General features: G+C 48.9%; 4 protein-coding genes across 4 annotated transcripts; 2 read left to right on the top strand and 2 right to left on the bottom strand.

The window, feature by feature from the left end:
• Positions 1-78,055: 78,055 nt before the first annotated feature.
• On the top strand, positions 78,056-85,341 carry LOC128723773 (uncharacterized). The gene is made up of 5 exons (XM_053817539.1): positions 78,056-78,619; positions 79,007-81,787; positions 81,862-82,088; positions 82,163-82,450; positions 82,514-85,341. The coding sequence occupies exons 1-5, from the start codon at positions 78,056-78,058 to the stop codon at positions 85,305-85,307; spliced, it is 6,654 nt and encodes a 2,217-aa protein (XP_053673514.1). The 3' UTR covers positions 85,308-85,341.
• A 642-nt stretch (positions 85,342-85,983) lies between these two features.
• On the bottom strand, positions 85,984-89,076 carry LOC128727815 (putative SERF-like protein). The gene is made up of 3 exons (XM_053821759.1): positions 88,777-89,076; positions 87,885-87,987; positions 85,984-87,515 (listed from the first exon to the last, which is right to left on the bottom strand). Exons 1-3 carry the CDS (start codon positions 88,781-88,783, stop codon positions 87,440-87,442), a joined length of 186 nt encoding a protein of 61 aa, XP_053677734.1. The 5' UTR covers positions 88,784-89,076; the 3' UTR covers positions 85,984-87,439.
• A 2,562-nt stretch (positions 89,077-91,638) lies between these two features.
• Positions 91,639-129,642, bottom strand: LOC128727812 (uncharacterized). Its single transcript, XM_053821757.1, has 7 exons — positions 129,516-129,642; positions 120,572-120,623; positions 92,643-92,701; positions 92,401-92,557; positions 92,149-92,329; positions 91,766-92,074; positions 91,639-91,693 (listed from the first exon to the last, which is right to left on the bottom strand). The coding sequence occupies exons 1-7, from the start codon at positions 129,640-129,642 to the stop codon at positions 91,685-91,687; spliced, it is 894 nt and encodes a 297-aa protein (XP_053677732.1). The 3' UTR covers positions 91,639-91,684.
• Positions 129,643-134,422: 4,780 nt separating this feature from the next.
• LOC128727808 (intersectin-1) lies at positions 134,423-140,687 on the top strand. Its single transcript, XM_053821752.1, is given in 13 exon segments — positions 134,423-134,583; positions 136,026-136,254; positions 136,570-136,715; positions 136,786-137,201; positions 137,284-137,381; positions 137,448-137,623; positions 137,721-138,105; positions 138,169-138,342; positions 138,415-138,654; positions 138,740-138,954; positions 138,987-139,686; positions 139,763-139,892; positions 140,002-140,687. Coding segments are annotated over 13 exon segments (3,276 nt in total). The 3' UTR covers positions 140,208-140,687.
• Positions 140,688-144,179: the final 3,492 nt, after the last annotated feature.

Raw genomic sequence — 144,179 nt, 5'->3', positions numbered from 1 at the left:
TGCATTGTTTGGAGCTGAGTTTCTGCCTTAATTCCTTTCAATACCATCCTGGCGCAGTGTGCATTAGAGCGTATGCATACATGCACATCCATCACGAACGTGACAAACGCGCTCGATCGTGGCCACCCCTCGGCGTCCGCACCTGCACTCTCGGCCAGTGGTGAAAGAGAGACAGAGAGACAATTGATTAATGGTCATTGGGAAACGAGATAATCGCTGCCGCCCAGCCTTGTACCAGTTGACACGGCGATCGCCGGGGGGCAGCCAGCACAGCCTCTGTGATCGAGGAAAGCTCGCCCGGGCCGTCCGCGGGTCAAGTTCTGTTCGAACCTTCTGTCACTTTCGTCGCCATTCGAGCGAACGTTCGTCGCCACCAGCGCGTTGAAGTCGCTCCGTTCGCATGGCACACTCGTGTGCTTTATCTCACCTTTTTTTCTCTCCTTCTCTCTGTCTCTATCTCTCGCTTTTTTTGTCCTTCTCAAATCTCACGCATATCGTAGAAGGATGCAGAAAGCGAATACGCGTGCCAGCGAACGATCGAAAGAGAGTTCATTTCCGTTTCGAGCGGTGTCAAAAGATCATAGATTTTCTTCACGATCGTCACTTTCCCGATTTGCGATAATTTATTTGGCTTCCCCCGGAGCGTGCGTGTATGCGCGCCGGCTCCGGGACGTCCATTTGCGAGCCACGCGCTCCAATCCTCGTTTGTCTCGCCATTATTCTTCCCACAGTACCACGCGGCCCTCGAAGGAAGCCCGCTACTTTTCTCGACTGCGCCCACGGCTAAGCCGTAGATCGAAGCCCATTTCACCGTGGCTCTACTGGTCCGGGCGCGCGTGGTGCACTTTAAAGTGTGCGATCCTAATCGGGCGCGTAAGTGGGCGCACCGTTTATTATTACAGTTATTATGAAACATTACGTTCGTCACCCGGTTCGGTGGGGACGGGAAATGCACTTTTCGAGCAGTTCGAAAAGTGAAATGCTTCTCTAATGGTAGGGTTCCCGCAACACCCGTGGGGTGTCTTGGGTGCGTTTTGTGAGAAAGTGTCGAGCGCCGATCGCAACGACAATGATTAGCGGCCCTCGGTTGGTTAAATGGACCATTTCGGAAGATTGCATCGCTCCGGGCGAGATTCGGTCCTTCTCGGTATGTGGCGGCTTTCTTTGTACGGCGTGTTTGGTTCAAGAAGCTGGCTTTGAACCATTTAACTATTTTCGAACACGCGTATCTGGTATGGTCATGCGAAATTGAAAGCCTAAGTCGATGGCAAATGTAGCACCAAATAGGTTTCGAAGCACGTGTGCGTAATGATGGATGATCATTTGAAACAACTCCATTAAAAATGGCACACAAAAAGCAACAATCAGATTAATTACTGCCATAATTAATCCCATCGTTCGACATTAAAAGCTTTACGTCCGTAACTGGGCTGACATGGCTTCCGAATTAGCCGACATTGATTCGACCGTGTATCGTCGTAAGGCCCGAATTAATCAGCCTTCTTTGACACCGGGGCGAGAGTGGCTTCTCCCACGCATTGGTTGAGTTTTGGGGGCGAGCTTTGGTGCCGAAAACGAACCTTCCGCGTTGCTTTTGGCACTCGACCCGTTTGCGCAAGACCACCCCTTATTGTGTTAATTAGGTTTTCTTCGCAAGCCTCCGAAGGTCGGTTCGGCAGCAAAATGTGCCATTGAAAACGCGCCCAAGCCACTCATTGCGAGGTGCGTACGGTTTCTATTGGCCTGCGCTAGTTTGCCGTCCTCTAGTGCCTTGGTTTTCCTGCCACATAACATGAACCGGGGCCGTCGTTTCCCACGGATTTCGACTTCATGTCGAACGCGAGACATTGTTTGCTTTTCACACTGACCCCTAGATGACTTCCTTTATTTGGGGTTTGGCGCTTTTGTGCGCTCGGACGGTACAACATTCCCTCCCAGCGCGTTGATTGTGTGCAGTTTAAATGGAAATATCAGTTTCCGAGAGCCTGACCGGCGTTGGTAGGTCGGTTCCTCAGCGGCAAGGCAAGAAGATTGAGCAATTAATAGAGCACTCCTCGCAGGATTCGCGTCCAAATTGGCAGCTTTGTTTGTCGGTTCGCTGAACAGGCTGATCTTGGCCATTAATTACGGTGGAGCAGAAACGAGGCACCAAGGTGCTGCGGGTCTGGTGCCGTTTCGAATTGTCTTTTATTCGGCACGTTGAAACAACAGACAGACCGAAAACAAAACAAAAAAAAACACACTCGCAGTCACCCGACGCAACCATGCCAGCCGCCCTTACGAGGGCGCCCTTTTTAAGAGCGCAGGAAATCTGGAACATGAATCACGATCACCACCCATGCGCCGGCCCTAGTGAGGTCGAGGGCACCCTCCGGGGGTGTTCGAGCACAGGCTCGATTGTTAATTTGAGCCGATCTGGTAGTAATTTATTCCACCACATCCTTAACACGGTCCGGGCACCGTGCCCGCAGCCACCCATTCCGGTGGGTGATGTTTACATAACCTTCGGTAAGAATGAAGGGACGGAAATGATTTGCCACCGCCCTGGGGCGCGAAACAGTGCGCACTGTTACTAATTTCGTTACATTTTCCGCACAGGCTTTTGCGAGCGCAAGTCCGATCGCCGGAGTAAGGTTTTTTGGGGTTACTCGCGTGCTCGTGATCGTGCGGTTCGTATGAGCAACCGATCTGCCAGTGAAACCCTTTAAATTTGCACCACTTCAGCGCCATATGTGGTGGCAAGAAAACACCGAACCGGTTATGCTCGCGGAGGCTCGATGAAAACAACAGTCACTCGAGCAGGTTAGCGGTTGCCAAGCCATGCCAATCTGGAGCAGGTTTGCTTGACCACCGAAAGTGTACCGTTTGGGAGCTCTGTCGTTTTGCTTGAGTGAAAATGATAACGGACCGGAGTCGAATGGCGTGCATTATCGGCACCGATCGACGATCAGATGTGGAGCAATGGAAGATCTGCACGATCACCTCAGAGAAAAGTAGGTTGCAGCCACCGGACCGGGTTGTTTGGAGCCTTTTTTTTCGGGTGCGTTACATAAGGGCATCCGTTCAAAGAGGGTGCAGTTTTTCGATCAAACCGCGAACGAAGGAACGGAGTTGAATGACGGTGCGCACAAGTGTACAATTAGTGCGCGTTCGAACGAGTTAGTTTTTAGCGTTTTGACCAAACATGGAATATGCAACGTCGAGGTGTAATTTAGTTATATTTATTTTACATAAAAAAAATAACCAAAACCGGTCACGATTTCCCGAAAAAAAGAAAAGTTTTTTTTTCATTCTTAATGGTGTCGAAATGGCGCGCTCATGACGGTTATTGAATCCGCTTAAATGGATCGGGTTTTTAACCCGATCACTTGTTTGGTGCGGCCTTATTGTCTGGCACTTTTACTGTGGCCAATCATGCAGCATTTCGCGGCTTTATGGAATTTACATCACGTTATGTAATCAGATGCATAATTGCATTCTTTACTTACGAAATACCGCTTAAATTAAGCTTTATGATGCGAGCGCCAATTGTGCACCAATAGCCCTTGTTTGCTCTTATCAAGGAGTTGATATGGTTGAAAAAACCAAAACTCGATCGTAAATTGCGACTGTAAGCTCTCGCACCGTAGACCCTAACGGGTGAAAAGCTGTCACGTCCTTCAATCAATCAACGCACCGTCGAAAAATTACTGCCACCGGGCGTATGGGGACAAAAAGGCCGCTTTCCACCGCAATCACCGCGTCACCGGACCGTCAGTTGCAGGGCACACGATCGAGGCAAACGGTCTAGTCTGACTCTGCCGAATTGGCTGTTAATAGTTAGCACACGCGCCACAAGCTGCGTGCTAATCTATCCCTTTCGTACGCCAAACCCCAGCCAACAGATGAAAGAGTTCAACGCAACGTCAAGCGACGAACCGCAAATTGCAACTGCTGGTCGGCCAGGCCACACACACACACACACGCCCGCATCAAAAGGGCACGCCGATCGGTGGTAAGTGGTGGACACCGGCACTCGGCGTCGGGCAAAAAAAAAGAAGCTAATGTTGCAAAAATTGTCCACCACCGAAGGTGGGCACGGGCACGGGCGACTAATGTCTCAGCGGACCGATTACCGTCCCGCGACCAATAAAGGTGTGTATAATTATTAATTAACTGCTCCAATTTCGCAAAATCGGTGCGGTGCGGGTCCGCAGGGCGACCGGTATTTAGGGAAACATTAGCCCGTTCGCGGGCAGGATTTCCTCTCTCACACACAAGGATACAATTGGCCTCCGGGTGGCCGACCGTTTCACCGTATAGGAAGCATGGCCTCAATCGCCGCAAGGTGTCGCCAGGAAAATCGGTCGCCGCCATCATGCAAGTAGTACGCACGCGCCAGCCACTTACGCACCCTCGTTAGGCCATCGCTCACGCGTGTACCCAAGCGGCCTCCTTTCGGCGACGGGTCTTAACTGGCGTTTGAGCAAAGGCTTCTAACCGACCTGTACCGTGCGGGATCATTTTCCCATAATTCGAAAACGACTGCTGGCGCGTTCTCACTCGATCGGTTGGCCGGAAAATGGTTGGGTTGTGCGCGTAGGGGCGCAGTTGCGCGCTGGTCGAGAGGTTCAAATTTGCGAGCACACCCCAACAATGATCCGTGGTTGGGCTACTTGCGGGTTGATCGGTTTCTCGGGCCGGTGCTTGCGACATCACACGGTCGTAGGAGACCGCAACCGCACAGGACGTCGAGGCAAGAACGAGGAAGAGAATAGCTACGGGGGCGAGTTAGCAGCTTGCCCGGTCCGGTTGCCAAATAAGCGCACGACTTTGCACACGACAAGGTTGCGCGGGAAGCGAGTGAGAACTGTGCCACGTTGGCCCTTTCGCTGTACGGGCCGATCGCAAACGCGCGCACCCAAGTGAACGGACCTGAATTGGAGGAGGAAAACAGGACTGGATTTTTGGTGCCCTTCTGGCAGGGAAATTGCGGCACGGTCGGGCAGTGCGCTTTTATGAATAAAATAAACACAACAAGCGGCTACGGTGCTCCAGACGCTCCGTGTGGCGTATCTGTGGCGGGAAATCTCTGGCGGTTCTCCCTTCACGAGCTTACGCAAACGGGCTCCTGGTTCCATTGGGTGCATGGCGCGAAAGGAAAGCTCCACGGATCCGCGAGACGAAAGCAATCTCATTAGGAGGATCATTTGCCGTGGTTGGTGAATTCCGATTCGAAATTGGACAATTCTGAATTGACCCAGTTTTGGCCTCAGTAGGGGGATGATTTTTTGCAACAAGCTCGAGGCTCGGCCAGCTATTTTGTGGTTTGATCACGACCTGATGGGTGCGTTGTTAGCATTGTTGGGAAATTTGAGAATGTGAGAAATCCCTGTCCTAAGCCGTTTGCTCGGATCGGGAAAGGATTGACGGGTACCTGAGCTCAACTAGGACGCTTGGTTGATGGCTGGTTTTACGTACCTGCAAAGAGAACCACAAAAAAATGATTAGGATAAAGGCTCATTCATCCGTAGATTTTTGTGTTATAAACAAGAATTTTAATTATATAAAAAGCTTAAGATCGAGTTCATACGCCAAGCGCCTTTATTCTCGCCCAAGACATCGGACATAATTTCTGCACCATGACTTTGTGAAAGCAAAGCCTAATCTACCACGGATGCAGGCCAACAAATAGGCTCTGCTGATAAATTAGAGCCCCTTTTTGCTCCCGGAAATTAAATCAATTTGTTTCGCGTCGCTGCAGATTAAAGGCCGAACTCCCAGGTGCACATTCCCGCGGTTTCGGGCGGAAAAAGGTGTTAACACTTTTATCGAAAGCTCCGTTTAATTTATTTCGCCCGAAAGGAAACACATTTTTTAGCTCCATTCCTCCCCGAGGCTTTCGGGTGCGCCACAGCGCGACTAGCTCGAGCTAAAATGCCCTCCCCAGGAGGGAAAACGGAAACGACCGAATGGAAAGGGCTCACACCACCGGAACCGATTTTCGACACCTCACGTAACCGGGTTCCCTGCGTGCGCCTGTCAACCGCCACCGTTTGACATCGGGAACCTTGCGTTCGAACGAATCGTAACTCATGCATGGCATTTGACGTCAGCCTCGCAGATAATGGTAAGTGGAAGGAAACCGCGATTGCTGTGCCCTCGATCACGAGTGGAAAACTACAGCTCACGGAGTCTGGGACGGAAGTCAAGCTCCAATCAGATCGAGCTGCTCGAAGGGGGGCTCTCGATAAGGTCTTTGTTTTTTCGGTGCGATTTTTAACTACGCCTGCGGCACCCATCGGTGGGCTTGGCTGAATTCACTTGAAATTTGTTCGTGGCACAAGCCAAGCGAGTTTGTGTTGGGAAACAATCGAATGAAACGTGGGAAAGCAAATGTGAACCAGAAACGACAACGCCCATTTCGATGGATTGGATTCCAATCGAACAGTGGCACTTCGGTAGACCTTGAGCATAGGCACCTTCCAACGTCGATCCTTTATGCTGGTGTGTAGCATAAACCTCTTGTCGAAGGAACCCTTTTTGGAGCATCCTCGACGATATTCTTCCCTGGGGCGTTTTTGGATTTACTGATCGCGCTCGAACTAGAATCTAATTCACAAAGCTGAATGTTAATTAAGTAACGACTCCAGAAGCGTTTCATCGTTACCTAATTTATGAATAAATCGTTTGCCGGAGCGGAGATTGCTTTTGAGAAACGCAAAGGCAGTCTTTTGCCAGGGTAATAGAGCCAATTTTAATTAAATTAACCAGCTCACGCTGTTATTGCGTTCAAGTTCCGCCCCAACACACACGCCACCAACGAACCGCTCTACTTCCCGTTTCGTTCGTTTCGTTCGATTTCGAGCAGCAATTTGGTCGATTCTTCCTCGTTCGTCGATCACCGGCCATCATCGATTACGCATACGCTAATCACATCTCGAGCCAAAAGCTCCGGAACGGCGATGCTACGGCAGCTAACGAGCCATAAACAAAACCACCCCTTTGCGAGGCGAATGATCGCGATCGAACGCCAGGCCAGGAACTTGCTCGCTCGCACAAGTGACGAACGTGCGCAATAAAAAAAACCGCAAGAAATGAATCAACATCCAAATTGGCCGGTGCTGGCGCATCGCACGTGCGTTTATGAAATGCCAGCCACGTTCCACCGTCTGGGAGCATGTTTCGGGGTGGGAGTCCTCGTAACCGCGAACGATGAATAATTGCTTAGCTGGGCTCGATGACGATCGGTCGCGTCCGGCTGTGTGTGTGTGTGTGTGTGTGTGTGTGTCGCGTGGCCCCGTTCGCATGGCGAGATAATTAAATTAACCCTTTCCGTCTGGGCACGCGCGGTTTACCATTAAACATAGCATAGCGCGGTGTTGCATTGGGAGCTGCATTAGAGATTCATCCCTTCCGATAAAACCGACGGTTGCGGCTATCAGATCTCGGCTACTCGCCACCGGAACGCATGAGAAAATGCGAGCGAAAGAACGCCGTGGTAGCGATAATTGTTCTTAAACGCCCCAAGAGGGGACGAATGCTGACTTTCGTCATCATCACGACAGCAACCTTGAGCACGCGCGGTGAAACAATCGGCCATGGAAGCCAATTTTGGACGCGCCGATGGTGAAACAATGTCTTCGAGTCAGTACCGGAGGCTCGTCTATCGGGCGGGAGATTATCGCAACGCGCAACGAGCGTAAGCGGTGTATTTAGTGGTTAATTAAGCGGAGAAAAATGAAGCCTCCGTTTTTATCGGTCTATCGGGAGTTGTTATCGTCCCAGCTGCAGGCGGCACTGATGAATGGATGGGAAAAGTTCGTGGGTTGAGAGAGCCCCAACGAAAGTGAAGCCCCATAAATAATTGGATCAAAATTGGCCGCCGACTAGCGATGACCTCGATCGATTCTTCAAAGCGGTATAAATATTAATTTATGGGTGGCATGGTCGAGAAGGAAAATGAGCGAAGATGGCATTTGTTTTACAACTGACTGACCGAAAGACATTCCAGCAACCCATGAAGACATACTTCAAGGGGTCTGGCTCTGTTTCACGACTATTATTTGTTATCGCGCTTATAAATTGGGATGATAATCACCAACTGGATCCATTTAATATAACGATCTTGAAACATGGGACGGGAATGGCCAGTAAGTACGTCAGGAAGTACATCAGCCATGGCACCCCTTGACATTTCAATTAAACCACCCAAGTAAACCAATATTCATTTTATCCCTTCTAGAGCCTTGTGTGAAGCGAGAATAAAGAACTTCTCGCTCCCGTCGACGGTCCTCGGGAAGAAACCCGCGAAAGAACACTAAAGATACCAAGGAAACCAAGAATGGCAAATTAAAGCCAAGAACGTGGATAAATCGAGCTGCCTGTTTCAAAAGGAAAAGGTTCTACAAAGACAAGCTGATGTCCTTGAGCGTTGGCTGTTGCGGAGGCTTTTTTTTTCCCCGAATGAGATACGAATCGATCGGATATCCAGTGGGAGCATCAATTTCCAGCGTCCACTTTCAATAAACTAAAAAGCTCTTCCGCCGGTTTGTCGTTCTCGCGTTCTGGTGGCTATTCTGGTTTCTGATCAAACCACCAAATGGGGTTGCATTCACCACCACAATCACCACCGGTGTGACCTTTTGGGCAGTGCGCATCAAATACGCTCACAAATTCGATTGCGCATGGTCGTGGCGCGTTAATTAGGCAAAGTTAGTTGCCAAGCAGCAACGCGGCCGGGTCGACCGCGTGCGGTGCTGCTTGACCCGGCCGCGTTGCTTAAATTATGTTCATGTAGAGCATAATTTATCGCTAATTGTCTCCTGCCACAACCACCGCCGTCTCGAGCAACACCACCAAATCGGTCACCAAGCGTCGGCGTGTGGTGGTGCGTGTGTGTGAAGTTGCGCAAACGACTCCACGCCGAAGAATGATGCCCGCGTGGTGTTTTGCAGCGATGTGCCTTTTTAAAGCCACTCGCGGCGCCTTTTCGGACGTCGAGTGTGGGTCCCATCTGTCGAGTACTGTGCGCATGTGCTTGAACTTTTAATGTACTGCTCGATTGATACGATCGATACGAGTGGCTGCCCCAGGAGGGAGAGAGGGCATTGATATTTCGAGAAAAGTGCAACACCGATAGGTCACAGCGCACCGATCGAAACGTACTGTTGCGATCGCATCGGATCGCCGTTTCGTTCGGTAGCACATCGTTGCTGCCGTCTTCTCCCGGCGGGTGGTGAATAAGTGAAAAATTATACATAATTTGTTGCTAAAGCCTTCCGAGGGCTGCGATCGAGATTGGAAAGGAACTGAACACCTTCACGCGGGAGCGACACCGAAAGTACGCCTGCTGGGGACGACGCGTTTGGATCGTCGCATAAAACGGACACCTCACTCGGCGGCGGATGCTTTCTCGAGTTCATAATCCGATGGTTGCTATTTGTTTTTGTTTTTTGTTGCCAACCCAACACAGACCGATCCGCGGCACATTCCCACGTGGAAAGCGGCACGCGAAACAGTGTTGTGATGGAGCTAAGCGCGTGACCTCCGCAGTTCGTGTAATGACGGGAATTAAAATAAGAACTTGTTACCGTTGCACACCGCTTCTGGGCAGACACTTCTCATTAAACGAAAATGTTCCATCATGCCGGTCGAGGGTCACGAAGGCTCGCCCGAAGCCCCTTCATTTTGTCCCTGCTCGCATAAGCCGGGAGCGCCAGTTCGAAAGGCAGCTTTGTTTCAGCTTATCGGCGTCGGGCGTTTACATTCGTTTCGGTCAAACGGTTGGGCGGCTCTCGGGTATTTGTCTGACATTTGAACTGAAAAATTGCTATACCGACGTTTGCCAGGGAATCGGGTTGGATTCCGCGCGGTTTTCCCCTTCATTTTGTCGGTAACTCCTTCTCTAAACCTGTGGCTCGGTTGCTGTTCGACTGTTTCGGGGAGTTTTCCAGCGGACCGGGTCGACCTTTTCGAGGCGGGCCGTGGACGATCCGATATCGGATGAGATCGTATAATTTCGCCCCCGCATCGCTTGAATGAAGGAAAAGCGATAGTAATAGCGCCAGAGAACGTAACACGTTGATGGATGACAATTTATCAAATCTCGGACCGTTGCGCTTGTGGGGAAAAATTAAATAACAACCGACTAGATGACGGCAATAATCATGACCGCGGGATGGGAGGAAAACGGCTCGTAACAATGGCCGATCGAAACGGGCCACCGATCCACCAAGGGTTATGGATCCAGAACGATCACGTAACGATCACGTTCAGTTTCTTTCGCTTCCCGCACGGAGTAAAGTGAGGTTATTTTGACAACGTTTTACTCTAACATTGGCATAGAAGGCTTTATCTAATCGAAGAAACATAGCCCGAAACGCGAAACGATCGTTTGGCCCCGCTTAAGATAGCTCCCAGCGAATAGCCGAAGGCCGCGAATAGTAAACGCCGTTTTTGGCTCGTAATTTGACGCGAACAACGGGCAGCAGCCATTTAAAAAAAAAAGGGAAAATAAAAAAAACAAACCCACTCCACTACACTGCTGACCCGTTAACCTTGCGCCTGAAAGGAAGCAGAAGCCGACGTACGGGAAAGTAAGCGGATTGAACTGTTCCGACCTCCGAAAGCGTGGCACCTCAGCGGTTTTACGCCGCTTGCGACCGAATGATATTGCGCTCAGCTCTTTGAACTGGATCGAGCGCACCATAACGGGGAAATTGCACCGTGATAAACATTTTACGAGCGCATTATTACCCGCGAGGGCCAAATGGGACGTGTAACAGACAATAAAATCGCTTTCCCGCATTGGCAAAAAATTGAAACAAAAAAAAATTACTCTCAAACTGTGTTTGAGGAAAGTAAAACTTGATAGGTGTGTGTGTTTTTTTTCTTCTCGCGCTTCTGTTGCCTTTATCCATTATCATGATCCTAGCAGGTTGAGGTTGAGAAAGCCCGCAAAAAGATGCGTTAAGGAGCACTATCGCTTACGCCACGGGTAACCCGATCGATCGGGTCAGAGATTATGTTGCAAGCCCGCACTCGATGTCCCAACACCGTGCCACAATGGCGTCGCTGACGCCTTCGCGTGTTTTTATTGATTTTTTGTTGTTTTGTTAAGCGATATGTGGCAATCGGTAGTGGAACAGTGCATCCATAAACCGTTGGCCGTGTGGCGAGCTAGGCTGTTAAAGGAGGAATGAAAAAAACAAAATAAATCCCAAAATTGTGCGAAACACGAGCCTCACGAGCGATGTTCGTAACCCTGCCTGTCATGGGGAAGATGCAGAAGCTCATCGCTAATTAGCAGCCCATCGAGCAGCCGGTCATAATGATGCCGGAATGGAAAAAGGCCATAAAAATGTGCTATTAGAGATATTATACCTTCACCGAACGCACGGAGTAGGATTCGCTAAGCGGTTGGCGGCTTTTTTTTCTATTTCTTTTCATTACGTTTGGGTTTCAATTTCGGTTCGAAAGCAAGTCAAGGCCACTCGGGGATATGAAGATTGTTTGTCGAAGAGAAACCAATGATAACTATTCAACCAAAAAATGTATGATACTCGTGAAGGGTTAGACGCTACTCCTGGCACTCCTAATTGCATCGGTCACATCGGTTTTCGCATGACAATCGACGCTTTAAGCTCGCCACTCGGAAAGAGATTGAACGGATTTCCGTCCGTCCGGTAGATGGCGCGAAACCTTCGCACCTGCGTTCGCAATTTTCCTCTAGCTCCATTCGCCAGCGAGAAGGTGTATCTGATCCGGCGGATCTCCGGCGTAACCATCTTGATGGCAAGAGCGGATGCATGCATACAAAGCGGCCCCGATACTGCATCTAGCGCTGTTTGCATCCTGCCCGCACATCCTAGACAGCTGGTTAGGCGATTGCCGAACCTTCCCTTTCTGAGCGCGAGTGTGGATGATTTATTTGCGTTTCACCATCGACGCGGTGGCGTCGGATGGTTCAATTAACTTCCATTCATTCGTGCAATTCATTAGCATCGCACGCTATCGGTGGCAGCATCGCATAGGCGAGCATAGCCGGCGACGAAGCCAATGATTTATGTACTCACGGCTCCGGCGTGACAACGGTTCGACGCGTCCGGGCGTGTGGTCGCTCTCCGGGTGGCCCAAATGCATTTCAAACTTAGAACTCACGCGTTGCCGGCATAGGGGGTTGTTTTAGGAATTAATTTGTAAAGAAAATTGCAATAAAACTAACCCCATTAGAACGAAACGGTGAAGCTCGTAAAAACCGTTGCGAAATCCTCGTCCAGGATACACTTGTTACACAATCGATCAGACCATCGAAGCGACGGTGGGAGCGATTATCCAACGCCTCGGTTGATGGTGAGAAATAAAATGGAGCCTTCATTCGGGTCGCGCGCAGCGAGCCATTCTACCGGAACCCGTTTCTTGGCCGGCGGCGATAAATTAATAGGGCAAACACGCACACACATTCGCATACGTATGGCAGGCGAGCTGAAGAAAAAGCCTCACACTCATGGGCTCCACAACCAGCAGTTGCTACACGGTGTTTGATCCAGTTTGGCGCATTTCACGCCGTCCACAATCCTGCCCCTTGCGGATCCGATCCGTTGCAACCCTGTGAAGGACGTCCGGATGCCACAATGGCCACTAAGACCTCTATGGCGGTGAGTTCTTAATGTGAGGTGGTGGGCCACGAAACCGAGGGTGGAAATAAGAGGGTGGAACTTTTGCAACTGCCCTTCCTTGACTATTCCGCCATGATCATGCTGAATTACGCCATTTGTGTTTCTGCATTCTAACCGTGTGTATCACGACTTCTCGTTAGCTTGCAGTTGATCTCTGGGTGTCGATCAGCACCAAGGAGCTTTTCATTTGTGTTGTGCCATCACGCAATCATTATGGGGTTATTTTGGTTGCAAAAAACGATCATCTAACGGCAGGATTCTTGCAGGAACCAAAACGAAAGCATCTCTAATGCAGCATTCCGATTGGGCAAACATCAATACCACGCAAAAGTCAATCACCTTTGGTGCGTTCTACGTACGCCTTCGTTCTTCTGCAGCTCGTGATGTCAGGTTGCCGCTGGGCCTTTCTCTCGCGTCCTCTTTTGCATATTTCGATAATTTATACTGAGATTTATGGCGCTATCAAATGAGGCATTCGAAGGAAAGAAATATAAACCAAAACACAACAGCGCAATAAGAGGAAACTACTCAAGCAAACTCGGGAACCGGGAACACCTAAGCGCCCGCGGGACGTTTTTAGGGAGCGAACGAATTCGCAGAAAAACCCGCATCCCCACCGGAAGGTCAACGGTCGAAAGGTGACCGTCAAGGACAACGATTCTCCCGGTGCTTTTATGCAAATGTTCATCCCGAATATTTTTGTTTCGTGAACGCAGCAAAAAAAAACCCCAATCCCAGAGGTTTCATTCCCGGGATAATCGCACGGGAATGGCAGAATCGAGCGCGCCACGCGGGGAAACATTAATTAATTCGCGCATTCGCCTGCGCACCGGGATGGAGTCCATTTCCACCGCCCGGTGCTTTATATCCACGGCCGTTTTTCGATGTTATCCGAGCCGGTCGGCATGTTGGCCGATGAAAAATCACCAAATTCAGCCGCCACGACGGAACCGACGGACAGCGAGCGGCTCAGATCGGCTAACGATCGCAATCCGCCGCTAATGGAGCAATTTGGGAGGATTCGTGGGGAGACTTTTAGCGAGCGAAGCTAACTGCGCATCCTCGGAACGGACCGCGCAAGGGGTTTGTTTGTTTTCCCAACCGGTTGGGGATGATTTTGCTTTGTGAGCCCCGTTCGTCCGGACAATTTCGCGTATTTGTTTGCATTTGCGAGCTCCCGCTCGCGTGTTTGGCCATTAATTCGTCATTATCGTTCGGTTGCTAAAATAATGTTCTGAAAATGTAAATCTCCCCACGGGTTGCCGTTGTCTCTGGCTTTGCGAAGAAAAAAAAAACCCATCTCGTTAGCACCTTCAAGTGCGCAGCAAACCTGGACGAGCTTACCAGCGTTCGTTCGTTCGCTTGCCAGCGGGTCTGTTTTAATTAACCACTACCCAAATCACCTACTCGATTCGCCCTCATCGGCATCGTTTCCCGCACGAAGGGGCCGTTCGAAGCAGAATAATGGTTCACACGCCCTCAGCATCACGTTTCGGTCGGCCCACGGCCAGTGCATTCCGGTTCGTGCAAGGATCGAAGCTCTAATGTGACACGGGACCCGACCGTACTTGTCATTCTCCACATCTCCACAATGTAAAAATCCGCGGAACAGCGCGACCTTCCGTCACATCGATAACGCCACCAATGGGTTCTGCCATCGTAATTGCATCGATCTTGATTGCAGCTGCAGCAGCTCCGACTGAGACGATCGTGCCATGGCGTCATTTCGTGTTTCCACTCGCCAAGGAATCTGCCCGCACGAGGTAACCGTGGGGTGGAGGCTCGTGCTCAGGTGGAGTCATGCAGGGCTTACTCGCGGGTGTCCTTTGCTTGCCCGGGGTCCAATTTTTTTTGCTACTCCCAGTCTCGCGCTCCACTCTCTCGCTTCAATAACAAGCTTAATGAAATTCCTGCCCCCAGCACCGGCAGCGACATGGGCGGAGAACATTAACGGCGTCGTTCGGTAGCGGTGAGGTTGACCGCTGGACTGCAGGCTTAGAGGCTGCAGGAGCTAAACTGCACCGTGCCGTGGCTGGTAGCCTTTTTTTTTCTCTCTCTCTCTCTCTCCTCACATCCCCACTGACGACCCGATCGAACGAGCAACCTCCATCGCTGGTAGTCATTTGGAGCAAATCGCGTTGCGTGTTCTCGATTTACCGACGTTGGAGGTTGGAAAACCCAAAGGTACAAGAGGGGAAGCTCAGATTAATTCTTCGTCCGACAGATAAATCGCTTTCGGTCAAGTGAGACAACCGCACGCAGATGACGTGACTAAGCGTATGTAAATTGTGGCATGATTGTTTTGGAACAGTTTTAATTACATTACAAGCAGGCGTGCGAGGGCCTCACGAGCCTCACAGTTGGGCTCAAACCCCATTGCCCACCTGGTTGGGTGGTCCATTTTCCAACCCTCACGTGTGCGTGTGGTTCGGCTTCATGGGAAAAATCGAAATCGACTGCCGTTCGCCATTAGAACCATCACGCTACCACCGCTCGGTGATGTTGTAACGCCTTCTATACGAAGCCCTTCCTTTTTGGATTTAAGCCACCCTCAACTTGCCCCTCCCACACCGTCACCCCTGCCACGAAAAACACCCTCGATCGGAACGCAAGTTTGTTGCCAAGTGTTGATTGTTTTGCCGTAGGTTTTTCCTTCGTGCGACGCCGCTTTTCCACCATCGAGCGGCAGATTGGCCAACTCGTGCGAGCTTAACAATGTTTCACGATCGTGCAACGTGTGCGCTCCTTCATCTCAATCGCATGTGAGTATGTGTGTGTGTGTGTGTGCTTTGTTGCATTGGGACCATTAGAATATGTTCGGAAAATTTCTCACTCGGGCACACGATTTGCATAATCGCGGTCCCACTTGAGCGGGCGTACTATTCAGCGAGTACTTATCATCGGTCGTGTGGTCATTGCTTGGTGCGGGAAGCAAATCCCAAATGCCCATGTGGCTGTGGCTGTCGATTGCATTGTTTGGTGGCGCAGACGTTGGCGATTGTTTTTGCTCGAGGCTCGCGAGCCTCAAGTGGAGCATCGGAGATGTTTTATCGGTTGATTAAATTACATTGTGCGTTGTGGTTCGGTGCGGTTTCATAATTATTTCGTGAGTTTATTCACCCACCAAGGATGCTCGTGCTTGTCGAGGCATGCGATCGTGGATAGTGACGGTTAACAAAAAAGGCTGGTAAAATGCGCGCCTTCATCGAGCAAAGTCATAAAAAGCTCTCAATCGCCAAAGCTGGTGGTGGCTGCATAATGCAGTGGACATTATGCTCCCGACTGAGCCGCCCTAAAACAAGAACCGCAAGCCCAAGCGCGTGCTGGCGTACGGAATCCGGAAAGCTGGACAACCGACCGATTGATCGCGCACGACGGGAGGTCACCTCGTTTGGGGGAGGAGGCCGACTAAATATGAGCGCAAAATCAGTACACCCCGAAAGGGGATGGATTATGTAACGCGCCGCACTATTCATACCGTGGTCCGCCCGGGAGCCAAACGGGCCCTTTACCGGCGCCCTGGTCACTTCTGTTCGGGGCGGCAGAAATGTCGCTTGTCGCTCTGTTCGTGCCCGCTGAAGGTATGCCAGAGAAAAATGAAGCCAACGGACAGCTTGAAAGCCTATCGTTTGCTCAGATTAAATTGATTTCCAAACGTGGGGCGTTTTGCTGCATGTCACAGTGCTCGCTACACGGTACGAGAGGCACGACTCTCACGACGATCCTTCTGGTTGTAGGGTTGTTGCTTTTTTCCCGCATCCAACCAACCTTCATGTAACCGTACCGTTCCTGTTACACCACGGTCGCAAACTGGACCAGCCACAACGGTAACACGGTAAGCGTCCTGCATGAGAAGACGGCTCGAATTTCACGCAACAACTCCCAGGGTATGGCAGGTTGCGTTCACGCGCGTATCGCCGGTATCTCAGGCATACTTCCCCGTTTCAGTGAGACATTTTTCAATGGGACAGTTTCAGGAAATGGTGACCAGCAGCTTACCTACGAAACAGACAGAAAAAAAAATGCCACAAAGAAAGAAGAATTAGTATAATTGACGCTAATGAGTGTCATAGTGTCGCCGGGCGTGAATAGATGGGGCTGGCCGACACGCAATATAATGTTGGTGTATGAGAGGGAGCGGTCGAGCAAGAAAGGGAGCTTGAAAGAAGGAAAAAAAAATAACAAATCAATAACAATATGCCGATAATAACGGAACGAAAATGCGGCCATTCACGCTGAAGAAAACGGTAGCCCTCTGTTGGGACGGTTGTAGAGAGTCGCCCATCCAAACGGAGCTACCGGCAAAAGTAATTTGTTAAATGTGCCTCGTCTAGGCGAAGCCCTATTCGGGACCATGGAGCATGAATAGCTTCCCAAGTATCCAGCTGGGCCAAGAGAACTGGAAACGGATCGATCGCTGGTCTTTTGTTCAAACACACCAGTGGCTCGGTGATTTTTCCTGCCTTATCGTATTTTTACGTGCGCGAAGTCAATCAGTGGTGGCGCGAAAACAGAAAGGCAATGGCCCCGAATGTAACGCAAGCAGTTGCCTTTTAAACAATCTGCCGATCACCTCGCGCTGGCTTCTGTTCCTACTCACCACGTTCGAGCCCGACCACGAGCACCGGAATGATGCAATAGTTATTTTCATATTTCCGCACCAGAGTGCAACACCCCCTTTAGGAGGTGGGAAATCCTCGTGTTGGGTCCGATGCCCGGGTGTTACAATTTTCCACCAAGCTCTCGCTCACTCTGTTGCGGCTGGCGCGGTCTGGTTATTGAACGCTTTACTTTTATTTTGTTTTCTACTCTGGCTCTTATTTCACGCCGTCTCCATCTTGGGGGCGCCCGCGTTTCACGCCGAGTCATTCCCAGCCCAGCCGCCCGGCAGTCAGTCAGTCAGTCAGTTGGTCAGCGATCGATTCATTATGATCGCGATCCGAAAGCAATCGCACGTGTTACGACACACCACGCGTTACACCGTGGCAGTACCGGCGAGATGCGATGGAGGTTCGTGGCGAGGAAACTCGAAGTCAATAAAAATTAAGCCACACGTGAAGGTGCAAAAAGGCGTTATTCAATACGAATAACGCGCCCCGAAAGACACTGGTGCGAAGCGAGCTTGTTTAAAATGGACCACTTCCATGTGATGTGGTGGTGGTCTCTTCAGCGATTTCGGAGGATTTATGGCGCTGAACGCAGAGAAATGGCGCTTCAATTGAAGCAATTTGAAGTCTTTTGTGACGCGTTGTTACCGCGTGACAGCCCGGATGATATATTTTTGCATACCAATGCACCCATCACAATGAAGCAAAGGTGAGCGATTTGCGGGAAGCGAACCTGCGGCATGCATACGAAAGACTTGAGCGTGACGGTAAAGCGACGAACCCCAACCAGATTCGACCAACACCGGCGGGACGGTGGCAGTGGACAGTTATGCAAAGAAAAGAACAATTTAATTTGTTTTGTGCCTCTCCGCCGTGTGAGGTTTCGTACGGAGAGCGAATGGAAGGGTTGCTGATCGTGAAGGGATTTTTTTATTTTGGCTTAACATTGTATTATTATTTGACAATCCTTCGCCTTTGCTCAAGCGAAACTCACGACGCAAAGAAATTGACCATTCTCCGGCCATATGCAAAACGGCTTTATTGCTTCATTGTCCACCGCACAAATGCCCCGGCAATCGGAACACTAACTGGCAGCCTTCCAGCTTGCCAACCTAACAAGGCCGACGAAAGGAAGCCACGGTGAAAAGAGCAACACAGCCGAAAACTCGCCTCGACGCAATTTTGCACACTCACGAACAAACGACCGTTTGTTGGTGGCCGACCAGCAGGTGAAAAATTACCTGTCACGGTCCCAACAATTGCGCTCGGTCGCCCTTCGGCCTTTGGCACGTGTATGAAGCGGTCAATTGTGCTCCGGGATGGTCAAAATCTTCCACCATCCGTGTTGGGGATTTTTTTTTCATGTTTGATTTATAATTCGTACACGAAAGCAAAAGAAAAAGAAGACGCCCCACCGGTGAAAAGCTCTCGAAATCTCACCGTCTATGCAACGGCACGGAACTAAGCAAACTGTGTGTTGCAGAAAGGAAAGCATACAATTCGCGGCACCACTGCCGTCGGTTTTTTTGGCTTTCACACTTCACATTTAACACCTCACAGTCTGCGCCAGCTGGGAGGCTCAGCCCATCACACGGTTCGACGACTGTTTACCCGGTTACTTACGGGGTTGGGAGGCAGCAGTAACAAAAAAAAAATACGGATGAAAACATAAACCTCCCAATGCGCACGGAGCGAGAAATAGGCGGCTTTATAGCGTTTCGAGCCAGCGGCGTGTAGTAACGCCCTGCGCTAAATGGCGCTTTTTGTTTGACCATGGCATACAGTTTCAAGGATGGGAAGCAAGATGGGTTGGGGTATGATAGCAAACCGAAAAATGGAGGCCCATTTCACGCCACCATCCACCCGCGGTGTGGGGAAATTACGCGGGTCATCCTTGGAGAGATTAAACCTTTCCAACCTTCCCATCATAGTAACCTCGGCATCCAGACGTTGAATGATTGTGTGCGCGCGTGTGTGTGTGTATGAGAGGCTCTGGCATCATTACTCAACAATATCCGGTCGGTTGCTAGGGGCGACGGCTAACTTTTCCAGCGCTTGTTGATGGGATTCGACACGCCAAGCCTACCAACGAGCAGAATCAATTAGCCACTGTCACTTACAATTTCCACACAATGTAACACCCGGACACAATTGGATGAGGTGGATTAGAGCCTCTGATGAATTGATTACAGGCCTGTCAGTCTGATTTTAATCCCGTCGACACCGTCCCTATCCGGCGTCATGTGGAACAAAAGCTCTGAACGAAACGATTACATGAAGATTACGTTTCATGAAAGCTCGATGCGAATAATTTGTCATTACACGTTAAAGCAGTTAGTATGCTAAGGTGGCTAAGCTGAAGGATTACGTTTGAAGCATTGTCGATGGAACTTCCCCAAAATGTCCGCATAAAACACCAGCAGTAGCCTCGGTAAAGCAAGTTCCATTACCAGCAACAAAACGTTATGTCTCACTATCAGTTGTGCAAGCGGTTTCCCCCCAAAAAGGGGACTAAGAAAAAAAAAGCCACACGCACGTTGACACTGAATCGTTCATTATGAAATAAAAATTCGCACTTCATCTTCACGTTTGCGAACCGTTTTCCCCCGTTTATGGTCGGGAAGAGAAACTGTTGCAGCGCCATTCGAACTGGTCAAAGTGGTCAAAGTTTGGCCAGCTTTCTCCCTCCACGCGGCCAACCAAACGGTACCGAAGCACAAGCTTTATGTCACCGAAACGGACCAAAATCACAGGACGACAGGTCGCATGGCCTCGTATACCACACAAGTCGTTTTCAGGTGGTCTCGTCCTGCCGTCCATGCCCGGCTCGCGCAACGATAACGCAACCGCACGATCCGGTGCGTGTGGGGAAAAATTTCATCGCAAGGAACTCGGACGGCTTGGAGTTTCCCCTTTTGGATCTCGCACCGACCGCAACGAATGGGATGGTTTGATTTTTTTGCCCTTCTGCGCTATGCTGCTGGCGAAAAACAAGCTGTTCGCCTATGCGTGGACCGATCGCGACCAACGCACGATCAATATGTGGAGCGTGCAGTACATCATGTCAATATTTGTGCTTCCATATTTATGCTCACGGTTCGGCTTAATTAATACACATACATATTAATGACGCTCCATAACGCTGCGAACGGCTGCAAGGAGCCACACAGCGTTGCTGCCATCGGTGGACGGGCAGCCTTGCATACATTTGTCGCATTTTTGACACAAATTATTTACTCCACGTCGCGGCCACCGAAGACCGTCTGCCCGCCGACGAGAAATTAAATACCATCCAAAATCCGAACGAATCCGGTGACGCAGGAAACGGAATCCTATTAACGCGTCGTCGGATCGGTCGTGCATCGTGCGGGAATGATATAATGCCGAATGAAACATACCGCGCGGTTTATGTTTTATGTTTTCGCACATTACAAACCCCATTAGGGGTGGAAACAAAACGGCCACGGTCCGTTCACGAGCGCTGCATGCCGGGTGATAAAATCCACAAACTCTACGAGCTCCTCGCCAGGCGAAAACCAATTTGTCCGCACCATTCGGGGGGTGATTTCGATTTGATGGTTATGATGTCGCATGTTTTCCGCTTTCCCACACACGCTCGACCCGCTTTCGTCCTTTCGACGCCGGGGTCCGTTGGCCGGGCAGGTGGCAAGAAATTTATTAATAACTTTATTGGATCATCAATCCCGAACACAAACCGTCCGTTGGCTCCCGAGTGGGGAAATATCTCATCGATATGCATTCGATTTCCAGCGGGGTTCCATCCTTTCGGGTGGGCCTTCCTGACCCGTGCGCTTGGGTTCGAAACGTGATACTTCCTGTTGGAAAGGTGGTCTGGTTTGCTCGCGCACTACGAGCACATCTTTCATATTGTCATCGGTTGAAAAAAGCTCCACCTCATGGGAGCCTGGGAAAAATGGCCCCAACAAAAGCATATCGAACGTGTGGAAACGATCCGGGAATTGTTCGTTTAAATGAGCAAATAATTTAAAACAGAGAAATGTTAGGTATGCTCAAGCACAACATCTCGCAGCAACTCTATTAGCAATGTGAGCTTTTGATTCGCTGCCAAATCCCTGGCCTTTTAGGACTCTCTAATCATCCTTTCGGGCTTCGAAAGCCACCGGCCCGCGTCCCAGGTGATCGTGCGTCCGTTTGGATTGTGAAACAATAAATTAATGATTGATTGCACAGCGAAAAGCCTCGCACACGAAACGGACGAATGGTGAACGAAACGGAAAATGGCACCGCGGGCGCGCAGGGCAAAAACAGGGGCGTTTGGGAAGGCAAGGCAAAAGGTTAGATAACGGTCCGAGCTTGGATGGATTTTAATCGATTCGTTTGCGGTGTTTCATCGATTCCTCCTACCCTACGCAGCGCAGCGTTCGAAGGGAAAAGAGCATGCCGTTCGGTGACGATGTTTTCTTGCCGTTTTCTTGTGCGCGCGGATGATGATGTTGTTGCTGTTGTTGCTGTTGCGGGAGATTATGCTGCTGCCTTATCAAAAAGCTCTTCACTCCCCGCAACCCACGCATGCTCTGTGTCTCACGCGTCTCCTCACTACCGTTGGCCAGTCAGTGGTTGATGAGAAGACACAATTTGCATACAAAACGGAATCCGTGAGCGCGCGAACGCGTGCTTGCACGTCTGAGAAATTTCGGCTGCCCCGGCTGGACTTTGGAAACCGGCGCGTACGCAACAGGTTAAATGAACATTATTTATGTGTGTGGCTCGAGTGTGCGTGTATGTGTGCTTAAGGCTGCTCAAACTGGGGACAGGAAAGAATGACTTAAATGCTGGTTGAAGCAGAAGCAGGATCTGAACGCTTGAAATTAACAAACGCACGAGATCCTCCTTTCGAGTGGATTGCTTAAGATAAAGCTTTCCGAGCTCATTTGCCATCTGCACGAGTACTAAAGAGACTTTTTTGTAGAAGCATGGGAAAATTCCACCACATTCATGCTGCGTGTGGATAGTTAGATAAAGCTAGAAGTGAAGCGAAAATTCTTCGCAAAACCGTTGCTTTTTAGCTTGCTAGTTAAAGAATGATATCAACTTGCACAAAGCCAAACAAAAAAAAAAATAGATACACAGACAGTTTTCTTCACGAGAACAAATGATGGCTTCTTGGTCAAACGATAATGCGATCGTTAAAAATATCGTTATCCGATGAAACATGCAGGTTTTAGCATTTGTCGGACAGTAACGTATTGCCAACCATATATCATGCCCGATAAGCGAGCTGCCGTCACGTAAAGCTTGTCCGAAGCACTCTAGCACCAACTAGGAAGCCGTTCAACGGTGGAAAGAAAAATAAATAAGATGTCAATATTTTTGTGTAGGATTTTTTCGAGTTTTTTCTGGCCAATGAATAATCTGCTGTGGAAAACAAACAAACAAACTTCAACCACAACATTCTCGCTCGGAACACTTCGGATTCGAATTCATTAAATCCATTCAAACACGCAGTGAAAGGTAGCGTACGCTTGGAAAGGTCGGTCAAGTTCGTACTCGACGATGGCCCTCCTTGGGTCATCTTCGTTCTTCGCTGAATGTCATGTGTCTGCTTGCATCTCCAAAATTCGCCGCAGCCGTCCATGGCGTGATGGCATCAAAGCGCATCGCGCGTTTAGCCGGCGGTCTTGTGTACAAATGTCATCACACCACGATCCCCGGTGAACTTGAACATCAAACGCTCGTTATGAGCCGAAAATGTCACCTGTCCGACGACTCGTCCAACTCGGCACAGACTCCAACTCCCAGAGTGTGCTCAGGGTGGATCCGACATTAAATTTGACAATCAACGAGCACCCCTATTTCCCTTGGCTTTTTATACACTCACAGCTGATCTGCTCACCAGTTCGTCATGAAATGCACCTAGCAAGGCATCGAGAAACGTAAGCGAAGTCTTAATTGCGATCGTACTCATCGAGCGATCAATTAACAGCACTAACTAAGCAAACGGTGTCGGCGCGCGTCTTAGAAACGGATGCTCGTAAGGGAAGTGATCGTGGCTGCTACTGTAAGCAATTACAAAATTGTCCATCTCGCCGCCACACTGACTCGGTGTTTGCAAGAATTCGTTCCAACGCCATCACGCGGAATGAACCGGTACGTGATCGCAAACGTCGACGGTCCACACGTCAAACACGTTACCAGAGCAGGCGCATAAATCGGGCTCCCACAACTGTTGCGATCGTTCAGGCCACCAGACACGGCTGCACCGATTTGCGTGTGTATGTGTTGTTTTTTTTGTTGTGTACGACCCGGTGCACGGACCAGCCAGCCTCGCAAACGGCACACGGACACAGGGGTTGCGATCGAGCTTCGGGGTTCGTCGCTTGGCAAATGCATCGATGCAAGTTCCCCACAAAACCGATTGGTACAGGGAAAACACCGATTGCGTTGTGATCGGTACCGGGTGCTCGCTAATGATGCGTACGTACGCAACCGTATGCAACTGCACGCACGCAAAATTCTACCCGTCCTTGCGCAATGTTGCACTGCAGCCGGACGGGGCTGCGGGCCAGCGTGTGTGCGTTAATAAAGTGTAGATAAATATTTGATTACGATTTAGATGTACTAGTGCCGCGGGTTTCTTCTCAACCTGGCAGGCGATGCTCAACTGGATCGCGATCTCGACCACGACTCGGTGGTGGTGCTGGAACAAGAAAAGTGTAACATGCTGTGCGTGCTTAATGGCTTCGTCGTCGTCCTGTGGCCGCCATCGTGGTCGCCGCGCGATGTTGTCGTTGATTGATGAATCGATAAAACCGTCGGTTGCATATGGCGCGCGCGCGCTCTCGCGTATGGAATGGCTGCTCACCGCCGGTAGGTGACGTTTGGGCGACCGTGTTAAGTAGAGCGATTACTTATTAGATGTATACGCGATACGCGTGCGTCGAATGAGATTCGCTCAAGTAGAACGTATTAACGACTTAATTGGGGGGGATTAGGCAGGGCCGGTGTTCGGTTTCTTTCACCGGACAGCCGGTTCATGGTCGGTTCAAAAACTCGACCCTATCGCTCTGCCTGATCTAGCGATGTCGTTCATCTTAGCAACTTTGACTGTTACGTACGACGCTTTAGTACACCTCGGTGCGACGTCAGCAATTTCAAGGATAGCACAAATTCACCGAAACAACGATGCAACTAATGGCTTTCTCAATTAATCGGGTTCGCTCGAGCTGCGTCGGTGCTCCGATTTTTTTTTGTGCAACTCCCATTAGTGCAATTATTTTCGCTTTCTTTGGTGTGGGCTCGAGCGATCCTCGCGCGCGTTATGACACGAAATTTCTTCGCCCGATATTGGTGCGGTGTACTTTTCGGGGCCTTGCGTTTGCTTTGCAATTGAAATAGAGGAGGGAGACTGGAGTGTACAAGAAAAAAAAGAACAGCCACGTACTCTCAGCCGTTACCGAAAACGAGTGGAGAGTGGAAAGTAGCGAAGAAATTACCAGCTACTAGCTAGCTCAGTTACGCAACCATAGCACGAGGCACGGCAGTCGGAGGTAGGAGAAATTAGACAAAGCACAGGTGGAAAAGAAGGAAAAACAGTCATTAACAGTGGGTCTGATCGAGTGGTGGTTGGTTGGAAAAATATTTGCTGGAGAGATTTTGTTGAAGGCTGTAGCTTTTTTGTTAAACTAACGAAAACGAAGTGCCGTTTAGAGCGGAAATACTAGATTCGTTCTTTAAACAAATATTCCTCATGTTCTCCAAACACTTATCGCTCAATTTATGGTCTTGCATTTCTGCTGGAGGAAATCAAAAGTCACCAGTAGGTTGTAAAGCAATAGGACAAGCAATTTTGAACCAGAAAAGAGCACCAAATGGAAATCGCTAAGCCATACTAAATGTTAAGTGCATCATGTTTATTATCCAATTTTGTGCTATTGAAAATGATACCAACTGGTTGCGATACACAGAAACGTTCTGGGCATCGCCTTTTTTGTACACACTTGAATGTCCTGGAAGCTACGTTTGATTGTTTTCCTGCTCGTTTAAAGCAAAATGTCATCCGCCTCATTTCGACATACTCCATGTTTGAAATACGATTGTTCCCGCACCGTTAATAATCACATTTATCGACCCATTTCGATACGCTTTTTTATTACGATTAGTACTCCTTCCGCCTCCAGAAGGCCGCCTGCGTCGGAGCTTTCAAAGATGGAAATAATTTCTGTGACAGGTGGTCCTAAAAAAGCGCAGTATTTGTGCCGTTTGGTGGTGGTATTTTTGGAGTGGATTTTACCTCCACCGGTGGCTGCTTGTAGTTACAGACACACATACTCATTTGCGCTGCCAAATCGAAAGGTGACATGGTATTGTACTCCGTGAACCGTCTCGCCAGCACCCAAATGGACGGCATCAATGACATCCTTAATTGGATGCTGCATCGGCACTGTGAAACGGACACTTTGAATGGAGCCCAAGCTCACAGCTTTCGGCGCAAGTTCCACCCGAACGACCCACTCCGCCCCATGGCCAACGCCTTTCCAACACAACCGAAAATGCGATCGTCGAAGCGAAAAACCCCCCAGTTGGTGTAAAAACAACGGCAGAACAAATGAACGCACACAGAGCACCGGTTGACGAGAAAATCCACTTCGGGGTGGCGTTCTTTTGGCCGTTCGAGCCTTTGTGCTATGGAGCGACTATGCGATTGTTTGGTGAGCCGTAAATTAGTGGCTGGGCGAAAGGCGGTTCCGATTCCGTTTTTCGATCCGCCCGTATCTTAGAGCAGCTACAGCGATCGAGGGATTGAGCGATTTCGACGGCTTCAAGGCCATTCAACCGCCAGCTGGAGCACCTGTTTCGTGACCGTAGCAAACGCGGTGCTTTAATTCACATCCCGCCCTCGAGAAGCCCACCAGAGAATGGCTTTGTTGCGCCAATTATCAACCGGCCCGTGAGCCGCGAGATACGGCTCGATTTGCGACAACGAGAAATGGCGTCCTTAATGGCGGTGATCATAAAATTGTACCCGCAAACCCATTAAAGGAGACATTTTTCGGTGAGTTTTGTGGTTGAGCGTAAGAGGGTCCCTATAAAAAGAGAGAAGTAAAAAAAAAATCCTGCAATATCCTTCGAGACTCGCCCCCTCGGTTCCCGTAGCTGATCGGTAACAGTTTGCAGTTCGGTTGGTCGTAAAAAAATCGAAAGTAAAGCTTGCCACGATAAACCATTTCCCTGCCCAGCCACATTCCTGCACAGTGAACCCGATTTGTAATGGGCCACTTTTCGTGTCGCGTTTGGCGTAGTAATAAACCCGCAGCGATGCAGAGGTGCTTTCGCGATCGATGACCTTCGTGATACCGTGGTGCATTAATTAATTTTAATTGCACCAGTTCGGACCGGCGGCCAAAAATGCGAGCGATCTTGCGGGAATCTCGCGTGTGTCCCGGTTCACAATTATCCGTCACTCACGATTCGCCGTTATCATTGACGCACAGCTGATGGCCCCGAGTTTTGTGAGGGTCCCCACCGTTAATGGAACGGGTTTCTAGGGGCTACGGCTTTTTTGGCTGCTCCATTTCTAGACACCACCATCGATCGGAAAAGGAGAGTTCTGGCGAAGGACACTTTCCATTTTTGATTCTTGGCGCCCACAAGGGCACATTGTTTTAAAGTTGCCCACAGTAATTCGATCAGCATCCGCACGATCGACGGGAAATGGGGCTCCAATTTGTGTGAATCGCCATTGAGCCTACTTTCTGCTGCCGGTTTCACGAGGCTGCGAGCTGCAATATTGTGTTAAAACCGCCTACAGGGGCTAATAATTTCAGCAGCTTTATTTCGCTCGGTTCTCCCTCCGTTCTTGGATGGTCTGGATTTTTTTTTATTCGACTACCTCCCGCTCCAGGCCACAAAATTGATTGTACCATTCACGCCACGGCATTCCCTTCACACGCTCAACCAGCGCCGATGCCAACCGACCTCAATTCGAATCGAACGCCATCACTCCGCTCCGGGTTCGTCGCTTACTTTTTCTCCGATTGCAGTCGTTTGTTTCGCGGGCATCGTTTCGGCGTTACCCAACCGTCCCAAGGAATCCATTCCAAAAAATCCCTCCCCGACAAATCCAAAGCGGCCCGCCTCGAGGGTGTATTCGCCATCGGATCGGATCGGGCGGATCTCCCGCTCGCAGGAAAATCGGTCGATTGTCTCGCGGCCAGGCCAACCGATAGACGGTGACCGAGATCGCTGGGTCACCACACCACCGACTCGCGGCTGATTACGTGTGAACTTGGGGTTGGCTTTGTGGCAACGACCTGCTGCCGCCACCGGCGAGATCGATAAAATGGAGGGCATCCGTTTGTGTGCCGGGGTGTGACGGCTCGCGCCATCCGTAATGGCTCGAGATCCCTCTGGCGGTCGTTATCACGTTCGATCATATTTCAACGAGGAGTGCATTTTATTAGCGTCATGGCACGAGGTCTCCGCGCGCTTTAATCAACACCCGAAAGGGTTGCCTGGGCGATAGGGTGCTCACGTGCCACTTTCGCTTTCAAGGTTGTGTCGCGAACCCTCGCAACCAGGAAAACGAGTTTCCTCGATTATATGCCTGCGGTGAGCGACGAACCTGCTGCGGCCCATCATCGTCGTGAAAAATGTGTTATAGCGCACGAAAACCCTTAGCCCCGGTGGTTTATGACGTTTCTCTCTTTCTTCGTGCGGCTTTATAAGATCCTTCGCTCCCTCTAAACGGGGGTCAACTAACTAACGGCCTGGCGTTGGCGGAGATTGTAAATGCCGGCTCAGGAAAGATGCGTCGGGTTTGATGGGGCAGTGGGTCATCGGTCAGAAGCCATCGTCCGCCTACCCAGGATGACCCACTGCGCGAGCCACCTCAAGCAAGCTCCTTGTTGGAATGGTTGAATAATGAAACCGAATCGACCTATTTCGATCAGCACTCTAGCGCAACACGGAAGCCCCCAGCCCGATGCTCGTAGCTGCGTTGCGATGCCTTTTAAGAACAATAATGGACGTATAAATAAAGATCCCCCGCTTGGGAGGCGACATTTAAAGAACGATTACGATGGACCGTGGAGCATCGCACCAAAATAAACGCGCTTCTAGCGATGCTCACGGCCTCCATACGCACGCGGCCCGGACGGTTGAATAACCTTTCGGGCGACATTTGAATCGCAATCGAATTGGCATATTACTTGACCGATTGAGAAAAACCGCCACCGCGTGGAAAGGCCAAGGACTCGTGCCACCTGCGTCCACCTACCTGCGGTCTTGATCGTTTGAGCGACAATTATCGATCGGATTGGGTACTTTTTCGATCGAGCGATTGTTAAATTGCGAGCTCATTAATGTATTAGCCACATTTACCGCCAAACAAGGTCATCGACTGCAGTACAGAATTGAACGCGGCACGGGATTGCGGTACCAGCGTTAGTTCGAGTTCTTCCTTTCGATTCGACAGCCTATGCGGTTCTGTCGATTGTCCCATCAGCATGTGGCAGATATTGCGGTTCTTACCTGCAAAGAGAACAAGAGAGAATGGGTAATGTTATTAAATTGAACTGTTTAATTGAATTTTGCGTTTATTTGGCACAAGCTGACACACCACTGAAAGGGGTTGCAAACACAATCGTTGATGACAATAAAATGGATTGCAGCATAAAAACACCCATACCATACACGATCGCTAATTTCCCCATATGGCTACATTAAAATCCAATAATACAGCATGTCGCCACGATCGCGGCTCGACCACCTTCACCAGCCATGGCGCAAAGCAATTTCCTCGAACGGCATCAACCCAACAGCCCTGCTGTTTTAGCTACGATACGGTTGTGTTATCTCACCAAACCATCCCTAGGAGTTTAGCGGAACGCGGAATGCATGCCGCCTGGGTTGGAACAAATTGGCAACAACGAAGACCGGAGCGATTTGATTGAACTGATGGTAGCACAAAAAAAAACGAAACGGCACCCAACTTCGAAAGTCCATAAAAAATCGAACTGTATCGGTGCAGCGTTATCTGGCACGATGTGATTGTGCTTCGCCATGGAGACCTTTTGCGGACGAGGGACTAAGCAACGCCTTTTAGCGGTAAATGAGTCTTCGATGACTACCGAGCCATGCCAGTCGGGGGACGATTCCACGGGGTTGGCTATCAAATAGCTCACCCTCTCCGATATGGCCACGTGCCGTGAACAAGTGAGAGAGCTGCAACTGAACGCGACTTGCAATCGTCGCAAACATGTCGAACCGACAAATGGTGAAGTGATAAATCGATTAGTTTTCCTTCCCATGCGTTACCACCCCACACGGAGGATGGAAAAATTCATAAGCCCACTCCGTACATGGGCGCCAGCTCCAAGACGCCATTGGAAATTGGTCCAGCGAGTCGGCAAAGTCATCGCAAATCAATCGACCACATGCTCTCTCTCTCTCCCTCTTGACTGATCAGGCGGTCAGTTGGTTGCATAAGCGGCCGTTTTCAGACGCGGCCAATTTTCAGCTTTTGTCCCAACCAACAACCAGGCAGAACGCTAGACGAACGAGGCGCACACTCGTGACCCAATAGTGCCTTGCGCGAGTGAACCAGTTTCCAGACCGTGGCTCGTTTCCTGCTGGGGTGCGCATTTCGGAGGCTCTCTTGACACGTCCCGACCGTGACGGTCCTTCGACCGGTCCATGAGCGTTCTGATTTCCAGGTTCGCAAATGAAAACTCCCTGGCAGGTGGCTCACGGTACGGTGCGCCAACATTTGACAAGCATTAATCATGTGGCGGGCTGCTCGGTTCGTGGGCCATTGGAGCTGCCAATTTTCGCCCTTCTTTTTCGCCATTTGTACAGGTAAAACGGGCCAAAAGGGAACGCGAAAAAATTCACCCCACATGCCACAGATCGCTACAGATCGTTACACATCTAGCGTCAGGTGGATCTGGGGCGGCATGTGCTTTTTGCTATCGGTCGGGTGTGTGTTTTTTTTATTTCTTTGCTACTCGGTAATCTGTTGCAAGATCTAACCGATGCCAACGGCACGATAGGATCCTGCCATCGACTCGCGCTCTGAAGCACATGCCGCGGTATTCGAACCGCGAGCGGCCATTCGGTGGTCGATAAATAACGCCACCGAACAAGATTGATGCCAAAAGGGGCTAGTTTTAGGCTGCAAGGTGCTTCGTTACAGGCAAATCTATTTTGTTGCTGATTTCTGAATCTATTTTCATGCTTTTCCTCGTGATCCTCTACGCTAGCATCAAGCCCCTAGCGACAAAGCCCCAACCATAAATCAGCATTCCCGAACAGGGAAAACTTTCGCTACCCGTGCGAAATTGTGATAAATGTTTTCCTAGGGGTGCAGTGAATTGTCCGCCCGGACTGACTTTGTTGTACCGATAGAGGAAGAAAGTCACTTTGCACACGCAGGTTGTTGCACAATTGTCGGGAATGTCAGCGCCTGGGTGCTTCCGTATGGGAGAAACGGACAGAATTGAGCCGTTTGCAAGCCACAACGTGGTGGTACAATCGGTCGTCCCCGACGTCAGCGGCTCATTAGTGATGGTTTACGAGCAGGCCGATAGGATGCAGGAACTGCACTTGACGTCGTGTCATCACCCCAGGGTAGCAGAGATCGTCGCCTCTATTCGTGATGATCGGTGCAGCAAGTGAACTTGGGTTGGTTATCGCGAACCCCATCTTGAGGTGGCTTGGGACCGATCTTCCTAATTACACCGACTCGTTTCACGTCGTAAAACCGTCGTCATTATGTTTGATGATTTGAAAGATGGAACTCCTCGCGGGTGGTTGCTGAAGATGATCATCAACATCGGGCTCGTCTTTGTTGCTGTAACGTTTGAGTGACTATCTAATGGTATCTTGCTATACGAAGTAACGTCTCTTTCAAGGTACTTTGAACATCATATGAACTAAAGTGCGTCGAGTTTGCAGCCAAGTAGTTAAGATATGGTATTTTACTAGAGCTGCATAAGCACATTTTCGTGTTTTAATGGAGAAAGAGCAGCCATGATCTGATTCATTTTTGTTCAATTTTTTCAAAAGTTTTTATGGAAATATCACATCTCTAGCTGATTTCATCCAACAGAACGTATTACTTGACGGTGTTAAGCATCGTACACCTGCGCTATCTTTACAACGATCGCTCCAACACCGCGGCCCAGGAAAATGTCAAACCAGTTTTAGGGACACCGCAAATCGTCATCGTGCACTCGGCAAAACAAAATCATCCATCAGGCACACCAGCCCGCACCTCATCATACGCCGAGAACTAACGCCACTGTCAATGTCACCGTCGCGTCCTGCCATTAGCGAAATATATATCTTTCCAATAGACAACAAATCGTTTAACTGACAACAATCGGCTTGCTGTGGCGATACGGCAGCGCTTTGGTGTACCTGTTCCCGCGATCTAAGCCGTTGATTTACGCTGCGTCCTTGATGCGGCTTGGCGGACACCCGCAAAGGGGTTGATTCCAAGCGAACAATCACCGGTGTGGCGTGGTGCGTTTGCGTACTCCCATGCGCAACCAGCGACAAGCGAGCGAGCATTAGATCATGATTGGATTAACGTCAGAACGACGCGTCAGCGTTTGCTCAGGAGGTCGAGAAGTTAATGCGCGCCGTGCTCACAGAATCAATCGCTTTGGTCACATCCGCAGACCAAAGGACCAGAGATAGATTGGTGCTCCCTGAGCTGACCTTAATCCCTACGGTCCCGATTGGGAACGTTTTAAGAACAAACAAACGTTCCCATGCAGGGCTAGCTCTGGTGCGCCACCATAAATCACGAACTATTGCAAGGCAGAGAACGATCTGTTTGACGTGTGAAGGGATTGACGGGCTCATCATCATCATCGCCATTATCCGCTCATTAGCCCGGGTGCCTTCGAACGTCCTAGAGGTGCCGTGATGGCGTCGTTCATGCACCAATGTTCACACTTTCCGACCCGCAAGAAGATTTACTGATGATCTTCACACTTAGCGATTACCTTAGATAAAGCTGCTACGATCGTCGAAAACAAGCCACCGCGTTAGAACCGCGTGTCAAGGGAAGTGTCTTACCGAAAAAAAAATCCGAGAACCGAAACGAAACCGACTCATCGATTAACGCGCACTAAACCAGCCGCACATCCTTCCATTGTTTCGTTGCTTGGAGTTGGAGGTAAAATATGATTCCAATCCACAAGCACATGAAACAATCGCTTGCCGCAGCTTCCTGTTGCTTGCTCAACAAGGTTTGGTGCAACGTGGCACGGAAATGGGGCAAGATCGCTTGCAAACGATCTCTCCAAACGGTGGTTTCGTTCCACAGGCCAGCTGAATCGCTGGTACGTTCTAGAGCCCGGTTATCTGGTTGCATCTTCCGGTCTCGAAGTAGTCTCGATTGCAACGTTCCGGCGGTACCATCCGTTGGCAGTTTCATTTTGGATTTCTGTTCATTTGTTCCAAGCTCTTAGCCATGCTCCGGGACGCGGACGGCCATTAGCGATCTAATCGGGCTTTCCGCTCGTGAATCACGGTTTTCGCGCGTGGATGTAAACGGTTCCATTACGCGAAAAAGCTCCGCAGGGCCCAAGGGCCTGTGCTGCACCATCCGTGAAGCTGCATCCCGTTCGGGAGAGATCTCATCGGAGTGGCAATAGGAAACGTAACGGCATCGGCATCTACGGTTCGAGATGCAGCTTTTATTATTTCTCCACTGAAATTGAGGCCAAACGAGGTGTTGAAGACACTCAACATTCAATTAAATCGCTCCGATTGGCCTTGGGTGGAGAAACCTATAAGCATCCCTTTAATGCTGCCCAGCTCACAGCCCGCTAGCGTCAAAAAATGATAGCGATGATTGAGCAGCTGGGCAAATATTTTACCCTAATCGTACGATAGCGATCCGTTCCGCGCCTGGGCCGATTTGCAACCCCCGGCTAGGTTTGGGGTGGTTTGGGCTGCCCTACGAGTGGAGCAATCGAAAGACGTTGCATCGCCACATCGCAAAAGCTCCATTGGTATCGGTTCGATTACATTCAATTTGAACGAAACCTTCGCATTTCTAACCTGTGGCCGTAATGGAGCACCGAATTAATGCTCGCAAACACCGACATGCCCTCAGGGCGTTTGCTAACGCTATCGATCCACTGCGGCACACCGTAGCGCTTTCATCATCGCTCGTTTCGGTGATGGGGTTATCTGTCGAACTGACCGAAACTCAGCAAACGATCGGCACCACCGGTTTCAGTGCAAAAAATTATACGCTACCTTTTGCGATGTTTGCGCCAGGGGGTTTTGCAAAACAATCAATTTTATTCGGCAATGTCGTGTCGCTTATATGGCGAATATGGCGATGATCTCGCCACTCGCGAGCTCTGTCCGGCAGGAAAGTGGTCGAAATTCGAACCCCTCCAAACATCGAGCATACCGACATCACGCTGCCACGATCACCTGTGACCGATCGTGCGGAGATCGCATGAGCTATTCGAATCCCGCCCATAGATCACACATACCGGTGCGATTTAAGCATACCATCGAACCACGGGATACTGCGATCCGATCCGTTCCGATTCAAACTACCCCCAGGCGCGTCGTTGTACATCTTTGTCCAACCCTCTGTAGTCCTCTACGATCGCAAAGATCACTTTCTATGCAGCAAAAATGTACAACAAACACATCCACAACCTCTCGCCGGTCATCATCATCAACCCGCGTGTGCGTGTGTGAGCTCTCGAGAGTCTCCTCTTCACTTTCCACGACTCCACGGTGGCCGGTGGGCTCGCATCGGAAGGATTAGATCGATGCTTCGTCGGCGCGCGACTTGGTCGTTGACCACTACCACGGTGCGATCGTACGCAAAGTTCATGGTTTGTTTTTCCAGTCCCAGCTCGTGGTAGAGCAGACGCGCTACGATCCGCGCGTCAGCTGTATTAGATTAACATTTTGAAATGCAAAAAAAAACATGCCGAGAAAACCTGCTCCCTTGGATGCCGCAGCGTGTGCGAGAGAAGGATAAAAAATGCAGACGTCTCCAAACCCCCGACGTGATCCAACTGTGGATTCATCCATTTCGGGTTTTAAGGTTCATCACCATCTTGAATATGTACTGCGATCCGGCGGTGCTCCGTTTGGTCACACGCACACCACACCGGTTTCGATCGGTTTGAATCGCAAATGCCGCAGCGAGGTGTTTATCTGCAGAAATCTAACCAATTAATTAAGCATAAACCTAGCTCGGCAGCTCGAGCGGCTCGGATTGCTGGAAAGTGGCCGAAAAAATTACGAAAATATTTGGAAACAATGCGCTAAGCTTCCTATTTGAATTCTAATTCAGTGACAAATGCTCCTAGACTAATCCATGTGTCGCAATGACTCATATTGGCCAAAACTCGCCCCAAAAGCACTTCGTGACATCATAAATCTACCTCAAATCTCCTATCGACTGCGGTGGCGTTTGTCAAATTGATTATAACTGCCCAATAGTGAGCCTGCAAACAGGCACCGGCTCGTAACGTTCCGGTCGGCCTACGCTGCGGGTTTGCAAATTTGGTGCTAATAACGTCGCCACCATGCTCAGGATGCATTACTAGCCCGAACGGTGTCCGTCCCGTGGGCAGAAGAATTTCCTCTGAATTCCGATGACAATCCGCCGGCGAAGCTACAGCAAAAAGGGGACGATCGCGCAGTCACTCGATCGCAACGCAGGAACCGTCGCGGCGTGCAAATGGCTTCATTTTATTTGGGTCTCAAGAACACACGGCTTGCGTCGGGTCCGCCGGGCAATTAGAAGCTCTAAATTATTGGCTGATCTGGATTTTGTTCCTTCGCGTTCGGACGGCGTCATTTGCGGTTTTCGCGGGCGAGTTTTACGAGCGAACGAGTGGTGTATTTCTTCCGAGCTTCGAGTGTGCGCTACTCATTTACATTCCACCCAAGACATTTGCCCGAACGCAGCGTGTGATTTCCGATTGATCGAAAACCATCACGGCAAGACAACCGCTCAAAACAAACAAGCGCGCGCGCGGGTGATGTGAGCGAGACCGCAAGCGACGAACCGCTCCACGCGGATGTTGTCAACCGGTCGGTTTGATAGGTCAAGGCTAGTATTCGTGGGCCGATGCTGGAAGCACGTGTTTGGCTAAACCGAGCTAGAACTGTTGATAAGCGAAATCTAGAAGCGTTTAAATACACTCTTCTTCGTGCACGCAGATGGCAGCACGTTCCCACCCAGGGTGGGCATTGATGTGAAAGGACACCAGTCTTAATTGTGCAAACAAAACGAAGGCCAAGAACGTGGCCCAACCTTGACAGCTTCCGATCAGAACGACTTCGCAACAGGCAGAACAGACCACACGGGTTTGACTTCGTATCCCGTTGAGAGAATGTCCTGGCTTGCAGACATTTGCTAGCCATTCTTATTCTTAAGGAGTCTTGACACCTCAACAGATCGGTGGAGCCTTTTTCGGTGAAAACCGGCTCACCTCGAGAAGCTGCAAGCCATAATTAATGCCACCCCAGCTCGAAGAGAAAGGACGAGAATGTTTTCGGAAGTTCTAGAAACCTGCCCCGGTGACCTGTTGGTTGGTGAGAAAAAGTGGAAGTACACACCGCCCTTATTACGCCACATACAAACACACAGGCACGAGCGCACGAGTACCGCTTATGTATCGCGACACATGCAACTGGCGACGGTAACGGCAAGGACGCCTGGTTCCACCTGAACGGGTGACCTTCGCCGGGAGTCACCGGTGGCCCCCAGTACTGGTACAATCGAATCGGAGCGGATGGAAACAGTCCAGCGGACAGTGTGTCGATTCTACTGGAGCACTCGGGAAACGCCTCAGACGGGGCAAGATTTATTGCGTGCTCCTTTGAGTACAACCGGTGAGCACCAAAGCGAGCAGGAACGAAAGGGATTCTGCATGGAAGCAGCAACACTGCATTTAAATAATCTGTTCATGCTCATTGGCCTTCAGTTGTGGATTAATTACAATTTCTACCAACAAAACTGCCGCAATTGCAAGATTGACGAATGGTTAAAATAAATCGTTGATTACACAGCCACAGATGAATGAAAGCGTATGCGCCTTTCATTGCCCCGGCAGCACGAACTTCGACCTTTGGCCTGAAATTTCGCTTTCAATCGCCTCCCGTCGATGTCTCGTGGAACTCGCCCAACATGGAGTCAAGTGCGATCGATGAGAGAGACTCGGCATCAAATATCAAACGTTGCCTTCACCGTAGTCGTACGTCGAAGAAGGAACCGCCGATATTGATCTCGACTCGACGCGATCGATGATGAAGATGCTCGTGATGGTGCGCAAATGAATTCGATCCATCCTCGTCATCGAATGGCCAATTCCAGAGGTGCTTTGGAGAGAAACGAACCCCTCGGAAGCAGCAAAATCACACGTCTAACCGGAGGCAAGTAGCCAGCACGTAACGTTCTTCGTTCGGTGTCGATTTTTCTAAGTAAAAACATTTGTGAGATGGAGGGTTTTTTTCTATGCTCCTGCTGCTGTGTGAGAGAAGTTTTCGGCGAAACCTGTTCGCGTGAGCTGCGAAACATGCCAGCGACATCTGTACCGCTTGGATTGCGCCGTCCAAAGGAACCACCACAGCCAACCGAGGCAGCAGCATTTATCATCCACCAGAAAGCCCAAATCAAGCCACGTGATGTCAGGCAGGCGTACGTGGAGAAAAGCAAGAAGCCGGCTACGCAACAGCTGTGGCGTACGCGTGGCTACGGCTGCGTCCAAACACTCTGCGTCTAAATCGATGGAGATTGTCAACGAGTTTGTTGATCGCTATCGTACCGTTTCACTGGCATGATACGCTGGGAAGGTGAAACCCCCTGCAAACCATGATCGACAACCCATGCGGAGGCCGTTTTGTTTGCATGTTGACCATGTCTCGTTGCCCTTTAGACAGGTCTACACCAGAGCAGCTGAACAGGAAGAAAGTGCACCATCAATTTGGTGGGAAAATAAAAGAAAGAGTCTGCTACGAATGTCTTATTATCGTCTTATCCTACCACGTCGCGAGCACATACCTGCAACCCGTAATAACACGCGAAACACGGCAGCTTCCCAACAACAGAAGACTTCAATGCGCGTCAAGCGACGAACGTGATTAAACGTCGTTTTCGGCAACCGGGCCAACCCTCGAGGATTATTATTTGAAGATGTATGTGATGGCTCGTTAAAAGGTCGTCCAAATGGCTGTACCATCCTAGCAAAACCAACGTACAGGAGTGTCAAGACAACAAAAAATCACACATACCGCTGCTGCCAAAATTGGCCTTTGCCACAGTTCGTAATGTCTCCTAAATCACGGCAACCTGTTTCGGCCTCATACCATCCGGCACCGGAGGTCAAAATCAACCATGCAACGATGTCCCCAGAGTCGCCTCTTTTTTTGCATCTTTCCCACCCTAAGATGCCGACAAGGAGCGAGTGAAACTATCACCCTTCTGTGCTGTGTGTGTTTCGAGGAACGTTGGAAATAGTTTTTTTTCTCTCACCTCCATTTTGCAGATTGCGAACGGCCGTTTTCTGCAATTAATTAATTTGGCAAAAAGACAAACGCACGTCTTTTGCATGCGCAAAGACCCATCACCCTCGAAGCCGAGCCGACCCGAGCTGCAAAAGGACTTAGGTAAGTGTCATTAATTTGAGTGATGGCGAAATAAGCCCGGCACACTCCAATCGTGCCGACGTTCGCCTGCCGGGACGGAAAGGAGCGCGATTCATTGGTGTTTTGTCTTTCTTTAGCTTTATCTCTTGCCTCTCGCTCTGGTCTATCAAAACCACCCGAGCAACCTGCTGCGCTGACCGATTAAAGCATCAGCGCGAACGAGGCCCGGACCGGCCGAAAACCTGTTAAGCGTCGGTGTTGCTACCGGTGATCTACCGAGCAAGGGACGACCAGGCGAGCAATCGATTCGTAGCTACATATTACGACGGCCGGCAAGATTAACTTTGACCTATGGAAGCAAATTTGAGGATGATCGACAAAACACACAATCGTGCGAGCCTACGAACCGGCAGGCGCATGCAGGTGCCTTTTGTCGGAGGCTTCGACAGTCACTGTTTACGCCAGGACACGAGGTCGGGATTGAAGATAAATTGCACGACGTCGTACTCGCGTTGGTAAACTTTCATCCCACTGGCACATTCACCAGTCATCATTGGAATAAGCGGAGATGTTTTTTTTTTATTACTTTGAGACTCCTTTCAATGGTAATCCTTGTGATATAAAAAACTGTTTTTTCGCTTGATCATCAAAAAATAATTATTTTGCTTTTTTTTGCTGCTTACATTTCGCACACCGTTCACGCGAATTTCTAAGCAAAAAAACAATAGATTGTTAATTCTAGCAATAATGGGCCTACTCGGATGTGCGGCAAATATAAACAACCACTCAAACTTGCCGCTTCCTTTGGTACTTTGGCGCATTCATAAAAAGCGGAAGGAAACGGGCAATACCCGAGCAATGGGCCTGTTTTTGCTTCTTCCACCAAAACAGTAGCCCCCTTTTTCTCACGCATTGCTGAGAATGGTGTTCCAAAAAACACTCCAAACGCTACCGTGGAGTTATTCGATATTCTTTTTTTTTTTGCTTTTCTAAACTCAAGGAATGCTTTTATTGTGTCAAACGACTGCCATGATTGGCGTTATTATGTCCAAAACACTTGCCCCGGCATAATGCGCGAACAAAACAATGCCGATTAGTGGTGACCTTTGGAGCGAAGTCAACAAGCAACAAAAAATGGCAGAGAAAAGCGAGGGGGTGGTTTCCACCCCCAAGTCACCCTGTTCAATTACGTAATTGAGGAAATCCGAAAATCCTCAAACCCGTATCATAATTCGCCGCTCGTTCGTTTCCCCGCAGGGTGGTCAGAAAATGAAGACGAAAAAAGTGTCCGTAGAGATATGATCTCTCCCCCGATTGACCTTCAGGTGCGTCTCCACCCACCTACCTTGTTCTGTAGTTACCCCGGCTCTGGGAACCGGCTGCTGCGGTGGCGCTGGCATTGGTGCTGGTCAGATTTTTCGAGGCCGCTCCACGCGACGCCGTAGTATTGTTTTGTGCGGACAACTGGCTGGCGCTGGTACGGGGCAACCGAGGCGAGGGGTTACTGGCACGGCCCCGGGCTGGCTGTGGCTGAGGCCCTCCAGTTGTGCCAGCAGCTAGGGCTGCGGCCAAGTAGAGCAGCAGCAACAACACCAAACAACAGTAACTGGCCCTCCGAAAGGCCATCGCGGATGTTGGCGGTCTCGCTGGGGTATGGAGGCACGGGACACGCGGGGTCGGTCGGAAATACCCTCCGGAACGTTCTTCCGCTTCCACCGGTCTTCTTCCTCACACTATCGCACTCCTCACTTGGACGGTGTTGCCCACGGTTCAAATCCAACGAATGTTAATGACGAACTTACTTTACTTCTCGGAGTCACGCTTTTCGTTTCACTATCTTGAAGGCGGGTTCGATTATGATCAGTTTGAGGCGTTTGGGGCACGAGATTGATGCGCGATGATAACTGAGTTGATGAAAACCGAAGCCGGCACGAAATAATGATGAGAAAACGGAAAATTAGCAGCCTCGTGACCGTGGCGCCATCCTTGTTGCAATTATTGGAAATTTTCTCTCCAAACCCTCCCCATGCGCGTTTTAATTGCTCACAGCGCGCTATTTGGGTGTGGTTCATCACCGTCATTCCCGTCCAATGCCACCGGATGTGCGTAAATCATCATCATCATCATCATTAGGTGACGAGAAGAACGGTAAGTTTCGATTGATGTGTTCTCGTTTCAGTGGGCATTTATTTTACAGGTGAAATGAGACTTTTCCGCCGTCCACAGGGTGCTTATTGCACTGCATTTCACAAAGCCGAGGATCGCCCTTGATCCACCCCAAGTGCTCTGTTTTTTTTTTTTTGGTGGATTGAAAAACATCCTCCACAGTGAGCCATAAACATCCCCGGCTTGTGTTCAATCAAGTGGTGCAATAAAATAAAATAAAAACGCAGCACGAAATTGACACCCTGTGTGACCCCTCGAGGACCAATGGCAACGAGCACGTGTCAATGGCGCTGGCAGGGTGTTGGTGTTCATAGCCACAATTTGGCGTTCGGACCTGAGTCGATGGGATCCGATCAACCGCATCCAAAGGCAACCCCCAAGGTGTCCGTGAAATCGTTGCCCCCAACGGTTGCTGGCAAAAGGGAAAATGCCGTGCCGTCAAGGGGCTGCCCGTGGCGGTGAAATTAGAGCAAGCATTTATTGCCGTACCTTCACGCGGCTGCCACAGAGTGGAATGCGACGCCGGTGCATTCACCATCAGCCCTGAACCAGCGCACTCGCATTCGTCGTGAGCAGCCCTTGAGAGCACACTCCGAGCACGAGGTATGCAGGCGCATTACTTTAGAGGGTGAGTTGGAAGAAACAAAAAGCGCACACCCCACAGAATGATCGCTTTCAAAACAAATCCTGTTGTCAAATAAATCCTCAAAACCACACACGCTCGAAATCGTATCGATTGCAGGTGCACCGGACGAGTTTTGGACGGTTAATCGTCCTTCCCTTGCGAGGGCGAGGGCTTCTAACACTTTTTAATTCTGGCTGTTGAGTGGTCTCTGCTGGCGATCGCTAGGCGTTTTGATGTGAACAAGCAGTTGCGAGATATATGTACATCGGATGAGGTTGAGGATGAGCGGTGAGATGAATTCGTGGCCGACGGTGTCCCTAAAGCGAATGTATTCGAACGCGCGTGATTCCTCCGGAAGACCTGCAATCGATACCTAGGGTGTGGTGGAAGGATTCTCTTGACCGCGTAGGCTTTCGTTGTTGAAAATGAATACATTTTTCTTCTGCAAAGAGCAACTCATGAACATCGAAGCAAGCCCTGCTGAAGCCTTGCTCGAAAACAACGAAAAAAAAGAAGCCGATCCACGCTGTTCGAGTGCGTGAATGTAATGGAACAAATTACAGCTCGATATCTTCATCAGTGGCGTTCGCGACCTCGTCCTTCTTCGGGGTGCAATCGATTGTTTTTACCTCAAGCGCCATTTTGCCAAATTCTCACACTCATGCGCGGCCCAGTATCCCCCCCCCCCATCTGGCGGTCACCGAACACGCCGATGTCTTGTTTATGTGTTGTTGCGGTTTACTTTTTGCCTTCTTGTCGCATGTTTTCATTTCTCATCCCAACGTCGGATGCTGTGCCGTCTCGCATTGATGCCTTCTCCTTCGCGTGGATTGGGCTCCCTAGCCGACGCACACGCCCTGAAAGGTCACTGTCAATACGAACGTATGATTTACGGTGTAACGCTTCCGTTAACTCACTGCCCTTGAGTCTCGACGACACCAGAGCCAAGCTGGTGCCAAAAAGCCCACAACCCAAGCTGTTGCCATGGCGCCACGCACAAGTATCGATCGATGGAGATCGGGAGAAACAATTGCAGGAAAAAGCTTTAAAGTACAGATTTAAATAAGATATGATAAAGGAGAAAGATTTTGATATGTGGATGAACTGATGCATAGCATTTGAAAGCAGTCTTCAGCCACCTGCTTTAACATCTGAAATAACACCACACCAGCTGGCAAGCCACTACCGAGAAGTGGTCAAGCAGGAACTCAACTGATTTATCGCACAAATCAAAAGTGCACCGTTTCAGCGCGCACGCACAACGCAATCCCTAAGGATAACGACAACCTTTTCCGCGCAAATGGCAACGTCGTAAACTGGTGCAAAGCCTTATCGCCGGTGAAACGTGCACCTGTGCGTCGTCAAACAGGCGTACGCCTTGTCCTGGGGCCACCTTGCGGTTGACCGAGGCATGGACTGAGGTTGGGCTTTTTTTTCCACCCCATCTACTCAAAATGTCAGCTGGCTCTAAAGGGAGTAAGCGCGTAATCTCGACGTAACACACACGCAGTGGCGCACCGTTTCTCACTCTTTTTCGCGTGCGTTGTCTCGTTTCGATATCTCTCTTTCTGTTGGACCCTCGGTCTCGCTCCCTTGGCCACGTCGCGGGTGACGGTGACATTGACAGCTTTGACCATAAATATCAGTGCGTCAATAAATCGCTGGGGCCGTTTTGGCACACTCGCCATCGTGGCTCCTAGTCCCGGATTGCGTCCGGCGCTATTTTTTGCAACCGGTACACGCCGCAGCTCGACCGAAGCGGGTGAATATGCTGGCAGGCCTTCTATTAGGCGCCTTTTTTTAAACTGATTCATTTGAAGAAAACTCGCTATGTTCGAGCGAAAAGTTTTGCTCAAATTCATGCTACTGATCATACACGATCATATATTCACCACTCCATCTCTCGATACAGCTCCTTAACAACAAAGCCTTGCGATCGTTGGCACTCGATCGCTAGCCCACCTGTGGCATTTGGCACCCCATTCAGGCCGCATTGTTCCATCCGCATGCGTAGGCGTTGCTGCCGCAAATAAACCCCTAACGATGAGAGCGAAATTTTGGCATCTCTCCTTCCAAACCACCCTTATCTCTTCTCTCGAGCCCAAAGAGGCTCGCGAAGCTGGGAAAGCCACCGCCGGTGCCGTTTCAAGCGTGGCTCGCCAAAGTGGTGCAAAACGCACCCCACACCCGGCGAGTGTCCCGTAATAACGTGTCATAATAACAGCCCATGGGGCGACATCCCCTCCCAGAGCGTGAGAGCAAGAGCGAGAGAGAAAAAGGAAAAGAAAACCCTCAACACGACGCAGCCAAATGCAGCCACCGGGCGGCACTTTCTATTTTCCTTTGCGTTTGTCGTCTGCCCGGACGTCGCGATCGCGCACGGCCGGTGACCCTCACGCTCTCAAGTCGAGTCGCTCCTGTCGAGTGACAAACGCACCAAAGCAAAAAAAAAACCATTCCACACATCGCCACGCACATCACGACACCGCGGACCGGCCAGAGCTGGCTGGGCGATGGGGTGAAAAATAAACAAACCTCCCAGCATTATCATCATTATCGACGATCGATCGATCGATCCGGCCCTCGAGTCGGCCACGAAGAAACGAGACAGAGCTGGCGTTGGCTTCGAAACTGGAAGCTGGCGAAAATCCGTCCCACCGGTGGCTCAGATGGAATGCGCCGGGAATATGCGGGCTCGGTGGCCGGTTGAAATAATCGGAAATCCTGTCCCCCGGGCGGATGGGCTTGCGAAACAGCTTCTTTCATTTTTTTTTGCCCACCCGTCGGTGAGTGTGTTTCTACGCGACTCTGCCAAGCTGATGGAGCCGAGACCGAAGATAAATCACCTTCGGCAGCGAGCGCAAAGAAAGCGTTTGAAGTCCGTCGCCCCGGTGGAAAGCGCAACGGGTTTCGTGCGCCAGGACGGCGGGATTCGGCGGGATGACAAATGCAGCTACTCCCGAGGGCGAAAAGACTGCAAGTGGCCAACAGACCGTGTGAGAGCGTAATGCCCAACTCAGACGCGAAACCTGTCTTTTTGTTTTTCAATTCCAATCCGTTGGGTTAATCCATTCCTTTGCGTGAGGTTGTTGGAAATTTGGCAGCTTTTTTTTTGCTGAGAAAGGCTGATTTTGGTCAATCACTGTCACACTCGTGTCACTTGTCACACTGCATCCTCGGTGATCACTTGGCACCTGATAGTACCATTGCGGTTCACAGTTGGAGGCTTTTTAAGCGCAATTTTCACGCCACCAACGCCTTGTTCTATCTCACTACAAGCCACCAAATCCATGCGTACAACGTGTGTTTCTCGATTCACTCCCAAAGCCCCGTCAAATCACTGCCAACTGCCCAGTGTAGCGCGAGAAAACCCTCCGAAAAAGGGCCTTTCTGCCACAACGGGTACCTACTGCGGGCGCAAGGGCTTGCCACAATCGCGCGGCACGCGACAAAACGAAACGCGACGAACCAGGACACGGACGGAACAGTGCGACCGATTCGAACCGTAGTTCAGTGATTTCTGCGCGCACGGCTACGGTGTCTGTCGTGCCTGCGGCTTGGTGCGTCGGTGTGTTGATCGCCTCCCTCTGTTCCACGACCACCCCACACGGGTGGCTCCCATGGGGGCGCGAATTATGCTCGCAGGGTGCGCGAAACGCACGACGACGCTCTCACTTTTCGGCCCCACTGGCTCGCATATCTCACGAGGTGGCTCTCGCTTTCGGTTTCAAACCGCTCACCGATCGGTCGGAGTTTGCTCTCGCGGTTTTGGTGAGCAAAAAGCTCGATCGCTCGCGGAAAGCTCGCGAAGCGATCGAGAGATCGTGCAACGGCGAGATCTCTACGCTCTCGCGCATGGGATGCTGCAACCGAACTGCATCGGCTGGGAGCTTTCGCGCTTTGGGCATAGTGCATCGCTCGTTTGCTTGAGGCGGAAAATGCGATCGCGAGGAAGTATCTGTTGTGAGTTGCAGACGTTTTGATACCCGTTTTTAAGAGGCATGCTCTGAAGATCGACAATTCAGAAAAGATAATTACCCAGATTATTACAGAAATATGCACGAATTTATTGTTGAAATGTGCAGTGTATTATGAATCAAACTGAAAGGTGTCGAATTGATGATCAAACGTCGAGCTGAAGCTAATAGGGGAAAATATTGGCAGCTTCCACTCGCATAGCACAAGCGAACCCAACAAAGGTGCATAATATTGGCACCGTGCGACATAAAACCAGCCTCATAATGTTAACAAGCGATCAAGCAAACACACGTAAAATTGATGGCTTAATTAAGGGATGCAGCAATCGCTTAAACGTACTCGAGAAGGGTGAGAGCGATCGCAGACGCTCGTATCGGTGCAGTCCCAGCTCGTATCTTGAGTAACAATTTCTCACACGAACCCCCGACGGGTGGAAAACCCATCGTAAACCAATCCACTTGACCGTATTATTTCGTGATGCTTCGTTTTTGATATTTTTTCTTCTTCTGTTTGCCGCTCTCTATCGACGCTCGTTTAATGTCAGCCGCTAAGAAGACATGCACGTTGCAACAATTACGGGCGCTTTCGCGGATCAGGGCCCGATTTCGTTCGGCTGCAGCCCCGGTGGCTAACTGCCGCTTATTGTTTCAGCCATGCGTGCGTGTGTGCGATGGTGCTGCTGCATCATTGCTATACTTTTCGTCAGCTTTCCAAACTCGCACGTAATATATCCCCGCGGCACGTTCGATCGGTCCGATCGGTGGGTGCTTTTACCTTAATATCTTCTTAATGACCATTAAGCTACTTTTCATGCGTCCGAGCCGCTGGTGGAATGAAATGCCACCACGTGAAGCACTTGCGAACACCTCTGCTATGCATGCGTGGAAGAGGCAAAAAATAGTACCCACATCCAACTGGCTGCCCCATTCCTCGAGAGGCTTGTATCGATTAAAAACACGACATCCAATAATCAGCCTACCAAAACCGAAACGGGTCCATCACTCACAGCGACTGCGGCCAGCTCTCAGGCTCGCGATCCTCGACGTTCCCCGACGTCGGGGCGGGAAATTCCACCAGCAGACCGGAGCATATGCGCGGAAAACGGCACAACATGGAAGGTGTAAATACAGCCTCACCTGATTTTCATACTTTCTTCACACGCACGCATGCAATCTGCGAGAAAATAGACTCGTACGGCACGCGCCATTGCTGCAATGGGCTCTAGGGTCTTGGTTGGGCACTTAGAGAGTACTTCCATGTACATGCTCGTTGGTGCTCCAATGCCTTGATGCCGTGATTCGATTTCTATGGAAATGCTTACGATTACAGTCAACTTCCAGCTATTACGATTTCTTGTTTCACAAGGGAAAAAAGTAAATTGTTTTCGTTAAGTAGACTATATCATTAAGCTTTTTTGGTTGTCTCAGCTATCAAATTATTATGTCTAGGGAAATATACTCCAGTGCTGGCAACAAAATGTATAAAAAAAGTATGATCATAGCTCCGGATCGCCTATCCATTGTAATGAAAAGTAAATAAAATAGAGAAACAAAAAAATGCACGATCACACAACACATCGATAGACTTCCATCGAAAGACTTGAAACGATCTCCAGTGGATCGGCGTGATTACAACGCGCAAAAAAAAAAGGCGAATCAATTCAGGACCCCCAAACACGTGTTCCTTTGTTGTACCGAACCAGGCCCAGAGATCATCCGACCACCAGCGGCGGCAATATTACCTTGCCCTGCCTCCCAAAGTCTCCTCACAAACCGCAAGCCAGGGGGCTCATTTTTCCGCCTCAGCGCCATCAGAAGCGGGCCGAAAGAAATCTCGCTCTCTCGCGCCGGCTAATGATTTGTTTTCGTGCAGCACTTTCCGGTACGGCGATTAACAGGAAAGCAGCAGCAGTAGCATAAAGGAAAAAAAAAGTAATGCAACCATTCGAGGAGCAGGTTTTGTTTACATTTCACCCGAAATTCCCCTCGATGGTGTTCCACGCGGAACCCGATTGCGTAACACGCGACGTTCTACGCGTGTAGCGACACGAGGAGCAAAAGTTCGGTAATGAGCGCGATAATGGAGTCAGTTTCAGCTTTGCTTCTCGCTCGAGCTCGAGCTTTCTTTCGGGCGCCTTTTGTTTGTTGAATCTGTTGCAGGGGATTGCCCCAAACCTGCCCCAGCCTCCCGTTGACCCCCCCCCCCCCCAGACAAAGGATAGTGCCAGCAGCCGCGTGGTGGGGCAGCTAGCCTGCGTGTCACCAGACGCGGACTTTCGCGCCGATGATTGATTATGTATGAATCTCCCGCTCAACCCACTCCGTTTCTCATTTCGCGTGCGTCGTCAGCGGACCAAAGATCCGCAACCGGCCGCGAGCGGGACTGCGTGTGTGTGTGTGCGACCACCAGGATGTGCGCACCGGTACTGTCCTGTGAGCAGGACCGGATCGGTTTCAGACTGAAGCGTGGCGTTCGGCGTTGGTGATAAGATCGAGATAAACGCACCAAACCGAACCGGACAGCCTCTCGAGCGGACACACTTGAGCGCCATCGGTGCGGGTTTGATTAATGGCTTCCGAAAATGAGCTTTCTGTCCCCGGTGCACCGGAACATCGTTCCACGGACGTGGAGTGTGGTCCGATCGGTGATTGAAACATTCGCTAGGAGCTGTTTGCGTAGTCAGAACGATGCCGAAACCAAAACTGGGACGGGTTTTTACATCCCGCATGGTTTTACATCTCCGCGTCTGATCGCGACCAGTTCGAGCGCCATCAGCCCAGCTGACGGGTGGCCTAGTGAAAGTCCTGCCACACGACGTGTAACAATATCAGATGGATCCCATTAAGATAACATCTGACCGGTGACGTGCACATGAACAGTGGCCGGTTATGTGCGTAAACGTGTGTGCGTGGCTATGTTGATAATCTTCAGCATCGATCGCAGCATAGCATTTAATGTTTCCTGCTGTGTTTCAATTCTAATACACGATCTTCGCGTGCACAATCGAATGTATCTCCAGCCGATCGAATGTTTCCGTTTAATTCAATCGTGAGTCAATAAGCAAAATGAGTTGCATTTCTTTCGGATCAATTATCATTTCTCAAACGTAACTAGTTCACCCGAGCGGGCTCGGCACTCAGCAGACGAGTTTCGTTCGCAGCGACTTGAATGATTGACGCGGAAATGGGTTGCGTGCGCGAAAAGCTTTTACTGTGTCTATCTCTACGACATTCCAGACCCACGACGACGTTGACGACGACGAGAAGGATGACAACGGGAACTCCCATAATTTCTCTCCCACTCGCGAAACCGCGAACGCCGCGTGCGGTGTTTGTGGCAATTCCGTTTAACGAGAGACCTCACGAGTTTTTCCTTTCCATTGCTCGTAACTGCTGCTCGTCCGTTGCGCAATATCCTCTTCAAACGTTAGACACGGGAGAGAAATAAAGAAAAACGCTTACCCACCACCGGTTCCATTTCCCAGAACGACACGGGAAGCAGATATAAAGCCCCCGTCTGAACCTTAACCTCTCGCGTGTCTCGCGTTTTATTCGGTGAATGTGGGGGGAGAATAAAACACGATCATCTCTACCGAGCGGTTGAGGAGTGAAAATTCATCACAGAAAAATAGACGAACAGAATGGTGCCAAGAAAACGGTGATGACGAATGAGGGTCAAATTGCACGAAAAACAAACGCGTGAAAAACAACTCCTGCCGGATGGTTAGAAATGAGAGCGGCTTGTGTAAGCAAAAAAGCGGTATTACGCTCGTTCGTCGCTAACCAGCCGACGTACGTGCAAACAATCCCATTTTGCCTTATTATTTATTTATGTAATAATGGCGAAAAAACAGCACCCGGTAGTATTAGCTGACAGAGCGGAAAGGCTTAAGTCTGTGAGTAGTCACTCGAAGTAGTTAGGCGATTTCATCGTGTACGGGAAAAAACTCCACCACGTTCATAGTTCACTCGGTATGAAGAGACACCGTGCGGGGATGGTGTGTTTTTCATTTCAATGTTGATAATTGATAAACATCCGCGACTCGGATTAGCTTGCTTTGTTAGCTCTCATTTTGTCGTTCCCTGAGTAGTGCCTGTCATTATTCTAATGAGAGATTGTAATAAATTTTCATCAAGATAACGAATGCCAAACAAGTAAAAAAAAACTAATCCACTCACGGTTGGCCATACATTGGGAGCGCGAAAACACGGGGAAAGATAACGAGACACGCGATGAGCGATGCCACAAACAAAGCCATCGATATTCATCATCAACGGTCTATCGAAAACGTAAGAAGCAGCATCGCCGGTGGCTTCCCGTTTTTCGTGCGCATCGTAACGATACGAGTGACTTGCGCGAAAGTGCAAGCGACGAACGGCCCGCAGGCTTTGCCCGTTTCGTTGAAACTCGTCGTGGCGCAACCGATGAAAACTCTGCGCCTCGCAGACATGAACCGGAAGGGTGGGGTGGCTATAAAAAGCAGACGTTTTAATAAAGCAAATAAAGTTGTGCAGAAAATGATCCTTCGTGGCCGCCTCTGGGGCGGAAGCGAAGAGTAAAGAGATGGAAACAAATTGCCGATGAGACGCTTTACGCGCCGCTCGCTTGGGCAGTATTATTTTCACTCGGCACTCGATATGGTGGAACGGGAAAAGATGCAAGAGGTGGATAGTAATCTTCGGTGGCCACACGGAAGGAGAAAGTTCTCGCTCCAAATCCCCCAACGAGAGACACGCTGGGAAACGGATGGAAATTGTCGAATGACTCCGTCAAACACTGTTATGATCTGGATGTCACGGTTGTTGCCTCACAATATCAGCTGGCGTGGAAGCAAAATTTACCTTGAAGAACATACATGCATGCCACATGGCAAGAGCCACAAACGATTAATACATTGTCCCACTTACACAGGTTCTGCTATTTTCTTGAAAACTTGCTTTATGCCTCCATAACATCCACCAACAACCACAAGACAAACGATACGGTCGGAGATATAGAAAAGTATCACCTTCTTTCCAAAAATAATATGTATATTACGATGCAGTATCGTTGACAGAAATAAGATCCTACTTCCCTGCACGGGCCAGTTTGAAGCGATCGATCGATCGATCAAATTTGAGTGCACATTCTGTCCCATGTGATTCAATACGTCGCCCGAGAGCTGATGTTTCCTGCACCAGTAATGATTCATAATTAAGCAGCTCGATCGAGTACAAATCGGACCATTCACCTACTACAATGTAGTTGATTTGACGAGGAAGAAGAATAAGCAGAAAAAACAGCACCCATTCTCCATTCCGAAGCGGGTTGATCGATCGTTTCGGATTTTTGCTTTATCCGGTCATGCTACTTTTCTTCATTATGCTGCGCCGGCCATGCCACCATGCGGCGGCGTAAAACACAGCAAAACGCCAACATACATCCATAATTGATTGGCAACGCTTTGCGGTTGGTTATCTAATTTTAATTAATAAAATTTTCGACCCACTCGGACTCGGTGCACCGCTGGGTGTACTTATGGGCCCGTGTGCGGTTTTCACTCAAACAGGCGCCAGCCCATTTCATCGCTCGTAGATTCGTTTTCGTTCCCTGCCAACGTACCGCGCTTGGCCGAGCGAATCCGTGGTGCGTATAGGCGGCATTTACACGCGCGTCGCTCGCTCGAAATCGCCTCGATGATGGATCACGCGTGGCATTGTGCCGCCATAAGCCGCCATCGAAGACCAAGCGTGGGTGTCGGTACCGATCGCGAATCGAAGCTAGCGCTAATCGAAGGAAACGATCTTGGCACGCACGCAACGCAGACAGACTTGTGGTGCATTCCGTAGTTGAGTCGATTTTCCAGGCCTACGGTTGGACCGGGCTTGGGTTTTTGCATGGTGCGCGATGCCACTCGTGCAAACAACCTTCGAAAACGAGCGCAAAAAAGGACGATAAGATCGGGCGCGAGTACAAAGTGGGCTGGAAGTGTTTCTAAATTTCTTCACACTTCTTTGCCATCGATCAAAGTGATGCGGGGTTTTCAGTTCTCTTCCCGGTAAAAGTGAAAGTGTAGCGCCCACATGATGGATTAGGGCAGATTCTGAGAATAGATTTTATTTTCCTCCATCCACTATCTAGCTCGCCAACGTCCCACAGATGTCGTGGGTGGGTGAAATGTGATTCGAATAACCGAACGCGTTTTTGCCCCAACAACGTCATGTAGCTTTTAGGAGATATCTAAATTGCGTAAACGTATTGAACCATGCGCTTAAATGATGCACCTTTGCTCAAGCGGTTCATCCCAAAAAGCACGCATCAACACCGCCACAGGTGCTGAAGGATCCGTACTCCACATTTTCCCATAGCTCTCGAAAAACCACACACTTGACTCGCATGCGGTTACGCGGCTTCTTCACACGAGAAAACACGCCCCATCGACGCACCATAAGAAGCGTGTTGGCGCACTTTACATATGACATTATGTGCTCATGCAGCAAGTGCTACAATGTGCCGGTGTGCGGTCATTTTTTTGTGTTGTTTTTGTAATTTATGTATCATAAAACCGATCGCGACGGGCCCTTTGGCGCAGGACCGCTCGCGAAGCCGCAGCTCTCTGCCCGACGTACGCCTTTCCCTTTCTTTGGAAGGTGAAATAGTTTCACCGCAGCTCGGCACTATTTCATCCTTCGCGCCTTGTGGGGACCGATAAATTACGTGAACCTTTAGCGAAGTATCCCGGCGGCTAGGTGACCTATTGACGTGGTTTGTAGAACATGGAATGCGTTCTGATGGCAGCATAAATGGCGCTCCAAACGTGCCCGTATCAAAGGCGCTCGCTGTCCTCGAATGAATGATCATGAGTTTAAAACCCCATTAATGACGGGTGAGATTGAGCGGCAATAAAAGCGGCGTATCTATTTTTTTTTTTAAACCCGAGCATAAATTTTTCCGACAAATTTCCTAACCGATTGACGATAAAATATGCCCTCTACAATCGGCGGCGTTTATTTGGGGTGGCTCTTTTTTTTTTCTTCCCTCGGCTGTTGGTGACGAAGATGATGGCGATGACGCTGAACAAGCTCCGAAACGAGCTGTCAAATGAAGCATAATGACTTGTCGGATTCGTTTTAAAATTACGTTCGCCCAAAGAGCGCCTGAGAGAGTCCCGTGAGGCGTTGAAAAGGGACTCCCCCGGGAGGGCGTTGAATCGCGACCCCAAATCATCGCCCAAGCGCTTCCGCCGTTGGACCGCACGCGGGAATGCGTTATGTATGCATGTTATGATAAACATTAACACAACGCAACGGTGGCCCTCGGTCGCTTCCCTACACGGCGCTACGCACCGCCGATCAAACGCGCAGGTGGCCGCAGGTCCCACCCAAAAAAAGAGGAGAAGAAAAAATAAAGCACACACACACACACACCCGACTACACATAAAAAAGAAGGCAATAATCGCAATAATTATGTTCGAACAAAATCGAACCGAAAACCGATTTCCTCACCGCTCGCTTCGACGACTAATAAGGGCTTGTACGTGAGCGGGTGAAATAAAACGATTCACCGCCAGTTCGGTGAGTGCGGAAGATTCCTCAAACGGAGTTTTTTTCTGTTTTTTTTTCACCTTCACTGCAATATGGTTATTAAGCGGCTTGGACGCGTAATACTACGCTCGATCGAAAGCGAACGCACTCCACCGTGGTACTTGCCAACTTGCCGTTGTCCCGGAAAAAGGAAGGAACCTCTTGTACCTTTTTTTTTCACGCGCTCTCTCTCTCTCTCTCTTTTCCACCACGAAACGGTGCATCCTAAAAGGAACTGCCGAATATCCAGGCAAGCCCTTCCGCCCAGCCAATCCCAACGACGTCGCGGCTCGTTCGTTATCCGTTCTCGAGCCCTATAATTAGCCGGTGGCCAGTTGTTGGCGTTGCGCAAGGGTGCGGACTGTTGCTGAAATCAACGATCCACCGTGGATGTGATGTACTTGTTTTGGGTTGTAAATGCTGTTTGGCGTGCATGTTTTTTTTTTGTTGTTGTGTTTCTTCCTTTACCAGCGCACTTTTACGCGTTTCCTCGATGTTGGTGCAGATTTTTCGTTGCAAAACACGGTTCCTGGTGGGTTGGGTGTTTTGTACCACCGACCAGACGCTGGATTACTTTCACTCGTGCCAATGGAACAGAAACAAAAGCCACACGGGTCAAGCGAATGGGTGAGACAAAACATACAACAGGGACACGACAACGAAACAAAACAAACAAGTGCATTTGCTGCCCAAATGGGACGACCTTTATCCGGTTGCATTTATGCCTACGAAACCCTCCCCAATGGTTCGTCGCCTTAACGAAGCTGATCGATAAGATCGGGTGATAATAATTACACGGTACCGGGTAACGTTATCCTTTGGCAAGCGCATTATCGTCCGTTTTCAATCAGCGCCAGCCGCGGTGTGGTCCCTTCTCTGGAGCAGTCGCGATTGTTCTATTTTCACGTGATGTAACACTGTTTCAGCGCGTGGTAATTTCTCCTACGGGTAACAATCAAGGCCGTGCATTTCTCGAGCCTCTCACTTTGAGCTTGTGGAATAAAAATCTCAATTAAAAAAAAAAAGGACAACCAGTACCAGCCATGCCTCCTGAAACTGCAAGCGCTCCGACAGCGGATTTCGACCCCTGATCGAAACTCGTCGCATAAAATAAAGCCCATTACACTGAATGGTCCATCAAAGGCAGCAGCAAGCCTACAAACGCACGCTAATCATCCACCGAATCGCCAGAGAATCACCGATACGCTCGGAACCCGTAAGCTGCAGAATTAACGACGCATAATAAACGAACAGCGGCGGCAAGATTCGCCACTAGAACCGACATCTGGCGCGAGCGAGAACAATGGCGACGCGGACAGATTTTGATAAATCTTACACCGTTTAGCATAAATTTGAATGTCAAGCACGAGAGCGCCTCACGGCGATCCTCGAGGGAGGCGTAGGAGAGCGCGATAGAGCAAGCGAGCCTTCGGTACGTGGCATCACAGATCCGATATGCTAGAAAAATGCGAAATAAAAACCCGATCCTCCCCGAGATCAGATCCGACTGTTGTACCCCAGTTTGGGATTGTTGGGTCAGCGAAGCGAAGCATTTTAACATTCCACAATACGCTTAATACGTGCGGTACGGTAAACGAAATTCACAGCGAAACGAATCCAGTTCTTCTATCGATCAGCCAGCAAATGGCACCCCACCGAAAGGTTACGAGTCAAAACCGTAATAAACGCCTTAACGGCACGAAAAACGGCGTGCTAAAAGTGACTAAACAAGGCAAAATATTCTACTAGCGCTGATAACGTGATTAGTTCCGCCAGGCAGCTAGTGACGCCTGCAAGGGTGAATTAATATGTCTAATCCCGAAAGCTCAGGTCCACTGCGACTGCGACACGCACGCACGCACGCGGTTGTTGGGAATGTTGCTCGACCTGCTGTTGGCTGTCGACCGCCTGGGAAGTGATTCGATTGATGGAGAAATTTATCACGGCCCGCTTTCGGGGACTGTTGTGCAGCAACATGAATCTGCTGTCTCACCTCCGTCAAGGCGGGCCACGAAACGAAAAAGCCCATCCGTTGGTGTATTGAAGCACAATCCGATCCCTTTTGGGCGTGATAAGATCGGCCTGCAATGTGATTAACCCGGCAAAGGTAGGGTTGGAGCTAATGCCAACGCATGGTAAAATCAGTTTTGTTATTTGTTTTCCCTCACATTCATACGTGCAGTTTTTTTATCCGTCAATTTACTGTAAATGTAATGGGAAAAAATGGTTTGATCGCAAGAAGAAAATGAATAAAATCTCCACCCCAGCGAAGTAACCTGAAAGTAATTAAAAACAAATAAGCAACACAAAAACTAATCGCCTCTGTCCCCGGGGCGTTTTAGGATGTCGACATGGGCACGCATTTTTGCCAGATGCTACCTCCTTGCTGGCTCGCGTTTTTGCTTAAGCCATTGCAACATCCAGCTACCCGCCACCGTTGCTGCCCGTGAAGGTTCGGAGGTTGATATCGCGAAGTGTGGTTTTATTTTCGCCCTAAGCTATCAGCACCGGGTCTGAGCTCAGTCCTGCAAAAAAAAAAACGCACACTCACACAGGGTACAAGCGCACCCCTGCTTGTTCACCGGCCCTAGTTCGCGCTCCATCCCGTACGGTGGCAGGTCGCACTACAAAGTGGTTCTACACCCGGCGCTTGATTACGGAGGATGTGAGCATTGACGTTGCCTGAGTCTGGGCTTGAGCTGGCCCAAGCCCAAAGTGCGGCACCGAGACACAACTTCTGAGCCACCCCAGGGGCTGTCGATTTGATTTCTCCTGATTCGGTGAGTTATAACTTCCTGGCCTGCCTGGCTACCCGACTGGCAAGGGTGATCGAGTCAGCGCACACCCAACGGTCAGGGCGCTGGCGCAAAAACCACCCCACCGGTACGGACGGTAAGTTATCGCCGCTCAGAAGGCTCATGACTCCTGATTTGCCTTTAATTGCGCAATTAAAACCGAGCAAGTGAATGCCACATTTTAATGCAACAACACGCAGCCGAATGGAGGTAATTCTTTCTCACTCTCGAGCTCGTCGTTCACTAACGAAGCCCTGAGGGCGATCTAGCGCTTCGCGTTGAAGCACAATCGAAGCATCTTCTGCAAATAAGTATCCCTCTTCGCGAACCAGGTCAACCAGAAGGAACGCTCTTGTAACGCGCGCGGGTGCGCTTCCCTGCAATAATTTACCATTACGCAAGTGCTTGAGATAGTTTTGCTGTTCAAATCAAAAATTTCAACCACTTACCGGCTGTTGGTGCTGACTGGCCTTAAGTGCGATCGTCCCAATCGCTCCGCTAATGAGATTATCGCATCGACGCCCGAGAGAGTCACGCGCAGGGCCCAAATCAAACTGGAGCAAATGGAACCCGCACAAACTGTGTCACTGACGCGCTCGAAAGCACCGCTAGCGCAATCGTTGATAAAACGGCGTCACTTGAACCGACCGGGTTCGTCGCCTGTGCGCCAATTGAAGTCTTTCGAATTGGCGAACGGAATAGCTTGCGGCCGGGCGGGATTTTAGCCGCTAATATCGATTTCATCGTTCATTTCGAAGCTAAAATGGGTTTCGAAGCTAAAATGGATTTTTTTCGATGCTCACAGAGAGAGTTTCCCGCGCGGTATTTGTTTATTCGAGGCATACCAGCGTTTTTGGTTCGCTTTCAGTGCTTGTGCATGTACCGTTGATCAATCCAGTTTCGAAGAGGCGGCTCACCCGAAAGGCACAATAAATAAAATGCACGCACAATTTCTAAGTGGAGAAAAAAGAAATGCACACATCCTCGGGCTGGCTCTCAAACGTTCGACATTCACCCCTGCCCAACAGCCCATTAGGGCAGACCCATCACGCGAAATGGCCGCGAGGCGTTGGAGAAACTGAATAAAAAAACACACCCATTGAGCTGGAGTAGACGAAGCAAGAGAAAGAAAGAGAGCAGTAAAACATAATTTGTCGTTGACATAACTTTTATAAACAAATCAATCTACTTTCTTATCGACGATATAAATCTCAGCGGCGATAGGCGTCGTTTGCCCGCCCGTAGGCGAACCTGAGGGCTAGTGTTTTGTGGAACCTGCGATGGAGTTCGACTCCAGTCTCCACGCAATGCGCGGCGATGGGGTGAAAGAAATTAAAGAAATAAATGGGCTGCCCGAGCCGCGCGTGAAGGTTTTTCCTTTCAGCATCCGATTTGGGCATTTCGGGCGGCAGAAAGTGGCCCCCGATCGCGGTGAATGCGGCAAACCGGGCGAGATTGCACAACCGAGACCGGCCCGAAACCAAAACGCGTTGTCGCGCGTGCTCGTAATTTGTGGTGCATGTGCATTTTGTACAATATGCACGGCTGATTATGGTGGAGTCTGAGCGGTATTTTTAAGCGCGAGCTGCGAAAAATTGTGTCATTCGCAGGCGTCGTCCAAACATGCAGCAGCAAACGGACCTTCGGGTGAGTCCAGAGAGAGAGAGAGATAGAGAAACATTTTAGGCATCGAACGTACGAAAACTAGCTCTCCTTTCATTCGGTGCATAACGCTAAATGCTTCCGTATCTTTTTATTAGCTTGCTTAAGTGCAATTAACGGTTTAAATGTCATTAGCTACCCTCAGGATATCCTCCTTTATGCACTCATGATCACCAAGGCCACCAATTAACGTCAGAAGGAAACGATCATTCTGCAGTTTCCATCCCTATCCGGTCCTAAAACAAACACTCGCATCAAAAGGCACTTAAATGGCGAATAATCGCATCTGCCCGCAGCTCGTCCAGTACTACCGATGAGTTAAAACCCTCCTCCAGCTACGGTTCCACGTCATTTTCGCCTGCCGCTTCACACGTAAGGCCATAAATAATCGAACACTGGGAGCCACAATTACCCCCAGGGCGCGGTTTCGAGCGCAAGCAAGTGTCACTCACGTATCGGGTTTCGTGAACGGCAATATTCTCACCCGCGTGCCAGAACGGGTCACATTGCCGTGACTGAAGTACGCCTGGACGCCGGAAAAATTATGCAACCATCTGGAACACCACGTCTCGCGGGCGAGATAATGAACATATATCGTCACGGGGCGCGTTCTCGGTGCGAGCGGCGTCAGGTCGATAAATATCAAGGTTAATTTCGGCACAGGAACTTCATTACGGGCGGCACCGGACAGGATCGTAACCTTTGCCGCAGTGGCGAGTTTTAATTGCCCTGCTTACTATTGTACCGAACGTGACCTACCCACTCGGGGCTCGGGTGGAACAGTTCTTAAGGACCACTTCAACCGACCCGCGTGTGAAGAGGTCGGAGTTGGTGAGTTTATTTTTATCCGCCTTCCACATTCCAAGGTCCAAGTGGTAACCGGAGCAAACGAGCGGTGATCCTGATCCTTAAAGGGCTAATTGCATCACCGGTTTTTAATTAAATCGTTTCCATCGGAGCTTCACGAGCGCACTAATCAGCGATTTGCTCATTCACTTGGCTTGGGGTTTTTTGTCTGCTATTTTTTTTTAATGAATTAACTCCCATTGCAGTCGGAAAAAAACTGTGCATTTTTCTCTCTCTCTCACTTTCGTGTCGTTAGCTATTATTTACACCTCGGGCACCATCTGATAATCGGTCAAGAGCCATATTCGACAGTGCTCCAGCGAAAGCCCACTCCAAGGGTGAAAATGATCCGCGTACCGAAAGGCACGATCGTTATCGCGATGGCCAGGTTCGCGCCAGGTCGCCAATTTCGCGAACCCAACGCCAGATAATCGGCTTGCCGACAGGAGCGTACGACAAGGGGGCGATATAACTTCCTAGCGGAAGGAGTGCCTCCACCGAGGTCAGGTTGCCACGGTTTAATCTCACCGCTCCAGCCGATCGTGGCTGAACAGGAACCGATTGTCAACACTTGCGCACCTCCAGGGCATGCGACGTGCCGATGGCGTGCCAATCAATCATCCGCGTGGCTCGAGGCTCAAAAGGAGCCATCCTTTCCACGAGAGAAAGAGAGTGAGACAGAGAGCCACAATGCCGCAGAATGTGCGTGTTGACCGTTTTTGGCAATTTATCTGAAATTGAGCGGGAAAGTTCGACGACGTTGCGGACAATTTTTATCCGCACAATCTCGCCCCAGGTTCCCCGTCACGCTCGCGTCAGTGATCAATCGCACGTTTGCAAACGCGCCAAACGACCGCCGGTCATAGACCCTGGTGGCCAATTTTGGCAAATGCGTTTTGGCGAAGAACCAACCGCTCGTTTCGCTGGCGGCATTTGCCGGGAATAGAGAGGGTTAGAGAGAAAAAAATGGCATCCCCTCCTTAAACCACGAAAAAAATACAAACCGAGCGGGCGCGCGAAGCGTATTATGTTAGCTGGGGTGGATTTTATCTGATCGTCAGACGCATTCGCTGTTTGATTTCGTTTCCTTTTTATTGGCATCGGTAATATTTTATTCCCTGCGCTCAATCACCGGCTTAGGGGCGGATAATGTTTTCCCGCGTTGGTTTGCTGTCGCTAGCGAAATCTATTTCCTCGGAACGGCATCACCGTCGATCGTGGGCCACCTGTTCCTGCGCGCCGTGAGAAACACGCGCGAAAGGTTAATCGCATCTAATGGGAAAATTATTTCAAACGCTGACAGAAAAAAAAAACGCGTCGTGCGGCTGAAAATGTTTAAATATATCTGCATCAAACGGGAACTGGCTACGTTCGTTCGGTCGTTGTTTGCAAACTCACATTCTGGAGATTAGCGGTGGCTATCTTTATGTAATCTTTTAATGCGAACTGCAATCGCGTTATGGTGGCAATTGATGTAAATCAGAAAAAGCAAATTGTAAACGCCCAACCCGGTCCGGTCACCGAATTCAGCTATCGAGCCCCATAATTTGCTATTCGTACGTAATTAAAGCAATGTTACGATCACTTTTTTTCTGGTGCTTTGAGGAATGGAGACCCAAAACAAAGTACCCAAATAAACACCTTCGGGGCGGGTCAGAAGAAATGAAACGCATCGGAAGGAACTATCTGCTCCCCGTTAACGCCCAACACCCCCATTACACAACGGCATCATTACGCGGTAGCCTTCTTTTCCACAGGAAAGACATAACACCCAGTGCCCTGGCTAAATGGTCAGCGGGCGTAATAAAAACAATTTGTCCGTAAGCGAGACTCTTGAGTCGGCTCATCTCTCCATAAAACGGGCGCATTGTCGTGGGGCCAAATTCCACCCGGCAGCAAAACAAATGCCGGCGCGTTAGAAACTCACGCCGCTCGACGATTAGCATATTTTCACTTTTTTTTATTGTAACTTATTACATTTCCCACCTCGGAACGGGTAATCGGAAGGGGCTCGAGTTTGGCCGGTTTAGGGCAACCCGGAAACATCTCGAGTGCAATGCATCACGTTTTGTGCCTTTCAGCTAACGGAACCGGAGCATAAACAGCTCCCGCTATCGGATGCGTTCCGACGAAATGATGGCAGGTTTGTTCGCTATCCGTTCGTCGGTGTGATGCTTGAATAGGAAATGGGAAGGAAAACGAGACAAACCTCGAAACAATGACGGAAAGGGTTGATGCAGTGGAAAACACACTATCTCTTTCCCATTATCAATCATCACCTGGCCACGGACGAGGCAGCTTCAATTTATTGCCCTTTTAAGGGAACTAAGGCGCCTCTTTGGATAAGCTCAGCAGTCAATCACTGAGCACTGTAGTCTTTAGGAAGCGGCGTATGGAATAAAAAGGGAGAAAGGGAGCCATATTATCAGCCTTATTTGTGTAACACTTGCTATGACCGGATAGCGGTATCAACAACTCCACGTCGAATCAGCAATCTCGGCTATTCGCGCTTCTTATGCAACATGCAATACACATTCTCTCACTTGGAACCTGGCTTCTTGAAGGGAGTAGAGAGTGTAAGTCCTTCCTTTCAGCCCAACTTGTTTCCAGCTGTCCAAATTAAGCAACTTTTGTTTTCGATACAGGCTCAAACTCGCCCAAACTTGCCACCAAATTTTAATGCCAAAGATGACTGACCAAAATGCAACGAACAGAGAAAGAGTGCCCAACGAGAACTTGGCCCTGATCGGATCAATTCCACTATATTCGGACCAGAATAAAAAGTGGTAGTAGAGTTGGTGGAGCCACCTCAACAGGCACCAACTGTAGCCCCATATACGGAGCCTGCGCGCGAGCCTCGGTGACAAGAACTTGCGTCTGCACTGGCTCCGTAACCCATATATCGAAACTACTTTCCAATTTCCCACTTCCCCGATGGATGCTGCTAAGCGCCCACGTTAGCGCGAGCCCTATTTTTCTCCACCGAAAAGCAAAAAAAGCCACCCAAGCAACCCAAGTCCCGTCTCGGAGGGAAGCTGCAGAAAGGCAAATGGGCGAATGGTGCACTTGCATAATTGGGCGATGGGGAAAACGTCTCCAGCGCTAGGGTGGCCGGTGAGCGAGAAACAGACAGAGCGAACTCCGAAAAGAAGTAGATCGAACAAAACCAACCGAACGCGAGCCTTGTTATTACACAATTCTCGAATCAATCCGCCCCCGGTGCTCGGTTGAAGGTGAAAATGCTACCCAGGAATGCGAAATTCAACCAGCAGAGAACCGACTCCGCCTTAGGTTCTGATCGAGCCGATATGCGCGTAGGCTTTGAATTGTTTCGAATATTCTCTTACCTTCCAGAACTCGCAACTCCTCGAAGACCGTTCGTTTCATGGCTGAATTGCCTCTAGCTCGAATCGAAAGTAGAATCCGCGGTGCAGGCAACTTTCGTTCGTTTTTACGGGTTTCTGTGGAACTGGCAAACCCGGTCGACCCTGGAGTGCGCTTCGTCCGGTGCAGCTTCCTTTCGTTTCGAGCGAGGACACTGCTCACCACCACTCGATTCGGTTGCACATTCGCCCACAGGAGGATGCAGGCCGCGAGGACTTCAGCGTTGCACCGGCCGTCCTTTCACTTCTGGAGCATAATTCCGGCGGTATCTGTGAAATTGCTGACGGTTTCTTCTTGCTTTCTTTCCACTCGATTTATTGATTTTTGGGTTTCGTACGGCAAACGACCGACCACCCGAAAATTTGCACAAAGTTATGCAGTTCTTCTGTGGGGTTCCCGTTACCGAGCAGGAAGGAGCCAGTGGTAGCATTCGGAACGCTTCACTGGCAGACTATAAAGTAAAGCACAAAACTATTTCGATCAGCAAAATCGACGTAATTTCCGATAATTGGCCCATTTCTACCGAGCGAAGCAAAAATAAACATTCTTCCAGCGTGCGCGACGTGGCGAAGGACCAGCGAGTGGTGCTTTTCATCCAAAAACCAGAGCCTCCTTTGAACATTCACCATGGTGACCGATGCCTTGTCTCATCGAAGCACGCCCAGCTAATAAAGCCATTCTGTTCGGGCGCTCGTTCGGTTCGTTCTTGTACACACATGGTGAGGGTATCAAAAATCGTGACCGGCATGAGATTCGCCTCGAACAAAAATGTGCCCATTCTCGCTGTTCTGCCTTTTAAACATCTTGCCAATTTAAGCACAAAACACGGCACGGTGGAAAATTGCACCCCTTTTGGTAGATGATAAAGCCGCCATGGGCGCCCATTTTTGCATAAAAATACCCGCGGGACAACAAACTGCCTAATTGTGCAATTACCGCACAACGGAGAAATGATTATTGCACTCCGCTCCATCCGTGCCACTTTCTCATCGGCATCTCGCATCATCTCGGCAAACAATCGGCGCGTGTTGGCAAAAGGGCCATCTAATCTAAATCATCTAGCTTCTTCGCAAAAGCAATCCCGACGACGTTATCGCGGCGCATGCAAACACGTCTACAGCAAAACGGGAACACGATGCGATAATCAAAAATATGCTAATACACGCAGCCCATTTCCCATGCGGGTAGCCTGCCAGGGCTTTATCAGCACATTCTCAGCGACTCGGCCCGGCACTTTCGAAAGCAAACGCCCTAACGGCGCCACCAGTTGGCCAATGCAGGTTCGTTCACATTATGGCTGGCGTTTGGTGTTGGCCCAAGGCCACGCGCGAAGAAATTCATTCGCGAAAAGCGTATAATTTCGCGTCCGCAAACGAGCGGTATTTTAATCACTAGCGCCCAGCCCAAGCTGCGATCGCGTTCGATGACCAAATCAACCAGCGCTCTGGTGCGTAATCCGAAGGTTTGAGGGCCTTGCCAGCTTCATCAACTTTCGATGGCGATCCACGCTCGAGGAAGTGCCGGTATCATTAACAACGAGCTGGCGATTGCTTTCGAACGAATGCCACGGGTGTGATTAGCACGATTTATTAGAAACAATCTCGGGTGGTATTTTATCGAGCCTCGGTAGGGTGCATTGAAAAGGCCATAGGCCACTAGCTCTCCCTTATCAAGCGCTCATTAATGCCTGGTGGGTCTCTGCGCGCGCCCCTATGACACAATCAGCGGCTCAATCGTCACCGAGCAGCCTGATAACGAATTGCGACCAGCATAACTTTCACCTTCGCCGTGATTCTCACAACCCCACAGCTTTAGCCCACCAGGAAAGCGATCTGCTTAGCTCCAGCTGGGCACAGAACGGGCTAATTAGTGCACCGTCGTACGATCGCAACATTTGGCATGACATGGGAATGGGCGCGCGAGGGCTAGCGCGAGAGCAAACAAGCAATTCCACCCTGGTTCAAGCGAACGGCGAAAATGGCCCACTTTTTCCATCGCTTCTCTTTCCATTTTGCAATACCATTCCAACTACCGCAGGGGAGGAGTATCTTGAACCGAATGTGGCCGATTTCGAGAAGAGATTCGGCACCGATTGATCCACAACCTAACCGACACATGATTAGCCTCGCGAACGCGCGCGTGTATCGGGGACAACGCAAAACCCAGCGTGTTTGTGATTGCGAAAACAAAACCCCACTCGGGTTTGGGGTTTTTCCACAAATCACAGCCTCTGCTTTCCCAATTTACCGCGCAATAAGGGTGCCCTTTTTCAACGCACGCACGTACGCACGCACGAGTCTGGCTGCCAAATAACCTGGTGGAAAAATGGCAGGGAAAACTACCCCCAGCACACATGGCACCCACGCTCCCATTTCCTCGGGAAATGGCCCCGGCGCACGCGAACCGAAGGGGTGCTAGGGCGTTCTGGGCGTTCTTCGTCCTCGCGCGGTCACCGATTAGCTCCGTTGAAAGGGCGCGATCGGTTGCGGATCGTCGGTGAGCCGAAAGAGCGCGCGCGCTAATGATTGATAATTCGAGCGAATTACTCCGCACCGAAGGGCCAATTATACGTGGCTCGAAGGGTCCGAAGAGCGTGGGGTTCGCCGATGCTGCGTAGCTCTTGAGCTGCAATTAGCCCTGCACAGGGGATGGATTAATTTTCCATCGGCACGATGTGTTGATGGAACGCGCGCGCGCGCGAGTGGATGTTGTTTGAGTTCGCAAACGGAGAACGGTTTGCACAATTTCTACGTGCCGCTCCAACGTGCCCATTACGCGCCCAATAGTGCGTTGTTTCTAAAGCGAGTGTTGATTAAAATAAAAACGCAACATTAGCATTATTGCAAGCCTTCGAGAGCTGATAAATTACAGGTGCCGTATTGATAAAGGTGGCATGAAGCACGTTGCTAAATTCATGAAAGCGCTTTTCTTTTTTTAACAACAAAAAATCCTTCATCGAATGATGCAATCAACATTCGATCTAATTGACAGAGAAAGTTCATCCTCTCGGCAAGGATCTGTCAGGCGGGATCTGTAAACTCACCCAATTACCTCTGTCGCGCTTAATAGCTGTTCAAAATATGATGCGCAACGAGCTCGTTTACATTCACAAATCGACCCAGAGCTATTCGATAAGGAATTATCGCCAGCAAAAAAGGAAACGAACGGAGGAACGAAAAAAAAGCTTACAAATCTGTTACACCACGATTACCCACCTCGCGATCGCGATGAACGAGCGTACGAGATCGTACCGGACAACTCGATGCAGCATCCTTTCCCCGCGATGCCGATCACTTCGCAAGCTTGTCCAACATTTTAGCTTCATTTAGTACGCGCAACTTTGTTGTAGCCGACCGCGGCACTCGCAAACGCCACTTTGCGCTGTCATCGGGACCATTTCTGCGGCCCATTTGCTGCCGACCGTTGGCACTATCCATTTGATAAGCGATAAATTATATTTTAACGTACCAAGAGAGGAGGGAACCCTCTGTTGCCACGGTTGTCCGCGAACACCGGAGTAGGTGGGCTGCTCTGACCGGTGGAGGCCGATTTGCGACAGTTCCTTGTCGTGTTTCCTTCGAGGCACCCACCCCACTAGGATCGACGCAAATCTCACACATCCGAAAGGGGACTTAAATGGTCGGTGTTTTAGCTTACTATTTTTTTTTTCTGCGTCGTTTTTTCGTTTCTCAATCTCCACCCATAACCGTGGAAAGGGGCACAAATCATGCAAAAACCGTCCTTAATTGGTGACGGCATGCAATTTGCTACAATTACGGGTGCCATTTGTCGAGCACGGCAGGCCCCCTCTTTTTTTCGTTGCTGTTTCGGGTTCTTTTGCTTGGCTCGAGCGATCGGTTTCAGCTCGCATGTGTGTTTTGGATCACACGCAAATTCGATTCTCCTGCATGACACGCAATTTCGAGGTTCACCTTAGCGGCATGACAGCTGCACCGTCAAACGGCTTAGGAGAATTCATGGAAGCATGGTGTTGCGAAATAGAACCTACGCTGTGAAGCAACACTTCCGTACGATGTTCTGCTGCGATCAACATGGAAAATGGTCGTTAAAACAATCTAATAATCACATACAAAATTGAGTAAACTGATAAAAGGCTAGTAAAACAGATCAGACAAGCAATGGAACCACACTGAGTACGTACTCTCTTCACCGAGACGGCACAGTTCGCGCACGTTTCCCACAGCACTTGGGTCGGCTTAATTACCACCCAAACCAAACCAAACCAAACCAGGAAGGCAACCGAGGAGCTGGCATTAGAAAACAAACATAAAAACACACGTAACGCCAAGCGCACGGCCATGCCCGGCGTTACTAAATCAATCCCGAGCACCCACGGACCGAAAATTGATACACATGACATGAAATATCACACCTGAGCCACAGACCCGTGCGGCTTTTCTCATAACCCCGACCGAGGTCACGCGAGGGAAAACACGAGGCAGCGGGAAAATGGCCTCCACGAGCGAGAGTAGGCCGTTGATAAATGTATCAACCGGCAGCCTAATCGGGCCGGCTCGATCGGGCATCGTGTTCCACGCAGAGGCCTGTGCGTTCTGAAACCGATCCGCATGCGTGCGAGCGGTAAGTCGCAGAAATTAACAAACCCGCCCAGATGCTGCGCCACGCGGTGTGCGTTGTGTTGCGCGCATGTTATGCAAATATTTCGTATCAACCATTGCACGCCCGGTGCCACCCTGCCCAAAACGTGTTGCAGCGTCGATTGCGCCGGGCCAGGCGTGCGTATGGAGTGCTTGCGTTTGGCAGCACGGCCGAGCAACCCCTTTTTGGGGGATGCATTTTCCACCAACCAAATCGCGGACTGTGCGACTCGCGGACCCGCATTTCCTAGTTTGCACAGCTGGCGTTCGAACTGCAACACGTAGCGAGTGGTAGCGTACTGTTTTATGGTAAAAAGTGCAGTAAAGTATGCGATTCTGCAACTCGATTTTGGGTAGCTTTCTTTTCAAAGATGTGTCTTGAAATTATTAAAATTAAAGTGGGTAATTTACGCAAAGTTTATGTAATATGCTGGGAGAACGAAACAAGAGAAAGTATTAAAAACAACAACTAATAATTCAGGAAATATGTTTTTGATTATTTCTGAAATACTGCAACTTAAGATATACAAAACTGCGTCATGTAATCGTAATTAAAATGGTACAAATTTTCCAAGCAAATCTGCTTTAAACGAACCATAACTAAATGGCATCAAAGGCCTTTGAGACTTGTTCCTGACCCTAGTAATGTATCTGACCCACCCGACCATCTCGTTTCTGTGGCGCTGCGTGCATTATCGTTTCGTGTCACCGGGATTTAAGTGGCCACCGCATATATCTCTTGCGTCACCTGTACGAGGCCGCAATGGCCCCAATCGAGCCTGACATTAGAATCAAGTGCAAAGGAGCACCATCGTTGCAGGAAATGCATTAACGACAGCCACCACCTGGAAGCGAGTCGTTTACAATCGCGCACGCATTCGTGTCGTGCACGCGCCACCGAGGCAAAAGGATCGATCTCAAGGATTTAGTCTCACCGCGGTACTACGAGGGATTAGTGGTTTCGAATTGTTAAGCTTCCTTTCGCTCGGGAATCGGGACGCCACATTCTCGTGGCCCATCTGGGGAATACTGTGGCTCTCCTCAACACCAGCTCACACCAGCTCGACAATCAGCTCGTGAGGCAAGTGCTTTGCGAAAATGCGAGTGAAATGCTACAAATGCCTACGCGAACGGAAGGGAGGCGAACGCACCACGATGAAATCGCAAGGGCATGCGAGAGGATTGCGCGAAATGCATCATTGCACCCGACGCATTCGACCGATCAACCGGTGTTCCAGCCCCACTAGCTACCCCATCAAACAGATGCCGATCCGATCGGCATGGCCCACTGCCACAAGACAACCCCGCGAAAAGAGAACGGCCAGTGAAAATTGTATAACCACCGGCTGGGCGTTTGAGAGCGACTCGAATAGTGGCTTCGACGTCTCCAGATTCAGGTCAACCCCGAGGGAGAATCTAAAGGAAAACCACCATCGGTGGCGTTTTTCCTGCACCCCGTCAGAAATTATGCAATCCACCCCCAACAGTGCATTCTTTTCTCCGGCGCATGCCTACCCCATTTCGCTGCTTTTCCCATCGGATTGATTGCGCACGCGAAGCGTAGAATCGAAATAAATAAATTCACGACGCCGCTAACGCCGTCGTCAATAGTTACGCATCGCGTCCCTTGTTTCGTTCGAGTAGTTTCTCAAAATGCGGTTAATTAAGCCGAACGAACAAGGCGAACAGGGCGCTGGCGTGCCGTTTTCGTTGCACCAACCGATCGATTGTTTCGTCTTCGGTTCGCATCTGCTGCTTCTGCTGCTGCAGGTCGTCAGCTGGTGATTACTTTCTAATGAATTTTGCTTTTAGATTCCCTTTTTCCCTCCACTGCTGCCGCCCACGATCAATGAATAAACATATTTTAATAACATAATTACCGTTCGGTTACCTTTTTGAATAATTTGCAAACTCGATCGTGTTGCGAAATGCAGCAAACAAATAGCTTCCAATTGCAAGGCCTGCAAATGGACACGGCCGCCAAACAGTCGTAGGCTTGTACTGAACGCATTAATGTACGCACTGCAATCTTATCGCCTTCGTTGTCAATCAGAATTACGGTCGCTCTGTAGTAACGTACAAATAAAGAAACAATTTATGTTTCCCCAGGATAGCAGGATCACTTTACAAAACCGCCCCGTGAACCAGTTCTATTGGAATGGTAAAACAACCTCAAAAAACAAACGCAAAACTGGTTCGGGACGAAACCGCGTCCGCTGGCTGACGCTTCGGTGACAAGTGTTGCAATTTTCAGCTGCATGTGTCCCCTCGAATTAAAGAAAACCCTCAATGAGGACAGTTTCGCACCCCAATCGTGACGGGGTGCGTAATGAATGCGACGGCTTTCTAGGTACCTTGGAGCTGCGTTGCTGCATGCTGTAGCGTTCTGAATGCTTTCAAAAAGCGTCCCCCAGATGGTCTCGGTGCACACAAATCGCAATAATCCCTCCATTTTAGCCCTTTTGAGAATGTAAAATCCGAGTGGAAACAAAGAAAAACCCGAAACATGTTGCCATGTCGGCGAGAAGGCTCGACCTAGAACGTTCTGCCACCGGTGACCGGTTTCTTCGATCGTTTTATTCGTTCAAGGATCCTCGCGGGACCTTCGATGATATTTAAGACGGTTTCGCTTCCACCAACGGAACGGGATGCAAGAATTTTCAACCAAGAATGCTTCCTCGTACCAACCGGGAATGCTCGCGAGAAATGCTCAAGAAGGGCGTGTTTTAAGGTGAACGGAGACGAGCTACCATTCAGAACCGTTCCGGGTGAACTTTAAGCATCCGGGCTATCCTTGAAGGGCAACCTTATGTAACGTAACATACTTCCAGCGATTTCCGGGGGGAAAGGCTGCCTTTTTTGCGCCATTCTATTTGCTGGGAATGTGCCATTTCCTGCTCCGAATTGGAGGCATGTCCCCGTAAGAGGGATTTTAAGGCCAAGGTCTCTAAATGAAAATAAAATTCCAACCGACCGTGCCCAAAGTACGCATGTGGGATTACAAAATTTAGATAAGGTTTTTTTTTCGTGGTTTCGTAGTTAAATTCTAAAATAGTGGTCCCACTCCCAAGGTCGTTTTATTTCGTGCCAGCAGCGCTAATGGAGCAGAACCGATCTCGATTTAAATGTCACATACCGCGTAAACGCCGCAATCGCTGTCACAACCGATAAAACCGCCTCGCAGGGGTTGTAGAGGGTAAATGCATTTGGCGATAAAATCTCGATCACCCGAAAATTAAACTCGTAACACTCAATTCCACCTCCCCGGGAAACGCGCCCAGTGGAACCAAATAAATAATATTAGCTGGGTAAATAAAAAAAAGCTCACACACACACAGTCATCTGGACGGGCTTTTCTCCTACGCCACGGCACACCATAAATACGGCGGTAATCTTTTTACGATCGATTTTATTTCGCCGCTTTTTCGTACCCAACCGAGTATCACCTTCGTTCGCCGGAATTTCGTTCCAGTTACCAAAGACCGCAGTGAGGTGATCGATCGATCGTAACGCACCCCACCCAACGGGGGTAGAGATAAATCCTTCCCCATGGGGTGAAAAAGCTACCGAAAAAGCCACGGGCGGAAGAAAATGTGCGCGACTTCACCTTCTTACCCCGAGGCGGCCGGTCACCGGGTGTGACTGAAACAATGGCCCATGGAATCGTAGAAAGCACCCAACCACGCGCCCAAAAACCCACCCCTATATTGTCCACCCCTTTAGCTCCACCGGTGAGGATGAGAGGGCTGGTTTTCGCGCGTGGACCAACGCGGCATAAATCTTGTCCACTCTAATTTATACGATAAAACCCATCGGCGGGTGAAAATAAACTAATTCCGAATGGTAATCCTGTGTGCGCCCGTGCGTCGCCTTCGATCCTCGGCGGTGCGTTCGGGGCATTTTTCGAATGGATCGAATATTTATGACACTTCCACACTCGGCTGGTGCGTGGTGCGTGGTCTGTGGGGTGGATATTGATTTTCCGTCAGCGAAAAAGGGGTTCAAAAAGCACACACTTGCTTCCTTTCAGCTGAAAGAGAAGCAAGCTCTGGACGAAAGCTCGGCCCAGTCACTTCCCGATCGTGCCACGAGGGACAGTATCAAATTGAACCCCGGGACCATCTAAATCGCACCCCTTATCGAGCATTTTCTCACGCCACTTTGGCCGTCCATTTTGTCCACCTGTCGGGCGAGATTGCACCCCTTTTCGGAAAGCCATACTCGAGCGTGCCAAGATTGGCCACGAAACGAGATCGCATCACACCAACAACGGTGAGCCGAAATTTGCAGCACAAGCTTACGCGCGCCCATTTACAACGCCTCGTTCAGTTCCTCATGCCAGGGAGGCGTTTGCTTTTCTTTCGTTCCTTTTTTGTTTTTTGCAAACATTCCAATTTGCCAAACGTTTTTTTCTTCTTTCACCCGTGCTTTCGTTTCAAACCTTTTTGCTGCGCTTCGCCAGCCGCAGGGTGTTATGTGATGGAAGGATAAGCAGCGACGGGCAAAATCAAACAGTGACGGGCAATTAGCCAATCAAACGCCCCATACGGCACCAATCACCGCGGCGCGGCCCGAACTGGACGGGATAAATTGGGAAATATAAACGGCAAGGGAACGCCAAGTGGCATTATTATGCACAGCACCCACCACCATCTTCCGCACGCAAGATGGCGAATGTGATATGAGCAACATAAAACATAGCAACAAAAAATCAGATCCCCCATTAATTCCCCATCCACCAGCATCGTCCTAGTGGCCCGCTCGAGTCACGGCCACAGTTGCATCACATTCCATTTAGTTCGCAACGAACCAAACCAAAAGGCCCATCGCAGTAGGCATGTCCGAAGAAATGCAACCGCCTGCTTCGATGGTGAGGCGAAAGCTTGCATCTTTCAAAGCTTTCCCACCTGACATGCGCATGACAGCGGCTTGAGCCGAATCACGCGTGTCACTATCAACTCGTACAAAGCGCAGCGATGTCGTTGGGCGGAAAATTATCTATGCCGAATTGGGGAAGAATGGGGCAAACGAGCGAAAACAAAAAATCAACAACACGACACACACTCCATTTTTCGGATGCACACACCACGTTTTGGGGGGAGGGATGAAACTGAAGAAGAAAAACTACCCCTTCGATGTGGCTCGGACAAAAAAAAACCTTCGCCAGTCGGCTTTTTCCACCATGCGACAGGTTGAATCGTCCCGAGGAGCCAGTTTTTCTCGCGCAACTGCATCGAACCGCCCCCCTATTTGCCTATGGTTATGGCACAGTGACCTTTCGCGTGAAACGGTACCATTTCGGCTCGCGGGAGGTTTGGTTTTTGCATTATGTATGCATTTTGCATTACAAAACGTGCGTGCTACCGGTCGGATGACACACGGTGGGGTGAACTTTCTTGCCGAGTCGGTGACACCGGCCGATATTCGGCCCGATTGGCCCTGATTCGAGCGCGCAAAGAATGAAGAAACGTTATCGTTAGGTAATCGCGAATCGTGCGCATTTTTATCGTCCCTGACGAGTCGGCGCGTCAAAATTTGGGTAAAGATGCCATTCTTGTTTTCGTGTGCCGCTTTTAAGCTTTCTAAATCACTCTTCATCGACGATCGTTTCTTCAAATGTCGCAGCTTTCTAAATCACCCATCACGCATGTCATGATTAGCGGCACCATCATTATCCTACATTTGAATCTTCTCTCGATCAGCACAAAACGGTTACATAAAGAGGAACGAAAAATAAATCACCTCTTCAACCCGTTAGCTGCGAAAAACAATGTTCTAGACACTCCCTGCAAGAACGACTTAAATTCATCAATCCTCAGCCCCCGTTTGAGCGTGTTTTGTGTTTATTTTCCACCCGCCAATCAATCTTGCGGCAGATAATTTTCACTTTATGCTTGCTGACACTTTCAGCATCGTGGGAATATCGCAGCACATTTCGTGATCCTCGCTGATGCGACACCACCGAAGAAGAAGTGAACAAACATCTAATTCCTCGGAAAATAACCGACACGAAACGCAACCAACCGGCAACCACTTGCCACGCCGAGAGCGACATTAATGTCCTTGCTCCACCGGGAGGGCGTCATCGAATCAATCAAACGTAGTTCCGTTTTGCGAAACTATTTCTCTTCCACGAGCTGAGGGTTCCACCTCCATGTCGGCATGGTCACGCTCTCGCCTAATGGTGGCGACAATGCCGTTTCCGTCGTACTTTTCGATGGAGTCTCACAGACCTTGAAGCACACCAAAGGCCACATAAATCATCGGTCGCGATCGGTCCGGGCAATTGCAGTTCATTGCGCGATAAAGGTGCGACCTTTAATTGATGCGAAAGCTAGCGGTTAGAATGGTGCGAAACTCCGCAGAAGTGAAGGAATATTAATCAAACAAAAAAACGTGGTTGAAAGGAGCGAGCTGGATGAGCATTCTCGAGCGAAACCGGAACCGAACACTAAACGCGATGGATGATGAAATTGAGAGCTATTTGTAGCACAAATGGTTTACAGAAATAACAAAGACCCATGAAAATGCAAAAACGTTTACAATCACCATGCATGCTTTGTAAACATTAATTTTAAATTAAAGCTGCGCGGTGTGTGCTTTTATTCCATTTAATACGTAAGACGCGGGACTTTGAAGCTGAGAATCTAATCTATGCGTGAGAATCCACCAGATCGAGCGATCGTTGATGAACACCTGGTGCTTCACATTCCGGCATCAGATAGCACGAAGATGGGTTCGCTTAGATTAGCCGACGGGTCTCCTCTCGGTGAGACAATAAAACATAAATCATAAATTCATCACCTAAAATTGAGGCACGTCTCTCTCTCTCTCATTTGCTCTCTCACTAACAGCCGTGGCACATTCCCAGCTACCGGTGGACTGAATTCGAACGAATAAATTGACCATTTTTTCCCCCCGCACGATCACCACACGGCTTGGGAGCTCCGATTTCGGGTGATCGTTAATTAATTGGTGGTGTAATAACCATTAATCATACGATGTCGTCCTCCGCTGACATTCGAGCTATCGTTTTAGCCAGCCCCGACGTTCACATGGCCGCTAGAAGATCACGGACCAAAGCGATCGCACCGTTTAATTAGAACCATTACGAACCGCTCGAAAGGTGGCCCGTGCTGGGAGGGTGGTTTATTTATGGTACAATGTTCGATCCAACCCCAGAAAGGCGTCTAATATCTTGCCAGTCTAATGCCAAGCTCGCTAGCGGACGAAACGATAAACGACACCTTATTCGGTAAGTACCGGAGCCAAGGAGGATGCGGGCTTTGGTTTATGTTACCCCCTAATACCGGACACCCCATTTCACCTTGGCGACGAGGGAATATGCCACCGAGATCCGAGAAGCAAATGGCGAGTTTCCCATTCTCTAAACGAACCCCGGACGGAAAGGGCACGATGGGAGTAATATATTTTCTTTTTTTTTTTCTCCGATGATCAATGATCATCGGCACCGGCGTAAGGATTGTCTGCAAATTTACCACCGAAACCTTCGCCTCGAGTGCTTCCCACTCACACACACACACAGAAATGGTCTTCTTCCCTTCGCCGGTGGTGGAAGGACATCCTGGTTCGTGTTGACTCCCACGCTTGGCTGGCTGAGAAGAGAATATCGCAAAATGTTTCAAAGCCTCCGAGCGACTGGCTGCGAGATCCGTTTGCGAACGATTAGCATTTTTCAAATTCATATCAAATTATCAACTGAAGGTGGTAATTTAAAGCAACAGCAAACAAAAAACACACACACAACCGTTCGTGCTTGCGAGTATTATAATTCTCGATTCAAGGCTCTTGCCTAGGTTGGGTTGAAACCTTTTTGTGGATCTTTTTTGCATGTCCTTTGCACGCACAGCGATCGCCTTCGGGTGTACATGGATCACACGATCGTAAGGGATCATGACCCATTTTTTTAGGGGGAGGTTAGCCAATTAAAGGCACTCTTCGAAGGTCGAAAGGGGCACATGAAAGTATGCCTAATATTTCTTTTCTCCCCATCGGAGTTTCGTTTCCCTTTCGTTGCGTACCCAAAATTGAACCCGAAAAAAATGCCCCCATCGGTAATTAAAGAATGTTAATCTGCCACCAGTGAATGTAGCACTTAATTCCCACAAGCAAAGTAAAACAACCGCTGGATTCCGCTGGAACGATTGCTTCCCGAGTGATCCTCAAGCGCGTCCATTAAAATCGCACGCCCAAAGCAGAAATTAAAACATTCCGTTCGTTCAATGTTTCGGCCATTTTTTTTTTGCGCGCGCTCATTTTCACCCCACCCATCGACCCATTGTAGGGTAAAACCTCCCCCCCTATCCGAAGCCTGCGATCGAGAACCAATAGGAGCTGGAGCTCGTGGTCTCGCTGGAAAAAGGCATCTGCGAAACAATTCCGCGTAACCTTGCGTTCTGCCCGTGAGGTTTCGTGGGCCAGTTTTTTGTTTCGTTTGTTTGTTGGGTGTGCATTTGTTTCGCGTTCCGTTGTTCGGTTGGTTTATTGAGCATTCACGCAAACAAACAAGCAAACAACAAAAAATCCCAACAATCCCCTTCGAAGTTATTCGCGGCGCGGTTTTCATACCACCCAAAACGCTCAAACCCTGCGCAGGTTCACTTTTCCGGCACCCAAAAAAGGCCGGTCGCACGAAAAACCAGATCGCGTGCACCCTGAAAGGGCCCTGAGGTGGGCACTTTTGGGGAGGGGGGGGGGGCGGTCAAAAATAAATAAATAAATGAGCAAATAAATAAATACTCACATCTGCACGAAAACAAAAAAGGAGGACATCGCAACGGTTTCGAGTGGCTTTCGTCCACGATCGCGATGGGTTTTTTTTTGGGGAGGTGGCTGCACAAATGAAAGTGAACCGAGCGGGCACATAAAATCAGAACAGCATAATTTATGCTCCCGAGCAGCTCGGTCGAGGCTGGGAAACCTGGGAAACTGAAGGCCTCGCCCGAGCTAAACGATCGCGCTCATGAAAATAAAGCTTCTGGTGGGGTTTTGTGATCGTGCGCTGTTTTTGGAAGAATTAAAGCACGCTGAAGCTTTCAATGATGTGCTTTACTCCGCTGAGGCCACAGCTAGAATGCCGTAAATAAATAAATTAAAAATTAAATTGCATCGTGATCTAATCGCGCCTTTGACAAATATCTATTGGTTGATAGTAATGTCATCGCTTTCATTGAAGGAGCTGCTCAACATCGTGATCATGAACGCAACGCGTCTGTTCCAGAGCAACCGACGTCGTCCTACACTCGATTGCCACCTTCAACAGCTGCAAGGACACCTGCTAGCGGTATTTTCGAACACGATTCTTAGCCGCACTTGAATCCCATCTAATTAATTATCGACTTATCTGGCGATGGATTTACGGGCTAAAGGAACGTCATAATTTTCTCGTTCCAAACTAAACGTGTCCAAAAGTGTCACCAAGGGGTGGGAGCGAAAGGAGGAGAGAGAGAGAGGGATGCAAGTGATCTCCTTCACCACCCACACCCGGTTCAGCAAGATGGCGGCTAACAGTGAACTGGCGCAAACCATGATTAGCTCACTCGAGATCGGTTAATTAAAATGCAATTTTGCATTTTATCTGTATCGATTTTGTTGCCCCAGCCGGTTTGGCGTTGAGGGGAACTAGGGGGGGGGGGGTGGGGGGGGACAGGGGGTCAGTTGTGTGCCCAAAAGGGTTGTTGTGGATTTTTGTTGTACATTTTTGTCGCTTCCGTCGACGCTGTCAACTGCCAGAATGATCGCTCGATCGCGAGTTTCCTTCGAAGGTTAGCTGGTTAGCTGGACTTGCGCTAGAGCTGCAAGAACTGTGTCTTACTACAAAGAACAGGTCAGATTGGGCAGGTGAGAGTGCATTAGAACCCTTAGGCACGTGGAAAACACAGCAAAGCTTCTGAGTTAGAGCTGCTGTTAGCATCGAATCGGTTGCAGTTGTCAAAAGCTTTGACATTAAACGAGCGCACAAAATCGCCCGTTCTCGAGCGTCTGAATTGCAGCTCAAAAAAACCGAAGGTATTCGACCCTGACCGGAGGATCTGGCGGTTTACTGGCACGTCTGCACACGACCCAAAAGCCATCCGATCGTCACGCAGATCTGCAACGCCAAAGGGAGCAACACAATTGGACACAATCGGGTCCGGGTCGGTAGCGGCTGCTGAAACTGACGCATAACTGGGTCGCGTGTGATGAGATGAGATGACCTATTCTTTGCTGGGGTGGATGGCAAACTGGACCAGTGGGTTTGAATGAAAAAAGCAAAGAAAATGGGGGGTTTGTGCCTTTGTGAACGCGCAAAACTGGAAGATAGGACGTGACTGATGGTGGTTTGGTTCCTTTCCATCACGTCACGTGCACCAGGTGTTGGCAGTCGCTGGGGGAGTCACCCTTACGCTTCTGACCTCGATGGGGTCGATTTTGCATGCCACGGGAGCTTTGTGGGGTGACATTTCACCCGCCAGGACGAGTGGAGCGAGTGGTTGCTGGGAAGGAGAACGGTTGGCCAGAAACGCAACGGAAGCAGTGGTAATTGGTGGCAGGCGAGCCCTGGCATCCTGGGTTGAAATGGGGGTTGAACACGCGAGCTAAGAAGTTGACGAGAACATTGACTAAACGTATGGCGAAGGCGAGTAAATTTGTAGTTAGACAATCTGCTTGCTAGCCTGTGATAAGCGGGGGTTTTATCTGTAGAATGCTCTGCAGCTGGCAAATTAGCTACATTTGAAAATAAAAGAATACGTACACATGATGCCAAAGAAGCAAATGATGCTGAATTAAATATATTTCGTCGATTGCAAATGTCCTTTTGCCGCAATCACCATCATCGGTGCATTATTTACAATGAGACAAAAAGGACAATGGACAAAGAAACTGTTACCAGAAGAAGATATAATTGAGCTCTTTCCACAAAGGACGATTCAAGAGTAAACCTATAGAAATAGAGTATTAAAAGATAGACAAATCCTAAATACGGTCTGGCAGTCCATAAATAAATATTAATTAATAGACAGATACTCATTCATTCCAAGGACCTCGCGTCCATCGCGAGGACAAAATATGCATTTTCTCGTTCCATATCATTGTACATTTACATTGCTGCATTCAGTTGCGTAAATTGGATATCATTTCTCTAACCAAGATCGATTGTAACCCATGAACCAGGCAAACTCTTTTAAAATTAATTTTTGAAAAGTTTTTGCTTTGAAAATAATGTTTAAAAATAGCGCCTATCACGGGAGCAAAGCAGGCTTTGAGTACGCTATTGCACGTGCAAACAGTGTGTAAACCGAATAAAAATGGAAAATATAACCGACCCGCGTTTTGTACGGCCAAAACAGGCCGATTTTTCACATAAGTAACAGGAGTGCATACCAGCCAAGAGGCTACATTTTGCGGGACCGAAACGACTCAAACTGTGCTACAACGAAAGTGTACTACGTTGTACTAAAAAACCGCCCTAGTCGCCCATAGATGGCGCTACCCAACTATGCAAGTGAAATATTTCAAACATGAAATATTTCAAGCGTTACTGCTGTTTAGCGCCATCTATGGGTCAGATTTGAAACTTTTGTACAACGGCACCCAACACGTGTTACAGCGGTTGGTATCATTTTTTGAATCAAAATTTTTAACTCCTAAGTGTCCTGCGCTCCTGTTACTTTTGTGAAAATTGTGCTCAGAATCACTTGTGCGAAATTTTGACGACAAATTTTTTCAACAATTTCCTGCTTTCGGACCCATACATTTTTTGATCGTTGACAGTTCTCCCACCGGATCGGACCCGGCGAACTCTGAGTCCGAAACGCAGAAAGAAGATCGCACGCATACTGCGTTGTTTGTTTGACATTTCGGTCAAATATTATCATTTTTAAATATTCATTGTTAAAAGAACATCCTTTCATTTAGCTTAAGCACTGCACAACCGTGAACTGTATTTTGCTGAGATTATTCCATGAGGTTGTAAAGCTGATCGGTATCAGTTGTAATCAGTGTTTTTAAATGTTTGGAAGCCATATAAAAAAGAAAACAAAACCTGTTTGAGCTGGGGTGGTAACGACTGTGGTAACGATGACAACCAAACGGAACAAACATAACGCCTCGTAGCGGAAAACCCGTATTTTAGCTCAGTTTATGTGGTAAAATATGTTCAGGAGAGTAAAGTGCCGGTGTATAGTGAATGTTTAAACACATTACTCAACGCTTATTGCAAATGTGAATGCATGAATGTAAGAAAACGATCACAAATGTTGAATATAAACGATCGTTACCGATACCGCCACGACGCCACTGCGGCCAACGACCTTTACGAGCGAATAAAATCGACAGCATAAGTTTAGCAAACAAACGCTATCATGCGGTAAAAGTATGGCCGTTTTGTACGGGTTGTTTCAAAGCGTGTTTAATGCTTATCGATTGATTTTGCAGGCATTTCTTCGAAAATAAACCCAACATCCTGACGTATTCAGCGTAACGACGCACATACCGATACACATGCACCATGGAAATGGCCGCAATGGATGACCACGATTCGGCCACCTACTCCATCGATTCGGAACCGGATCGAAAGCCAATATCGATCGACGATGTCGTCCTTCCGACCGTACGGCGTAGTGCTGTACAAATTATGTCCCTGTCGCCTCGTCGCCAACCGAAAAAACCCTCAACCGGTTGCGGGGACGGAAGTACTATCCAAATAACTAAGCTCGTTATAAGAACGCCTCCCGGAAGCCCCAAACGGCAACCCAAAACACCCGGAATCATTGTCCGATCCATACAAACGTTCGCCGGACCGGGTCTTACGGGTGCCGTAGTTCACGGGCAGGAATCTGTGGCCCCAAAACCGAACTGTGTGCTGGTGGAAAATCGAAATGTGTCCGAGGAACCGGCACCGTACCGGATCATTCCGATCCACGCCGGTCAAAAGAACAAAACTAGCCGGAAGGAGTTTGACGTTCGTCAAAGTGAGCGGGAAAGTGCGACGAACGAGTTTCATGCTTTTTTGAGGGAAAGTTTTAAAGAAAATAAAACACCACCCCCGTCCTCGCCTCCGCCAGTGGCGCTTAAAGTCCTTAACGCTGTAATTGGCCATTCGGAATCAGAGAGTGCATCCACGGGGGCTAGAAATGTCGGAAAACCTACGCTGCAAATGGTGGAAAATGAATCAATGAATGTCAAGGATCACCCTGTTTCTAGTGTGCTAGAATCTAAGTGTGCCGTGGAACCGTCGTTAGCTTCTCCACCGATTCCAGCAACCCGTAGATCGTTGTTGCTCGCGGAAACACAAAATCCACCAGAGTTAGTTCAAACGTTAACCGAAGGAACCGTGATTGAAAGTGTTAAACCCTCGAAACAAGCATCAACCGAAGTCAGCACAATGGCATCGTTGAAGCAAATAACACAAGAACCTCACGCAATTGTTGAAGCAACCAAGCCCCCAACACGTGTTCAACCGATTCGTGCAAAGGCGCAGGAAACAACTACGGTTAAATCCACGAAAAAGCCGCCACCTGTTCCCGTGGTGGAACCCGTAAAGAAAAAGGAAAAATCTTACGATCCTGCACGGGCCCGAGAGTTCATGAAGGAGCAGCAAGCGAAACGACGCCAGGAGAAAAAGGAAGCTCCAACCATCGGCGGCATCGCCGGTGGGACCGTGAAAAGTGCTGCAAAAAATGATCTTATTAAACAGCGCCTGGAAACGTTGCGGCAAAGCTCCCAGAAACTGGTGATCAATAGCGTTCAGAAAGCCCGCAGGCGAACGCAATCCTGCGTCCCAGCTGAGACACGTGCTAAGGAACGAGGGCAAATGAAGGGGAAAGATGTGCCGCCTAGTCAACCGAGATCTCGTCCTGTTGCAATGCGACCGACGACGGGAATGCGCAGGTTTTCATCGACGCCATCGCTACGATTAACGAACAACCCTGTGAAACATAATGTCGCGAATCAGGGAAATGACGTCAGGGTTCCATTGAATAAACCTAAAGATGCTTCCGTTGCATCGAGTGTGCTTAAACGACCTTCTGTAGGCAGCCAAATAACTGATGAACGATCGGGGAATAAATCTAACGCGACCAGTGGGAAATCTTCTAACCCATCGAGCGCTAGTTCCCGTACCATTAGCAAGCAACCATCGGAACCAAGCCTAAAGATCGGTATTTTACGCAAACCGGAGAGCATTGCCCTGGACGACATTCTACCGTTTAGTCCACTGAAGGTTCCTGCAGCGTCCTTGCGGGGTCGAGGCTCTACGGCGGGAATGGTTAATGCGCAGTTGATAGTGATCAAAGCCGATGATCAAACGGATGAAGTGGAAAAAGAATTAAAGCTTCAGGTGCCAGAAGTATCACTTATTCCACTTCCCAACGCTTCGCATGAACCTGTCACACAATCGGCCGAGAGTGTCCTCAAAAGGATGGAGGAACAGCTCCCACAGGATCATCAAACACAACCGGTCAAAAGCATTCCGTCTTGGTTGAAGCAATCGCTTCGTCAACCCGATCCATACCCTTTCATTGTGGCCGTACGAAAGAAGCTAGAAGCCGTACAGAATGTCCGTGAGGAGAAAAACCACTCGAAGGATGTGCTGGAAGCGGGAAAGCATGAGCTCGAACTACCCATTTCAAGGTGTAACGCGTATCTGGGTGAGATTGAACGTGTACCGTACATAAGGAAAAGGCCAACACCCGCGACTCAGCTTCCTAATCGGACCGAATTTGATGTAAAACCCGTAAACAAACAGCCAGTTGAGATTGCGGGCGACGGATCGGCAATTATGACCAAAATTTCTCAGTGTTCATCCTCGAACACTACGTCCGAGATTAGTTCCATTAAATCAGACATTGCTCCCCCGCTACCTCCGCTGCTGTGTAGTACCAGAATTGAGGTACCAAATCCTTCAGCTGGGACAATCCCCGCCGCTATTGGTGATCCTATCAGTCCATTATCGCTGGATCGGATTTCTCTCATGAAAATTGCTACTCCCGCTAGCATTACGCGATTATCAACTTCCAATGATTCTGTCAAATTCAAGGATGCCCCGAAGGAGGATGAGAGCCACGTATCTCGACTGTTAAATGTACCCCGTACGCTTGGCCAGCGTCCGTCCGTTGATCCACAGCTTGAAAGATCCCAGCGGGAATTGGAATATCAGCGATTGCTGGAGTCGTTCAACCGGAGCCTGACACACGTGATCGAAGTCAATCAACAGCTTTATTCTGCGCTTAAAAATGTCCCTACAAATCCATCAGCTCCATCACTGCCGCAAGAGGTGTTGAGAATCCGAGATGAGATGACGCAAACCTCACTGCCCGTAAGCAACGTGTCAAAGGCTAAAAAATATGGACCTCCGCGTCCATTGGGAGGAAGCACAACAACAGCATCAAATTACAGTGACGATTTTGAGCACCAGAGTCAATCGGAAAGACCGCAAACTCCGGACAAAAAGTCTACCGATACAGTAGGTTCTTCAACAACTACTGCCTCCTCGTCAACGACGGATTCCTCGTCGTCCTCTTCGTCGTCATCCTCTGCCAGTAACAGCAGTTCCAGCCATGGGTCCGTTGATAGCAATAATACTAGCTCTTCTCGAACGTCCTCGTCTCTGACCCACGATGGTCATAATAATTCTCCTCGCAGCGAGGCAGTCCTTGCCCGTCAGGAACCACATGGAACTGATGATGAACGAAAGGCGACGAGCAATGCTACCACCGCGCAGTCTAGTGATTTCGATTCGCGATCGTTCAGTCTCTCGGATAGCCACAACAACACGACCAACAATCATCCCCCAATGCCCGAAGAATATCTACCATCATTCGAGGAGAGCTTACGCAGGGATCAACTGTCCTCCGATCAGCAGCAGCAGCAGCACAAAAGCGCTGGCGATCGCAGCAAGGACAACAGAAATGAACGCCAACTAATCCTTGCGGATGGTTCGCGAGAGAGCACCATAAGCGAACGGATCAATCGTGATCAAGAGGTGGAAGAATCGTTCAGTTTGAAGCACGTGGAGGACGCGAACGATGTCAAGGTGAACGCTGTGCCCCAGAAAGGTGGATCGTCGGATGAAAGTATGGAGAAAACTGTCCTACCGGAAAAAAGGTTCAAAGATCCCGTTATCTTTGAAGAAAACGCGGATGCAACGATCAACTCCGATCTGCTGAACGCCATGTTTAATCGAACGGATTTGGAAGTGTCGATACTTTCCACCACCGTATCGGAGACGAATCTGAGCTATTCATCCATCGGAATGGTCAGTTAGCATTCTTATTTCACCTTCATCGTGTTCGGGGAATGATGCATTATTTCGATTACTTTCTCACACAGTTCGATCAACTAATTCAAAACGAGCGCAGCAAGGAAGAGCACCTCGTATCGCGCGTCCAGTCCAAGCAAAAGGCACTTCTCAACCGAGCCAAAGGACAGCTTGCCTGGTTGGAGCTTCAAAAGCAGCGCTATCGGGAAAAGGGCATGACCGATCAAATATCGGCCGTGAAGAAGAAACAGCGTGCGATTTTGCTACGGCTCGAAAAGAATCGAGCCGAATTGTTCCGGTATGTAATAGGCGTAAGCAAAGCGCAGTGCTCACGAGACTGTCCTTTACATGATCCATTCTCTATACTCGTAGGCAAATGAAATCCTCCACGGAGTCGTCCCGCAGCATGAGTAACAATCCGGTGTCGTTGAAATCTGTGGATAATAAGCTGTCCTCGTACTGCTCGTCACCGGCCGCGACAAATTCCGGCTCGTTAACTTTGCGCAAATCATCCAGCAGTGTCCAACGGCATTCCCGTACACCGGATGGTATGCATCAGCGTCAGGGAAGAATCACTGGCACTACGACGATGACTACGAGTAATTCTATACATATTGCCATCCGTGGTCGAGAGCTGCAACCGAACGACCGCTTGGAGGAGTAAGTAAAAGGAAGATTTTTTTGTGTTGAGTGTAAATATTGACCATGGAATCACGTTTTCAGCATCTTGCTACAGCGAGAAGATGAGTTGCGCAAACGCAAAGAGCACGTACATCGTCTGCTCGAATGGCACCGGAAATTGGAAAAAGATGAGCAAGACTTGATTGCGGTGGAAGACCGACTACTCGCCTACAATACCCGTAAGTTGGAGTCTGCAAACAGCCCGCGGAAGGAGCATACCATCGAAGCGCGGGTGCGGAACATTGAGAAGAGTCTTCGAACACTTCAAAGCATCCCAACGGCTGTTCCGCGCAGGGATAAGATGAATGCGTGCGTCGGTAATCAACAGGAGCTGCTTTCCTCGAATGGAAGCAACGAGTCAAATGGTTGCATAAAGGAATCAGAAGAAGAAATCGTCCTAACGGGAGGCAGCAAGCTCAATAGGCTCTGGTATCGGTTAACCGGTATGAAAGAACAACGGTACGAACCGGGACGTAATTATCCAATAACGCGACCTCACCTGGAGGCATTGTACGAAGATGCGAAACGTTGCGTTCTCGAAGGATTCCAGCGAAACGATGGCCATTTGAAGGAGACACTGCTCGAGCAATCGATCGGAAAACATAGTCGTGAGAGTGGCGAAACAACCATAAATACTACGGCAAGTGCCGAGGGTAATGCTTCATTGCAAACTACTGTTACCGCTGCTCAGGTGCCACCGGAAAAGGAAGAAGAGAAAATTCAAGCAGACGAAAACGTTTCGGAATTTGTGCAACCAGCGCCTATGAAGGAAATTGAACTCCCCAGCCAAGAGGAACCGGAATCGGGCGTACCGATGATGGAGAACGATGCGAAATGTCTGCTCTCGTCTACAGTTAACTCTTGGTCACCGAACTGCAGGAGAAGCATTGAGTCGGTAGAGTTTCACACAATGGAAGAAACGGCATCGCAAGAATATCAGTCCGATGTGGTAGACGAGCAAGAAGCGGCTGCAGAAATCGAAGAACCAGCTAAAAGTGAAAGCTATTCCATGACGTTCGAGGAACATTCAGCCGAGGGCATTATCAAAGAGGTGGAGGCTCATGAAACAACCCAACCACTGATCGAAGATATGTCCTTGCCACCAATGCTGCTCACCAATTCGCTATCCATGCTCGGTGAGGACGATTCGGAGTCGAGTAGCAGCTGCGAGAGTAGCGCAACGGTAGAACTTTCCGTTCCGCTGTTGGACGGGAATGCTACGGAAGAAAAGCGATCATCCGACGAGCACGAACCAGATACCATGAGCAACGATGGTTCCGTTTCGATCGCACAATCTCTGGATGAAGTAAGCACTAGCAGCTGTATTTCCAGTGGAACGACTCCCACGACAGTAACTCCAACGTTGACGAACGAGGTGATCGAGGAAGGCACCATGCCTACCGTCGAGGAGGAACAGAATAAGGACGAAAGTGTCACGGTAGAGAGCAACGATACGCCGAGTGCCTCGGGTGCTGAATACGAAGAAGACGTATACAGCCTTAAATCAAAAAGTGTCTCTACTCCCCCTCGAAGTGTAGCTTCGGAGCTGGAACAACGTCTCGTCACGTTGCACGATGAACTGGAAGAACTGAGTGAGACTTTCGAAAGAACGCCATTGATGAGGTCCCCAACGGCACTCTCTGGGATGGCAAAGCGGCCGGAAGATCATAACAGTTCCGAGGAGACGATCACGTTCGAGGATGGTGGTGATGAAAGCGACGAAAGTCCTTCGCTAGATGAACCCACGAAAGCAGAACAGGAAGACGCATCATCTGGCGATGTTTCGGAAGGTGGAAATGCGGCAAAAATAGAAGTAAAGGTTCGCACGAAAGCGGTGCTACCTGTAAACGATAAAATCGTGTCTAGTTCCAGTAATTTTACTTGTAATCGCGACTATCCGGCACCTCCACAGCCACCACACAGCCATCAGTTTCATCTCCAACCGGAAGGATTGCCACCATCGATTCCCTCTGGCGTAACGGTCCGGATGCCTGACATCATCAACGAGGCGGAAGTTCTTCGACGGCAGCAGCTGCAAATCGAGCAAGAGATCAAAGAACTCGAGCAGCAGGTTGGATTTTTCCGCGAGATCCCGAACAAACCGCCACCGCCGTACATTCCCCCAGCCAACGGCAGCCCTCTGGCATTGCTGTTCCCATGCGAGCTCCGTATTGACGAGCTGATCGATGGACGCGTAGAAGAGCTGCATCGCGATCGTATCGCTCCGGAGCGATTGGGATCGGACCACGTGACAAACGTGTACGAAAAACTGATCCTCGACATGTGCAACGAGCTGTATCGTGATCTACGTCCTGCGGATCCGACCGTGTCGTTTCGCACCATCCCACACGATAAACGGCCGCTTGTGTTCCACAACCCTCCTGATGCGCTGTACTGCATGAAGGACTACCTGCGCCAGAAGGTACGGCGTGTGCTAAGCGAGGCCCAGCTCGCACTCCAGCAGCAACAGCATCAGCATCAGCAGGCTCAGCTCCTGCTTCATCATCAGCTGCAGCAAGCACATCCGACGGCGTCACAGCTGCACCATCACCACTTGTTGCATCATCACTGCGCGACCACTGTACCCTTTATGTTTGCGAACGGTTGCGCCAACAAACGCAAACCCGATCAAGTCGACGAGATACTGAAGCAGGAAACACACGACGATGATCCACGCTGGACCAACTTCGATCGCGAAGAGATCGAGGTGAAAAATCGCATCACGGATGAGCTGCTGAAATCGCTGCTCACCGAAGCACTGCAGGACATGACCGAGGCGTTCGAGCGCAAAACCAAGGGTAGGACTGTGGGCGCGAAAAAGGAAAGTGCCATGTAGGTGCCATTCGTTCGCGTTGCGCACTTGAGAAGCCGAATCATAGAGCTAAGAGTTTCAGGGAGAACACCCAAGACAAGAGAAACCCCTCGGAAATCGTATGTGATAGCTACCGATAAAAAGTGCATTTTTTATGTTCTAAGTACTGTAGGTTGTACTTAGTTAGCCATAGCGAGTAGTAAATTAGGGACTAGTTATCACCAGCTGTGTCACGACAACAGCTTTCATGGACTGATTTTAAATATGGTACACGTAAATGCCGGGTAAACCTGCATCCATCCGCTGGTAAGCCCTTATTTTAATGTTACGTTTCGTGAGTAGCACTAGCTACTATGCAAACATTGTAGTGCAAATAAAATATTCGTTGTGGTGTGCAAATTTCTTTCTTACGTGTTATAATAATCAGTTATATTAGTCTCAGCATCGTTGTTAAAGCTTAGACTGCATTTTTACCTGTCTTTTCTGATGCGAAGATAAGCGATTCTATAACGGATTATTGAGCCAACTATCGTCGGTTAACAACACGTGTTCGATCGGGACATGTGTGCCGGCGTGCAAATATGGCAATACTTCCCACAACCAGGTTGATTGTAGCTGTTGGCTACCATTACCGAAGTGTGACTCCTGATCTACCGGAGGTGAATTCCTCAAGAAATAATATAACACTTTCAGTTTCGATTGTTTTCATCATGGTGGTATATTTGCGCTTATGTCTATTTGTCCCGCGGTAGTCTGGACAATTGCTACTTCCGGGTAAGGGTAGTAATATTCAATGAAACGGGAACCTGTGAACGACCAACTACATAGCAGGCATGCCATTCTAGTTTTTCTCTTGTTTTCAGAGCTGAAGTAGGGTGTTGCTTTAATTAAAAATAATTATAAAACAGTGTGCTCAATACAAGTGGATAAAATTGAACTTACATACATAAATATTATTTAATTTTTTCGCGTGCTCGACACAGCACTCCTTTCTTGCTGACTTTTTTTATTCTAAGTGAGCAGCAAAGTATTCCTACCAGTGGTTTAAGACGCAAATGCCTTCAACTCGATCGTCCTTTTCGGTGTAGATGAATCATTCATATAGGTATTGCGATATTGGTAATATTTGAGCGTTTTACTTTGTCACAAACATTGGCCATCGAGTCTTCTGCTGCAAGAAGATGGGTCTCTTATTTGTCCATGGCATTTATGGCGTTTTACACGAAACGGCGCGTAGGAAATGGCTTGTGCTGGTGCCCAGCAAACGGATGAACTTTTTCAACGCAACAAACAGAAGCAAAAAAAGTATGGACATGCCGCGGATGTACCCATAACCGTGATCCACCGTCCTTACATGTTTGAGGGTATGCCAAGAATAAAACAAACTTCTGCTGTTATGAACCCTCCCACCCGTCGATCCTGCACTGTTCGCGCACCGTTAATAGCAAGTCTGCTTCTCAATCATCAGTAATGCTTGCTTTCTACTTAATCGTTTAATTTTAACAATACTTGAAACACATCCGTTAAACGTTCGCTGCTGTTTACAATTAGCTTATTGTTTCTCGACCTATCTTGAGCTCGCTGAGGTTGCTGCTATTGCTTTAACGAGGTTGGTTTTGGATCATTACTGCTATGGACTGCGCGCTAGTGCTTCAAATGAACGTTGCAATCGGGCGACAAACAATGAAACGTCTGCTGACGCTCCCTAAAACACCACAGAATGTACAAACCATACGATCCTTAAGCGTTAGTTCGAAGGCTGCAGCTCCATTTTGCACGCACTCCATCGCAGCACAGTGTGCGCGCTCTTGGCGTAACATAATCTAAAGCAATGCTGGCAGAGCTTTTCCCACTAGTGTTGAACGGTTACATTGGGTTGGAAGAAACGAGTTAAAAGACGCACGTCAACCGAGCTACGTCGGTGGTGACAAACTCCGCGGAGGTAGAACACCATTTGCGGTTCAGATTGGCTTGAACGTTGGCTGTGGTTGCGATTCGCGGTCGGCACATGCTGCTGACGGTGGTACGATAGTGGCTACGCAAGGGCAGTCGTTACAATCGGTGCATCGGTGATTAGATTGGTTTGCTGCTCGAGAGAAGGATGTACTATATGGAGTGCGTTTGGCGCTGCTGCTGCGATCGTACCGGCACGAGTATTAACTCTTCATATCGGCCCCAACCGGTGCTCCTCCTTCTTTTTTCTGTTGCTTTTGTCGCATGATATCAGCGTCGCTGAAAAGGATAATTTGTCAAATGGTCATTAGTCTCATTAGATATTGAAGTTATATGATCTTTACAAGGATCTGATACCAGTGATTTCATATTCTTAAGACACAATTACACTTTTGTAGTAAAACAGAGCTATCAAACAAAATTATTTGGAGCCGGCAGCATTATAAAAAAGCAAACTCTCCGAAGAAATATCTTCAACCACGTAATATTATCTCCCCAATCAACCTAACTTTAAGGCACATGTGTTATCAACCAGAATCCATCAGGTTGTTCATTGGCCCAATACTTACGCCGATAAAAATGCCGTTTAAAAGAACAATTACGTCTAACGATATCAAACCAGCATAAAAAACATGTAAGCACACTTACCGCTGTTTTCGTTGCTCATGGGACAGTCCATCTTCACGTTGTTTCGGTTTATCGGCATTCTTTTTCTGGTTCTTTGCTCGGGCCAATTCGCGCTGGTTTCCACCTAAAGCAAATAGGAAAAAGATATGCTTAGTACGTTTCACCCGTGGCCAAAATGCACTGCGTTGTTATCGGACAAGTTTACAGCGCAGAAACAAAAACATAAACAAAGCCTGTCTTCTCCTACCACAGGCCACATTCCACTAACCGGTTTGCTGCTTTCGAGTGTTTTATGAAAGCGTTTTATCATCCTTTTTTTTATTTGTCTTCAACGGAAGATGAGTTCGAGCAACTTCAACAATTTATATAAGACAACGCGGCTCAAACTACACAGCGAATGGAACCATTGTATACAGAGAAGCCGATAGAGACAACAACGTTTTCTCCAACTGATTTCTCTTTTTGCTATTCAAAGCCCTTCGGCGGGGACACAAATATTAGGCAAGAGGTTTCGAACTTACCCGGAAAAAACGACAAGGGACATTCACCGATAACGTCATTAGGAAGAATGTAGGAAAGATGCAGCAAAGAAAATGCTCGACAGATGATATTAATAGCAAACCGAATCGACTAACATCCAGCAAGGTGTCCATGTAAAGGCAACGAGGATGGATAAATCGTTTGGACATAGAATGAGAAATTGGGCTCGCTATTTACACTCACAGCGATGCATCTGCATCTTGTGATGATGGCCTCGATAAAAGAGCAGCATTACGTCGTTTAGATGACGAAAGCAAAAATCTCTTCACTGCATACTGTCTTCCACTGCGAAAGGATGCACTACGCCACCATTGCGAGATAACAAACCGGCACCGAACTGTGAAAAACACGCTTCAGCTAGTTGAATACTTACGGGTCATTTTCTATTTTAAAATCGAGTAGAATACGCCAAAACAACTCCCGAGTGTGATGTCGCTAATCGATGTTCGTCCTTACGGCTTGTTTCGCGGCGCGATCCTCAATCAGATGCTTGCTACGCAGCAATCCCTATGGCACGAAGTGATAACCGTGGAGGATTAGGTTCGCCCTGATTTTGAAGGCGAACAGGCCGGGAAAGATACCGATCGATGGAAAGCCCCGCTTGCGAAGACCGAGCTGCAGCCAACCTGCACGGATTTTTGTGATGTGTTTTTTGCCTGTGGGTTTCCTTCTAGAAAAGTCCAAAGCATTATTTTTTATGGTACATGCTGTCAAACATATTTGGATTCATCTTGCGGAGTTTATACTATTAGCCTCAATACTGTGCCAGCATAGTTGGACTGCGCTACAAATGTTGCTGCAGCCCTGATCACAATGTTTCGAATTATTCGAGGCTTTAGCCCATCCTGCTGTGCTATTATGAACATACATATGCAGTATAAATCTATAAAAAATAAACAAGGAATGCCCAAAATGGTGGACCTCATTTTTCATTAGAAATTCGTCGGGGAAGCAAAAACGCTCCATGTGCAAATTTTGTACCTTTTCCAATGGCATTTGAATATGCTAAATGAAACAAAACCTATCCATACGCATATATAAGTTTCTCATGTTAACTATAACCGCCAAGCAGTGAAAGGCGCATGGACAAATCAAACTACACAGACCAAAGGCGTTAATCACAAAATAACTTTGCAATTTCGATACAAAATAGTTTCTAATAACTGTACCCAGTATCAATGGTGATGAGGATATAGCCGAATGTTGCTTTGAGGAATATTTGACACTTTCTCTTAGTAAAAAATACCTTAAACAACTCAATTTTACTCCAAACGAGTCCGCTTTAATGATTCCTTTCATGCTTTTCCAGCACAACATTATGTACAAATAGATGGTCTAACGGCCATTCGTATACATAATTTTGATTTCATAGATTTATTACTTTCATCCATCCATTTTTCTCTTACTCTCTTTAATTCCCTGTCTATCTCTTCTTCAAATAGCTAAATTAATTCTAAACTCAAATATAGCGGCCAAAAGGGAGGGAAACGCACAACAAGTAAATTTGGATCCTTAACCACCTGCACCTCTGCATCTCATCTTCTCATAGCCTTCACGGCTCCCTTTAGCGAAACGAATCCTGCCAAACAAAGCCTGAAATGGTTTATCGTTTATTTTTTGGAAATTTTTCACTCTATATTAACAATTTATCACACTGTATATTCATTTCCTCCATTGTTTTGTGCTTTTAAATCTTCTCGCATACAAAATTGACGGCTGATTGACGGAATAAAAGCATCCTTCGCTTAGCGATCTTCCTCACCATTTCTAGCAACAGTTTTCTAGGTCTCGACGAAACAACAACCGATTATTTGTAAGCCTAACTCAGAGAACCGATTGGTAACTCGTTATCAATCAAAACGATCACGATAGTTAAGATGTAACGTTAGACACAAACAAAAAAAACACGAAAATATTTGAGCGCAACAAACTGTGACGGTGCCTTAGTTAAACAACTAGTGTGAAGTAGAATGAATTTTAAAACAAACAACCAAACAAATTAAGTTCACGAAACTCTTCAATCAATACATTGAACATACGCATGCAAAAACAAAATTAGACGACATGATAAGACGCGGTAATAAAATTGTACAAATCTATCTACTAACACCAGCCGCTTCACGGTTCCTTTCTGTCGAGCCATATTAGCGTAATTACAGAACGACACCGAACATTCGCGATGCCCAGACGGTTCGTATTATTACTTTCATTTTTTTCTAGTTACTCCGACTAACGTGACCTTTCTTCGATCCTCCGAACCCTGATCGTTCGACGTCCAATTTTGGCGGGAATTATTGTGGAAGGAATCGACTTAATTATGAATGCCTATTAACGCCTGGCATCGTCCAGATTCAGCCACTACCGTACGCCACTATCTACGATTGTTTCATATTTATCTCTAGCATCCTAGTACCCTTTCATAGTTTATATTTGTTAAAAGTTTTAAAAACACGCTACACCACTCGCCGTAGCTCCTCGTGGCATTTCAAAGCCAGGACGGTGAACATGCGTGCATTGGTTTATCTGCTCTGCCTTATTCTGTCTCTCTAACAGACGCCTTAACACATACGGTAATAAATGGTGTATAACCTCAACTAATCTAAAATGAAAATATTAAAAAAAACCCTTTGATTGACACTTTCTTGAGCAAAATCCTGACCGCCAGATTGTTCTTAATCATAACCCCGATTTCCCCATCGATCGCCATCCCGACAAGGGATACAAAATGGCCGCGAGGAGTAACCGGAGTTTCCCGACCAAGCAATCCGGGGCCAATACGCGATTATCTGGTTTTCGCGTATAAAAAGAAGCACAACCTAGCGCCGCAGCAATCGGACTCGCGAGTCCTAGTTCGTGTTGAGTGAGCACAGCTCGCAGTTGTTCTGCGGACCGCACAGCCCTCCACAGGACGGTGGCATCTTGAAGGCCAGCACGCCAGCTGTCTGGAAGTTGGCGTAGTTGTTCCAGCAAGCTGCTGCAGCAGCGGCCGCAGCCGGCACCTGCCACAGAGCGGCAGCATTCGTCGCCAGCTGCTGTTGCTGTTGCTGAAGCTGCTGCTGCTGCTGCTGTTGTTGCTGCTGCTGCTGCTGTTGCTGTTGCTGCTGCTGGGTGTTCTGCTGCTGGCTTTGTTGGGACTGTTGTGGTTGTGGCTGTGCTTGCTGCTGTTGCTGCTGCTGCTGTTGCTGCTGTTGTTGTTGCTGTTGTTGCTGCTGTTGGTTCTTTTTGGATTTTGCTCGGGAGGAACCTTTACTGCGGGTCACAGTACCTCCCGGGGTTTCTACTCACATAACCTACAAACGAAACCAAACGGACAGGGTAAGTATATCTCCTTCGAGGATGATAAGGATCGCCCGCACGTGTACCTGAAGTATTTGTGACGCCTCGAACGCGGTACCGGGCAGCAGGATGACCGGAGTCGAAACGTGGCCCGCCTCAACGCAGATCATGTTCGGATATTCGTCATCGCCAAAGTCCTGACACTCGCGTGCCTTCTCCATCCACGGATTCCACACGACCGTGTCGGGGAAGTTGTACTTCTGCAGGCGCATCTTCCGCCCAGACACGACGTTCGTGATGATGTGCTCCTGGGGTGTGTGCTGGTAGATCCGATCCGTCCACTCGTTGATTGTCACCGCGTCCCGGCCTTCCTGGTAGATGGCGCCGTCTCGAGTCTGCAACAGGGGTTTCGTTAAAAAGTGTTAGTCCTGTGACACCTGGCTGGCCAAAAAAAAACCACCTAGCCTACCTTATCGATAAAGGTGCAGCCGTGTAGGCCTGTGATCTGGCACCGACGGACGTCTGGAACCTTTAGGTAGGTGTGCAGCAGCAGGTTGAACGAGAATGTCATCTCTTTGCTCGGGTTGTACACGCCAATGTGAAAGTGTAGCTCCTTCTCACGCAAGATCAACCGGTACGTGATGCGGAATCTGTCGGGGAAAACGCGGAATTGCTCGTTACATGTGCTCGTTATTCCTGCTACACGCTAGTATGGCCTTACGGATAGTTCCACATTGAGCGGGTTATTTCGTTGTCCATCAGGCTAAAGACAGCTTCCACGTCGCCACTTGGCAACCGTTCCGGGGCTCGCTCGAGAGTCCATCGGACGACGCGGGCGAAACCGTGCTGTGGCCCAAAGTTCCAAGGACCAAATTGTGCTATTTATGGGAGAAGGAAACGTACTCGTAAAAAGAAAAAAACCCCGTATCGCATTTCCGATTCCACTACGGAAGGGCTACTTACGGAACACGAACGGTATGCCGCCACGGATTGCCTTTTTGCCATCGAACACGGCCAGTTTGCTGGAAAAGAGCGCAAAAGCAAAAAAACGGATGCAGAATTATACTAACTGGTTGCGAGTGCAAATAGCTGCTAAGACCGACCACACATCTCGACTTATCGGAGCTCGGTGCTAAATAATTCGAGCCAAAATTACTGCCCATGCCCGAGAAATGGAAAATGTACAACCCCACGCCTAATTGCTATGCCAAATACGAGGGTGGAAGTTCTCGACCAACAGCAACAGATGGTTATACCAGGCAGTATGGTTCCAGCGAGCGATTGAAATCCTGCTTCCGGCTAGTTCCGTGGCCACGGCTAGAACGTGCCCCCTAGAACCTTGGTTACCGCTCATTGATCAGCACTCAATTATTGCTCACTCGCGGGTCGATCAATCGGATACGGCTCAGCCCGGTCGATGAGCAACGTTCGGAATCCCAATCTAAGCAGGGCAGCCCAGAGAAAAGCATCGTAATTAGCGGTGGAATTCCGCCAAAAAATTAGCCGCATATTTTACGAACCGGGATCATCCGGGGGTTTGGTAGGGGATTATCATTTTTTTTGTTAGATAGCAGCTCTTAAAACGATCTCTATTCATTAAGGGTAAGTAATGATCGTGGTTTGTTGCTTGATGCTTGTGCAACACACCCGACCAGGGCAGACTAAGGCTTTTGTGGTTTTTAAACAAGAGAATTCAAGAGAACTTGCACACCACAACGCTTTTCTTGTACGATATCGATCAAACATACGGAAGCACATCCCATTCATTCATTGAACGAACTCAGTGTAGTAAAAAACGAAACATCCATTCATACTGCCACGTCTGTCCACAAATGGCACCCGCGACAACTGTTTCCTTTTCAGCGTTATGAATGAAAATCGGCCGCCTATCAATTAAACTGACCGATGCCGCGTGCCGGTCAGCTGGCAGGAAAACACCAACAACCATTCATTCAACTCCCTCAGATGGACCTTGAGCGTCTGCGCGTGTGCCACCGGATGTGCGTAAACAGCGTACCCTACTTTCTTGCGCAAGCACTATAGTGACCCATTCGGGATTCATTCATCGAACCGAATCGATCACCTGGCGGTGAAAAGCACCACCTGAGTCTGACGATCGCTGATCGCGTTACACTAGTCCCATCTGCCATCGATCAACTAGTCAACGGTCACCGGAAGTGATAACGATCGGTTGGTTCGAAGCGATCATAATTACAAGTCCCCACGCAGCTCAGCTGCTCAGTGGCTTTAATTTTTTTACCAACTGTCAACGATCGTCGGATCGAGCTGATCGATGGATGTCACATAAGTGAGGAAGTCTCCTGCACTCTAGATCGCCTTGAAAGCGTGTCGAAATACGCGTACGTTACGCGTGGCCATCACGTGCGCGATCGCGCGCAATTTCTCTCTGACGATCGACGATCGTTCAAACGGCGCACCCTTCAACAGCATCCACGATCGTCGATCGGTTCGAATGGACTTGTTGCGGGTTCTCTTTTTTCGCTCGCTCAATGTTCTCTCTCTCTCTCTCTCTCTCCTTCTCTCACCATCTCTCAACGCAACAGCACCCGTTGCAAATCACGCGTAACGACGTCTTCAGAAGCGCCACAATTTGACCAACTTCAGCACCCGGTCTACTTTGAACCCATCGCAGATGGTCCGTCGAATGGATGACGAACGTCTTTTTCAGGCCCGGCGTTTTGACGCCGTACCATTTTTTTATCTCTTTTGTTGCGCCTCCCCCCCTAACACGCCAACATCCATCCTCCATCTCTCCGCGTAATTGTTCGTATGGTAATGAACGGTGCTGGGTAGTTAATTACTTTTTTCAGCAATCAATTATCGAGTTACCGTTTAACGCGAGCCATCGCGGTTTGACGCTTCCCTGGGCCCTTCCCCAACGGGTCCCTTGGTCGATCGTTTGAAGGTGTTTATTTTTTTTTTTCTCGCTTCTGTATAATGCGGCTTTCTCCCGTTGGACAACCCAGCGACCATCCGTGGAGCGTTGCGAACCCATTCATTTTGGGGTGCCGGGTTCGTTACGGGACGAAAAGGAACCAGAACACGGGGTGCGTTGGGCGCTCATCAACTCCTCATCTGCCGTTAGCCCCGTTCGATCGTGATCGTAATGCATGCGTATTTTTTAGTTCATTAATTTTGCCCTGCCACTCCGACCCAGCAAAGCTCCCGTTCCGCGCCCAGGCGAAGGCTCACCGGTGGGGTGAAGATGGTCGTTTTAGAGGGCACGCTCGGTAGCTTGTTTCTTGTGGTTCGTGTTTTTTTTTCGTGTGTGATCGTGTGCGAGAATGTTTTTTTTCTTGAGGAAAGATTTTTTTCGCGCTCGAGCGTACATGTTCATGCTTAAAAATTAGCGCCGCAGGAACCGACCGGAACTGGTCGGTCAAACGTGCCCGAAATTATGCACGTACCATCAGAAAGTGCCACCGTTAGACTCGAAGGGGGTGCTGAAGACGAACACCAAATGCCACGCGAGACAAAGGCGCCAAAATGTATGCTTTAAAGGGGGAAAGAATCGAGAAAAAAAATCGTTTCGAGTGGCACGTACATGTACACAAAAAATCAAACAATTGAACCCTTTTCGGGCGGTCATCACTACGCCGGAAAGTGACCCGGAACCATCGGATCGGGAGGACAATTAGGGCAACAACGGGTGGAAAACATGCCCGATCGATGCACGTTTTGTGTGCGGTGATGAAATTCATTAAAATGCATGATCGCTAGAACGCACAGGGGTCACTCTAACGGGATTATGCCATTATCGTGCAGGAACAAAAGCACCGTCGTTGGTTCTCTTAATCGACGTAATCAAAAGAACACAACGCGAGGGGTTTGTACACGATCGTACTTAGGAAAACAGCGTTTGTTAAGATTGTACCTAAAGATGAGAGAAATGTTTTTGTTTGATAAAAAAACAACCAAAAAAGGGTGAAAGTTCCACCCGATCTTTAATGAAATACATCACTAACACACTATCCCACATTTAACGACAGAAAAAGCACGTGTACAACATCGTGAGGGCTGGTAAAAGCGTTTTTTTTTTTGCTTCTCTGCCCTGTCTCTGCTAAGCGCATTCTATCAAGACTGCACCTTAAACCCAACCTAACGACCTTATCTCGTCGTCGAGCAAAACAGGTCGGAATGGAATTGCGGGCAAAGAAAAAAAACCAGCCTCATCTGACAAACGACGCTTAAACTATCGAAAGCGAGCCTTGCGCTATTCGTCATTCTAGTGCCCAACGGAATTGCCTTCGCTCGGGAGGAGGAAGCAGAAAAAAAGGCTTCAAACCGTACACACTTTGCATGTACATTACGGCCGGCGGGGCTAATGAGAGTTAAGGAGAAACTCAAACTCATTGGCCAGCCGAGTTCGAGATTAGTCCGAAGTAAGGGTGGCTACTCGAAGGGTGTACTGGACAGGGGCAATAGCTCCCAGGAAGAGCGGGTCGAGTTCCCGTTCCGGCGGCACACGTCGAGCAACTTCATTCGGCGAGAGCGCGGTTTATAGACATTTAATTATTTCGGGCTGCTTGACAAAAAAAAGTGCTGGCACCAAAATCAACAGCCACCAAGAGCAAGATGGCCAGCCAAGACCAGCACTCATTAGCTTTCGGTCGAATGGGGCAAAGAAACGCGCCTGCTAAAAAAACACGACAACATTAGCGACCAAATAGCACTGAGGCTGCCTTCCTTAGTGTGCTGGCAGAAGAGTGTGCGAAGATCGTTTGCCCCAACGGGGTTGAAGCATTTGTGCTTTTTTTTCTGCTTCTCCTGTACGCCACATTACTTAGAGCGCAAAGAGGTAGAGTGTTGATCTTCTACTTTAAGCAGCGAGTTGCGCAAACTCGAAGCATCCCCGGTGCTAGAAGCGGAAAGTTTTACGCAAGCCAGTTAGTTTGGAAGACGAGCAGCAGCATCCGTATCGTTGGGCTATTTAATTATGTACCGCGAAGGCAATGTTGTTTAACCCAGTAAATGGAACGGGTATTCCGGGAGAAGTCAATCTATTTTGTCCTGTTTTTTCCAGCCCTTAAAATGGTACGGCTTTTACATGCCCCGTCTTTTTGCGTCCCAGTGAATACGACTCCGAGTGTAGATGAAACGAAAAACTGTGGTCCTTCGACTGGCTCACAAAAACGGTTTTAAACGAACAACTCATTAGGGCCGGTACGATTTCTGGCCGCCTTTGGGCTGTTGCTGCTCGCCCAAAAGGAGCGCAAATGTTTTGGGCAATCCTGTTCGGTTTGGGGATAAACGATTCGATTTTAAAGCCAAACAATCACGATTCAACTGTAAAGGATAATATTTGTCCGTTTTTTATGCCCGTGGTGGTGGGGAAGTCAATTATTCATTTCGATTCCGGCTATAAAATCAACTGCCATTAGTGGCACTTTTTCAAGCACCCACTAAGGTGCCTCGGCTTGGCATTTTTTCTGCGGTCACCCTCCAAGATAAATGGTGTGTTGTTTTTTGCTCTTCATTTGCTGTTGCTGTTGTTGTTTCGAGCTTCCTCCCATTACAGTCCTTTGTCTAATGACCACCATTTTGCTGCCCTTCGAACACAGCGTCCGGAATAATGTCCCGCACAGCCCAATCAATGGACCGGTGCGCGAAATATACGCAAATTAGATAATATACCGGGAACGTTTGAAAAGATTTAGTACAGCGATTGCAATGGAAAAAAGAGCGTTGGAAATATTCTGTGCATTTTTTACCGTTTTTTAAGCCGATTATGTCACAAACGCCAGCATCCCGAACCGTTGCATTGGAAAGAGATTATTTTCCCTCTTGAAAGGCCAAAAAAGAATTTGTTTTTATCTTCTTCTCATGTTACAGAAACATTTCCCTAATACACAAACAAAACGCCTGGTAATTATCAAATTTATTGCTTTATGTATGCGGATAGAAAGCAGAGCTTTTACTTTCCATTCCATTCGAGAACCTTTTTTGAGAAGCATTTGTCATGCTTAGACATTATTTTCCTCATTCAAGGGCGCCTAAAATGGTTTGAAAAACATTCCCCAGAACTCGTCGGGAACTTGACCGCTACCAATGCCGCCACTTGGTCGTGTTTGACCCACCATATCACGGTGTTAGATTGATTCAAGGAAATTATTCTCATTTCTCATGCGCCCCAAAGGTGAGTGGGAAAAATCAGGACAAGGTTCGTCCCCAGCCTGCCCGCCTAGCAGCCCTTGGCGCCAGACTTGGCATGTGAGGCATAGCGACATGTGAGGCACTTCGTTTGCCAGTTTAATAAATTCAGCTCCACCGGCAAGCGCGCACGGTCCCATTCGTGATCGATCGCATATTCATCCGGTGTGGAGTTTCCATTCGCCTCCTGGCGCCTGCAGCTCGACCAACAGCCGGGCATGGCACGTGACGAAAAAGTAGGCGATCGAAAATCGATCTTATCGGCATTGGCAATGGCCGTATGTGGCCCGATTGTGGCGTCTGGTTCCCCGAAAAAACACCAAATAGACGTTTAAGATGAGCTGCTTTTGTTGCTCATATCACCCACGTGGATGCAAATTTCAAATTGAGCTTAAACGACTCTGCCAATTTGTACAAACGCCTCCCCGACGAATGGGTGAATCGGTCCAGATCAGCACTGACGGAGCTGATTCTAGCTCCGTTTTTTTTCCACCGTGACCACAATTCGAACTTCAGCAGCACATCTATCCCAATCATCCCACCTCGAATGACCCATCGAAACGTCAAGTCACTCTTGCGCCATAAATTAACCAACGCTAAAACATGTGGTTCCTTCTCGGCATCGTAGTCGTAGTCGTCGACGGTTTGCTGCTCCTGGCTCACGGTCAATTTCCCCACCCGGGATCCTTCCGGGTTGTCGTCCTGCTTTCTGGGGGCTTTTTGCCTCGCTTCCACCATCTCTCTGTCTCTCGCATTGCGCGAAAGCAAGAACTGTTTATGTACGACCACGTCTACGAGCACGACCTCCGTGTGGATGGCCATTTGTGTCCGCCTTTCGCATCCCTCACGTTCGAGTTTCGAAACAGTTCCCGCCTCGGTTGTGTTGGTTTTGTGTAGAAAGTGTGCAGAAAAAGCACGTGGTGAAAAACGCTAATGGCACAGCTTGAGCCGGAAAACTGGCGGCCGTGGTGTGCGAAAGGGAGCAACCGAGAAAAGGGCGACACGCTCGAACCTGGCTGGGATGGTGGAGTGATTACGAGGAGGAGGATGTGTAGATAAAGCAGAAAAACACCCCTACACGACAGCATTTATTTACGACGAGACGGCACCGGACACGTGCATAAAAACCAAAACAGAGAGCAATAGAGAGAGAGAAAGAGAGAGAGCCTCGAAAGCCCTGGTGAGGTGGGAGAGCGTGAGAAGCGAGAGAATCGACGAAAGGGGAAAATGTTCGTTTTTCTACACGCAACAGCCGCCCGTGATGACGCCAGAACACCGCCCCCTGGACCACTGGCCCTGCTTCCTGGGGGATGCCCCCGTTTCCACACGTCCACCCACCACCCCGTTGATGCCCTTCGCCGGAAGGGAATTGTTGGAGGCGAGAGCAAATGCACCCGCAAAGCAGCTATGTACGCGTTTGGGTTCGGAAGCGCTCGAAAAGTGTGTGGAATGAAGTAATTTTGTGTCGTGTCAAGCTTCAAGAATTGTAGACTATTGTAATGAGTTATCTAATCCGGGTTACTTAAGTATTATCGTTTAATTGATGTTGCTTAAAAAGCAATATAGACGAATCAGATTTCAGTAGGTTAGAGAAACAAAGGTTATATAACTGCAACGTGGCAACATGAAAGCTCAAGAAACTTTAATTTGGAGGAAAGATTATATCAGAGTAGGCGACGTTTTTGTATATTATCAAAAAAGGGTTTAGGTGAGGTGAATATAATTTGGAACAAATATTACTAGCTTCCTTCTGTTTATTAGATCCTTAAATGCTGTTTGAACAACTCGGTAAAGAGCTTTCAGGAAGTAAAGTTCAAAAACATCCTTTTCTCAAATCCGTTGAATATATTTTCAATTTCCACATCCTTCAATTGAGCCCCAAAAATGACCCGATTCCAGCAACTTTTCGAGCGATTCGTCATCTTTTGGTAAAAGCCTTGGCCCCCCAGGAAAAGGAGGGCTGGCTAGAGAGGATGCCATCAGCAGGATGGTGAGCATAAAAACGCGACATCCATCCTCGACCGACACACACCACGCCACGACGAGCCACATTGCGTTGTGAGGACGAGAACGCAGAAGAACGCACGCGGCGAGGGTGGGTTGAATAATGTGGCGCGATTGTGGAGAAAATGAATGCGAAAAGGGCGGCATGAAAAAACAAACAAACTTTGACGCCGGCTCCAACCGGCGGTCGCACCAACACACACCAACGAGACGTCCCATGTGCGCGCCGGGTTGCGGGAGAATGTGTTTTTCGTACGCCACGCCATTCCCGGTGGAAATGGAACCGGCGGGGGTTCGGGCTCATGAAAAACTGGGGAAACGATCCGACGAGAGAGAGAGAGAACTGAACCTCGAGGCTGTGGCCTGATGGCGTTCGAGGGAGCCGAGCGAGCGAGAAGGATACGAACCATTTCGATGGCTGTAGCCTGGCGTTCTTTGGGGTGCTTTTTTGCGCTTTGCGTTCGTTTCTATTCACTTTCCATCGGGGCTTTTTTTTTCTTTTTTCTTTTGGAGACAACCGAGTGGGGAAATAGAGAATGGATGAAACGGTAAATAAACAAAAAAAGCTTCCAACAGTGGCTGATGCACAGTGGGCTTTTGAAACCGAGAACGATGGACAGAGCACAATGGGTTAATTAGTTGCAATAGCATTTGGGGATGAAATCGTTAAGTTATTGCAGATAAGTTATTTTAAAAAAAGACCTACATATGTTTGCTCTAGAATGAGATATAAATCTTGTAGGAATTTGATTCCTTGAGCATAAAATAATACGTCAGTTTAGCGAAGGATCTCGCAAACCGCCCAGCCAGCAAATGAAGCACATAAACATTCACACGCTGCTTGCTCGAGAGCCGACAAAGAGAAAGGACTGTGAAGCTGCCCAAAAACGCGCTTACGCGCGAGAATCCGTAAACAAAAACAAGCGAGCTGCTTGCCTGCCTGCCTGCCTATCCCAAGCTCCCATCCCCAACAGCTGCGTGTCCTTCTCACGCCACCAGGCGTATCCTTCTCGCGCGCGTCATTTATCCGGCTCTCTTGCGAACCGTGGTGGCGGGGTTAGTTTTTGTGCCCTTCGAACGCCCACCGTCCCGCGTGCCAGTGCCTTCTACTTCAACCCATCTCAGCCCACGGTTTCAAATTCGTCGGCACCGAAATTCCGCTCCCGATTGGCTCGGGTTTAAACTTCATTTTTCAAACGACCATAAAAACGAGCGCCGCCGTAACGGCCAGTTTGAAAAAAACGTTCCGAAGAGAAAACTTCGGTCCTGGCGGGAAAATGAGGTGGTGGGGGTGGGGGGAGGAGGGGGTTAAAAAAGAGGAAAAAAACAAAGAAAGTTCGAATAGATAGCGAACGTCTCGCTTCTCGCTCGCACGTACACCGCCATATAAATGACTGCGGGGAGGATCCTGACGAAGAAAAAAAACCCCTTCAGACGCACACATACACTCCTAGAGGCGCCAGAATGGTGTGCGCGGTGGTTGTGGCAAAATCGAATGAAAGGAAGAAAAAAAGCCATGCTCCAGGAACCAGGACGAGCTGGCAGGACCTGCTGGAGTTGGAGTCGCGGTCGATGCAGCTTCCTCTTCTCGGTCGGTGCCGGTCGGCATTTGTCGTCGTCGGCAAGGATATGGCCGACGGAAGCGAATGCCGCTCCGAGCCCGGGCCTAGGGGTTTTTATTTCTTTTTTTTTTGGTAAAATCGTAAAAAACGGGGCCATTTTTTTGCTCCTCGTCGCAGCCACCGCCGACGACGGGTGATAGTTTTTGGTGATCCGGCATGGAACGGATCCTGGCTGGCGCAAAGTGGTGCAGCGAGCAGACGCAACGCTTTTGGGCATTGTGTGTTGCGAAATTCCTGTGCCGACGCCGCGCCCTACGGACGATGGTGCGTTCGCGAAGCATAACCCCAAAAGGGATGAATGAGAACAGAAGCAACCAAAAACAAAAAGAAAAAGAACATCGGCAGCAAAGGGCGCACCGTCTAACGGTAGTTTGTTGGGTTCATTTCGGAGAGGAATTTCGAGTCCTTCCGTCATGCCATGGCTAGTGCTCGGTTCTCACGTTCCATTGTGCTTGATTCTGCGAAATGTCCTTGCTTCGAGTTAAACAATCCGAAGGAGTGCGTCTCCCCCCAGGCGGTGCAACGCAGTTAAATCAGCGACTATGACACAACCACGGCTGCCTGAGCTCTCGCAAAACCAAACGCATTCAAAACGTGTGCGTGTTAAAAGGACAATTCACAAAAGTGGGTCGAGCCACGCGTCGAGATTCGGCATTCGTTTGCATACATCGACCTTGAGAGAGGCAACTCCCTCTCCATTCTTGCATCCACCCACCAGCATGGGGGCATATCCAACTGTTTGTTCTTTCCGTTGTTTGACATTACATATTCGCGTCTGGCGGACGCGAATGGGACCCGATTCCCACGAGCGATTGTTTCCGCTCGGAGCCGCCATGCCGGCAGGATACAAGTCGGGAGTGGCGAAAGGACTCTTGGGGGAGAAAAGAGACACAAAGCGCGCGCGCGAGAGAGAGAGAGAGAGAGAACGAGCGAGAAAGCACACAATAAACAAACACGATGGCATTCCCCCCACGGTGGAACGCATCCTACCCACGTTGCGTGGGAAGGGTGTTTTTCCGCAGATGAGGGAGGATTTATTTTTCCCGCCTTTGTGGATCCGCGTGTGATGGCCAAGGGCAAGGACGCCGACGGGTGGCGTGCGACCGTAATCGATACGTTACGGGGTGAGCGGGAAGTGTTTAGAAAGAAAAAAAGGAAACGCACGCAAAGCATGGTCGTGCGCTTTTTAGCCATGAAAAATGCGATTGCGTTAAGGGAATGAAACAGAAAATAAATGTAAAGAGCGATAAAACACAGAACCGAGCGGGTTCGCCCTAGCCGGTTGGTGGGAATTCTTTATCGATTAATTCCACCCTGCACCATTTAACCGTTAGTTGCAAATAATGTCCCTTGAAAGGGCTACCGACGCGTGGGGGACAGAAGGTTCTAAAAAAGATATTTGAAAAGGCGTCGCAAGGATCACATCAAAAGTGTTCCGGTGAGTGGGAAGAAAAAGATCTCGAGGCCCGCAAAATGGCACTAATTTGGGCCCTTCACTTGCATCTTTTTGAGAAGCTATCTGTTTTTTTTTGTTCTCTTCGTTAGTGAATGCCCTATTTACCCTCATGGGCGGATATGCTCCTGTAGCCTACCCCAGCCGAGTGGACGTTCGATGGCGTAGGATTTATTTGAACAAAACCATTACAAACACACACGCCCCACACACATTTTGCGAATAAACATTCCGCAGTGGGGGCGAATCAACGCTCACGAGACTGCATGAAATTTTCGGCGAACGGTTCTTTTGCTCGCTGAGGGAAATATTAAAAATCATCCCCCACACGAAAGAGATGGGATGGTAAAGCTTCACCGTATTTCAGGGAGGGCTTTCCAAGAAAGAGCAACCTTCACGGTTGGTTTCCTCGAGCGTATTAGTGGCGGCTCGTGGAACAGGTGAGCGATAAGCCACACTCGCAGCCGTCCGGGAGGTGTTTTTGATTGAACCAAACCAAGCGGGTTGAGTTGCGAAAAGAGCGAATGTTTCGTCCGCCAACAAACAACCCATTCTCCCGACGTACGACTGGTGTGGTGAATGGCTCACACAACTGTCGAGGTACACACATTTCCATTCGCCGGCCGGCAGGATTATTGGGGGTGGGCTTGAATTCGAATCAGCGGAGTTTCTTTTCGCAAGAAATACAATCTGTTGCCCACGTGCGAGCTGCTCTGGAGCTTGCCTCGGGAGCGATACAAAGTCACCTCGAGAGTCAAGTCTCGCCGGGTTACGTCTGTGTACGGAGTAAATCGGCAAGCAAAGCAGCTTGTTGTAGTTGTTTCGAGAATAATTCTCCTACCAGCAACAGGTATCAGGCGCCTCCATGATACGATCACCTTGAAGGGTAACTGATGGGCTTGCGTCTTAACCGATGCATACGTTTCTTTTTACGCCATTTCTATACTGTATCGTTGTCCAAAAGCATTCTTTTGACATGGAGGCCTCTTCTCACGCGCGCACACACACCTTCCAAAGGGTGATCTTTTGTTCACATATCTCGTTTCTTTGCCATCCATCACATCATCCGTGTCTGTCAATCGGGGCTCGATCGCACGATCAACTCATTCATGCTCGAATCGATCCATCACGGAAGCGTTTTCTTTGAATGCGAATTCCTCGCGCGAACCGAAACGAAGGAAAGACGCACCGAAAAACGGTCAGCTCCTAACAAGCGCACGCAGCGTCCAATCGTCTCCCGTCTCGAGACCAATTAGAACGTCAAACGGTATCGGAAAGGGGTGCAGCAAAGATGTGTGACTTCGAAGCGTGGATTCGAGAAGGCCCACGAAAGCGGCCACGATGGATAATAAAAAAAAACGCCCGCCAAAACCGAGATGAACTTACTGCTTAGCTTAGCAACTTCGCACACGGTCGCATTCGACCGTTGTCAACCGTTTGCGCAAGGTTGCAATTTTGCCGAGCCACGGCAACCGGCAACAGAAAAACTCACTCTTTATACCTGCCATTTGGGGTCGTTGGGGATTTTTCTTCCACTTTTGTCATTCCTCTTCAATTATTGCCACAGCCGAAAAGGGTGCCCGACATGGTTTCAGAACGGGACGGGCCATACAAAAAAAGTATCGGAAGCAGAAAATGCCCGTCCACGGGAACCATACGTCGCGGGAAGCGATCCTTGTCCGGGTGGATCGGTGAAAAACGCGCTGCCCGTGGAAAGTTAAAACTTTGCCGCTCGTTAGCGCAGCTCTCTTTCGCAGCCAGCCAGCCAGCCCAGCCGGGTGGTGGTTTGTTTTAATTTTCGTCTCTACAAAATGGCCGCATCAGACGCGCTTGCTGACGTGGAAAGAAAACGGAGTCACGAGCGGACGAACACCGGCGGCACGGAGCGTCTTCGTGATCCAACGGTACGGTGAGACAGAGCCCTCTGGGCTGGACGGAGGCACAGAAAAAGATATCCAAAAATTCCGCATTGATTGATTGACGGACAGCCGAAGGTTTAGCCGATGGCCATGTTCCTGTCCCACGGTTGGTGCTTTTAAGGGCGAAAAAAGGGCCCAAGCTTTCGAAAGCATTTGTTGAAGTTATCGTTCGTGCAAATAGGCAGGTTGCTTTCGGTTTGGTCCTTTGCGAGAAGGGTTTCCGGAGAAGATGTGGCAGTGCATTTCCCAATACGCTGCGTGCATGAATAATTTCTCATTACATCAAACGATCGGTGAGAAACGGAGAAGTGCCGTTTTCTTGTTCCTATTAAAAATGTTTTAAATAATGATGTTACTTTGTTGTTTTTTTTTATAGTAACTCATCAACCAATAGCTAATTTCAAATGGATAGGAAAAGGATGGTTTTTTGTTTCACGATGCAAAAATGCGCCACAAGCTATTAGCCCGTTACCTTTACCTTCTTGCGTAGTGTTTTTTTTTCTTCATGATTTTGAACTCCCGCATCGAAGCAGTAATTATTCAAATAGGACAAAAACCCACCCACCGGAGACTCCCGCGCTAGCCTAACGCCAAAGCCCAAGGACCCCGCATCGAGGCTCCGAAGCGCGGCAGAAAGTCTTCGATGAAACTTAGCTTGCGCTGGGCCCGAGAGGAAAGAATAAACTGAAGCGGAAAAAAAATCATCACGACAAAAAAAGCACAAGTAAAACATGAGCGCAAATTAAAAAAGGCACACCAGACACACCCCGATCCACTGGGGGGTGAAAAATTTTAATGTTTAATATTTAATTAGCGCTAAGGTTGTGTGCTTTTTTCGTCTTCTTCTATTTTTTTTTATTCTTATTTTTAATTTTTATTTGAGCTCTCTTTCTCCATGCCCGCGCTTCAAAGGGATCGTATCTTTCGCTTGGGGAAGTTTTTTCTTCTTCTTTTGCGCTGCCCTGCCCGCGGCTCGCTGTTCATCCTTCGCTTTCATCGCGATTGCAGCATTAATCATAGCTTCAAACGATACCTTTGTCCCAAACACGGCTCCTTTTTACGCACCCTCGACGGTGGGAGGGCCAAGGGCCAAACCCGGCAGGCAGACAGGCGTGCAGGTAACGCTTTCCTTGCTCACATTTTTCCCAACCGTTATCGATTGCAGTCCGTGCTTGCTGCCGTTGGGGTCGAACGCAGCGATCCAGCAGTTGGCGCCAAATGCCACCGGGACTGGGCCGGGTTTACGCAGCAATTACGCGTGCATTAGATCCTTATCGATCGAATGAAGTTGTTACAGACAATTCGGCGCGTGTTTGTTTGTTTACCTGACGTAACGGCACTGACAGGTAGGAGACAGGATAAGAGTGCCGTTACCGAAGGGACAGGGAAACATCGCAGAGATGACGCGGTAAAAAACGGCCATCGCGAGGAGGCCATTGGATTTGAACCAATTTCAACGGAAAAACGCCAGAGAGAGGACGTGAATTTGTTTAACACCATCGCACCATCGCACCATCGCACCATCGCACCGCGCGCGTTTAAAGAACGACCCAACCGAATTAACTTGAATAAAGTGTTAGTGGAATCAGTTAAAAGAACACGTCAGTAGAATTTATTATTACGAACTTTAAGTTGGAGCCGAACTCCAACATTTTAAAAAAATTCACTCGCTTTCTACTTGTGAATCGGTGAACACCAGACTGAGAATGAATCGCGAAAACGATGTACCAAACCCCACCGCGAATTCCACAGTGCGACAACTTTCCGCAGTTCAGCTAGTGGAAGACACTGTTTCGATTCAGGAGTTGGTACAGCAAGCCAGGGAAGCGAACGAAAGCTTCGTCAGGCTGACCGCGCAGATCGCTCAGTTGAGCCCAAGCGTGTCGAGAGGGCTCGGAGTGTCGCTGAACGAGCAACGTGTAGGCGCGATATCCCCGTGCATCCGCACAGGAACCGTCGAAGAAGTGACATTTCCTTCGGCCGCCACCCTGCCGCGGAGATCGACGCTTGGGACGCCTTACGTCGGCGGCACCGACCGTGAACCTGGGAGCGCATCGTCGCGACCGGCCATTGCGTTTCCAGATTTCCTTCGTTACGACGTGCAAGCCGGCCCGTCAGGAAGATCGACGCTAAGGACGCCATACAATACCGATACAGAGCGTGAAGCTGTTAACGCGTCGCCGCCACCGGCCTTTGCGTTTACCGACTCTTTGCGCTACGACGCGCAAGTCGGCCCGTCATCGGCTCAGCACAGCGAAGCAGAACGGCGTGGTACCACTGGGAGAAGGACAACCGTACCCTCCCAGGGTGAACGTGATCTTCGGCGTGCCCTGGAAGACATGGAGATCGAGCATCTTCGGGAGCGAAACCGCTTGATCCAATCCTTCGAAGCAACGGATCACCAGAGAAGGACTCACCCGCCATCACGTACCAACGCCACCGTGGACAAGGGTTGCGACGAACGGTGCCACTGCGAGGAGGACGGCAAATGGCGCTGCGAGGCCCGTTGCGGCCGGCCATTCGTGAAACGCGGCAAAACGGCTCTGGCAGCCGGTTGCTACGAGAATCCCTCCAAAACGGACGAGTGCTGTGCCACGCTAATCTGCCCTTCAGAGCGGTTCACCGATGGACGTGTCGAACCGACGCCCGTCTCGGAGGAACCGACCACCGCCAAGGCGATCGTGACGAGCTGCATCTACAAGAACCGCTCGTACGACATCAACGAACGGATGGAGATCGGTTGCGAGCAGATCTGTACCTGCAACAGCGATGGTGAGATGGAGTGTGCTCCACGCTGTGCTCCACTTAACTCGACCCGCCCAGAACAGTGCGTCGTCCTGCCTGACCCACACGATCCTTGCTGTAAGCGCGAGTTCTGCGATGTCACGCTGGACGACCACGAGCAGAGCAGCGGTGTGATGATGATGATGGCACCGGCTTCATCTTCATCGTCACCTTCGACGACGGTGGTGCCGGAACGGGATGGAAAAACACCCGGACCGGAAGCTGACCACCGGTCCACCGGATGTGAGTTCAAAGGCCGCACGTACCAGCTGAATGATCAGTTCCACGACGAGTGCAACGCGCTGTGTCTGTGTACGGAGGCTGGTGTGCACTGTGCCAAGATCGAGTGCCCGTCTGAGTTTGGGTTGGACGTGCTGGATCCGCACTGCCTCAAGTGGGGTCCGGATCCGGCCACATTCCGTGCGATCGCACCCCGCTGTTGCCCGGAGCGGATGCGTTGCATCGACAATGGGACGTGCGAGTATAAGGGTCAGTTCTTCGATAACTGGTCGGATATACCGAGCAATTTGACGGGTTGCGAGCAGCACTGTTACTGTGATACCGGCATCGTCGAATGTCGACCGGCGTGTCCTGCCGTGCCAGCGACGCCACCTTCTCATCTACCGTGTAGCCCACGGAACGCCCGGTTGATGCCGATTCCGGGTGAAGAATGCTGCCAGCACTGGACTTGCAGTGTCAACACCGATAACGGTCTGGCCAGCGGCAGCGACGTGTTGAAGCCGCTGCTTATGCCGGGCACGATCGGGCAATTCCTGCCAACGAAACCGCCTCGCACGGACGCGAAACCCCCACCGGACGCGCCCGGGAAGGAACCGACGCCCTTCTACCCGACGGTGGACGGAAAACCACCGAAGGTACCGCAGGACAAACCCCACAAAAAGTACACCAAGGAGGACGCCGGTAAGAAGGATCACTTCAACAACATCTTCGGTGGCGCCCAACCTGAGGAGCCCGAGCTGGACGATGGCAAGTACGATTACGGCAGCTACGAGGACGCGATGAAACCGGCCACGCTCGGTGTGCAACGTCCCGGTCCGCCCGGGTACTATGGGCCGGAAATCAAGCCCCACTACGGTGCTGATTTTCACCCGTATCTGCACCCGGCTTCGGCAGGCGTCCAACCGGCCGGACAACCCGTTCCGACGGCACCCGGTCAGCCGGGACTACATCCTGGCCAGCATCAGGCGAGTGCGCTCGATAAGCAGCTGTTGAACGTGCTGGGACCAAACGGACCGGGTAGTTTACCGCCCAACATCCGCATCGAGCAGCTGCTGCAGCACATCCACGGGCAGGATCCGAATCTGCCACCGCAAGGACCTCCATTGTTGCATGGCCAGAGCCTCCCGAATGGGCCGCCCTTTGGGCCGGTTGGATCGCAACCATCGACGGGCAACGGCATCAACTACAACCAGTACGGTGCCGGCACACCCGCTGGTGGGCTAGCGTTCTCCGGACTGCAAGTCGACCTGAAAGTGCTCGCCCTGGACGCGATCGATGCGAACACTGTGCGTGTCATTTTCCTCGTGCCGCAGGTGTACGTGGGACTGCATGGTCGCGTTGAGCTGCGATACACGCGCACTCGCAACAACGACACCGCCACATGGCAATCGCAGGTGTTCGCACCACCGGACGATCTGATCGCGACACCACAGCTCGAGTTCGAGCTGCCAGGACTGAACGCCAACACGGAGTATCGCGTGAAGATCACGCTTATCCTGCGAGACGTCAACTCGCAACCGTCTAGTCAGATCTACACCGTCCGTACGCCCTCGGATCGCGTGATCACGCCACCACCCGCGATCGGTTCCGGACACTTCCCGCACATGAGCCACCCAACGAACTTTCTCAAGGAGATCATCCAGGATCCGGAGCTGCGAGCTGCCGAGGTGAACGCGACTTGGGCGAAGATCGCATGGCGCAAGCTGGATGATGAGGAGCTCGATTACGTGGACGGTATACAGCTACGGTACCGTGAGATCGACAGTGTCGTGTACCATGCGACCCCACTCATCCACCGGGCGTTGAGTGAATACACCGTGGAGGGTTTGCAGCCACAAACGCGTTACGAGGTGGGCATTTTCTTCATACCGTTTCCGGGTCACGGTGAAGAGGTGCGGGCTGGTGACATGCTACCGATCACCACCGCCGAGCGGATCGACGTGTACGGATTCGAGGTGGTGGTGAACGCCAGCAAGATCAAAGCCACCAGCGTCGAGGTGAGCTGGTTGGGTGTGCCCTACCCTGAGGACAAGTACATCAAAGGACCGAGCTTTCTATGGCAGACGGAAAAGGAATGGCCAACTTCATCGACGCTACCGCATGATACGACGGAAGAACTACGCCGCAACCTCCTGCATCATTCCAGCACTAAATCACTTATTCAGATCGACCGATTCTCTAATTGGAACAGGCTGCTCAGATCTGTTGGATACGTTATTCGGTTTTCGAATAATTGTATGCACAGAAGAAACGGGAAAAAGACCACGACAGGACCGCTCACTAAGGGAAGAGTAGTGGCTGTCGTCAGAGCCGCCGACGGACAGGTAAGGCGAGCAACTGTGCAGACCGCTAGCGGATTGATGGAACGACCTGCAACAAAAATAGCGGTGTTGGAAGTACGGAAGTAGACCGAGGATAGGCACGGTACAACCAAGCTTACCAAAGTAGACGGACTGATAAGGCGATAGGGAGTGCTGCCGAATTGTTTATCGAACAGATTGCGCACTTGAAACAGGGTAAATTGCCCATCCGAGCAAAGTACCGGGTGGGAGAATGTTACAGACAATTCGGCGCGTGTTTGTTTGTTTACCTGACGTAACGGCACTGACAGGTAGGAGACAGGATAAGAGTGCCGTTACCGAAGGGACAGGGAAACATCGCAGAGATGACGCGGTAAAAAACGGCCATCGCGAGGAGGCCATTGGATTTGAACCAATTTCAACGGAAAAACGCCAGAGAGAGGACGTGAATTTGTTTAACACCATCGCACCATCGCACCATCGCACCATCGCACCGCGCGCGTTTAAAGAACGACCCAACCGAATTAACTTGAATAAAGTGTTAGTGGAATCAGTTAAAAGAACACGTCAGTAGAATTTATTATTACGAACTTTAAGTTGGAGCCGAACTCCAACAGAAGTTGTTGCGTGGTGCGTGTTGTTTCGGTGTTTTGGCGAGCTTTCGCTTCTTTGTGGCAAGAGTTGATCGCAAGCTGTAGTGACCGTGTGCGGGGTATTGTTTTTTTATCGTTATCATGCTAATTGTTCTTGAAAATGAGCCAACAATTACGGTATAATGCAAAACGGCAGCAAAGAAGTTGATACAAAGCCCTTTTCTTTGTACCATTTAGCTCGTGATCGGTTAAATTGAAACGTGATTTTCAGCGTACGGCTACCGTTTTGCGCACTCTTTATTGATGTTTAAAACCGCTCAAAAATCAACCAAAAGTTCCTCAAAAAAGTCACCAAATATTTTTCATTCCGTCTTCGCTCGATAGTCTCGGTCAAGATGGCTAATCTTTCCAACCAGACTCGTTCTGTCGCTCGGTCCGATTGGTCCCAAAAAAAAAACAGTCCACCAACAGACAAAAGACTAGAGTATAATTTACGATCATCATCTCGGGTTTCTGAACACGCGCGCGCGCACCACATGGCCACCGTTACAGTTACCGATCGAATCGGGAAGAGACAATCTGAACCAGCCACACACATAGTAAAAAAAATCCCTTCGTTTTTGCGAATTCCAGCCAACGTGGCCAAGTGGACATTCGGCTCCGGAACCGTTGCCCGATTAATGCAGCATTCTGCACCTCACAGCCATCCTTGAATCTCGAATCCAAGAATTGCCGCCGTGCAAGAAACTCGTCACATCGCCGACCCGCGTTTGTTAGTTCCCGATTCCCAGCCCGGAACGTGCGCCGAGTTGATCCTTTGGAGCGAATGGAATGGTACCGAACGTCAGCAGAAAAACGCAAGCAGACGGCTAAAAACTTTGCCTTTCCGCGCTGCCATTCGACAGTTGCTGCAGAACGCGTGTGAGCAGCTCGGATAAGCAACCAGCAGAGGACGGCACGCAAAAAAAGGAACCTCCTGAGATCCTGGTATCCGTTCGCTCAAGGCTCAAGGTGGCGGTTTACGAACGAAGAGAAATTACACCCACTTCCTGCTGGAGGCTTCTTTTTCGAACCATGGCATAAAGCGGACCCGTCGAATCGGTGCTCCCGACGGTTGCTCTAGTTTTTATTTACACGCGTTCCACACCGGCGTGTTTTCCGAGCCTTTTTTCGGCGGGAGTGAAGCCCCATTTTCCTGATCCCGGCGTATGCGAACCGACTCGTTTTCTCTCTCTCTCTCTCTCTCTCTTTCCTACGCGACGCCATATTTGAATTCCTTTCGCGTGTCTTCCTGCTCGCGTGTTCCGTCTCCTAGTAGTGGTGGGTTGGCGCATTTTTTTCTCGCCCACTCCACCGTTCGGTTCCTGCTCACATTCCCTTAAGAATGGGAATATCCTTTCGGGGGTTTGCTGGCTATTTTTTTTCCTTTTCCATTCTCCCGTTACTCTCCATATTTTCGTACGTTTACCACTTCGTTTAGCCATTTGTCGGAACGACGGAAGGATGACGGTTTCTCGTTGTTATTTGCCTTTTTTTTCAGGCCTTCTCTCCAGCATGCGAGCTTTCCCGCCGATGGGAAGGATTTGGGTGCGTTTGTGCGTCCCACCCACAAGCTGGAAACCCTTGGCCTGAAAGCGTGCCCGACCCGTCGTACGGCCTTCCTACCTTGACCTCTATCGCCGGGGTTCGTGCCTCTTGTACACGATCGGGCCATTTTCCACCTCGCGGGCTTAGTGGGCTAGGGCGACGTGCCCTTTCATCGTCTGGGGTTAGCTGACATGCGGTCCTTAACTGGAACACCGATGCCGGCGTCGCCAAGAGCAGTTCCGCGGAATGCATGCTTGAGAAATCCCGGTTGCATCATCACGTTCAATTTGGATGCTTTGGAGCTTTCCCTCGCGCGATGGGGAAGGACATTTTAACCACGTTAAGGAGGTGTTTGAGCTTTCGTTTGGCAAACTATGAACCAAAAGCTCATTAAACGTTATCCGAAGGGAATCAAGTTGTGCAAAAAGCTATCTTTACAGAAAAAAAAACACCTTCTACGGTGATCCTTGACAGGTTGATTGTCGATTGTGCAATTATTCGAATGATTTCGAATGTAATCGTTTGAAAATGAGACAAAACCAAATGGGAGCGTGAACAAGAGAGAACAAAAATCAAGAAAAAACGCACACAAACGCTTTTCCACCATGCACCGTCATCGTCCTGTCAGCGTCATTGTCGTCGTCATCATCATCATCATCATCATCATCTGTCAAAAGTTCCGCGTGTGCGTTCGCGTTTGCATCGTCATCCGCAGCCTGCTGAGAAAGAGGCTCTCGGGCACGAACAATTTTTTTTTCCTAGCGCTACATTTCCAACGTCCCGACGTAGACGCGACTCAACGATGCTGGCAACGGCTGTTACGAAAGAACCCACGGTTTGCCGCGGAAATCGAGAACCGTTTTCCAAGCTGTCGTTTTTTTTGTTTCATCACATTAATAATTTATTCTTCGTATGCGTATTATCACTGCTTGGTGAACCGATTTAAAGCACCGTTGGTTGATTTAAAGCTCAAATGATTCCCCACTCTGTCGAACTTCGTGCTGAGCGTGCTTTTTCTTTCTATCTTTATTTCACCCAAAAACAGATCGAAAAGGCTAAATCGTGTGAGCCACCAGGTGGCTCCATTCGCACGGAAAAGGATGCCTAAAAGTCTGCGAGCTACCCCAGCAGTACTAAAAAAAAACTAGCAGTCCTTTTTTATGGCGTGCTTCGAAATTAAATAACAAAACCCCGTTCGCTATTAGCTCCCCACCGATAGTTCCATCAGCATTAATCAGCAAATCAAAACCCCGTAACATGGGAGCCGTTTCCCATCGAGGCGACTGGACACACCATTTTGGTGTTCCTTCTTAGCTTTAGCGGTAGGATTTTCAAGCATGCACACACACACAAAATGTGCCCACCCACACATTTTCATGGACCTCACATCCCAATCTTTCTCCTTCATCACCTCCGCAGCATGTGTCTTCTGACTTCCAGCCTCAAGTCCCCAGTTTGAGGCGCGTCCTGATTCCCCTCATCAGCCGCGTGCGGTGGGAAAACCCGGGGGAAGCTTCTGTCGCGACAAGGTGCCACTTTTTCAATCCCCCACACCACCGAAACCGCGACCACGACCCACAACCAGCCGTTGTTTGTGCTGGGGCGGCGAAAGGAAAGCAAAATCAATTTTAACTTTTTTCGCTAACTTGGGATATTATTTTTCTCGTCCCCACGCGTGCCCACCCAAGGGTCCTCTCGGCGGATGGGGTCGTCGTGCCGGTCGTGAAAAGCGACCGTACACGTGTACCCACCCACACACACACGCACACACGGACGGGTGGGCGCTCGCGACCGAACGAACGCGCACACTGGAAATTTGCACTTTTCTCGCACGGTAAGGCTCGCTAACACGCGCCCAGTGATTGTCGTTTCGAAGGACCCGCGCCTAGTTTGCGCCACCTGTCGAAAAGTTGCTGCACCGTGCGGTAGTTATTTATTTTGAAGCACCACAAACGGATACGCGGGTGGCCGATAAATGGCCAAACCCGCATGAGATGCCGAAGATTGATTCTTATTTTCGGCACAATTTTATGTTCCATTCAATTTTGTTTTCCAACCCCTTGACTGGCTGAAGCAAAATTGATAGTGGAGGTGGAAAATTGCGATCGCCATTTTTAGTAACGCGTTTTCGCTGCCCTTTTTGGTAATCCCATCTGCTGCCACATTTGCACGGTCATTGGCGAGTTTTTAGATTCGTCCTTTTTTCCCTTCAATCCCTTCCGTACCGGCGGCTAATTACGTTGCACTTTTTATTTCCCCTTTATCCAACGCCCAAGCATACTGGATTATCCCATAAAGCGGGTCGCTTCCGTTTTTGCGCTTCCTTGTGTCCTCTCAGTTTTTCCGAATACATTTTCCATTGCACCATTTCATGCGATCGTTCCGCCGAGCTCCCAGTCGACCAGTTCACTTCAATTATGTGTATGAAAACTCATTTCATTTAAAGTTTTCGTATGCACTTCTCGTGCCTTTTTCTCTCTTTCTCTCTCTCTCGCTCTCTCTCTCTCTTTCTCTCTCGCGCGCGCGAATTCTCTTTGTCTATCTCTGCATCCCGATAGAGTTTCCCGGAAAAAAGCAAAAGAAAAAAGTAACCTCCAACCGATGGTGAAGCACAACGAACGCGGACACTTCCTGGCGATCGAGTTGGCTCAAACAGGAGCGAAGTTTTCCCACCTCGGTGGGTGGTGGCGTGGCATCGGAGCTGGGCCGATGGGCAAAGCAAAATGGAAACTTAAAACGGCACCCAAACTTGCGCGCGTTTGCGCTGGCCACAGATAGTGCCGGAAGCGCCGGATCTGTCCAGTTGCCAGCCATGCGGTCTCTCTTTCGACCATTCCCTGGCAGGCCACTCGTCCACTCGTCCGGTCGTCCTGTTCCGAGCTTGATGTGCACAAGCGTATTGCAACGTGGGGGGTTGAGTGCGAAAAGAAAAAGAAGAAGTTAAACCACCGCCTCCCCAGTGGCCATAGCCCGTCCGTTCCTTTATGACTCCCTCCGTGACACCTCGTCCTTTTGCGTTCGTTCGTAGTGTGCGCTTTAGTCTCCCGGAGGCCCGAAGCTGCTAACGGACCGGCTCCAACCCGTCTCGCTCTACGAACGGTTCGCGAAAAAACGCGTAAAAGGCATGGAAAAGAATTAAAAACCTGCCCTTCCTTCCTCGCTCAAACACATTCGGTGGGCAAAAAGAAAAACGGAACCCTTCTCATCGGGCGGTAGCTACGTTGCTACAGTTTTCCCTCCCATCCGGTCAGGACGAGGAGAGCCCGCCAGGACAAGGAGAGCGGCCAAATTGCACCAGCGCCACCGCAGGAACGAACGGGAGCTATAAAATCTCGCTTCGTGTTTCACGGTGTTTCCGCTGGGCCGCACATCCTTCTAGCTTCGGGTGCGTCGGAACTTTATCGTGGAAAAATTTTGGCAATTTTTCGGGCTACTATTTTTGTTTTTTTTTCCCGTTGCTGCCCAATGCAGCAGGACATCGATTGCACGAGTTAATCCGGCCGCTAGAGCTGTAAGAACCCGTCGATGCGCACGGTGAGTTGACACATTCCAAGAAGCGACAAGCGGAGAGTAAACTAACAAGACACGGATAACAGTAGTTAGCTGGTTGTTATTGATGTGAGGAACAGCAGCATTTCAAAATGTGATTTTTAGCAATCATCAAGCACCCCGATAATGATCTCAAACGGCTGATATGCTCGTTTTCCACGTGCACAGAATAGTCCTTACTCGCAGTTGTGCGACTATTCACTTCCGTGAACTTATCAGTGCAAGAACCATATCCACCACGTTCACCCACGCTGAGACTGGATGGTAGCAACTGCGAACAACTACAAAAAAGGCAACCGGACGCATCGGCAGAAAAAGGAAATGGATTGCACAGCGATAGAACGTGATCCCGTCCCTCTGTTGGGGGAGGGAAAGTGGGCGAAAAAAAAGGACTCGAGGACATGTCGAGATAAAGGGCCGAAATTATGGCGAACTCAACCGGGCCTGGCGTAATAAGGTAAGGCAGAAGGAAGCAGCCTGCGGATGGATCCGCGAATTCGACGCCCGAAAGCCTGAATGCGCGCCGATTCTCGTTCATTCTTTTGTTCCAAACTTTTTCGTTCCTTCCGCTTGGGTGTATGTGTGTGTGTGGTGTTCGCTTTTTCCATGCGGGAGCTTTTTGCTCGCTGTCTCTCGTGTACTTTAGCCCTTGGTCATCTTTCGCGGTGCGCTTTATTTTTTTACTCATTTCAAGTACAACGATATCTCATCAGTACCCGACCGACCCACCGCAGAGTTTGCCTCGATGGCGCAGGGTTGATATAATTTCGCGCGCATCTCTCGCGCTTGAAGCCCTTCGGGGGGAAAAAATCAGGGAAAGGAACGGTGAATGAGTCGCTTCTTTTACACTCCAAAAAACGGCCCAACTGTGAAGGGAAAGGCCACACGAAATGGATGGATCGCAGGATGGATGCACATTTTGGAACTGAAAGCATGTGATGGGTGGAAAAAAAGAGAAACAAAACAAAAACCACCCACGCGATGTGTCCTCTCAAAGGACTCATCTCGCAGCATGCGAGTGGTGGGAGAAAAGTGAAAGGACATTCACGAAAAGGACGATACCTGAGTGGCGATGGAACAGCCATCGTAATGCAGCACTAACTCGTTTGGAAGTAACATTTACGGGAATAAGTAATCAACAGCGGATAGAAATTTGTCTGTGTATTCGCAGAAGTGATGGTGAATTTGTTCCACTGATTTATACTATGTCATTTCGTTGTATAGCTAATTTCACTCCATAGCTAATTTCAATATGCCCGTAGGCAAGCCTTGGATTGATGCTTTAATTATGCACTAGAAATATCGAAAACAGGCACGAATAAACACCAGACAGTGTTGGACGCGGTGCAGTTGCATCCCGGCAGCTGCAGCCGCTATGTACTTGATCCGTGCGATAACATAATATTTCTTTTTTTTTTCACCACTAGCTAACGAAAATAAAAATTAGAATACAAAAAAGAACCCTCACACAAGCTAAACCAAGCTTATTTAAGCCACAACGGGATATAAACGGGTAGCGAGTAGAAGAATGAAATGGCATTTAAGCGCCCCACAAACCGATTATGTTGGCGCTAGCGAGAAGCATGTCAACCGCAGTTAACCGCATCTATTTATGCACACGCATACAGGTGCATCTGTGGGGGCAAAGCCACATACATACGCCACCACACATTTGCGCGCCGTTGCACTCGGTGTTAGGGGTCTCATTTACTAGAACACATGCTCGCCTTCCGGCGTGCCACACTTTGGGAGCAAATCTAATGCTGAGCATAGTAGGCGAATGGAAAATGGAAAGGAAAAACATAAAAAAGCACAACCGTTCTCCCACAATACATAGCAAATCGGTCTAGTTGCCCGGGCGGGCGCGCCTGGTCGCGTTGGTCATCGTAGCAGGCTGGGCTGGAAAAACGAGGTTTAAAAAATCTACGCCGGTGGTTTTAAATTGAGAAAAAAAAGGATGGCTAGAGAATGGAAAAAAGAGAAAAATAAAAAAGATCAACCATGCATATTTTCCAAAACCGAGCCCAGCGGAAAAACAACTATCAGCACCACATGAAACATTTTACCGAAAACGAATTAAATGTACATGCGTTCTGGTTTTGCGCCGTTTGGTGGTTTTTGGTCGCGCTTTGCCTAGCACGTGGTTGAAGTTGGTGGAGACGGAGTGCGCGTGTATGAATTAATGCACGCAGAATGCACCTCATGCAGTTAGACCTCTATTTTCGCTGCGGTCGTGAAACAACGGGTAAATTATCGCCCGTCAGCGATGGTTACATAGCAAGTTATGAGCAACATTTCGAATTGTGTACATTTTTATGTGTTTAAAGTATGTTTACGTATTTTGTTTAACGTTAGCTACACCGGAAAAGCGACCATTCTACTGTCAACGGTATCCAAAAGAACATGGCGGCTGAACAATATCCTGTAGCGACACGGTAGTGCATCTCGTCCCATTTTACACTACATTTTAGAGCCTTGAGAAGAAACCGCAATCTCTTGCTACGAGCACGCATTTCTCCCAATAAGCCCCACGGGCACGAATTCGTGATTTGAATTCGTTGCACGATCCGGAAGCCGTATCCCGCGTGCTGGCCGAACCATTTATGGGGGAGAATATATTTTTTCTTTTCTTTCAGCGTATGCTCTACGCCACATTCCGCACATTGTCAGCTTAAACCGTAACGGTTGCGTCTTTGTCGTGGCCACCATCGATGGGTCTGTTACGATACCACCGGGTGGACCACCCTCACGGAGATTGATAACGAACGCGGTGGCGAAACGATAGCACAGAAGACTAACCGATGCATCGTGGAAATGATCTCACTGTTCAGCCGGACCAACCGGCGAATGGAAAACCGCGGATGTGAAATGCAAAGTTTACAGACGTTCGGGATGCGCACAAGAAGCAGAGAGAGAGAGAGAGAGCGAGAGAGAGAAAACCGTCCTTTCAGGCGTGAAAAAAGCCAGTCCCGGAACTTCAGCCGACCAACGCACACCACCAAGGGATCACAATTCATAACCTAACCAAACCGAAGAGACCATATCCGGGGCTGGCGTTTAGTGAGCTTCGACACGTAAGCATAGGAAGGAAATGGGGACGAATGGCACTAGCAAAATGATGACCACAGGACACCGATTCATCGTCCTTCGTTCCCATGCTCATGCCTTCCTGGGAGCTCGGTAGGTGTGTGAGTGCTTCATCACGCGAACCGAACGTTCCCTCTAACGGGGTGGGAAAGCAAAGCGAAATGAGAAAAAAAACGTAATGCCGCACCTCTTTGGGGTGAAAAAATCCTGCACCACCGTCATCCCCATCGGGGGATGTGTTTTAGTGCGTGCCTCGTGCGTGAATAGCCCCAACCGATGGCATGTGTGGGGATGAAGTAGAACCCACCCGGTTGTGATTGTGTAAAGCGATAGAGGCACAAATTGCAAAGCGCTATGTGGACAGGAGAGCTGGGGATTTTTTTCCCACCCATTTTTACGCCCCACCTACGGTGCAGATAATGAAACTAGAAAAACTCGCCAGGACGGGATGGGTGTGCGAAAAAAAAAAACGTAAAAAATAGAAAACCCCATCAACTCGGGGTGGAAAATCCAAACCAACGAGAGGAAGGACCACGAGGAGACGGGCCCACCCTATATGTGGTTGGAACAAAAAACCTTGGCACACACACACGTGTGCACACACACATGATAAATTTAATCACGTTTTCTACTTTGTTCTCGTCAAACATTATTGTTGTTGCTGGTCGGGGAGAGCAAACTATTTTTTTAGAGCTTTTATGTGATAGATGGTTTATTGCGTTGTTTTTTTTATCTTTTTCTGTTCATTTTTAAATCGCCGTACCGTTTCATGTTGTGCCATAGAGCAGGTGTCATAGATGTATGGAGCGGCGCATTAAAAATCATCAATGTTGGAGAGATGAGCAAAAACTGGCAAAATGACGGGTGCCACCTTTTTTCCACGGTTGCCATTTTGCGAAGATGGGCTTAGAGCTTGAATCCTGTTTGTTGCGATTGATAAAACTTTATTTAAATGACAATTTATAGCACGTCACCATAAATGTATGTTAAATCAAAACAAATGATAACCATGGGAAGGATTTTTTGCTTCCAAATAAGGACGCTCAAGCTGTTTTGTTATCAAAAAATCAATTGTACTTCAAACACAGTTGGAAGTTCCCCGTATTTTGTTCGCTTTCATATTCAGCATAAATTAACTACAATCTTTGATTTTAGTTTGAGTCATTAAATCTTATTAAAACTTTTATCACGGTTCTTGTCTGGTGGAAAACATGCAAGAAATCCTAAAATAGCACGCTCACTAATATTTGTGAAAGATCCGACACGTTCAAAAGTCTGTTGCGCCCTTTCACAGACCATTACGATCGTGTAACGCAAGCCCATTAGAATAATTAAATCCCTTTGTGGAGGCTCGTGTCGACAGTTGGTGATTTGCATGGGAAAATCAAATTTCATCCGAATAATAAACTGTCGTTGGTAGAACTAATTACCATGCCATGGGTGAGTAAAAACGATCGACTATAAATATCGCAAAATAGTTGATGCTGCGTCGAAAATATAATTGAAAAACGTAGTGTCAGAACTAATATAAATGGTTTAAACAAATACTTATTTTATAACAAAAGAAACATGTATTCACTTACCTCACAAACAGCTGTTCCTGATTGTTAACTCGCCAGGACACAACAGTTGCACCTACAAACGAAAAAACCACATAAAATTTTTAGTCAGCAATAATGACGAACGACCAATGATGACGCGTATGAAAACTGGTATTTATAAACGGTGTATTTGAAATTTTTCAACATTCGTCTAAGCACAACCCACTACGCCCCCTATAGTAACGTCCCAGACTGCAATAACACTACTTTCCCACGTGCACCCGACACGTCTTTGAAGCTACGCGGGCGATATGCACCGAAATGTGCATGCACGGAATGTACGCCTTCGACACTGTACGAAACAGACGATACGCTCTATTTCGGACGAAGAATTCGGTACCAAAAAATCAAACGTAGGTGCCCGACGGGAACCGATCGCCGGAAGCAAAGCTGACTCATAATTATTTCATTACTTCCATCAAGTAGGCGATGCTGTGAGCCGCATTCCGTACATGCCGGTTACGCGCGAAAGGAAATATGTAACGGCAGATGCCATTCCAATGGCTCCGATCTCCGGACTCGAACGCGGTTTGCGCGAAAGAAGTGAGCAATAATTAACCCATTAAGTTTATGTGGCTTTTTATATTGTTTGATTTGGTGGCATTTTCTTTCCACAAGACCTGCGGAGTTCAGCGTCGCTTTTTTGCCGGAAAAAGAAGATAAATGAAACGTGTGATGAGTGGCGGCTGTAAGACGTATTTATTGTTCAATAAGCCATTAAATACGCACGCGAATAATAAACATTATTTATAAAAACCAGTCACTTTTTTGGCAAGGATTTTTATTAAACTTTTTTTTCATAAAGAGAAGATAATGTTACTTCATTTCATTCTGGATAGGCTTCACTTGAAGTTCCTCAAAAGACGTTCAGCTTGGTCAAAGGTACATAAGAGTATACGTTTTCCATAAAAAAAAATCACGAAATATTCTACTCGCAAAAAAGCGCCTCCACAACGTTGTCGGGAATAGGAAAAAAAACCCTCATCAAAATGACACAAGCATGTACAAATTGACCACCTTGACGCTGGAGGCTCTCACAAGCACCGTTTTCGTTCCGCTTAATGTCACGCTCGGTGCGCGAAGCTAAGCCACCGAAACCACCGAAACTCGGACGCTTCGACAGCTTCTAGATGACCCCGGTGTCTTTCCGCTAACTTGTGGAACCTCAAGCACGAGACCTCGGACGACCTTCAACAAATGTTTATCCATTCGTAAGCCGACCATTCAGCCTTTCCACCGGATTCAAACCGCACCAAACCGCAGGCCACTCTCAACGGAAGGTGAATGAATGATGTTCTTTAGTGCACACAAAAGGCCGCTGCCGTAATCGGGCGGGTTGATTATGGCACGCTGTGGTTTTTTGGACGTGCGTGGTGCGTCGATGCGGCGGATGCACAAAAACTGCAGCTTTTTTTTTTGCATCCCCCTATACACCATCGTGGGGTAAAACACACACGCAAGAGTGGAATTTTTGTGCCACCATACCATGGCTGGAAAGGAGGCACATGACAATACGTTCACTTTTCTCGGTCCGTGACCACCGCCCGCTGGAGTGTCGTAAAGTCGCGCCAATCGCCAGCTAGAAAAGGGGGTTGCGTCGGCCATCTAACAAACACTTACTGCGCGCCATGTTTGCGCTCACGAAGACTCACCCCTAAGAAGGGGTGGCTCAGCGGGTTCACTCCCTGCGTTAAGTAGACACGTCGTCGATTTGCCCGTGGGTCAAGTGTTTGCCACCGCGCACGAATATCGGCCAGTAGTGCGTGAACGGATCGTACCCTCTAACAACCCTTCCAAAGCCTATCAGGCGATGGTGGTGGTGGTGGTTATGTTTTCGGACCTTTGACGGGGTGAAATGAATGGACTGCGTTTGTTTTGGATTCGCGCCATGTCCACGTGGTTCAGAGGCAGTTGTTTCTTTTTTTCTTATTGTCGTATCACTCGGCTTGCCTCGACTTTAAATTTCCACCCCATTCGCGGTTTGGGGTTTTTGGGAGAGGGTGGTGCCGAATGTTTGCACAAACGGAACCATCGGTAAACAGCCACTTGTTCAGTCGGCGTGGTGGCCAATCTTCGAAGCCCGCCACCAAGGTCTACCGAATGCAGAGCCCTGTGTACTGAAGGAGCCATTTATCGCGTCTGAAGCGGACGATGGAGCTTCTTGAAATTACGCGCCTCGATGGGCACGGCCCGCGTTGTGTGAGGAGATCCACAAACACAAGTGAACACCACCGGCGACATATGGCCGGGGTGTTTGTTGACGAGCAAGCGAGGAGTTTAAATAACGATGGTAAAAAAAAACCTCCATGCCATATGCTTGATTTGGAATGTTTATTTCGTGCATAAATCGGTCGAATGAAATATCTTTTTCACGACCACCGTTTGGTGTGCAGGATACTTTTTTTATATCGTGCCACAAATTTTGCACACCCACAGTTTCGCGCATCAAATCTCATATATTCCCTCGAATGTTAGGTCCACCCCATTTCTAACGGTTTGCACAAATGCAAACTTCGCCTACTGAGATTGCAATTTTGCCTCGTTTTTTTCTTTCTCTTTGGGATCAAAATCATAGAAAATTCACGACAACCGACGACCTCGGTCAGGGGCAAGATTAGGCTTTGCCAAAATGAAGAACGAACCAACAAAAAAAAGCGCACAAACCTGATCGGCAAGTTTTATTTCTCCCACCTTACCGTCTTCCATGCACGAGGTTAATTCGCGCTTGGTTTTCGGTGCGTCTAGCTTTCTATCTGCGAGAGAGCACGCAAAAAGCAGTAAAAAGAACATGGAACTGGCACAAAACTGTGCCAATTCTTCCGTATCCGTTCGTTCGGACCTCCTTTTCGGCATCTTTTCCGGCACGCAAGGGTGCCCCTTTGTGATGTGGGGCGGTTCTTTGCTAATTTTTTTTTTCGAAACCTCTATTCGCCTAGTCTTTGGGATGTTTGTTTGTTTCTACCGTTTTGGGGTTCCGCCCGATTCCAGCCGGTTATGTGGCCCCATCGATCGGACCCGGGAAGTTTGGAGCGCGAAAGTTTGGCAAAATTATTGCGCGACCACAAAGCACCACCACCGGCCGGTAACGGGCGTTGTTTGTCGTCTCCGCGAATTTTCCACCACTCGCCACTGCCCCGATACGCCGGGGTGGAAATTGGAGCCGATGGGGTTGTCGCTTTTTGTTGTTGTTGTTCGTTGCTTAAATTTTGCATTTTATTTTCCCCCATTTTTTGTTGTTGTTGGCATCATTTCAGCATCCCCTGGCTCCTGGGACGCCGGCAGATCGGTGATGAATGAAGAAATGGTCGAAAACGGGAACCAAAAATCAACCAAACGCCGGGGCCCCGAGATGACGAAGGCTCACTCGAGCTAATTTATCCTGCCCATTGGGCGCCCCCAGGCGGCTAGCTTGGAATCGAGTGCAGAAAAGCAGTGCATAAAAAAAGAGAGAGAATGAGAGAGACAGTGAAAGGGAAGAAAAAATGATCGGGGTTTGGTTAGAAAAATTAGCCTAACCAAGAACCGGGCGGATGGTGGAGGAATTAGAAAGGATCCTTCCTCCCCTGAGATGATTCGAAAGTTCCAGGCTTGCCGCAAGAAATGGGACAGTGCCTATGGGCGCAAGAAAAAAAAATTGCGCTAACACACACTCTGCTCACGAACGCCTCCGGGTGACTGATGTAACGGGTTTTTGGGGTTGAAGGCGATTGAAAAGCAACAAAAAAATCGCACACCCAAACTTCAATTTTTGTCCGGTCGCCTCGGCACGGAATTTCGAAAATACGGATTTGAAAATTGCGACGGAACGAAAGCATGCTGTAACAGGCAGAACGTCTTGTATTTGGTGTTTGAAAACACTTATTTCCCTAAAAATTCAAAGCATTTAAACTTCAAATATTCACAGTGCTCCGGTAGGTCCTGAGCTAGGTTTCATGTATTGTACGAGGCTATCAAACATTTATCGCTTTGCTTCTTGTTCTCCTTTTAAGTGCCTCTTTGGGTTTTGGTTTGTCGTTTTGTAGCAAGAAAGAAAAAAAAACTACACCCGTTTTCCCGAGACTGATGATCTGAAGCAGCGTGACAGCCTTCGCTACTGATGGACCAAATGTCTCGCAGTAGGCCATTTCTAGGGCAGCAGTAAAACACGCAACACGCGAAACAATAGTACGTACAAAGCTGCGGTTACAGGAGCTGGCCACGTGCCCGTACTGGTCAGTTGAAGGCGAAGCAATCCGTGGGCCAATGGCGCGAGTAAATGTACATGTCGATGCACACTTTGGCCGAGTTGCACGCCGTCGTGGTTGTACTCACTTTCAAGCGTGTAGTGTAATTACATGCCTGCCCTCTCTGCGTGCCATTCTAACCTTCCTACGCGTGCGTCAAGTCGCTCGGTTGAGCCCAAGTGGCTTAAGAAAAGGCTGAAGGAGGGCAAAAAATATCCAGCCCAACATTTTGTGGCTGTTATCATAGTTTTGTACGGGAGCATTTTGTATGTATGTGATCATTTGGAGGCTATTTCCGCTATCATTTATCGCTATTCACGCTATCAATTATTTGACAAAAACATACTGTAATGCGGAAAAAAACTCTGTAAAATTTACTGAAAAAAATTAGCATCAAATCAAACCAACAAAGTTTGTTTTCTTTCATCGAAAGCATGGGACTTAATTTTATGAGAAACACTGCAAACCATATTGATTGTTTGTTGGAGGAAAAAATACTCTAAAATCACTGGAGGGACAGAAAAGGTATGCTAATTTATTAGCGATCTAAAGCAGCCGAACCTTTTCTAAGGTTGCCAGACGGTGGGAGGTCCTTCCGATATTTTCAATCCTTGCTTTTTTTCACCCCATTGCGCTAGGCAAACAAAATTCAAATCGATTGAATAGATGATTGATTCGATAGGCAGACGCACATGGTGGGGGCAGCAGTTTACATTTGAAGCGAATATTATTTTTAAAACCTTCCATGGAAAATGGAAAAATATTTCGCTAGTCAGTGGCCTTTTAATGAAAAAACACAGTGATTAGAAATTTGAATTAAAAATGTTCAGGTATTGCTAAAATTTTTAAATTTTCTTCTTTGAAAAACAACAATCTATTTTTGATCACAAACAACAATCTTTTTGAATTTAGTTTTTATCACATCAATAACCATTTTAAGAGATGCTCACAATTATAATTTTATTTAGGACCAAACTCATGAGAGACTTGATCATATCAAAAGCTCCAAACCGAATAGGGAAAATACATACTGCGCCACTTGGAAATTATTACACAACTTACGAAACAGAAGCCATTCCCGTTATCATTACGAAATGTCTTTTTTTGCCATGGAAGGGCAATTATGCTTTTCACATATTCACTAAACAGCAATTAAACGGAGCCTGATATTTCTATAATCGAGGCAGAAAATGGGCAAAACAAAGCGAAAACACTAACAAAAAATCAGACGTTCAACACGATTAGCGTTTGAATTTCGTAACACATGGGAATTTCGCAATAAAGGAAATATTATAAGTATGCTCTAAAAAAATAGCCGATAACCCTGAAACCAACTGTTCTTAGTCACGTTTTGAGCCAGATTGCTAACCTTTGGCCTGGTTTTCAAAGATGCCGTTGCCAAAGAGGCAATAGCTAAAAAATCGGCGACAAATTTCACAATATGATGCCCCATGAATAGGACCATCTGCGCCAGCAGTAAACGGATCTTCAGGAATCTTCGGCAATCCCATCGTAGCCAAGGTTCACCATGGGATCATCGGGTCAGCGACACACGGTCCATTATCAGGAGTAATTACCGGTCTGATGACAAAAAAAAACAGTTTCCGAATACTCTAGAGTCTAGACCATTTGGAAGATCATGTTTTTTTATTCAACGAAAAAAATAGATTCTACTGCATCTAGTTTGTTCTAGACGGCACTTGAAGGATCCATAAATCCAGCGAACGAAAGACGGTTCTAAAATCAAACAACAGAAACGGACTGCTCTTGATAACCCGACCTACAGCAGCAACGTCACAGGATCGTCTGTGAACATTTGGAATGGTGCATCTAAAAGAGGTACAAACGATTCACCGAATTTGCTGTTGCATTATGTAAATTTCTTGGGTTAAAGGAGAATAATGAACACTAGTGAGATTAATACAAAAAATAAAACAAATTAAATCAGCTTTCCATCCCTTTGAAGTAACAATATTAAACAAAAATCAAACCCCCCGTCTTTAATGCGTCATCGGAAACTAAATCAATGTACGGCGCTGCGCTTGGTGGAAGGGCTTTGAAAAAAGAGCAAAAATATAAATCAACGGAAACCTGCACTCACGTTCCGAGTGAACCTCAGGCTGCAATGCCAGTCTTATCAGTGGATGATGGGTTGTTTCTTTTTTTGCCGTGCACTAAACCAAACACCGGACCCATCCAAACTTTACGCCTCTGGTCTGTGAGCTGATAACGCCTCGGTTGAAACGGACAGACGATACTGACGGGTGATAAGACGTTCCTTGGCGTCAGCACGCTTGGCCTGAACGCTTGGCACAAACCTAGCCCAACGCCGGGATCTGCCTGCTGTTGTATTTTAGTAATTGATTGAGCAATTCAGGCTACCTGGTAGGGGTTCCTACGATCGAGTGATCGTACGTTACTAGAATGTAAGCTTTCGTACACGGTGGAACGCCAACGAATCGAAACGCGGGAAATAATGAATGGGATCTCGTAAAATTAATGCATTGTCGGTGTTATCATTTTGTGCTTATGCTATCATCACCGAAATTGTGAGTTTCCGTAAAAAAAACGGTGCAACCGAAGCGCAATTTCCCCAAACGTTGTATGTTTCTTTTTTGACGAATAAGCCATTCAAAACTGCCTGCGGAAAACACAACGACACAGCAATATGCAAAAGAAAACCGAGAAACAATGATCACACGACAAAATGTACTCCATGGCAGCTCCGTCAGCAATTAGTCAGCTTGGTGGCTACAAACTCGAGGCGTGTCACTATCAATGAACTGTCCATATGATTGATCAAAACAGCGCCCAATTAACGCCCAAAAAGCTCGTCCACCGGAACAAACCCCTTTGGATGGCGCTTTTGCACCGTGCCAAAGCTTCCCCTTATTATTGATTTACTTGGGCAGGCGCAACGCCTCAACGTTTCGGCGGTGCCGATCAATCGAACGTCGATTGAGTTTCATACTTCAGCAAAACAAAACGAACTCAAACAAACGCCTAAAAAACGACCAACGAAATCGAAATCGTTTGGCGACCGAATTCGCCACCGGATGTGCGTGTGGGGCTGCGTTGGTGGCAAATTATTGGGGCGAGTGAGTGGGGTGGCATTTTTTTTTTGCCATAAAATTCAACATTACAAGGAGAGAACAATAATGAAAAACGATGGTTACAAAATGCCTTGTTCGTGGAATTCAACCCAAAAACTGCTGATTGCTGAGCTGCGAGGTGTGGAATGGCAATTAAAATTGGGAACATGGATTGATCGGAGCATCTCGTTTACAGCGGCTGGTTCACAGCTCGCACTTCACAAAGCGAAGAAGTGCAGTTTTGCGTCTCAGGCCCACCGAATTCCTTCCATTCTGAAATTTAAACCATGCAAAAGAGCTGGTAGGACGAGAAGCAGTAGGTCGCGGTGTCTCAGGGTCAGACCAGCCTAATGACGGCTGACTAATAATGCGCCTACTCGCGGGTGTGTGTGTCACGGGGTGAGATTAGTTTTCGTTTTCGTCCACTGCAACCCCCACCGCTAACTGCCACTCACCCCTTAACACCCCTGTTACACGTGGTTGCAGTTTGGGGTTGGCTCAAACTCCGCTGAACCACCGACAAGTAGAAGGGTAGGTAAAATCAATTCTCCATCACAAGGTTGACCCTTCCGGACCACCACCACTCCTCGCTTACCCTACCATAGACCGGTGTGTGTGTGTGTCACAGCGAGTGAACGGCGTGCACATTAATGCCACCACACGTCGTGCGGGCACCCGCGAATCACCCCTTCCTGGGGGTCAAAATGGGGGGTAGTTTGCCCTCGAACGGTGGCGGGTTAGTTGCGCTTGATGGTGGTGTGATCGCATCACACATACACTGGCTGGCTGGCTGGTTGCACTAGACGCAACTTCCCAAAACACACACGTGCACTCGATCGTGGCTGTGCGGTTTTTTTTGTAATGCCCCCCAAAACAGCGTCTATAGCAAACCGAGCCGAATCAATTGAAGGGTCGAGCAGGGAGGTGGGCGAAGGAAGAGGACGATTATCACACCGCATGGTCGGGGGCTCGCATGAATATAGCATAATTGCCGATCGTGCAGGGTGACATTGCTCACCAGCTCGCTGTGGTGGGGCCGGATTTAGACAGATGTTTTAAGAGAGAGAGAGAGAAAAAGCTAAATAAAGTGAAACAGGAACAGTAAATTGTGGATTCATCAACAGGCGAGCATATGCTGGTTGCGTCGGAAGCAGCGATCAAACAATTTTCCCGCGAAAACCGTCTGACGATCGTTCCATTCAAATAGAACGCAGAGAAGAGAGATACATTTTTGTTTGGGGAAAAATTTGTTTGCTTTTTTTGTTGTCTGTGTTGTTTTAGGTGAGCCGGTTTATTTGGGATAGTTTTTGGGGAGTCTGTTTTGGGCTCCACGCTCCATTTTGGGTCCAGACGGAGCCCAGATGTGTGTTTTTTTTTTCGTCACTTCGTAATATGTGCCACCTTATACTCGAATGAAGCGATCGCCCAGTTTTCCGGACATGCCATTACGAAGCCTGCAGCTGTTTTAGAGTAAATTCGTTTGCGGTCGACGACGGCGTAAGTCGCCAGCTATACGTGAAACCTTCCGGCCCGGAATAATGGACCCGATAGCCTATCGTAGCATTAGCATTAGAAGGAGGAAAAGACACACACACATACACACACACTTACCATGCAAATTGATGGTGCAGGTCGTATTGTTGCCCCGATCGAGCACCACCACGCTGGTGGCGGCCATGATCGATTTGTTGTACTGGAATTTTTCCTTTTTCTTCCTCGGCTTGCCCGTGTCACACATATATGCGGCCGTTCGATCACGCGATCGCCCCGTAGAGAAATGGAAATTGGTACCAACCGGCGCTTTCCGGTCGAAAAGGTCGACGAAGTACGGACGTAGTGGGGCGTAGAAGAAATGTGAAATCCTTCCCTCCCAAAAGGCGAAACCGACCGGAAGGTGAAAAAAACCCCGCTCCCTACGCTAACGGCAGCACGCGGACGGACGGAAATGAGGGAAAAATCACTCGAGAAAATCGAACGCAGCCACGCCGGGTTCCGGGAAGGACCTTCGCCAAATCTGGTGCACTTTCACTTGTTTTTATTTTTCTGCTCTCTTTCAACACAACCACCTTCACCGGCACCGCTTCGTTTCACCACTTCCGCCGCCCTTCGAACTCACTGACACTTCGCTGACGCTACGCGGGAAAAGGGACGAGAAAGGAAAAAAAACCCCCGAGAATGAAGGGATGAAGAAAATCATCAAAACACAATCGTCGCGGAAGTAGCGCCCACGCCGACCCCACCCCAGCCCTTCTTAAAGCAATTAAAATCCAAATTCCGCCCACTCTCGCCCCCACCCTATACAACCGGTTGGGCTCAAAAGTAGGGCTCCGGGTGTTTTTGGGCGAGCTGATTCTGCAGTAAATCTGTCCTCCGGCCCAGGGTGCGCTTTATCCGTTCCGGATCGCTTTTCCGGCCACCCGGGAAGAGGTGGAAATTAGTGGGAGAGCGCACGAAAGGCGGAAAAACAAACTCACGCAACACACTTCGAGGCTCAGGTCGAAGGTAGAGTCCCCGTTGCTAGGCAGCATCCGAGCTCATGGCATTCTTAGTCCTTTTTTCCGATTTTTTGTTGTTGGTTTTGTTCGAATCTTTGGTCCCACCGGTTTCTATAGGGGCGATCCCGCGAAGTTTCCCGCTCCTGGGGACGTACATTTTTCCTCCCTTTTAATTCGCTGATGAACCGGATCCGGGCTACCTTCGTCGGGCGGAAACGAAATTCGATTAAGCTTCTCGCGGGCGCTTTTTTTTTCCTCAAATTTCTTCCCTTTCTTTTCGGGCGCGGAAACAAGCGAAAACTAATTTACAACCGCACGCAGGTTCGAACCCTTGCCGGGTGTTGTGTTTCGTTGGTAACTGCTTCGATTCAAAATTGCCTTCTAGGACCAGCGGTCGAGATTGTTCTGGAGTAGGAAAAGCGCAAAGTAAGAGGCAGAACATGACCACTTGGTCACTCCACACACATCAACCGATCATTCGACCTAGCCCACCGACACTCCAGTCTAAAAGGACCTCACGGGAAGCATCCTGCATCGTGCATGCTTCCGCGGAAGCGTGTCTGCTTCTCGCGTAGGTGCTCAAAGAAGAAAAAAAACACCATAACGGCGGGAACACACTCGTTCGCGAACTTCAACAAGGATGACACTCCGGCTTCCGTTCCGGGGGTTTGAAAATGAAAATAAAATAAATAAAGGAGGAAAAAAATCCCACAACCCAAAACGGCCGTTAAACAGCCGCGGTTTCCCACTCGCAGGACTCCTCGTGAGGCAGGATTCTCGCGTACTTCCTTATTTTGCCGCAGAACGCGCGCGCTTCCTGCCTGCACGGGTGGCACCGCCGATAGGGTCGTCCTTCACACGAACGCACTCACACGTACACCCACACGTACATACGCAAACACACGCTCTCCCACGAGCGGCCACTAACTCACGCGGGCGCGAGCTCCGAGAAGGTACGTCTGCACCGGAACACGAGACCGTTTGAAATGAACTTTTTCGCCAGCGAACAGCGCCAACAGCTATCGGCAGGGTCGGTTGCCACGCCAGTGGAGCAGGTGGGCGCCGCGTAGTCTGAAAGAGCGAGAGAGTGGCGTTGTGTGAGCGAGAGAGACGGCCCGTGAGTGAAGGGACGAGGGCATAAAAAAAAAACGCCAACATAAACCGAGCATATTCACGATGCTCCACTGTTCGCTCTTCTCTTTCTCGCCGCCTCGATGGTGGATGCTGGAGTGGCGGATGACAGTGGTGTGCTGTAGATGAAGCGGGCTGAGCTTTTCACATTGAGATATGTTTTATTTTGAAATTGTTGTTAGAAATTTATCTTGAATGGTTTATGTTGTTGTTTGATGGGCAGAATAAAGGACTCTATAATGTGCGCTCTTAATGGTGCTTTCATTCAACACCAAGGATGTACGTTCGATATGTACTTCGCACAGCCCATTCATCTTAATCCAGAAGGAAAAAGGATCATCGTAGCAAGGACAAATAATCTTGAATCATTCACCATGCTAGATTTGTATACCACTATTAATTATGTTCTATGATTACTGATTTCAACTGCTTTATTGTGAAGAATATGGTTCGTTTAGTTGATTAGTGCAAAATGGATATGAGTTCTAAAATAAAATATAATTTAATATCAAAATTGACTGTGTGTCTTAATACCATTCCTTTCTCCCGGCACATTTTTAGAAAATTGAAAACCAATTGATTTTAAATCCCTACTTCGAAGCATTCATTCGTTGAATATATGTAACTTACTTCCTTTGCTATCGAAAATATTTAGTTATATGGTCACCAATTTATATTTTAAGTATTAATAAAGCTTTGGTTTGGTAGAAATTGGTTTCATAAAAGCATGATGTTTAGCTATAGTCCGTTTCGCAAAGCCTTTCTGCACATCACTATCGAAATTCTAGTTACGGTTAACGCGTGGAACTGTTTTATTTCATAAAGTTTAGGATACCTGTTAAAGTATAGAGTACCCAAAGTACAGCGTATTAACAATATTAGTGTACTTCGCAAACAAAAGCTTTCAATCGCATTCCAGAGATGTGTTATTCAAAGCAAATCTTTGTTTGTAAGCCCCATACCATTATCTCTTCGCATGTGTCACTGATATTTTAAATATTAAGTAGCTTGTTTTGTAAACGCAAACAAGTACAATCTAATTTTTTTACTATTTGTAGTACTTCAGGATACTTAAAATTAAAGTTCTCTCAGCTGACAGCACTGTCAGCACAAAACTGCCAGCTGTACTGACAGCGGTGATCATCGGAATTCAGCAGCCTTTTCGAGCTACAGCTAGCTGTCTCGCTCTCACAATCGTGGCAACTGTCAACAGTGCCAGCAACCGTTCCAGTCGCTCCGTTCAGCAGCTAATTTGTATTTTTTGTTCCTACACCCGCGGTTTGTTGCTCGAGATTCTCAAAGAAAAAGTCTCAAAACCCTCGAAGGTTGCGCGTCGGGCGAACGGGAGTGCAGTAATCGCGAGTGTATACTGATAATTTTCTCGCCCACGGCTCCTCGACCACAAGAGGTACGCGGCTCGGGTTTGTTCTAGGGGCAATGTTTCGAAAACTCCGGAAGTGAGCGCGCACAGTTAATCAGCGTAACAGTAAGGGCGTCTCTCGTAAAGAATCCCTTTACGAACGGACCCTGCGTCGGTGGGCGAGCAATGGTAGCGAGTTCTTGCTATCAATCCCTCGAAGGCTACGCGATAGATAATGCCTATGCTCATCGATAGTGCTGTGGAATGTGGCGCTAGGTGTATCAGCGCTTAGAGAAAGTTTGTTTTTTGTTTGTTTGTTTGTTTTGCGTTACTTGCAGTTCACGATCATCCCTAAAGCGTGTGCTTGGGTTTCACCCCAAAATGATTACGGTCCATGTGAAAAAATGTTCTCGCTGTTGGAAAATAATCAATAATTCTATGTGGTGACCTATTAGCAGGAGCAAAAACACTGTGAAGATGCAACCGCACTCTCATTCCATCTCTTTCGCACTTGCGACACTCGTGCGAAAGAGAGAGCGCGCGCAGTGAGTGAAAAAGGCGCAAGGACCTCCGAGCACAAGCGAGTGCGAGAGAGCGCTACAGCAGCGCGTGAGCGAGAGCGATGCGCGCGCGCACACGTGAGAGAGCGAATGAAAAAGAAAGTCTAGCAAGGAAAGGAAAATCGGCCTGCCTGGGCTCGCCAGGATCGGTGGTAGCACGGCATTTACTACTTGCAAAATCGCGTAAAAATCCCTTCGCACCGAGCGTGGGAATGTGTGCTTGTCGGTGTGTCGTGAGAAGGTGCCTGCTCGGTAGCAATTTCACAACCCCGTGATGAAGAAAGTTTTATTTTCCGCACACAGTCCGCGGTGGGTCGGTGGCGTTATCCTTTTTCCCAGCGATTAGAACACCACGAGAAGCTCGGTTGACTCGAGAATCAGTCAGAGAAATCGATCGGCGGTGGTGGTTCCATTTCAGTGTGGTCGCGTGCGCGCGCGCGGGTGTGTGTAGGCTGCTGCCGTGCGGGCTCCTCCCGATTTGCCATCGTCCTGCCGTCGTGGGTCTCCAAAAAGGACTCCTTTTGGCTCCTTTTGGAGTCCTGCCGCGGCACCGAAAACACCCTCGGCCACAGGGGGATTGGTTTCATTTGATTTTTCCTACTTGCAGCTCGCCGTTTCTGTCACGGTCGTCCGAATGGAGCAGCAGTGATAAGGTTCTCGAGTGACACAGAGGAACTGTGCGAGTGGTGTGGAGTGAAAGTCGCTGAAGAAAAGCGACCAAAAAACGCCTACTACGACTGCGAGCGCTGCCGGAGCGATATAGAATATCTCTCAGTGTGCGGGAGTGTCCTCCGTCGTTCGCAGGCGATAGCAACAGTGCAGTGTATGGATATTGTTGCTGCTGGCCCTTCGCAGTACCGATAAACGGTCAGCTAGAACCCGTAGTGGGTGTGTAGGAACGCGGAGGGTGAGATCATCCGGGTGGGTCATTTCCAGCAGAACGTCTCCGTGCGATTGTTGCCATCGTCAACCATGAACGCGTCCGACCCGTTCGTGATCACCTCCCGCGAGAGGCTCAAGTACGACGAACAGTTCAAGTCCCTGCAGCCGGTTAACGGTGTGGTGACGGGTGGCCAGGCTAAAGGATTCTTCCTGCAAAGCCAGCTACCCCCACCGATACTCGGCCAAATATGGTAAGTATCTTTCCCGGTGTACCAAGTGCTGTGTGTCGTTTTTTTTGCTCTTCTTGTTGACTCCGTCGATGGATTCCAGTTTCCCTTTTTGCTTACATAACGGAAGGAGTGCAATTCAATTGCGGCTCGTGCGGGTACAAACTCCTGATGCTGGTCGGTGTAGTGTTTTGTCGTTTGCGAAAAGGCGAAAAAAAGACATCATTGACGTGCACTTTACCTGCAATGGCTACTAAGACGTTTGGCAGGACGTTCGTTTTTTCACGCACCGTTTTTTTTTATTCGCCATTTCCTTCGACCACGCTCACGTGGTCTTTTCCAGCAAGCACGTAATGCGCACGGTGTGTGTGTGTGTGCTGTTGTTGCACTGGCATCTTCGAGAGCTGAGATACTGTGGGTGCTGGTCGTTCTACTTCATTTGCGTTTTGGTGGAAACGGAGCCTTCCATTGGCGACGTCATTCGCATTGATTTTACACCGCAATCGAAACGAGGGAAACCATTTGCGGGCCATTATCAGGCGGGTGTTAATGAAAACTCGCCCCCCCAAAGCCAGCCCACAGAAGTGGGCGGTTCGGTCGGTTGTGATGATTTTTACTATCGTTCAGCGGAACATCTAATGGTACCGTAATTGCATTAAACCTGTCCAAAAAATAAACAAAAACGTTCGCATTAAAAGAGCGAACGATTGGGTGATTGAGAATGTGAAACACTTGTTACTCAATGTAAAATAGCATGAACCCCTCTTGAATTGTCTGCTCCACCACCCTGGAGCAGTATAATTGGGAAGCGGCAGTTCTACTACACAAAAGCCCCGCTCGAGTGGCTTCGAATTAAATCCCTATTACGACCCCCACCATTGTTCGAAGCCTGTGGGTGGGTGGCGAAGGCGGGGAACCTTACGAAAAAGCCACCCAACTCATGTAAAGCACTCGATAACGCACTTCTCTCCGGGGTTCCTTTTTCTGCCTAATTAATGAGAAACAGACCGAATGGCTCGAAGTGGGATTGTTTCAGTCGAACAAGTTGGTATTTGGTTTTGGAGCCGTCCCACACGGTCCCGTTCGATTGGCCCGGTTGGTGTGTGTGTGCGTCAAGGGCAAATGTTGTTTACCTATGAGTCATCCTTGTTGGAAGGCTCGGTGGGTCCTTTGCGCATCGGTACGCTATTTCTGTTTGAATCCTTGAAGGATAACGACGCAATGTAGCTCGTAGGAAATGAAATCTATGGCCCCGTAAGTGGGTTTATTTTAAAATAACTTGTGAACTTTACTCTCCAATCGGGTTTGATGGTGTATGAAAAATGTCCTTCTCCGTTAAATAATCCGTCAATGATGAAATAAAAAAAATCCTGAAGCCCTCACCCCAACACCATCCGCACACACGGTGTAAAAAGTTTTCCCGTCGCAACTAATGCCGATTGCACCTTTTTCCGGATGTTTTCCAGGGCTCTTGCCGATACAGACGCTGACGGTCGCATGACACTCGGTGAATTCAGCATCGCCTGCAAACTGATCAACCTGAAACTGCGCGGATTCGAAGTTCCAAAAACGCTACCACCAACACTCATCGCATCGCTCACTGCCGTCGGTGGAACACCCATCCTCACGCCAACATCCGGTTTGAGCCCGCTTGATCCTCTAAAATCCCTATCCGGCTCAATTGGGGCCGCAGCCGTCGCCCAACCCCCGATAGTTCCCCACGCACAACCCCCGATGATGGCCCCGCATGCCACCGGTATGTTGCCGCACGCGATCGTGCCTCCACTGATGAACAATCAAATGGTTGCTGGCCAGATGGCTGGAGTTGTGATGCAGCCAGGGGTGGCCCCGCCGAAACCAGCCCTTCCACCACAACCACTGATTGCAACGGCCGCTCAGCCAGCTCCTCTCATCCCGATGGGACAACCGATGATGGCGGGAATGCAGCCAGCCCCTGTCGTCATGCAGCAACCGTTGATGGGCGGAATTCCACCCACAGCAACCGTGAAGCCACTCATCGATCCAATGGTGGCTGGTGTTGCACCCGTCGTTGCGGCCAGCACCGTTCCGGGACCTCCAACGCCGCCCCATTCCGGTGGTGGAACTCCCGCCCGTTCTATGTCCATCTCGGAACGAGCTCCTTCCATCGAATCACCGTAAGTGTACGGGTTTTTTTTTGTATGTTTTCTCCCTGTTCCATGGAACTAATACTTTTTTCTTTGCTAGGGGACAAATTGAGTGGGCGATCAAGGGTCCGGCTAAGCTAAAGTACACGCAGCTGTTCAACACAACTGATCGCAACCGAAGCGGGTTCCTAACCGGTCCGCAGGCGCGCAACATCATGGTACAGACCAAACTACCCCAGGCACAGCTCGCACAGATTTGGGCTCTTGCCGACATGGACACGGACGGGCGACTAGGCTGCGAGGAGTTTGTGTTGGCCATGTATCTGTGCGATATGGCGGCGGCTGGCGAAAAGGTTCCAACTACGCTGCCACCGGACCTGGTTCCGCCTTCCTTCCGAAAGGCTTCGTCACGCCACGGATCCGTGGTAGGTTCGAGGCACGGTTCCGTTTCATCGCAAGGAGCCCCGGTAAATGTCGCCGCAGTTGAGCTGGATCCTTTGTCTGGATTGCCACAAAGTAAGGAAACAGACCGAAGACGGCCCGAAACGAACCCAATTCGCAACGTGAATGGTTTTTTATTCCGATTTTCGATTTGCAGCATCGTTCGAAGACAAACGGAAGGAAAATTTCGACAAGGGACAAGCAGAGCTAGAAAGGCGACGAAAAGCGCTGATGGATATCCAGAAGAAGGAACAGGTAAGTCGTTGAACGGATGAGTGGGGCGCTTAGATAGGGTTGTTAATACTGACTTTCGACTCGCAGGAGGAGCGCGAACGCAAAGAGCGTGAGGAGCAGGAAAAAATCCGCAAGGCTAAACTGGAGGCGGAACTCAAAAAGCAACAGGAACTAGAGAAGGAGCAGCAGCGTCAGCGTGAGCTTGAGCAGGAACGCGAAGAACAGCGCAAACGAGAGCTCGAGAAAAAGGAACTTGCACGAAAGTACGTCATGATCGGAGGGTTTTTAATACACCTTATGGTCTTTGCTAACTATTGCGTTAACATTTATATTTATATCGTTCTGATCACTTTTTTGTAGGGAACTGGAGAAGCAGCGCCAGCTCGAGTGGGAAACTCAAAAGATAGCCGAAATGCAACAGCACAGGCAGCGTGAGCAAGAGAACGTGCTCAAGCTTAAAGCCCAAAACCAATCGCTCAGCGTGGAACTGAGCACGTTCAACGAGCGCATCAAGGAACTGTCGCAAAAGATCTGCGATACGCGCGTCGGTGTTACGAACGTGAAGAGCACGATTGATGGCATGCGCACTACGCGTGACACGCAAATGGCGGAAATGACACAGCTGAAGGCGAAGGTGAAGGAACAGAACCAACGGCTAGTGCAACTGAGCCAAGAGAAGGCGAAGCTGGACGCGAAGAACAAGGCGGGCGAGACGGAAAGTCAGCTGCAGTTCACCAACAAACAGGTACGCGAGGCCCAAAGAGTCCACGTTCTGACGTTAGCTAATAATGGTTTGTGTCGTTTACAGATCGTTATACAGCAACTAAAAGACAAGCTGGAAAATACTAAGCAACAGATCGACCACAAATCGACTGACATCAACTTGAACCGAGAGCAACTGACCGAGCTGAAGTCTCAGCTAACAGACTTGATCGATGCGTGCGAGCAGTTGTACGGTGAATACGATATGCAACGAATTCAGGTGATCTCGTCCTTTCACGCGTAGCATTCCAACTGATTTACTGAGCCATTTTGCTTGCCATCCTTTCGATAGATCCTGGAAATGAAGAATAACCGCAAAAACGAATCGTACACTAGCGCCTGGGATACGGCGAACTCGTGGGGTGCTCCGGATGTGGCAACGCAAGAGACGGTTAACCAAGCCGCGGCGGTGGTGACCTCCACCGGCGAAGATGTGCAGACGCCTCCGGGTTACGTGAAGTACCGGGCAATCTACGAATTCAGCGCGAGAAACGGAGATGAAATATCCTTCCAGCCGGGTGATATCGTGATGGTAAATGATAGTTTTTTAAGGGCGCATTAGCATTCCCTTGAACAGCGAAAATTAATTAGCTTCACTGTCGATGTCCTTCATCCAGGTGCCGCTAGAGCAAAACGCAGAACCGGGTTGGTTGGCGGGTGAAATTAACGGCCATACCGGTTGGTTCCCGGAAACGTTCGTCGAAAAGGTGGACACCAACCTGAACGTTGTCGAAGCAGTCCCGGAAACGATAGCGTACAGCGAACCGGCAACAGATTATACCACCACCGCTCCCGTCGATGATTATGTTGCACCGGTGGACGAAAACATAGAGTGAGTGTTGATCTGATCTACCAGACGTTGAGCAGCAATGTTAACTGTTGCTAATGTGTCGTTTCTTTCTCCAGGGCTACTTGCAATGGGGACGTGGAGTACTACGTGGCTTGCTACGCGTACCAATCAGCGGAAGCTGGTGATCTCGTGTTCGATGCCGGTGAAACTATCGCCGTTTCCAAGAAGGAGGGTGACTGGTGGACAGGCACAATCGGAAACCGCACGGGCATTTTCCCATCAAACTACGTTCAGAAGCAGGAAGGAGGTGTAAGTGGACAGATTGCTTGTAGCGAAATGTCGCTGTTTCATTAATTTCCTTTATAACTGTTACTCCAGGAGCCGATGAATGGAAACCAGACCGCATACAACGAGCAAACGACGCATCAGGAGCAGAACCAGACGTACGAGCACGACGCAAAGCGGAAGCAATCGACCACGGCCGGCAGCAATACTCAGGACGCGGAAGATGCTCGAAACCAGGCCGAGGCGGACTCGGAGGTATCCCAGATCAATACTCAGCCGCCGGCGGGCGCTGCCGCTAACGAGGAAAACATCCGTTACTCTTCAATGTCTATGACATCGGCCACACCCAGCCTCCGGCGGAAGGGCGAAGTAGCACAGGTGATCGCACCGTACGAGGCGACCAGCTCCGAACAGCTATCACTCACGCGTGGCCAGCTGATAATGATCAGAAAGAAGACCGATTCCGGCTGGTGGGAGGGTGAACTACAGGTATTGTAAAAGTAGTTCGATTTTCCGATCAGCAGTAGTAATTAAATTTGAATTTTATCTTTCTTTGCCCCGTCAGGCCAAGGGACGACGCCGTCAGATCGGATGGTTCCCGGCGACGTACGTGAAGATTCTGCAAGGTGGACGAAACAGCGGCCGCAACACGCCGGTTTCGGCAAGCAAGGTTGAGCTGACGGAAACGATTCTCGGTAAGCTTTTCTCAACGGAGCACATTACCCACGGACACAACGCACTAATGCGCAATCCCTTTTTTGCGTATGCCTTTCTTCTTCTTTCGTTATACGTTGTAACCGGTAGACAAAGTCATCGCACTGTACCCGTACAAAGCACTGAACGATGACGAGCTGTCCTTCGAGAAGGACGATATCATTAGCGTGCTGGGTCGGGATGAGCCGGAGTGGTGGCGTGGCGAACTGAACGGCACCACCGGTCTGTTTCCGAGCAACTACGTCGGCCCGTTCGTGTCGTCCGGTAAGAAGGGAAAATCTCCCGCTACTAGTTAACGGCACACCATCATATCCACCACCACATCACTCTCGTACACTCGTAGAGCGTGTAGCGTTGCTTTCCTAGCCGATTAGTGTCACGTTTCCTTGCGTTCGTTTATTGTAAACTTCATCAGCAATCATTCCGCTCGTAGGCGCTGCGCTACGCTCGAATAGAGTGTGATCCTCAGTGTGGTGGACGTTGTACCGATCGTGCCTGATCGATTTCCTCTGCGAAAAAACGCATGAAACGTCGATTGTGCTAGTTTAGTTAAGCGTCCTTATGGTAAACCTGTACTGGCCTTTATATGTTACCCTATTTCTCTCTATCTTATTATCCTTCTTTTGATGTGATGTTCGGTTGTTTTATAATTTGCATATTGTACCATACTAAGTGATATCTATACCACTCTCAGCAAGGTGGTAAAAGCGAAAACGTGGAAAAACACGGCGAATGATATAACATGTGTATCCTTTGCTCAAAACCCACACTCCTACACACACAAACAAAGTAGATCAAAAACAAAAACTCTCATTATTTATCTGAAGCATTTTATGTATCCTTCTTTATTATGTGTTACGTTTTTTTTAGACAAATAGGTTCGTAAATTTGCAGTTAGAAAGAAATAGCCGTGATTTTCGTTTCGATTGCTGACGGTATCCTTAGATTTCGGTTGCGTTTACACCTGTAGGATGCAGACCAAATTATCGTTTTGTGTGCTACTTACACGTGGCAAAACGGGCGTTTGGGTTTCATATCTGGTCACGTGTTGATTGGGTGAATTCATTGCGCGTGGTATATTTCATGTGTCTTTTCCAACCTCCCAACACGCTTGCCTCGCCCCGACCCTACAGGTAATGTATAACGGGCAGCAGGGCTTTCTGCGACCTTCACCAAAGCCCGGAACGACACGATGAACCGAGACGAACCGGTCCGGGAAGGCGCCACACGGTGCACCGGCACCGGCCGGACCAACAGCAGCACTCCTTGGCGCGTCGACTACCGGCACGCAGCGAACGGCGCTGAGGTCGATCTACACAACAACAACAGCAGCAGCAGCAACAATAAACGATACTACAACAATAAAGTCAATAATTATAACCCTTACTACAATAACGATAACTGTAACGGAAATACTATGAGTAACGATAACGATATTAATCAAAGCAACAATAACCAGCCAGTAATGCGAGCATTTCACGTTGAGAGCAGTCGTCACCCACAGCAGCAGCAACAGCAACAGCAGCACTTTAGCAAAGGCAAGAAACCCACTGTTATAGGTGTATAATGTTACGGACACGCCGCTCTGGCTTCAACGGAAGGATCATAAATGTAGTGTATTAGGGACTTTGGGGACGCTGCACCGGGGTGAAGGGGATCGATCGATTGCCGCAGGAAGCCAGGTACAGTGCAAGGATAGTGAAACTTCCTAAAAGGAAACGCAGAAAGCGGACTTGTAACGCGCATAGTAGTGTTCTATTTACATACAATCAATACCCTGCTGGAAGGAGTGCAAAGCGAAACGTTGTAGTGTGTAGCCTCAGCAAAACAAATTATTCTTACGTTTTTGTCCCAAATTCGTTGCGGATTTGATGTAGCTCTAGACTCTCGGTGTACACGTACGGTGATCCTTGCTTGGCAATTCATTCCCGCCCTCCCCCGTCGTCCGGCTCTCTTTTGATGTTCTGTTTAAACATTCGTGGTATGGGAAAATAGTGCTCGGGTGAATGTAGCTGGCTAGAATACTACACCCCACCTGTCGTTGAAGATCTGTAGATATTATATCCTCCCTCCGCCCCCTCCCTCCCGCTTCGCGGGATAGTGGATGATCCTCGCTCGAAGGATGTCTAAAAAGCAATGGAGACGCCACAATCAACGTCGTAGAAAAGTGTTCGTAAGGTCCGTTAGTAGCGCCAGTCTGTTGTTCATTTCGTTCCTCTGCCTGCTACAGCACCAATCGAGGATCGAGTTAGGTTATATACTTATCTGTAGCTGTTTTAGTCATATCATTGAAGGAGTGGAAGTCCCACAGCAGCCGGAACCGAGTTCACGATGAGTGGGAGAGTGAACAGGTGGGCTTCCCTAGTTCCGTTGGCGCTCTCAGCCGCATATTACAGCATAATCTCGCGCTCCCCGATGGTACGGGCTCGTATTCCGATTCTCAATGTATTAGCTCTCGCTTACTCTATCAGGTTCAGGTTCCCGAAGGGGTGGAGTTGCACTATTTATCGGTATTATTCTTATGATTATGGTGAGAAGATGGTAGCTAGTAAGTCGTTAGCGTGTCCGATCGACTCAAGATCACGCCCATGCTGCAAGGATTCACGATCGGCAGGGTCGATACATCAGACGTTAGGTTTTTGGTGAGGTGCGCCTGTAAGCTAGTCTTTAAGCGCGTACGGTTTGTTAAGTTTCGTGATTTCAGCCGTGCTCTAAGTTGCATTTACATGCCGCAACACTAGCGGCAACACATCAGACATACACTCACACAAAATGGTGGGAGCATTAGTTACGAAATCTCGGTGCAATCGTTAGCGGGCGGTTGAGTATCAGGAAATCACGTTCCACCGCAGGACAGACAAAAAACCCAAACTCGTTAAGCAAATGCGACACATGAAACTAAAGCATATATGCATATACATATATATACATATATACATATAGATATATATACAAACAAAAACCATATACATATTTAGAACTAATAACGTGCCCTATCCTATGATTCTACGAGCGCAAAACCCTTTCAACTCTTACCCTATCTCTCCTCCTCCGCTGTCACGCTATATGTAACCGAGGAGCAGGGAATCAAGAGACGCAAAAACATGAGAAGCAAACGAACAAAACAAAAAAAGGTTATTTCTTCAGAAAGTGTTATTTATTATGCTATTGCAAGCGTTACATGAATTTAGTAGCAAAGGTAGGATGACCTGTGGAACGATTTCTCTTTCTCTCCCCATATAATCTTACCATTCGGCAAAGGACATTCGGACAGGAGGTTTGCATGCGTTTAGGTTGTAGTTTCTGCTCCCTCGCGTCCTGCCACGTGCATACATACACACACACACACCCTCAAATCACGCTGGATAAGGAAGATGATCGCCAACACCCGCCCGCGCATGGTAAACGTAAATAGTTGTTAATCGTCTGCAAAACCCGTACGGCTAAGCAATTACTGCGCCCAACAGCATTCCCACAGGCAGCATCAGGATGTTCCATTCAATGTGTACATTGTGCATTTCGACCCAAAAATACTCACATCCATGCAAACACCGACAAACGGACCGAAGGACTTCGGTTAGCAAATATCATACATCATACACGAACAAGGACAGCATAAGCAAGCGCACGATAAATGATTAAAAAGACAACAATGAATTCATTTCAAATGTGTGGTGTAAATGTAAAAAAAAAACAAAAATACAAACCCAGAAAACAAAACGTAAGAAAAACTCAGATCAAATAAAGTTGAAAATAAACATGAGAATATTAGAGAAGCAAACGAACGGCGAGAGCCAGCGAACTGTTGATGAATCTAATCGTAGCTGAAAGAAGAGCAAATGGAAAGAAATGTATATCTCGTTCTGTCTTTTTTTGTGTTTGTGAAGCATTTTCCAAGTTATCAGTTTTCTGTAGCTAATTAGATGGTTATCTTGCCTTACCAAAAACCATCGCATGCAGATAAGCCTCAAATCAGTGTAGAGTACTGCTGCTGGGTAAATGATTGTGTGGAAAATTACACCAACGTTTGGATCGTCAGGAATATTGGAAAACTCAGCTTCCTCATTCAAAAAGACACTTGCAACGAGAGCATAGCTGTTAGATTTAGGAAATATATTGTAAAAAAGAGGCTCACTTACCATGACAAAGTATTCGCAAAAGTATCGGAACAATAATCACGCATCCAATTCATGTAGTTCGCGATTGCACGTACGCGAGAAAATTACATTTCAGAGAAAAAGGACCGTTACATCAAACATTTTCAATCG

Source organism: Anopheles nili, chromosome 3 (genome assembly GCF_943737925.1).
Source record: "Anopheles nili chromosome 3, idAnoNiliSN_F5_01, whole genome shotgun sequence".
NCBI lineage: Eukaryota > Metazoa > Arthropoda > Insecta > Diptera > Culicidae > Anopheles > Anopheles nili.
This window is presented reverse-complemented; position numbering and strand designations above follow the sequence as displayed.

What these genes read in the sequence shown, in the direction of transcription:
- LOC128723773 (XM_053817539.1), top strand. Translation starts at nt 78,056, where the DNA reads ATGGATGACCACGATTCGGCCACCTACTCCATCGATTCGGAACCGGAT. An exon ending in GCTATTCATCCATCGGAATG is followed by an intron (nt 81,788 to 81,861) that starts GTCAGTTAGCAT and finishes TTTCTCACACAG; the next exon opens with TTCGATCAACTAATTCAAAA. An exon ending in AATCGAGCCGAATTGTTCCG is followed by an intron (nt 82,089 to 82,162) that starts GTATGTAATAGG and finishes CTATACTCGTAG; the next exon opens with GCAAATGAAATCCTCCACGG.
- LOC128727815 (XM_053821759.1), bottom strand. An exon ending in CATGAGCAACGAAAACAGCG is followed by an intron (nt 87,516 to 87,884) that starts GTAAGTGTGCTT and finishes TATCCTTTTCAG; the next exon opens with CGACGCTGATATCATGCGAC.
- LOC128727812 (XM_053821757.1), bottom strand. Translation starts at nt 129,642, where the DNA reads ATGTGTGACACGGGCAAGCCGAGGAAGAAAAAGGAAAAATTCCAGTAC. An exon ending in CTGCACCATCAATTTGCATG is followed by an intron (nt 120,624 to 129,515) that starts GTAAGTGTGTGT and finishes TTTCGTTTGTAG; the next exon opens with GTGCAACTGTTGTGTCCTGG. An exon ending in GCTGCACCTTTATCGATAAG is followed by an intron (nt 92,075 to 92,148) that starts GTAGGCTAGGTG and finishes CCCCTGTTGCAG; the next exon opens with ACTCGAGACGGCGCCATCTA.